Genomic DNA, 143,499 nt, shown 5'->3' with positions numbered 1-143,499 from the left:
CCCATGAAACCCCTGCTGACTCCTATCCCTTTGAGGGGGTATTAATGCTACTCCTTTGGCGGGGAATAAACCCCAGTTTTGGACCCAGGTGATAATGCGGGTCGCCCCGGACCACCAAGAAAATTGTAAATTTTTGGTGTTGCACAATTTGCATGATACTATTGTTCTGGGTTTTCCTTGGTTGCAAACTCATAATCCTGTTTTGGATTGGAAATCTGTGTCTGTGGTGAGTTGGGGTTGTCAATGTGTTCTTAGTGACACTTCTGTTTTCTCCATCTCTCCCCAGTCTCATCATATTCCTGACTATTTGGCTGATTTTTCTGATGTATTTAGTGAGTGTAAGTCTGCGTCTTTGCCTCCTCATAGGAGTTATGACAATGCAATTGAGTTAATGTCCGGGTGTAAATTTCCCAAGGGTCGGCTTTTCAATTTATCGGTACCCGAACATGATGCTATGCGATCTAATATCAAGGAGTCATTGGAGAAGGGTCATATTAGACCATCCTCTTCACCTTTAGGTGCTGGGTTTTTTTTTGTGGCCAAGAAAGATGGTTCATTAAGGCCATGCATTGACTATCGTTCCCTTAACAAAATCACTGTTAAATATCAGTGTAACGAATGGAAGCGGAGGCAGAGATGGTGAAGTTCACATTCGTTTTTATTTTTTAAGTGGAACCTCGGGACCACGATTCGGGGGGCTCCGAATGGGGCGTGACTAGTGAGCCCCGGGCACCCGTAGTAAAGCCCCTCGGGCAGGGCCAGAATGGAATACCCGGAGGACAAAGGTGCTACCTCCAGTTAGACCCCGAACACGTGGCAGCTGTCCCAGCGGGACCAAAAGGGATAACAAAAGTTACAGCAGAGTCCATAATGCGTTGGGTCCTGGATCCGGTTAGTTGGTAAGGAGTCGGTTCCAGTGACCTTCACACAGTCCTTGGACTCGGATGGCTGTAGGTGGAATTGGATGGCTTAGGCCCAGATGGTTGCTGATATAACCAGGTAACACAGGATACTGATATGCTGTGGAAACAGAGAGCATTAGACAATGCACAGAGACTGCTGATGCAGCGCAGACAGGTTAGCATGAGAACCGGATGTAGCAATGATAGATACTCATTGCTCCGGCGCTCTCCCTATGGAGGAGAGGCCAGAAATAGCAGCCAGTGCGCTGCCATTGGTTGATTGCATTTTTTGAATAATGCACGCCGCCCCTTTAAGAAGGCAAGAGAGCGGGCGGGCGTGCCCTAATAGCCTTAGCTACAGATCTCCTCACAGGATGCCAGGAGGAGGAGGTAGGAGGGAGGACAGAACGCTGAGCAGCAGCATGAGAGGCTCGAGGTGAGTGCCCAGAACGGAGAGCAGCGGCAGGGCTGGACGCAGCGCCAGGACGGGGGCCAGGTGTAACAGCGGCCGACCTGGGCGCAGCACCAGGACGGGGACCGGGTGTAACAGTATCCCCCTCTTTACACCCCCTCTTTACACCCCCTCTTCCTTAAGTCTGCATAGAACCATTTAAGGAGAAGAGGAGCCTGGATGTTCTCCCTAGGCTCCCAAGATCTCTCCTCAGGACCAAAACCCTTCCAGTCCACCAGGTAGTAGGTCTTACCCCTTACTTTTTTTTACGGCCAGGATATGTTTTACCTCAAAAACATCATCCTCCGAGACAGGGTCAGGAGTGGTACCCGGATCCTTAAAGAAGGGACTCAAAACTACTGGTTTGAGGAGAGAAACATGAAAGGAGTTAGGCACACGTAGGGAAGTGGGCAACTTCAGCTTGTACGAGACTGGATTAATCTGTCTCAAGATCTCAAATGGTCCAATGAACCGGGGACCCAATTTGTAGGATGGCATCTTTAACCGGATGTACTTAGAAGAGAGCCATACCTTGTCTCTGGGACGAAAGATAGGCGCATCCAAACGTCTCTTGTCCACATGGCTTTTCATACGCTGGGAGACTGGTCTCCAGAGCAGTTTTGGTATCCCTCCAGACCTTAGAAAAATCTTCGGAGAAAGTATCGGCAGCTGGAACGCCAGATGATTCGGAGATGGGAAGAGGTATTCCGGGTTGCAATCCGAAGACAATCTGAAAGGGAGACTTTCCAGAAGATTCACTTACTTGATTGTTGTAAGAAAATTCGGCTCAGGACAGTAAGTCTACCCAGTCGTCATGATGGGCGATGACAAAGTGACGCAGGAATCCAGCCAGGATTTGATTTGTCCTCTCCATTTGTCCATTGGACTGGGGATGGTACGCTGAGGAAAAATCCAGTTCAATTCTTACCAGTTTACAAACTGCTCTCCAGAATCTTGAGGTGAACTGGACTCTTCTGTCGGACACGATGTGGAGAGGGAAACCATGGAGACGGAAGATGTGCCGGATGAACAGGTCCGCCAACTCAGGAGCCGTTGGAAGACCGGGTAGTGGAACGAAGTGAGCCATTTTAGAGAAGCAATCCACCACTACCCAAACCACAGTACAGCCAGATGAGATCGGGAGATCTGTGATGAAGTCCATTGCGATATGTTGCCAGGGAGCAGACTGAATTGGAAGAGACTAAAGCCTACCTGTGGGTAGATGCTTGGCCGGCTTGTTACGAGCACAGGAAGGACAGGCTGTGACGTACTCCAGAATGTCCTTAGCCATGGCAGGCCACCAGTAATACCGGGAGATGAGTTGCAGAGTCTCTCTCTGGCAGGCGTGACCAGCCAACTTGGACGAGTGACCCCACCGAAGGACACGAGTATGCTCAGAAGCTGACACGAAAGTCTTCCCGGGAGGCAGCCGGGCAAGATCAGTAGAAGCAACCTTGAGGGTTCAATGATGTGCTGCAGTTTTTTTTTCTTGATCAGAAGGTAGAAAGGCTCTGGAAAGTGCGTCTCCTTTGACATTTTTGTCAGCTGGGCGAAAATGAAAAGCAAAGATAAAACGAGCAAAAAACAAAGCCCAGCGGGCTTGACAAGGATTCAGCCTTTGTGCAGTTTGGAGGTAAGCAAGGTTTTTGTGATCAGTGTATACGGCTACCTGATGAAGAGCTCCTTCTAGAAGATGCCTCCACTCCTGCAGAGCCAATTTGATAGCCAACAATTCCCGATCTCCAACAGAATAATTCCTCTCTGCGGAAGAAAAAACCTTGGAAAAAAAACCACAGGAATTCATTCGCACAGAGGACGATTTCTGGGTTAGTACAGCTCCCGCACCTACTGAAGAGGCATCGACCTCAAGAAAAAATTGTTCATTGGAGTTAGGACGATGAAGAACAGGTGCAACAGCAAAGGCCTTTTTGAGAGAAACAAAGGCCTCCTCAGCCTCAGGAAGCCAATCCTTCGGATTTGTACCTTCCCGGGTTAGAGCTTAGATGGGCGCCACTCGGGTGGAGAAGTTAGGAATGAATTGCCTGTAGTAGTTGGTGAAGCCCAGAAATCGCTGTATGGCCTTCAACCCAGACGGACGAGGCCACTTGAGTACAGCCGATAACTTCTCTGGATCCATTTTTTTTTTTTTAAACCATAATTTTTATTGAAGTTTAACAATAAAAATAGAAATTAAACATACAGATTATGGCAGTTACAATCATTTATACTGTCTTCCAGTCGGTTATCTTTAATAATAAGCAATTATCTCTTTTCTGGTTTCCAGTTTCAAAATTTAACAATCATTATACAACATTGAAACCCCAATGATTGAGCCTCCACCTATACACCAGACAGCCTGAACTCCTACATGCCCCTTGACCTAATCTCGCCTGGAATCCGAGTACTCCAGCCATTTTCCCCAAGTAACTTCAAACTTATACCCTCTATTATTGCTGATTGCTGTCATCTTTTCCATACTACAATTATGTCGCATCTTAGCCCTTATTTCTTGAACAGTAGGAACCTGCAAAGTTTTCCATTTGCTCGCAATACACCCTCTAACCACAGTCAAAAATTGTACAGTTATTATTGCATCGTTATGGTCCATATCTTCCAGGCCTATGGACAACAAGGCAGTTTCGGGCCCCATCTCCACACCATAGCCCAGTATCGAGCTTAAACATTGTTGTGTCTCCGCCCATACAGGCTGAATCAGCTCACACTCCCACCAGACGTGTAGCAACGAGCCTGGCTGTTTTTTACACCTCCAGCACTTGTCTGATAATTGAGGATAAATTTTCTGTAAACGCGTTGGCGTATAATACCATCTATATAAAATTTTTCTTGATATCTCCAAATGATTAATACAGTGGGACTTTTTTTGTGTATTTGAAAAGAGTAATCCCATTGTTCTTCCCGAAAATGTGTTTTTAAATCAATTTCCCATTTCCCCACAAATGGTAGGGAGTGCGAACCGCCCACGTCATTCAAGACCTCATACGCCCTTGATATTCCCCCTTTTGTATCTTTATTGACTTCAAAGAAGTTTTCGTATGGTTTTCATATGGAGGTATTTATAAAAATCCCTCTGATGTACCCCAAACATTCTAACTAGATCACTAAACGGTCTAAGGACCGAGTTAATCATAATATCTCCAACTTTTAGTAGTCCCTTCGCGATCCAGTCTCCCAAATCCAAATTCTGGATCAAGTTGCCCACTACATTCATAGGAAGCTTATGTATTCTTGTAGGGAGTAATTTTTGTCCTATCGTCTGAATTAACCAGGTGTTTGCGCCTGCTCGTATCGTGGGGTGTCTTGGCAATTGCTCCTTTTTGGCCAATCGGAGATGCCACATATACGAGGCCATAGAGGGATGCCCCACTATTTGTGCTTCCAGTTTTACCCAAGCCTTTGTAGAGTTTCCATCCCACCAGCATCTCAACTGATCTAACAACGTAGCACGATAATATGCTCGTACACATGGGCATCCCAGCCCCCCACGTCTTATTGGCAAATACAAGAATTTCGCTGATACTCTCGCTCTCCGTTTGTTCCATATGTAATTCATTAAAGCAGACTGGAGCCTTTGGAGGGTGTGAAGTGGGACTTGGACAGGCAAGTTGCGAAAATAATATAAAATTTGGGGTAATACCATCATTTTTACCACTGAAATCCGGCCCAACCAGGAAATCATTGCTTTGGAAAATGACTGCAACTCCTTATGGATATTCTGCAGTAAACGTGTGTAATTTGTTTTCCCCAGATTTTTGATTGGGTAGGTTAATTGAATCCCTAAGTATGGAATTGAGTCAGCCCTCCATGTCAAAGGATATTGTTCCATTAGTTTCTGCTTTGTAGTCTGTGGGATACCCATGTCAAGAATTAAACATTTACTTAAATTAATTTTGTAATAGCTAGCTTTTCCGAATTGGGTAATAAGTCTAAATATATGGGGCAGGGATACTTCAGGATTCGTGACACATAATATAACGTCGTCAGCAAATAGACCTATCTTATTTTCCATAGTACCCACTCTGATCCCAGAAATTTCTTTCTCCATTCTTATAGCCTGGGCGAATGGTTCCATCAATAAGACGAATATCAATGGGGAGAGAGGGTACTCCTGCCTCGTTCCGTTTGTGATATTAAACCCAAGAGACAAATACCCATTTGCATATACCTGGGCCGAGGGCCCAGAGTATAATGCCATAATGGAAGACAGAATGGGTCCCCCGAATCCAAAACATCCAAGCGTCCTTTCCATAAATCCCCAGTGGATTCTGTCAAACGCCTTCTCCGTATCCAATGACAGGAGCAGAGAAGGCGCCCGACTCCCCTCCACCTCAGCAATTAAATCAATAAGGCGTCTGGTTCCGTCACTGGTTTGTCTGTTTTTGACAAATCCAACCTGATCCCAATGGATCAACTCGGGAAGAATGTCTAGAAGTCTCAAGGATAATACTTTAGCAAATAGTTTGACGTCCGTGTTCAAAAGCGAAATTGGTCGAAAGTTTGCCGGGGTATTTGGATCCTTTCCTGGTTTGGGTAGGGTAATAATATGAGCCTTCAGCATTTCTGCTGGAAAGGCACCATTCTTGGTGGCTTCTCTGAATATTCTCGCCAAGTAAGGAGAGATCAGATTTTTATATTTTACATAATAGTTGTTTGGAATGCCATCTGGTCCTGGGGCCTTATTTAGCTTCAAGGTATCAATAGCTCTATGAATTTCCAATATTGTGAGTTCCTGAGATAATTTTTCTTTCTGTGTGGGTGATAGCATGGGTAAGCTTATTGAATCTAAGAATCTCCCTATTTCTGCATCACTTGGTTGGTAGGTTTGATTATCTCCTTTTAAATTGTATAAGGATTCATAATAGTTGGCAAATTCGTTTGTGATTCTCTGAGGGTCTATTATTTTTCCCTTATTGGGGCCGTTTAAATATGGGATACGGGATTTTGCTGCACGTATTTTCACCTGTTTAGCCAATAATTCCCCAGATTTATTTCCATGCCAATAATATTTCATTTTGAGTTTTTGGAGGGCTTTCTCGTATGTATGTAAATTAAGCTCATGTAGCCTTTTATGAAGGTCTGAAATCTCAGCCGCTCTTGTGGGAGAGTATGATCTTTTGTGCAATCTATGTAAACTTCCCAATTTGGTTTGAATATCATGTACTGCATTTTGCGTAGATTTTTTATAATGGGAAGCCTGCTTTATAAAATGCCCCCTCATTACTGCCTTATGTGCACACCATAGGGCTGCGTCCGATACTTCTCCATTATCATTTTGTATGAAATAGTCTTGAATGGGTTGTTGCGTTTGTGAAGCATAAGTGGGGTGGTTCAGGATATAAGTATTGAGCCTCCAAATTGGGGATCTATCTATGACATGCTTCTCTTCTATTTCCAGTGTGATAGGAGCATGGTCGCTCCAAGTTATAGTACCTATGTTGGCGGTTAATACTCGAGGGATTATTGTTTTATCAACTAGAAAAAAATCAATTCTCGTGTACGTATTATGCGGGTGAGAAAGAAACGTATAATCTCGTGTAGATGGGTTTTTAAGTCTCCAAATATCGTGCAGTTCTTGCATGTGACACAGTTTGGCAAGTGGGCTGGGATTGAGTTTATTTGATCTGGTTGTAGTATCCATGTTGGGCCACAACGCTACATTAAAATCTCCTACTACTATAAGAGAACCTTTCTTGACTTTAATAGCTTTTGCTATTATTTTCTTAATGTGAGTATATTGTCCTGTGTTGGGGGCATATATGGTTACCAGTGTGTATGGGATGTTGTAGATTAAACACTGTAGTATAATGTATCTTCCATGAGAATCTATTATTTGGTTAGTTAGGGAAAAGGCCACCGTGTCCCTTATTGCAATCGACACCCCACCTTTTTTCCTATTTGCCGGTGCTTGAATCACATGAGGGAATCTTTTATGTTTTAATCTACTCGTATCTTCACTGTTTAAATGAGTCTCCTGTATACACAATATGTCCGCATTGGTCCTCAATGACTCCTTCCATAGTATTGACCTCTTGTAAGGGGAATTTAAGCCTTTGGCATTTAAGATAAAAACTTAATCACCATCTATGAGTGTGACCAAGAATGCTAAGTGCCGCTGCTGTGTATAAGGTATACTGGTGGGATATACTCCCCTGTGCAGGCTTACCAAACATGCCATGAAACATACAAACTCATACTTATCCTGGGCATTGGCGCCCACGTGATCAAATTGCTTCTCACCCCATTTCCCCACCCCTGAAGATCCGACTGTGAAGTACTGCCACTGTGAATGCAAAAAACAGTAAACACAAACACAAATAACATTCAAACTAATAACTATGCCCTCTAAGGCACACATACAGAGAGCCTTTGCAGGCTGCCTGTCAAAGGTATCGGGAGCCCAGCAAAAGCTTAATAGGCCACATACAGCCTGGGCCCTGACATAAGTCCCAAACTTGGACCAGTACCAGAAAAAGTACCAAATTCGGAGAAAAACAGCACAAAAAAACATAAAATTTGGGAAGCAGTAAAAAAATCAAAAAGGCTGCATGAAAAATCTCCATATGAGGAAAAAAATAAAACAAAAACAAAACCAAAAACCAGAGTTCCGAAGATCCTGGTGAATGATCCCTGTCCAAGTCCCGATAGCCGTAAGTAATGGGGTCCTGCCATAAATGATCCCCGACTTCTCAGACCCGGACAGTCCTACCCCATCGGGTTTTACTGCTCTCAATTTGCATAACCAAAAAGAACGAAGCCATAAAAGCTCCCCTGATAGATATCAACCACCGGAGGACCTCCTCCAGATTTCCGTTTCCTGTTCCAGAAGACTAAGCCAGTTCCTTGTTGCATGCTGCTCACGCTTGAGACCATTCCTCCAAGATTGGTCGTAGTAGTGTGTTTTTCCCCCTAAGCTCCCCAGCTTTGAGAGGGAGATTCCATTCTTTACAAAGACGTAAGGCTTGCTCCAAGTTGTTCGCCACATGCTTGCGTCCATCTTTCGTTATTACCAACTTCACTGGGAACCCCCACTTGTACGGGATATTATGTTCTCTTAGGATCCCCGTGCATGATGAAAATGTTCTCCTGAGTGCTAGAGTGAAAGCTGACAAATCCGCAAATATAATTATGTCTTTAAAGCGGTCGGGCAGAGATGGCGGACTTCGAGCAGCTTCCATCACCTTTTCTTTTATATGAAAGAAATGGATTCTTACTATAACATCTCTCGGTATTGCGGTTGGGAGTCGGTTTGGCTTGGGCAATCTATGTGCCCTATCCATAATCAGGTCGAGTTGTGAGGTCTCCGGCAACAAACATGAGAAATAGTCAGTAAGAAATTCTTTAAGGTCTTCAGTCTTCACCGTTTCCGCAATGCCCCTCAAACGGATGTTGTTGCGGCGAGATCTGTCTTCCATATCTGCTATTTTCAGTTTTAATGCATCTACCTCTTCATCCGTGGACACCACTGTGTCCACCACCTCATTGTGCGCAGCAGTTAACTCCGCCATCTTATCTTCTATGTGGGACGTGCGTTCTTCCAGAACATTAATGTCCTTTTGCATAGATCTAAGCATATTTTGCATATCTTTTTTAAAGGTAGACATTATTTCAGACATAAGTTGTCTCATAGTGTGCTCGTTTAGTGGTTCTCCAGCAGAGGTGAATACATTGCTTTGTCTGTATTCTTTAGAGCCGCTTGAGGCCCTTGGGCCACTTCCATGAGGGGATGCCTGGGGCTGGATTTCTGATTCCTCCCCGCCGCTTCCATCCCTCTGCGCCGTGGAGGTTCCAGAGTCAACCCCTTCCCGGTCCTCCCTGCTATACTCGGGCAGGCTGCTCGCCCTATTTTCCCCCTCCGCATGCCTCCATGGAGATTCTCCTACCTCTCCCCTTGAGCGTGGAGCGGATGAGCAATGTGTCTCCATGCCGCGTCTGTGCTTCCCAGAGCCATTTTGTTCACTCTCCGCCGCCGGGTAAAACTGGGTAAGCTTAAGGGGGCTTTTCCTGCCCTTTCCTCTGCTGCTGCGAAGGTCTTTCATGGCCCCACACTCCCACTACTATCCGCTGTTTTTCGGGTCTGGAGCCGTTGCTGTACGTAGCTGTGTGCCGCTTTATGGGGTCAGTATGCACCGGAGAAGTTCTACTGTGCTTCTGTCTCCATGTGCAGCAGGCCACGCCCCCCCTCTGGATCCATTTTTAATCCTGTGGAGGAAACAATGTAACCGAGGAAAGGCAAAGAGGATTGTTCAAAGAGGCACTTTTCAAACTTGGCGTACAGTCTGTTCTCTCTGAGCCTCTGTAAGACCAGGCGCACTTGTCTGCGATGCGAGACCAAGTCAGTAGAAAAAAATCAGAATGTCGTCTAGGTAGACAACAACACAGGTGTAAAAGCAAATCCCTGAAAATGTCATTGACGAACTTTTGAAAAACAGCGGGAGCATTGCTTAGACCAAACGGCATTACCAGGTACTCGTAGTGACCATCACGGGTGTTGAAGGCTATTTTCCATTCTTCTCCATCTCTGATCCGGATCAAATTGTAAGCCCCTCTGAGATCCAGTTTGGTGAAGATCCTGGCCCCTCGGAGACGGTCAAACAGTTCTGAAATTAGAGGCAAAGGGTACCTGTTTTTTTACCGTGATCTGGTTCAGTCCTCAGTAGTCGATACAGGGACGCAGGGATCCGTCCTTTTTCTTCACGAAGAAGAAGCCTGCTCCTGCCGGTGACGATGATTTTCGGATAAACCCTCTGGCCAAGTTCTCCTGGATGTAGTCCGACATAGCCTGAGTCTCTGCCTGGGAAAGAGGGTAAACTCTCCCATGGGGAGGAGATGTTCCAGGAAGAAAGCCTATTGGACAGTCATACGACCTGTGGGGAGGAAGTTTTTCAGCCTACTTTTTCCCGAAGACATCCGAGAAGGACCAGTAAGCAGATGGTAATCCAGGCAGGGAAGCAGGTTGGACCGGGGGTGAAGCTGGTTCAATCCGGGTTAAACAACGGTCCGAGCAGGAATCTCCCCAACGTAGAATTTCGCCTGTTCTCCAATTAAGGACTGGTTCATGTTTCTGAAACCAAGGCAAACCTAGAAGCAAGGGGTGAGACAAACTAGGGTACACATAAAAACTGATTCTTTCAGAATGCATAAGACCTACCCAGAGTTCCACTGGCTCAATCTGGAACTGGACGGGTTCGGTCAGAGGCTGGCCATCAACAGCAGTTACCCGCAACGGGTTGAGAAGAGCCTGAACTGGTAAGTGGTAGCGATCCACAAGCGTCTGCTGGATAAAGCTTCCGGCGGCTCCGGAGTCCAACAGACAGAGTCCAGAAAATGTTATTGCTCCGCAGGTCACAGAGACTGAGCTCTGCAACGAAGGAGAGGAACGTTCTCTACCTAGGGTGGCCCCTCCTACCGAGCCTAGGCACAGGAGTTTTCCAACTTCTTTGGACAGGAGCGGATCAGGTGTCCGGAACTACCACAGTACAGACAGCTTCCGTTTTTGCGATGCGCCTCCTGGCGGTGGCTGGCCAGACTTACTCGATCTACCTCCATAGCTTCGGGAGAAGAGGATGAGGTAGATGTCTTGGAAGAATTAGAGTCCAGGTGGTAGGACCTCCTGTCACGCTTAATCTCCATGGAACGCTCCTGAAAACGCAGGTCAATACGGGTCGCCAAGGAAATCAGGTCATCCAAGATGGTAGGTCTGTCCCGTCCCGCCAGCTCATCCTTAATTTTTCCAGGTAGGCCCTCCCAGAAGGTAGCCAGCAAAGCTTCATTGTTCCAAGATAACTCAGATGAGAGGGTGCAGAACTGAACAGCATACTGAGCCACCGTGAGGGTTCCTTGGTGTAAGCGAAGCAGGGCAGAAGCAGTCGATGTGACCTGGCCAGGTTCATCAAAGGTGCTGCGAAAAGTTTCTAGGAAAGATTGAAGATCAATAACCAGCGGGTCTCCTCTCTCCCATAACGGATTCAGCCAGGCGAGAGCCTCTCTTGCTAGATGGACCGAATGAAGCCCATTTTGGCATGGTCAGAAGCAAACATATGCCCCAAGATTTCGAAGTGTAGGGTACACTGATTGAGAAAACCCCGACACTGAGTGGGATCACCATGGAAGCGGGTAGGAGCCGCCAGGTGGGGGGCCTTGCTTGTCATGACAGCAGGTACCTGGGTGTTAGGTGAATCAGGAGCAGCCGGGTTCTGCAGAGAATCCATGCGGGTGGACAGGTTACGTAGATACGTCGTGATCTTATCCTGTTGATCTCTTAAACGTGTCACCTCTTGGCACAACTCCAACGTCAGAGGCCTCTGGGGTCCAGCGGATTCCATGGCCGGAGAAATCTGTAACGAATGGAAGTGGAGGCAGAGATGGTGAAGTTCACATTCATTTTTATTTCTTAAGTGGAACCTCGGGACCACGATTCGGGGGGCTCTGAAGGGGGCGTGACTAGTGAGCCCCGGGCACCCGTAGTAAAGCCCCTCGGGCAGGGCCAGAATGGAATACCCGGAGGACACAGGTGCTACCTCCAGTTTGACCCCAAACATGTGGCAGCTGTCCCAGCAGGACCAAAAGGGATAACAAAAGTTACAGCAGAGTCCATAATGCGCTGGGTCCTGGATCCGGTTAGTTGGTAAGGAGTCGGTTCCAGTGACCTTCACACAGTCCTTGGACTCGGATGGCTGTAGGCGGAAAGGGATGGCTTAGGCCCAGATGGTTGCTGATATAACCAGGTAACACAGGATACTGATATGCTGTGGAAACAGAGAGCATTAGACAATGCACAGAGACTGCTGATGCAGCGCAGACAGGTTAGCATGAGAACCGGATGTAGCAATGATAGATACTCGCTGCTCCGGCGCTCTCCCTATGGAGGAGAGGCCAGAAATAGCAGCCAGTGTGCTGCCATTGGTTGACTGCATTTTTTGAATAATGCACGCCGCCCCTTTAAGAAGGCAAGAGAGCGGGCGGGCGTGCCCTAATAGCCTCAGCTACAGATCTCCTCACAGGACGCCAGGAGGAGGAGGCAGGTGGGAGGACAGAACGCTGAGCAGCAGCATGAGAGGCTTGAGGTGAGTGCCCAGAATGGAGAGCAGCGACAGGGCTGGACACAGCGCCAGGACGGGGGCCAGGTGTAACAGCGGCCAACCTGGGCGGAGCGCCAGGATGGGGATCGGGTGTAACAATCAGTACCCGTTACCCCTGATTTCTGATTTATTTTCCAGAGTTAAAAGTGCCTGTTGGTTTACCAAGCTTGACCTCAGGGGGGTGTATAATCTTATTCGCATCAAGCACGGGGATGAATGGAAGACGGCGTTTAATACTCCGGAGGGACATTTTGAGTACCTGGTGATGCCTTTTGGGCTCACTAATGCCCCTTCTGTCTTCCAACCTTTTATGAACGATATTTTCCGGGACTTTGTGGATAAGTTTTTGATCATTTAGCTTGATGATATTTTGATCTTTTACAGTGATTGGGATTCTCATGTGGAACATGTCCAGACTGTGTTCTGGATTTTGAGGGAAAATTCTCTGTATGTTAAGGGATCGAAGTGCCTTTTTGGTGTACAGAGGATTTAATTTTTGGGATTCATTTTGTCCCCGCCTGCTATTGAAATGGACCCGGCCAAGATACAGGCCATTTATGATTGGGTTCAGTCCACTTCTTTGAAGGCTCTCCAGAAGTTTTTGGGTTTTGCTAATTTCTACCGTAAATTTATAAGTAATTTTTCTGGTATTGTTAAACCACTGACTGATTTGACCAAAAAGGGCGCTGATATGGTGAATTGGTCTCCAGAGGCACTCTCGGCATTTCAGGAGCTTAAGCGGTGATTCACTTTTGCTCCGGTTCTACGGTAACCTGATGTCTCACTCCCATTTCAGGTGGAGGTAGATGCTTCTGAGATTGGTGCAGGAGCCGTTTTGTCCCAAAAAGATCCAGTGACTTCTAACATGAATCCCTGTGCCTTATTTACTCGAAAATTCTCCCCATCTGAACGCAACTATGACGTGGGGAATCGGGAATTGTTGGCCATGAAATGGGCATTTGAAGAGTGGAGACATTGGTTGGAGGGAGCTAGACTTCAAGTTGTGGTCCTCACCGACCACAAGAATTTGACTTATCTTGAATCAGCCAAACGCTTGAATCCTAGACAGGCTAGGTGGGCCTTGTTTTTCACGCGTTTTAATTTTGTGGTCTCTTTTCTTCTGGGCACTAAGAATGTTAAGGCGGACACCCTTTCTGGGAGTTTCTTTGCGGATTCTCTTGATGTGACTGAGCCTACTACCATTCTAAATGAGGGTGTAGTTCTTTCCGCTATTTCACCTGATTTGAGACATGCCCTGAGGAATTTCAGGAGGACAAACCTGAATGTTGCCCTATGGGAAAATTGTATGTCCCTGACCAGTGGAGGAAAAGAGTAATGTCCGAAATTCATTGCTCCGCGTTGGCTGGTCATCCAGGTATTTTTGGTACCAGAGATTTGGTGAGTCGGTCTTTTTGGTGGCCTGCCTTATCTCGTGATGTCAGGAATTTTGTGTAGTCCTGTGGGACTTGTTCTCGGTCCAAGCCCTGTTCTCGTTCTAGTGGGTTGTTGATGCCCCTGACGATGCCCAGGAGGCCATGGACCCATATTTCAATGGATTTTATTTCCGATCTTCCTGTCCTGTCTAAATGACTGTTATCTGGGTGATTTGTGATAGATTATCTAAGATGGTCCATCTTGTACCACTCCCAAAGTTGCCATCTTCTTCTGAGTTGGTGCCCTTGTTTTTACAACAGGTGATTCGGTTGCATGGGATTCCTGAAAACATTGTGTCGGACAGAGGAGTCCAGTTTGTTTCCAGATTTTGGAGAGCTTTTTGTTCCAAACTGGGAATTCAGTTATCTTTCTCCTCTGCATTTCATCCTCAGACCAATGGGAAGACTGAGAGAACAAACCAGACTTTGGAGTCCTATTTGAGATATTTCATGTCTGCTGATCAGGATGACTGGGTCTCATTTTTGCCCTTGGCCGAATTCGAGCTAAACAATAGAGCTAGTTCTGCCACTTTGATGTCGCCATTTTTCTGTAACTTTGGGTTTCATCCTCGATTTTCTTCAGGGCAAGTGGAATCTTCGGCATGCCCAAGTGTGGACTCTGTGGTAGAGAGAATGCAGCAGATTTGGGACCAAGTGGTGGATAAGTTGTCCCACTCTCAGGAAAAAGCCCAACGGTTTTCCAACCGGCATAGGACCATTGGTCCCCGATTTAAAGTGGGTGATATGGTTTGGTTGTCTTCAAAGAATATTCCTATGAAGGTTGCGTCTCCAAAATTCAAGCCAAGATTCATTGGACCTTATAAGATTTTGGAGATCCTTAATCCCGTTTCTTTCCAATTGGCTCTTCCAGTTACGTTTAAGATCCATAACGTGTTTCATAAATCTTTGTTGAAGAGGTTTGTGGAGCCAGTAGTTCCTATGGCGGCGTCTCCTGACCCTGTATTGGTTAAAGGCAATTTGGAGTATGAGGTAGAGAAAATATTGGATTCTCATTTGGCTAGACAGAGACTCCAGTACTTGGACAAATGGAAGGGTTATGGCCAGGAGGATAATTCTTGGGTCTCCGCTTCTGACATTCATGCCTTAAGATTGGTTCGTGCTTTTCACCGGGCCCATCCTGATCGGCCTGGTGGCGTGGATGAGGGTTCGGTGACTTGCCATTAGGAGGCTTGCCACCTGATAATGATGATGACGATTGGAGATCTGGGGTTTCAGATTGGGATGTAAGACAGCCGACTCCCTCTATCCCTGCTGGTGATTTGCTTCCTGTTCCTCCTGAGGTCTGATTTCTCCAGCTCTGTTCCTGCATGTTCAGCTAAGTGGTTTATTTGCTATTCTGTTTGCATTTGATCTGGTTTTGTCTATCTCTTGTGGGTGCGGGTCAGCCAGCTCCGGCTGGGGCTGTGCTCAATCACCACCCATATGTTACTGTGGCGCTCCTGAGGCTTAGTCGCCACAGAGGTACTGCACCTTCTCCTAAGGTGTAGTGCCCCACCAACTAGGTAAGTTGGGAACTCCTTTCCACACTCCACACCTGCATCCCACACACAGGATAGTTCAGCACTGATCACATTGCAGCTCATGCTTAGAGGGTAGCAGAGCACCTCTGGTGATTCCTTGCTTCGTAACACGAGATGTGCTGGGAGGTGGGTGGAGTTGAGATCCATATAAAAGAGTGGGAAGGTTTAGAATTGCAGGTCAGTCTGGGGTGAGTCCCAGAGAAGGAGAGCAGGCTGACAGGTCAGTCAGACGGGGAGTCTGAGCCAGAGAGCAGGCTGACAAGAGGTCAGCCTGAGGAGAGCTCAAGGCAGAGGAAGGCAGTCAGTCAAGAGAGGTTGAGGACTGGTCTTAGTGGAACGAGCTCCCTAGGAAAGGAACAGAAGGAGAAAGACATAGAACTGCAACCTAAGCTTCCATAAGAGAGAGAAGGAACACCGCGGAACGAAGGAGTAGGAGAACAGAGAGGAGTTGTGGGTTGGAAGAGGAACCCTGCCTATAGGTTCTCAGCGCAAGGCCGGGGCCCGGTCCCCGAGGTTGTTTGGACACTTATGGTTCTGCAGCAGACACCGGTGGAGTAGTTGGCTGTAAATGCACTACTCCCATCTAAGACTTGGGACACAAAGCAACATGGATAGAGAGCCAGGATCCAGGAGGTCCCTGATCGGGCTACAGCTGTCTGTCATACAAGTGAGGTTCTAGGAACATCTGACAGGAGGAACTTCAGAGTAACCACAGTACTGGAGTTCTTCACACTAAAAGGCGCAATAGAGGAGTCGTTCAGGAAAGGCACATGTTGGCGGAGTGTTGGAGAGAACCCTGACTTGCCCGGGAGGTTGATTGAGTCTCTACCCCGGAGGACACGGCACGGAGGCAGGCACCAGTGGGTACCACGAACTGTGAGTAAAGCTTTGAAACTGCAAGCCCTGGTGTCCTCCATTCATTCGCCGCTAACACCTTCAGCACCGCTACATCTAGGTACCAGCATCTATACCATTCTGCACCTCTCCTCATCCATTGCACCTACACTGCCCTGGGAATACAGCTCCACCTGTGGGGAGCTACACCATCTTTGCTGCACCACACCATCAGTCCCAGTGGATCTGCATGCAGTGTTGGCTCAACATCTTACTTGCCAAACACCACGGGTGGCGTCACGAACTATCTAAATAAACTATTACACTATTAACCTCACCGCCATTGATATTGGGTGCCCAGGGCCACGGACCGGGTCACTGCTGCTGTGACACATCCCCCTGACACCGGCCTGGTACCGGGTACCCCGCTGCCCTGGGTGTGAGGGCGACCCATTACTGCTTGTGCCAGTTTGTTTTATCCCCTGTTATAGTGGTCTCTTTTTGCTCTGCTTTCAGAAAATACCAGAGTGCTGATATAGTGGGGGGCGAAGTCGTGTGACTTCAGTGTTTTTTGCATCAGACGTGTTGGACTTTTTGCAGGTTTTTTGTGTGATTGCAGACAGTGTCTTTCCTTTCCTGTCCTGTCTAGTCAGTGTGGGCCCCATCATTTGCTCAGTCTATTTTCCTGCCTGTGTTTGTGTTTTCATCTTGTCTCACCGACAATATATATTTGGAGGCTATCTGGTCCTTTGGGGTGTGCTCTGGGGCAGTTTAGATTTCCCCTTTCTTGCTTTAGGCTTAGTTAGCTCTCCGGCTGTGTCGAGGCATCTAGGATCATCGTAGGTACTCTCCACGGCTACTGCTAGTTGTGTGGATAGGATCAGGGGTCTGCAATCCGCTTAGGTACCAACCTCTCTGGTTTTCTGTGGCTTAGCCTGGACCTGCTCTCCTCCTCGGTGACCCATTCATAACACGGATCCCCTCTCTCGTGGTGCTGTCATGGGCTCCTGAAAAACACCGCTACCGGTAAGTAGCTAAGCATTTTCCTGACACCCCCTTCCTACAGTAATGTGTCCCCTTCGACTAGTACTTCAGGGCGCTCAAGAGTTCTGCTGTGCACAGATCTGTGGCAGACCCAGTAATTATAAAGTGATGGAATATTGAAGTGGTATACAATCCCCTTCTTAGGCTGGTTTCACATTAGCGCTTTTTAAGCGCACGCACGGCCGGGGGTAGCTCCGCCCCCGAGCCGGCTCTCTGCCCGGCGTGCCCGCCCCTTGCTTGTAGCGCCGCCTCCTAGCGCACAGCGGCGCCTGCGATCGGCGCACCCTATCTTTAGCATAGGGTGCGCAGATCGTGCGCAAGCCGTGCGCTAGTTGCGCTTTGACCTGCGCTGCGCACTTTTGACGGTGCGCCGTGCGCGCCAAAATCCGAAAAGCACGGCCTGCGCACGATCTGCGCACCCTATGCTAAAGATAGGGTGCGCCGATCGCAGGCGCCGCTGTGCGCTAGGAGGCGGCGCTACAAGCAAGGGGCGGGCACGCCGGGCAGAGAGCCGGCTCGGGGGCGGAGCTACCCCCGGCCGTGCGTGCGCTTAAAAAGCGCTAATGTGAAACCAGCCTTAGATGGGAATAGCCTTTTAATTTAATTGTAATTTAATTTTGCTTAACAACACAACATGAAAAGGCCAAATGGGTGAGTGCTATATAAAATGGAAATGGCTTCAAAGTAGAATTTTAAGAGATTTGATGAGAATACTAAGTGTACTTGCAGTCACTGTATAATTTTTTCCTATTTAGCATAAAATTGACCTGTCACCAGGTCAGAAGTGGCCAATTTTTTATCTTATTTTATTCCCGCTGCTTATCTTTTTATAGCCTTTACTAAGGGGGCATTGCTCACAACTAGGGATGAGCGAATCGCTTCGGATAAGTCCTGTTTCAACTTTTCAGGATATTTTGCAACTGCTGTGAGGCAGTGAGGGGGATCATATGCGAGGGTCGATATGTGTCCCCCAGGATACATACAAAGTCCTATTAAACTCGCTTGAGCGCCTTGTGTTTACAGCAGGATGCCTGTGAATCACAAGGCAAAATAAAAGAAAGAATGGATTGGGTCCAAGTAGTGACTCAGTCAGATTTTTAGGAAAACCCGTTAAGGGATTTTATTTTTAGAGGGATTTGCAGATTTGGTAGTGGGACAAATCCGTCTCTCCACTCTGGGTTTTGGAAGTAGCTCTATGGCCACAATTCCATTTAAATCTGTCAGTTTTGCCTTGGGTGTGTCAGTTTTGGAGTTTGCAAGCTGCAGAGCACTTGGCTCTGTGCAACCCAGGTCTGTGTGGAGCTAACACAAAGCAGGGAACTCAAGGTGGCTGATGCATCTAAGAGACATGGCGATGTTATTGTCCACAGGAACTAGTTCTGAGCACGGACTGTATATATGGAAACCCGGCTGCGAGCCGGAGGATATCACTCCTGTATGTGAGTCTGCAAATAAAGACACTGTTTACATTAAACTTTCTGTTATCCATGCTTATCTGTCACACTGCTCCAACCCCACTGCACTACATATGGTGGAGAATGGGGCAGTGTGAACTGAGGCGTACCCAAAGCCAGCTGCATGTTGGTTATTAGGCCTGCAAAGCTGCAGCCCAAGCAGGCCCACAAAATGGAGCTGTTGAAGCAATTGGTCCTTAGTCAGAGACAGCAGCAAGAGTTGTACCAGCAGCAGCAAACAACAATTTGATCCTGCAACAGATTGTGGCCCTGCGAGAGGCGCCCTCACCAGCGACTCCGAGCCATTCTGAGGCCCGGTACAAAGAACGGTCAGCGCTGAGGCTTTTCTCAATGTGTTCAAGAGCACAACAGAGTGGAAGAGCTTGCTGCTTTACCAGTGGGCTGAAGTGCTGGCCCCCTTCCTGACGGGAAATGCCCATAAGGCCTACTTTGACCTTAGTCGGGATGATGCTCTGGACTAAGAGCAACTGAAAGGTAAGATTCTTGCCTGACTGGGGGGTTAATATGTGTATGAATGGGCCCAATGGGTGTTCCAGTTGACCTTTGTGGAGACTCGCCCTGCCAGGTCTCAGGCATATGACTTATACAGCGAGTAAAGAAATGGCTTCAGCCTGAAACCATAACCCCTTTCCAGATGGTAGAGAGGGTGGTGTTCAATCGGCTAGTAAGAACTCTGCCAGGCTCTATTCAGTATTGGGTGAGCCAGGGGGTTCCCGGCACCCTCAACCAGGAAGTCAGCCTGATTCAGCAGTATAAGGCCACTCAGTACTTTATACGGTACTCTGCTCCATTACCATTATGGATCGCCCGCCAGAGCAGTGGAGATACTCGGTACTGGGCCGCTTCTTAAAGGGGAAGTGTCACAGCAGCAGTGACCCGGTCCGTGGCCCTGGGCGTCCAATAAAAAAAAGAAAGAGACGTACGTTACATAAAAGTGTAATAGAGCATGTGGCCAATATTCAGGACTGGATTGCAGTGGTCATGCCTATCGTAAAGCTGCAATTGGTGGATGCTTAGGCGGTGCAGAGCTGCGCATATAACAGGCCACGGTACGCTCCTTTAAAGCAAGAGCTCGGGTTTTAGTCTTGGTACCACACTGCCGAAAGTAAGCTTATGGCCTAGTGGCAAGGGCCATATGAAGTTCGGGAAAAGGTTGGGGAGGTGAACTACAGAGTATACCAGCCCAGGAAGAGAAATCCCGAACAATTGCATCACATCAATCTGTAAAGGCGTGGAAGGATCGGGAGTGTATGATTACAGATGCGACTCCAGAGGTATCACCTGGGGACCCTCTGATAGTGGTCCGGCTGGAGGCTGAGAGAGAGGTAAAGATAGGTGATACTCTCTCAAAACTGCAGCATTGATAAGTTCAGAAACTAGCATAAGGGAACTACCAGGCCGCACCTCTGTAATCCAGCATGACATTGTCACCAAGCCTCACATAAGGGTGCGAATGAAGCCGTACCGTGTGCCCGAGGCCTAGATACAGGCTATCACGAGTGAGTTGAGGCAAATGGTCCAGCTAGGAATAATTGAGGAATCCCGGAGTGAGTGGGCTAACCCCATTGTGCTATTCCCGAAGCCAGATGGACCATTACGGTTCTGTAATGACTTCTGTAAATTGAATGTGGTGTCGAAGTTCAACCTTTATCCAATGCCCTGGGTGGACGAGCTGATCGAGCGACTGGGGCACGCCAAGTACTTTACCAAGCTCGATCTGACCAAGGGTTACTGGCAGATACCTCTCACGGAGTCAGCAAAGGAGAAGACTGCCTTCATAACACCGGAGGGTCTGTACCACTATGTTGTCTTGCCCTTTGGATTACATGGGGTACCAGTCACGTTCCAGAGGCTGATGGATATGGTGCTAGAATCCCATCGAAAGTATGCGTCAGCGTACTTGGATGATATCATCTTTAGTACTGACTGGCATACCCACTTGTCTCGGGTACAAGCAGTAGTGAATTCGCTCAGAGCCGCAGGCTTGATGGCGAATCCCAAGAAATGTGCGATAGGGCACGAAGAAGCCCAGTACTTAGTATACATGATCGGCCATGTGGTTATCAAACCCAAATAAAAAAAATCGAGGCCGTACAGAACTGGCCCCGACCTGTTACCACCAAACAGGTAAGCGCATTTCTCAGCATCATTGGGTATTAAGACCCCGTCTCACATAGCGAGATCGATAGCAAGATAGCAAATGCGTCACCAATTTTGTGATGCAACAACGATCTAGTCTGCGATCTCGCTACATGTGACACGCATCAGCGACCGGCCCCCCTGCTGGATATCACTGATCATGCAGGAATGTCCTGGGCTATTTTTTTGTCGTCGGCATCCTGCTGGCCAGCATGCATCGCTGTGTTTAATCGCTGGATCATTGCTGCGTCGCTGAAGAGATCTGCCTGTTTGGCAGCTTACTAGTGATCGTTTAGCGATGCACCAACAATCCTGACCAGGTCGTATAGTTGTCGGGATCGCTGGTGCGTCGCTAAGTGAAACGGGACCCTTACCGGAGGTTTATACCCAATTTCTCGGGGAGAACAACCTCGCCCTCTGATCTCCTAAAAGGAAAGAAGTTGGTCATGGTCCGGTGGAACCTTCAAGCGGAGGAAGCATACCAGTCTATGAAGTTGGCACTGTGCAGACAGCCTGTACTCATCAGTCCCAACTTCAAGAGATACTTTGCTGTGCAGAGGGACGCCTGTAACAATGGTTCCTGTCTCTGTAAAATTTCAATTTCACCGTTGAACATCATGCAGGGAAGGCGCAAGAGAATGCGGATGCCCTGTTGCTGGCACCCTGTATGGTGACAATTGTTCAACCCCATAAGTTTGAACAGAGGGGGTGGATATGTGAGGCAGTGAGGGGGATCATATACGAGGGTCGATATGTGTCCCCCAGGATGCGGACAGAGTCGTATTAAACCTGCTGGAGCGCCTTGTTTCCACAGCAGGACACCTGTGAGTCACAAGGCAAAATAAAAGAAAGAATGGATTGGGTCCAAGTAATGATTCAGTCAGCTTTTTAGAAAAAAACATTAAAGGTTTTTATTTCTAGTGGAATTTTCAGGTTTGGTAGTGGGGCGAAACCCTCTCTCCAGTCCGGCTTTTGGAAGTGGCTCTATGACCACAATTCCATTTAAATCTGTCAGTTTTGCCTTGGGTGTGTCAATGTTGGAGTTTGCAAGCTGCAGAACAGGTGGCTCTGTGCAACAGAGGTCTGTGTGGAGCTAACACAGAGCCAGGGACTTCCAGGCGGCTGATTCACCCAAGAAGTGCAGCGGTGCTATTGTCCACGGCAATGGGTTCTGAGCACAGACTATATATGGAAACTCGGCTGCGATCTGGAGGATATCATTCCTGTATGTGACTCTGCAAATAAAGAAACTGTTTACGTTGAACTTTATATGGTCTCTGCCTATCTGTCGCACTGCACCAACTCCGCTGCACTACACTGCATAAAAAGTTTAAATTAATTGTTCATGTCATGTTAGCTGCAAATTATATTAGTACCATAATTGCTTTTTTGTAAAAGTGAGTTTTATGTCTATGCAGGTATATAATTAGTGCACTATAAAAGGAAGTCTTCACTTATAAATACAGTATGTTCTGATCACCTTTTACAGCAATTGCATTGTAATGTACATACTAAAGTGGCATTTTCTTGCTGCATATAAACATTTAATATGAGCATGGAAGCAAAAACTGAATTCAAGTACTGACGATCATGAAAGGACCAGGACATGTGCAACACATGAGAAAACTAGATAAGAGAAGACTATAGAGTTTCTGTTCCATTAGCTATAGATTACACGATACAGTAATGTGCTGCCTACAATGAATGAGCTGCTGTGGTGACTTATTTGCAGATTTCCTAAAACATTTAAAATGGACTCCAAAATACAGAGAGTAATATTTAAATGGAGCCTTCCTGACCCAGCACCAAAACTAGTGGCATGGAGTTGGGGAGTGGCACAGGGATAGTGGCCAGGAGCTGTTATAACAACTTGATTTCAACACTGCAGGTACAGGTGCTTCTCACAAAATTAAAATATAATCAAAAAGTTAATTTATTTCAGTTCTTCAATACAAAAAGTGAAACTCGTATCATATAGAGTCATTACACACAGAGTAATCTATTTCAAGTGTTTATTTCCGTTAATGTTGATGATTATGGCTTACAGCCAATGAAAACCCAAAAATCATTCTCAGTAAATTAGAATACTTTTTAACCCCAGCTTGAAAAAGATGTTAAAATCCGAAATGTTGGCCTACTGAAATGTATGTTGAGTAATTGCACTCAATACATGGTTGGGGCTCCTTTTGCATCAATTACTGCATCATTGCAGCGTGGTATGGCGGCGATCAGCCTGTGGCACTGCTGAGGTGTTATGGAAGCTTTGATAGCAGCCTTCAGCTCGTTTGCATTGTCTCTCATCTTCCTCCTGACAATACCCCATAGATTCTCTATGGGTTAAGGTCAGACAAGTTTGCTGGCCAATCAAGTACAGTGATACTGTTGTTTTTAAACCAGGTATTGATACTTTTGGCAGTGTGGACAGGTGCCAAGTCCTGCTTGAGAATGACATTTCCAGCTCCAAAAAGCTTGATGGCAGATGGAAGTGTGAAGGGTTAAAACTAAAATCAGAGCTTAAGTTTCGCTTCTCCATTTCTGTGAAGGTTTCGTTTCTTCATTTTTGTTGCTGCAAGATAAATTTTCGTAATTGGCATGGGTTGTCACGAAGCCAGACTGTTTCTATCAGGTGCAAGATAAGGAGCTGGGGGTGTGTGTGTGTGTGTATGTGTGTGTGTGTATTGCTCTGAATAAGCCATTATACTACTTTCTACGCTATTTAGGTACGGACATATATGCAGTTCCGGTTTCCCTGCAATATTATTGGCTTATAAAGTAAAATGATTTTATTGGTAATTGAGAACTTTGCATAATTAAGCGAAATGTTATAAAAGAAGTGACTACAATAAACGGGGTACCGATCTCTTTGGATCGTCCCATACAGAGACACGTCTCCGTTTGGTCATTTGAGTTGCTAGCAACACTCTGTGGAATAATTTGGAAATCACTGGCTCAACCGTGAAGGGTTAATTTAACTCTCTCCCTATCAGCTGGCGCCCAACGTGGGGCCCCCGAATAGGGACGCCTCTGCCCCCGGAGGACAACAAGCCAAAGGACTCTCGGAGCGGACACAGGTGTTGGAAAATTGGGACTGATCACCCCCCACGACCACGGTAAGTTGGCAGTTATACTGTTCAGACTGACCGTTTGGTGTGGTTTTCCTGTGCTTGTTGCTGCAAAGAGGATCTGAGGTTTGTCCCCGTGGTGGGGTGATTCATGGGTGGAATCATATAGAGGTGTAGTCCCGTTGGGGGCCCAGTGCTCGAACCGTACCTCATAAGGGACGGACACCCCGGAGTGACCAGTGATTGTGGCTCTCTTTATAGTCAAAATATCTTGAAATCCTGAATTCACTGTTAGACTCAGGCGTGGTGAGTGATCGAAGACTGGGTAGGATACGTAACTCAGGTATATATAGATAGATATATATAACCAGAGGTGTCCGGAGGGAGAGTCTGAGACGCCCTCCTCCTTTCACTGAGTACCGCGATTTTTGGGCAATCCCAGAGGGGGATTATAGACCCTGTGGAACAGACTGAGAAGGCCGCTCCAGATCTGTGCACGATTTGTCAGGATATTTATAGCTGTAAAGGAGAGAATTATGTTTCTGTGGAAGAAAAAGAAAAGTTTGGAATTGTGTGAAGGATCAGATACTGTTAGTCTTATGATTCAAAGACGAGGAAAGAAATTTGTCAGGAATGCAGGAAAAATATTTTCGATTCTGGGATTTCCTAAGGGCGGGAGGTTGCAGCCTACACTGTGGGACGAAGGAGTTAAAAAGAATAGAGGGAGATTGACTGATGATGGATTACTTAAAGGCGCTGAGGAATTCCGTGGCTTGGCACATGAATTGTATAATGAAGGTTATGTGGAAATTGAACAGCAAGTGAATTCTGATTGTTTTTATTGCTATGTGGAAAAAGGAAAATTGTCTAACACTGTGAAAAAGACAGAAAGTGTTGTGGTACAGGAGAGAATTGCGAATGTGATTAACGGAGACACTGAGATCGAGGTTAATTTGTCAGGCAGTCAAATAGTTAAGAATGATTTGAAACAAGAAGTTTCCCTGCTAGATGATAAGGTCCCTCCCCAGGAAATCAAGCCTCTCCTCCCGACTGTAAGCTCTGTGCCCCTTAACCCTAAGGCACCGATGTATCCTGGACTACCGAAACTTAGTATGCCCCCACCCTATGATCCTGCCGGGTGGCTCTGTGCTGTATGTGGAGTTACTAATCCTCAGTGGAGAGAGGTTTGTTATAATTGTGGTACGAGGAGACCGGGTGCAGCAGCCCCCATGTTTCCTCTGTTGAATTCTGACGGTACTTATTATCATCCACCGGCAGCCCCAGTCCCCGTTATGCCTAGTATTGCTAGAGGTTATGAATATCCACCCCCTCCTACTTTAGTTACCAGGTCTGAGACAGGATGCACAGAGCAGATAGAAGATTTCCAGGGGATGTATTCCAATGTTATTTCTGGACCCCACTGTTATGATGTGCTCTTTAGGATAGGGACAGGGGATCTCACTAAGCAGCATGTTGGGGCCATAGTAAATGCCGCAAATAATCAACTCCGCCATGCTGGAGGACTGGCCGCAAAAATTTCACAGAAAGGTGGACCCATGATACAGGAAGAATCTGATTCATATATACAAATGTATGGCCAGGTAGAAACAGGACAGGTTGCAGCAACCAGAGCAGGACAGCTGCCGTGTCAATATGTAATACATGCAGTGGGACCACGATATGACCCTATCAATATTCCTAGGTCCCAACAATTGCTTACTGAGGCTGTCCAGAACGCAATCCTGTATGCCTCCTCTGTCCCCCCCGGTACGATGCCTCAACGTACAGTGGCTATACCATTAATCTCTGCTGGTATTTTTCAATATCCCAGGAAGGATGCTGCCATGGTCATAGTATCAGCAATAGAGCAGTGTATACAGGAAAACCCCATAAAATTGGAGGAGGTCCGATTTGTCCTTGACAGCCGCCTAACGGCCCATCAGGCAATACAATCTCTAACTGTAACAGAGCCTCCTGCCCCGCTCCCACAGCAGATGCCTCTTGTGCCCGTACTACCTCCACCTCCTCCCCCCGAGTTGTCAGTAATATCCGAATTTGAAGAAGATAACGTGGAAAGCACTCCTGACAGGCCAAAGTATACTCCATTCACCCCATCACAAATAGACACTGTTTGCAATCAATTACCCGATCCAGAGACTTCCCCCATGGCTTTTTACAGGCAAATGGCATCAAATCGAGACATTTATTCCACTCCCCGAAGAGATCTATTACATATACTTAGAGTAAAAGCTGGGGAGGGGTATTTTCCAATTATGGAGGGTGGCATAATGTATAATGTGGATCTGGATGGGGGAACCTATGAGAGTGGTGTTGATTTCTGCAATGCTTTAAAGGTTTGGGCACAAGATAGATTGGCGGACCAAGCTACCTCTCTCACAGATGTCACACAGGACAAGGGGGAGACTGCTGAGAAGTTCTATGGGCGTCTTATGGTAGTATTTAGAGATCTGGGATTCTCACTGTATAATAAAGCCCATACACATCTTTTTGTGGCAGCTTTGATGTCTGGCCTTAAACCCGAGTTGCAAGAGGCGATAATCTCTGTTAGACCTGATGTTGAGAATTCCACCCCGGATGATGCTTTGAAAGTAATAAAGAGTTTTCAGAAAAATTTAACCCGTTTTGCAGCGGCAGGGAAACAGAAAAATAAGCCAGCAGCTGCAGCTGTAGCAGCTCCAGTTCCTCCAATAACAGCAGCCCCCACCATTGTGCCCAGCGCGGCTGCGAGTACGCAGCTGGTTCCTTATCACTGGAGCACACAGCAAACTATGGCCCCCCCCTCAAACTTCAGCTCCTTATTCCAGTATCTCTCCTAATACTATGAATAGAAGCCTTCCTCCCCAGATCCGCCGTGCCAATTCTCGTCTACAATGCTGGCACTGCGGGCGATTTGGTCATTTTCAGAGAGACTGTCACACTCCTGCTGATAGATGCTACCCTCAAGTTCCCTCTTCCAATCGTAATCTAAATACTGGGAACCCCAGAGGATACCCCGGTTACGGACAGCCCCAAAATCCTGATAATCGTCCATACTGAAGGGGTGGCCAACCAGAGTCTGCTATCACAATGTCTTCCACCAAACCTGGGGCATGCTCATCCGTCACGCTCCCTGTAGGGGACACTCTTGTTAGGTTCATGGTAGACACTGGGGCGGCCAATTCTATAATCAAATCATCAGATGTACCTACGGATATCCCTATTCAATTCTCAGATCAAGAGCTTGTTCTAATTGGAGTAGATGGCAGACCCAATAAACATACTCTTACAAAACCCATCCCTGTAGGACCCTTCCCCCGAAGTTACTGCCCAGTTTGTAATCTCTCCCACATGTCCAGTAAATTTACTGGGGGTAGATTTGCTATCACAGTTCCGCTCCAGAATACAATTCCAAGATGATGGTCGGATGGTTCTTACGTTACATAACCCCTATGCAGATGAAGATAGTGAGGAAATTTGTATTTTGCATGCCCTTCCTACAGTCATGATGGCCCTGATAGGCCCAGATCCACCCCCAATATTGCCTGAGGATCAACGCCTCACCCCATATCTCTCAGAGATACCATCTCAACTTTGGTCCAAAGGGCCAAACGATATAGGGAAAATGCCTGTAGAAACAGTAAAAGTGTTTCTCAAACCTGGTGCCCCTTTTCCCAAAGTCCATCAATATCCTTTGAAACATGATCAGGAGCGGGGCCTTCAGGAACAAATACAAACGTTAATTGATAACGGTGCTCTGGTACCCTGTGTTTCTCCATGTAATACACCCTTGTTTCCCGTTAAGAAAAAGACCCCACCTGGCCAGCCCCCTGTGTACCGGCTGGTACAAGATCTACGGGCAGTTAATGCAGCTACTGTTCTGGAAACTCCAGTGGTGCCTAATCCACATACTCTTTTGTCCCAAATACCCCAGGATGCTGCTTGGTTTACAGTCATCGACCTTACCAATGCCTTCTTTAGCATTCCGTTACACCCAGATTGCTGGTTTTTGTTTGCATTCACTTTTCAGGGACGACAGTTAACATGGACAGTTATGCCACAAGGGGCCCAAAACAGTCCCAACCAGTTCGCAAAGAACATGAGCGAGTGTCTCTTGCCCTGGCAGTTAGATCACCCCCAGATCACGCTGCTTCAGTATGTGGATGATCTTTTGTTGTGTGCACAAACGGAGCAGGAAGCCATTTCTGCCACTGTTAGCCTCCTTAAGCATCTGGCAGCACTGAACTGTCGGGTTTCGGCCTCGAAACTCCAGTTCTGCCTTGGTCAAGTGATATTCTTGGGTCACTGTCTCCTTCAGGGTGTCAGACACCTCACAGAAGAAAGAAAAATAGCTGTCAGCTCCCTTCCTTTCCCGAAAGATGAAACTGAACTCCAGCGTTTTCTTGGACTGTGCACTTATTGTCGTCAGTGGATACCGGATGCATCCCGCATAATGCAACCCCTTTACAACGCCTTGAAAGACGGCATGATGAGCTACAAGGAAAGATCACCGGTTTGCATGGAAAGCCTTCATCATGCCTTCTCTGAATTGAAGCGGCTTATTGCTTCCGCCCCTGCCTTGGGCATCCCGGACTATACTCGACCGTTTCATTTGTATGTGTCTGAGAATGAAGGAAACGCAGCAGGGGTGCTCACGCAATCACATGGCAACAGGCAACGACCAGTGGGCTATTATTCGGCCCGCCTCGACCCAGTGGCCCGAGCATCACCAAGTTGCATGAGGGCAGTTCACGCCACTCACTCGTTGCTTGACAAGACTGCAGACATAATTCTTGGACATGAAACGCACATTTTTGCTCCACATGATATTGCAGCAATACTGAGCCTTCAGCAACCAAGACATTTGACTGTGCAACGACACTTACGGCTGCAGTGTTCACTCCTTTTGCCTGATTATGTCAAGTTGCATCGCTGTACTACAATTAACCCCGCTACTTTACTGCCGGTCCCCAAGAAAGATGGCAGTGATGAGGATTTTCTCCAACATGATTGTTCCCAACTTTTGACTGAAGAAACAGCTACTCCACCAAATGTCAGTGAGAATCCACTCCCAAATCCTGATCTGGTGTTATACACGGATGGTTCAAGATATGCTGACGAGTTTGGTAGATTCCACACGGGATATGCTGTTACCACAGAGGACACTGTAGTGCACGCAGCTGCGCTCCCGCCCTCGCAGTCAGCACAAGAAGCAGAACTCCAGGCTCTGTCTACTGCATGTACTTTGGCCAAGAACAAACGGGCTAATATATACACGGACTCACGGTATGCATTTGGTATTGCTCACGATTTTGGGGCTCTATGGGCCAATCGAGGGTTTATTACTACTGCCGGAACCCCAGTGAAAAATGCTGAAGCTGTTAAAACCCTCATGGACTCGATCAAATTACCTACTCAGGTGGCCATTATCAAAGTTAAGGCGCACGATCCTAGGAACAGTCCACAGACTGTTGGCAACGCGTTTGCGGATATGCAAGCAAAAGCCGCCGCTCTCTTACCCGTTGAACCAACTATACCAACAATGGTGACCACACGCTCTCAGCGTAAACAGTTACAAGAAGCATTGACCCTACAAGAACCTGATGATCTACAACAGACTGAAGTTTTCTGTCAGACCCCGCGAGATCGCTTAATGACGATGCAGAGAATGTCTCCAAAGGAAGAGGTGAAGCAGTGGAAGACTGATGGGGCACGAATGGATAATGGTCTCTGGAAAAAGGACCAACTTGTGTGTCTCCCTAAGCGGATGTACCCTGCTATTGCCACATGGGCACATGGACCTACACATCGAGGAAAGAATCAGGCCCTCGCACTGGTGCAAAAATTCTACTGGGCCCCGGGAATTTCCACAGTTTTGACAGCACTCAACCGTGCCTGTAATATCTGTCAGACTTGTAATCCCGGTCAACTTCAACGTGTGCCCCCGAAGCATCTTGCTAAGCCCGACTATCCTTTCCAAAGGCTCCAGGTGGACCATATTACGTTGCCTAAGTCTGGAAGGTATGAATACTGTTTGGTTGTTGTTGACATGTTCTCCAGCTGGCCGGAAGCATTCCCTGTTACCAACATGACTGCAAAGACCACAGCGAAGAAACTAGTGATGGAAGTCATATGCAGATATGGGGTTCCAGAAGTTGTTGAAAGTGACCAAGGCCCGGCCTTTTCTTCTCATGTGTACCAAGAAGTTCTGACAATGCTTGGATCCACTGTAGCCCTCCATACTCCGTACCACCCACAATCCAGTGGGAAAGTTGAGAGGTTGAATGGCACACTGAAGGGACAACTGACCAAAATGATGCAGGAGACTACGGCTCCATGGCCGGAGCTCCTACCCATTGTACTATACCATATTCGTACTACCCCTATTGCAAAACATGGCCTGTCCCCATATGAGATATTGTTTGGTACTAGGCCCCCAGTTGCAAATTTCCAGCCCCAGCAGTTATCAGAAGAGACTGACCGTGCTGTTCAATATGTTATTCAGCTTAGTAAAAATCTTGCTAACACCCATGCTCTAGTTTCTTCTTCTATTCCAGATTCAGCAGAAACCGACACCTGTCATAACCTGAAGCCTGGTGATTTGGTCGTCGTGAATAGGCATGTCAGGAAGCATGGACTAGAACCCTTGTATGACGGTCCCTATCAAGTCCTCCTCATCACCCCTACATCAGTGAAATTAGAAGGAAGACCGACTTGGATCCACGCATCGCATTGCAAGCTGGTCAAACGAGCCAATAGCAAATAAGGGGGCATAATGTTTTGGTCTTTCGCATTTTCCATATTATTATTGGTAACCGCATGGGACAGCCTAAATTCCCCAATGTCCTTGAATAATAAGTTTATACAACATCATGAAAAATTACTGAGAGATTTGTTGGATAATTCCCAGTCTCTGGCAGACTGTTGGATCTGCACGTATTCACCAGTGTCAGCCACAAGTATCCCCTTTTTGGCTATCCCTGTTCCACCTGAAGAGTTATTTGCTTGGACTAACTGTTCTGACACACTCGCTAATAATGCCACAGATAATGCTAAGTTATGGAATTTAACTGTTGGTATACCTATTGTGGGATGGGTAGGATACCCCTGGTGGCAAGGTAACCTTTCAGGAAGCAGTACACAACTTCAATATTTAGCCTACAAAGGAGGGGCTTGGGTCCCTAAGAATAAGACTAGTTTAATCAATCTGGGGCAAGTTCCAACGTATGGTCTACAAGTCAGTTTCAATGTAACTTCACACTCTACTGATGCTTTCAAACCAATGTTGCTAGAAAGAAGGTTGCATAATATGTCATGGGAATATTCTGATTTGTTTCCCCGGGGTTCTAACGAAACCTGTGCCAGTATTCCTGGCAATATATCTTGTAATGAGTCCTCTGAATATGTGCCAGGAACCCCCACTTGTGGAAATCCCGATGTAGGTTATTGTAGTCCTTTAGGACAATCTCCAGCTTGGTGCATGCTTCAGAATGCATCTGCATTCATAGACTTAGTTCATAGATTGGTACTGCAACATTCAGCCCTATGGGATTTACCTGATGACATGTTCTGGGTATGTGGAGACAATGCTTATAAATGGTTGCCAGTAGGTGTAAGAGGTACTTGTACTCTGGGTCGCTTGACCCCGGCCACCTTTGTTATTCCGAACAAACATTTGGATACACAGGCTATACCCAAACATACATTATACAAAAGAGCTGCGGACAATTCACCCCACCCTTCAGGGAGACCACATATAGTGCAGATGAGTGTGGCCAATAAAATTGTCAGTTCTATTTTCATTTACCCTATGATTACACAAATGTGGGATAAATTGGTTAGGGCCACAGACTATCTAGATGATCAAATTTGGGATATATTGGACATACTTAACACTACTGTTGCTGTCCAAAATCAACTTATTATAGTCACTAATCAACATACCATAGTGCTGGACTACTTAACAGCAGCACAAGGTGGTATGTGTCAGGTCATTGGACCCGCTTGCTGTCATTATATAGATCCTAACAGTACTATGAAGTTAAAGTTAAAGTTAGAAGACATTCAAAGACTCAGAGATCAATATGATAAAGACAATGATCGTAATAAGGACAGTTGGTGGTCAGACACCTTCTCCTTTCTCAATCCAGCCAATTGGTTTAAGGGCATTGGGGGCTGGATAGCTGGGATCTTACAAAGCTTGTTACACATTGCTGCCTGTATCCTTGTTGTATATGTGATACTAAAACTTGTTCTTTGGTGTATTTCTGTATGTATTAGGAAAGTCTGCACAAAGACAGCTAATGATGATGCCAAAAGTGTCGTTGCCCCTGCTCTTCTCTGCACCGATCTCAAAAGGCTACTTGATGAGGATGTTGAAGCCAAGCACATGCCTACATACAAAAGATCTCCACCACCGTCATAAAAAATTGTTATTCGTGAACTGCAGTATAACGGGGGGGACGGGTGCGCCGCGACAGCCATGACTGGTAACACGGCATCAGTCATGTGAAGACCAGTACCCCTCAAGCTGTTAGCTTGGGATAGCACCTCTGATGCTGCATATGTGTTAAAAAAATTTATCTAGGGGGGATTGTGAAGGGTTAAAACTAAAATCAGAGCTTAAGTTTCGCTTCTCCATTTCTGTGAAGGTTTCGTTTCTTCATTTTTGTTGCTGCAAGATAAATTTTTGTAATTGGCATGGGTTGTCATGAAGCCAGACTGTTTCTATCAGGTGCAAGATAAGGAGCTGGGTGTGTGTGTGTGTGTGTGTGTGTATGTGTGTGTGTGTATTGCTCTGAATAAGCCATTATACTACTTTCTACGCTATTTAGGTACGGACATATATGCAGTTCCGGTTTCCCTGCAATATTATTGGCTTATAAAGTAAAATGATTTTATTGGTAGTTGAGAACTTTGCATAATTAAGCGAAATGTTAAAAAAGAAGTGACTACAATAAACGGGGTACCGATCTCTTTGGATCGTCCCATACAGAGACACGTCTCCGTTTGGTCATTTGAGTTGCTAGCAACACTCTGTGGAATAATTTGGAAATCACTGGCTCAACCGTGAAGGGTTAATTTAACTCTCTCCCTATCAGAAGCATGAAGTGCTCTAAAATTTACTGGTAGACGGCAGCGCTGACATTGGTCTTGATAAGACACAGTGGACCTACACCAGCAGATTACATGGCTCCCCAAACCATCACTGTTTGTGGAAACTTCACACTAGACCTCAAGCAGCTTGGATTGTGACCTCTCCACTCTTCCTCCAGACTCTTGGACCTTGATTTCCAAATGAAATGCCAAATTTACTTTCATCTGAAAACAACACCTTGGACTATTGAGCAACAGTCCAATTGTTTTTCTCCTTGGCCCAGGTAAGACACTTCTGGTGTTGCCTATTGGACATGAGTGGCTTGACACAAGCAATGCGAGACTTGTAGCCAGGGGCGGGCACTGACAGCTTGGGGCACCTGTGCAAGAAAGGTGTCTGGGCCCCATTCCTTTTATGGCGACAAAGCTACGTATATAATATAGCCACACACACGTGTATATATTATATAGTCTCCTTTATTATGTATATTGCTGTCCCTTATACAGTGCCCTCTCTTGTTATGTACAGTACCGTCCCTTACATTTTGGATTATATAGAGCCCTGTTTTTTATTACATACCGTCCTGTCTTGCTAGATGTATAATGCAATGATGGCTGATGAAACATGGGAAAGCTTCCTTTCTAATGGAGGAGCTGATGGACTGGTAGTCTGGTCACCAGCTGCTCTATCAGCAGTTATTTTATATCTAAAAAGAGAGGGGACTATCTAATAAAAGAGGGCGCTGTGAATAACAAAATTATCAAGAATACACTATGTAAGAGAAAGCACTGTACATAACAGCAGAGGAAGCTATATAATAAGAGACAGCACCATATATAACTAGAAAGGATGGTACGTAATAAGGGACGGTGTTATACATAATAAAAGAGGAAACTATGTAACTAAGGATGGTGTTATACAGAATTAGTGAGTACACTATATACTAAGGGACTGTGTTATACCTAATAAATATGTACACTATATGCTAAGGGACTGTGTTAGACATAATAAGCGATAATGTCTTCCTCCACCTCCCCCTGTTCCTGTCTATTATAAGTCCCCCTTCCTCCCATCCCAAGCCACACCCCTCATTTCCCATCTCCCCCTGCATCCCATTATTTTCCTCTCCCCCACACCATCATTGCCCTCTTCACCACCTCCATCTTTGCCTTCTCCCCTGCCACCTTATCATTGCCCATTCCACCCCCCATTATTGCCCTTTCCACCACCATCATCACTGCATTCTCCCCCACCAACCCCATCATCACTTTTTCCCCACCACCCAATCATTGCCTTCTCCCCTACCACCCCATCATTGCCCTCTCCATCACCCCCATCAGTGCCCTTTTCACCACCTCCATCATTGCCTTCTCCTCCACCACCTCCATCATTGTCTTCTCCTCTACCATCCCCATCATTGCATCCTTTCCCATCACTCCCATCATTGTCTTTTCCACTACCACCATCATTCCCTTCTCCCCCACCGCCATCATTGCCCATTCCACCACTTCCATCATTTCCTCCTCCATCACCATGCCCATCATTGCCTTCTCCCCATCACCCATCATTGCCTTCTCCCCATCACCCCATTGTGACAACCGGGAAGGTAACGTCCGAGATTGGACCCACTGGATTGCGGCACTGGAGCTCCCGGGGGCGAGCGCACCAGGTGGTGCCGACCCCTATACAGGGACCGTTAGGGGCAGACCCTCGGAAGGCAGATACCGCAACTGCTAGAACCAAGAGGGGCGGCTCAAGGGACAAGAGAGGAGCTGGCGGAGTTTTGGACTGAATGCAGGGTACCGGACAGAGAATGGAGTCCCGGACCGAGGCACAGAGTACAGGACGGAGGTACAGAATACAGGATGGAGGTACGGAGTACAGGACTGAGGTACGGAGTACTGAGGCACGGAGTACAGGACAGATGAAGGAATTGAGGGTAAACTCATTAAATTTGCTGATGACACAAAGCTAGGAGGGATAGCTAATACTAGAGAAGAGAGAGAGGATTCAAAAAGATATAAATAAACTGGAGAAGTGGGCAGCAACTAACAGAATGGTTTTTAACAGGGAAAAATGCAAAGTACTACATCTGGGCAATAAAAATGAAAAAAGCATATACAGAATGGGAAGAATAGGCCTAAGCAACAGCACATGTGAAAAAGACTTGGGTATACTAATAGATCACAGACTGAATATGAGTCAACAGTGTGATGCAGCAGCAAAAAAAGCAAATGCAATTCTAGGATGTATTAACAGAAGCATACAGTCTAGATCACGTGAAGTCATTATTTCCCTCTACTCCTCTTTGGTCAGACCTCATCTGGAATATTGTGTCCAGTTTTGGGCACCACATTTTAAAAAAGACATCAACAAACTGGAGCAAGTTCAGAAAAGAGCAACCAGAATGGTGACGGGTTTGCAAACCCTGTCTTATGAGGAAAGGTTGCAGGATTTGGGAATGTTTAGTTTGCAAAAGAGAAGACTGAGAGGAGACTTAATAGCTGTCTACAAATATCTAAAGGGCTGTCACATTGTAGAAGGATCATCTTTATTCTCATTTGCACAAGGAAAGACTGGAAGCAATGGGATGAAACAGAATGGGAGGAGACACAGATTAGATATTGTTTGGGAGCATGGGAGATAAAAGAAGTGCTTTGTAGTGCCACCTCATCACTCTCCAGACATACTGCAAGAAGAAAAGACACCCACCCAGCCAGAGATCATATTTTGGATCACAGCAGCTTAATGTGAGTATAATTTTTCTGTGAGCCTGGGCTTTCTCCTTCGTCTCATTGGGGGACACAGGTACTGTGGGTGTATGCTACTGCCATCTGGAGGCTGACACTAGGCAACACAACACAAGGTTAGCTCCTCCCCCGCCGCATACACCCTCGCCCTGATTGCGGACGGAAACCAGTTTTTTGCTTAGTGTCTTTGGAGGCACACGTCTGGTCTTTAATCTCCAGACTTTTTTGTTCCATGAAGATTAGACAGGGGCAACGGATCCTATTGAACGGGTCTGATTTCCCCAAACCATCAACGGGCGAGCACGTGTCGAGTATCGTCTCCATGTATCCTTTCCCGCACCGTGGGACAATTCTGGGCAGGTTCCCAGAATTTTTTATTTTAGTTTGTTTTTTTCTTTTCTTTATTTTTTCTATGAAGATGAGACAGGGGCAACGGATCCTATTGAAAGGGTCCGATTTCCCCAAACCATCAATGGGCGAGCACGTGAGAGTGTCGCCTCCACGTATCCTCTCCCGCGACGTGGGACATGATGCCAGACTTAGCCCTGTCCACCCCTAGGTATTGAAACCATGGGCTTGCACAGAGGCACAAGACTAGTCTGTGCGGCCCCCACTGCTCCACCAACGCTAGACGGAGGTGCTGCAAGGCGGCGGACGGTCCCTCTCCTCGGCTGAAGCTGGACGGAGTTAGGGTGCCTGCACCGTCCTGGATCCCCCACCACCCCTCTCCTCCCCGGTATACCTGGTGGAGTCGTCAGAGATTGCAAATCACCGGCCGTGTGTGTGGGGCTCCTGGGCAGAGAGATGCGGACACAGCAGCGGTGTGCTGGGAGCGTGCAGCAAATCCTTCCCGGTGCTTCCTCCTGCAGGTAAGCTGGCGCCCGTTACCACCACCTCCGCCGCCGCCTCCGCCCACTCCTGCTGCGGAGCCTGGCGCCTCCATCAGTCGCGCTGCTGCGGCGCCCCTGCGGCGTCCTCGGCCGCATCCCGCGGGCGGATGCTGTAAAATTGAGCCCGCGGCTCTGGCCGGAGCTAGGCCGCAGCGGAAGTCCCGCCTCTGTCGGGATGTCACTTCCGGCGGCCCGCCCCTTGAAGCCGGGCAGGCGCGAATTAATTGAGGCCCCGGCTTCGGGGTGGGACAGGCCTTGGGAGGTAAGGTGGTCGGCCTGCCCCAGAGAGGTGTGCAGGAGCGGTGGCGTGGAGGACGCAGGAGCGGGTAAGGCGCAGCTGAGCTGCAGGTGCACGCTATACACGCAGGGTGCGCCCTCCTGCCCCCCCCCCCGTTCCCTCTCTGGGAAAAAAGGAAAAAAGGAAAAAAAAGAGAAGGAGAAAAACGCCTTGCTCATGCAATATGGCCAGGGAGGGTAAAGCGCACACAATTTTTTTTTTTTTTTTTTTTACGCTGCATGCATCTCCTGTAGAGAAGCTTGGGCCGGGACCCAAATGGGAGACCTAAGCCCAAACATGCCCAGGAGCCCCCCTCCAGTAGCTGAGTCCAGAGAGCCAAATCCTCCGGAAGGCTATCACTATGGCGTCGCTTACAAAGGCGATCGACTCTCTTCACGCCCGGAGAAGGGTCCTCCATCTCACGAGAACCCTCGGCCTGCAGGAGCCGCTCTCATGCCAGACAGATGCCAAAGGAACGCACCTACACAAGGTCTTTCCGGGTTGCCCGGTGCCTCGGCATCTGGGAGTTCAGCATCACTCTCTCTGTCACCTATGTTCGGGAGCAGGCAGAGTGTGGATTGGAACTCAGACGCTCCACCGGACCTGGATATCCTGGGCTGTCAGTAGCAATAGACAGCCTCATTGGAGCTGCAAGCAAACCTTGGGGGTGGAGAATGAAGTTACCCTGGCCTTGAGCCATAAAGTAGCCTTTAGACAGGCCAGGCGTCCGCACAGAGTCTTTGGCACTCACCCAGAGTTTGAAGGCATTGGTCAGCACCACAGAGAACGCCCAGATAGGTGCTTCTCAGGTCAGGAGACTATGGAGGAAAGATATCCATTTGCCCCTGAACTCTGTAAGGCTGGTTTCACATTTGCGTTTTTTAGCGCTGGAAAAAAACGCTAACCTGCGCATGCGTTTTTTCCCCTATCTTTAACATGGGTGCGCATACCTGCGCGCTTGTAAGCGCATGTATGCGATTTTCATGCGCTGCGTTTTTTTGGGGTGTGCGATTGGATTTTCCAGACGCATCATGTTGCATTTTTTGGCCCTGCAAAAAAGCGCATGCGCACATATGCGCACGTTTTGCGCTAAAAATGGCCATTATAGCCTATGGATGCGCATATGTGCGCACTGGCATGCTCATGTAAGCGTTTTTTTGCATATGCGTTTTTTTTTTTTAACCATGGAATTTAGGGGTTTGAGTTAGAGTTAGGGTTAGTTAAGGGGGTTTAGGGTTAGGGTCAGGGTCAGGGTTAGGGTTGGGTTTTGGGTCAGGGTTAGGGTTTAGTATGGTTTGGTTAAGGGTTAGGGTCAGGGTTAGGGTCAGGATTAGGGTTAAGTATGGTTTTGTTAAGGGTTAGGGTCAGGGTTAGGGTTAGGGTTAGGGTTAGGGTCAGGGTTAGGGTTAGGGTCAGGGTTAGGGTTAGGGTCAGGGTTAGGGTTAAGTATGGTTTTGTTAAGGATTAGGGTCAGGGTTAGGGTCAGGATTAGGGTTAAGTATGGTTTTGTTAAGGGTTAGGGTTAGGGTTAGGGTTAGGGTCAGGGTTAGGGTTAGGGTTAAGTATGGTTTTGTTAAGGATTAGGGTCAGGGTTAGGGTCAGGATTAGGGTTAAGTATGGTTTTGTTAAGGGTTAGGGTCAGGGTTAGGGTTAGGGTTAGGGTCAGGGTTAGGGTCAGGATTAGGGTTAGGGTTAGGGTTAGGGTTAGGGTCAGGGTCAGGGTTAGGGTTAAGTATGGTTTTGTTAAGGGTTAGGGTCAGGGTTAGGGTTAGGGTCAGGGTTAGGGTTAGGGTCAGGGTTAGGGTCAGGGTTAGGGTCAGGGTTAGGGTTAGGGTTAGGGTTAGTTAGGGTTTAGGGTTTGGGTTAGGGTTAAGTATGATTTGGTTAAGGGTTAGGGTCAGGGTTAGGGTTAGGGTTAGGGTCAGGGTTAGGGTTAGGGTTAGGGTCAGGGTTAGGGTTAGTAAAGTCATGGTTTGGGTAGTGTGAGGGGCCACCTAAAAATGTTGGAAAAAAACGCAAACGCGGTAAAAACGCGCTAAAAACGCATACAAACGCATAAAAACGCTGCGTTTTTTTCATGCATGCTCATAAAAATGCTTGAAAAAAACGCAGCAGTTGTATGCTTATGTATGCGTTTTTTCAATGCGTTTTTTTGCGGGAAAAACGCGCTGCAAAAAAAAGCAAGTGTGAAACTAGCCTAAGAAAAAAAAGGAGATCGACGGAGTCACCAGTGGTGGATCCACCAGTATCTCGTCTGGCCTCGAAGTCCATTAAGAATCCTTCTGATAGGCTCATTGAGAGCTTGGCTCGATTAGTGTTTTTGAAGCGTCAGCTTCAGCGCTCGCCCCCTCCTTTGCGCAACAGGGAGAGCCAAGGCCATGATGTCATGGTCTGAGTCAAGTGAATAAGGCTTTGCGAGATAGAGACCTGTCTGCGGAGGTGTTAGAGGTCACAAATCAGATTCCTATGGCCAGAGACTACTTGATGAATGCCTCCTTGGATGCGGCCAATTGTGCAGCATCGGCAGCCGCTAACGCTAGGCGAGAGGATTCTATTTCCAAGAGGTCTCTGACTTCCGTACCCTATCAAGGGCCTGTTTGGGGAAAAATTTGGATGAGCGCATTTCTGATGCGGCAGGAGGAAAGAGCAGCTTCCTTCCACAGCAGAAGATCAGGCAACCTTTTTTCCTAGTTTCCGACATAGTTTCGGGTCTTTAGCAACTCCGGGGGGACGGCGGCAGCCAGCTCGGCCGGTCCAAGTCGCCCCAGCCAGAACAGGGAGGGACAGGTCTCATGTAGACCCAATCCAGTGGAGGGTTCCGCGCCCGCCAGGTCGAGAGGTGCCAAGAACACCCAGCCAAATGACTCGGGGAGCATTATGGGTGACATCAACAGGGCAGGCGGCCGCCTGCTCTTATTTCGTCATTCTGGGTCGAGTTAGCACACGACTCATGGGGGACGAAACTGGTGTCTACGGGTACGACTTACAGTTTGTCAGTAACCCCCAAGACGGTTTTTTGTCTGCCCGACTTCCCAAGGTACAGTCCAGGGCAGGGACGTTGCGGGGGGCCATCAGGTCACTCCAGGACAACAGGTCATTATTCCGTACCAGAGCTCGAGAGGGCTCAGAAGTTTTATTCCAATCTCTTCGCAGTCCCCGAAAAGGACGGGACAGTCAGGACGATTTTGGACCTGGGGCTCCTGAACAAGTTCATCAGGATCACACATTTCAGGATGGAATAGCTTCGTTCGGTTATATCGGGCATGGTGCAGAGAGAATACATAGCCTAAGTCGGTTTTTAGGATGCCTACCTGCATTTTTTCTTTTTCTCCTCTGCATCAAAAGGTTCTTTGGGGCGCCATCAATGGCCAACATTTTTAGTTTGCGGCGCTGCCCTTCGGGCTAGCCACCACCCCTGAGGGTTCACAAAACTAAGGGTAGGCATGAGGGCCATCTTACACTCTCGGGGCATTGTCATCATGCATGCTTAGACGACCTCTTGGTGAAGGGTCCCTCTTTTTGAGCATGCAAGGAGAATGTCAGCATTACGCTAAATACGCTATTCCGCTTAGGATGGTTGGTCAACAGGGAAAGGTCATCCCTTGTCCCAACCCACAGGATTTTCTTCCTAGGAATGATCTTCGATACCTCCCGAGGGTTGGTGAGTCTCCCTCAAGACAGAGCCGTACCGCTCCAGCAGGGAGTCCGGAAGCTCCAGCAGCCAGTTCCTTGCTCCATTCGTTTCGGGATGAGGATGCTGGGGAAGATGGTGGCAGCAAGGGAAGCAATTCCGTTTGCCCAGTTTCCTTCTTCACCCGCTACAGCAGGCTCTCTTGTTAGATTGGGATAAGAATCCATTCGCCCTTGATCAGCGGTGCCAGCTATCCTCTCAGATCAGACAGTCACTGGAGTGGTGGACAGTCAGATCTTCGCTTCTTCAGGGTAAACTTTTTCCCCCAGAGCACTGGCTAGTGGTCACAACAGATGCCAGCCTCCTGGGCCTGGGGAGCTGTGTTTCATCACCACATGACTCAGGGCCAATTGGTCGCGACAGGAGGCACGCCTCCAGGTCAACTTGTTGGAGATACGTATAGTCCGGCGGACACTGCAGTATTTTCGGCACTTCCTAGCCGAACCACCCGTTCGGATTCAGTCAGTCAATGCCACGGCACTGGCTTACGTAAATCATCAAGGGGGCACGTGCAGCAGGACAACCATGCGTGAGACGGGACACGTCCGGCAGTGAGCCGAGAACATCCAGCGGTATTTTCGGCGGGCCACATCCCAGGGGTAGAGAATTGGGCAGTCTACTTCCTCAGCCGACAGGAGGTCATGGCTGGAGAGGGGTCCCTGCACCCCGAAGTTCAGCATATTTGCAACGATGGGGGACACCAGATGTAGATCTGATGGCGTCCAAAATGAACGCCAAGGTGCCCGTGTTCGTTGCTCGGGCACGGGTCCCACGAGTGTTCGGGGTGAAGGCGTTGGTTCTACCAGGGGACCAGTTTCGCCTTTCCATACCTGTTTCCTCCGTTGCCATCGCTTCCAGGAGTTATCAGAAAGATCAAGGTGGAAAGGGTACCAGTAGAGCTGCTGGCACCAGATGGGCCTTGACGGGCATGCTATGCAGATCTGATACAGCGGCTCACCGACATCCAGTGGCGATTGCCGCAGCGTGCGGATCGGCTGTCCCAAGGACCGATCTGCCACCCGAACTCGGGGGCCCTGTGTTACACGGCATGGCCGTTGAATCTTGGATTCTAGCTCAAGCAGGGTTTTCACCACGAGGTGGGCGCTGCAATGGTTAGCGCCAGGAAGCATACCTCGGCACGAGTCTATCGTTACTTCTGAAAGTTGTTCTTTACTTGGGGTCGAGAGCATGGTCTTTTGCCCCGGACATTCTCTATTCCCGACATCTTGGCCTCTCTCCAGTCGGGCCTAGACTCTGGATTAGCCCGAGCTCTCTTAGGAGTCGAATATCGGCATTGTCCTTCCTATCCCAGTGTAGAATGGCTACTAATATGCAGGTAAAGGCTTTCATCCAGGGAGTCTCTCATCTAGTACCTCACTATAAGGTGCCAATGGGCACCAGGGATCTTATCCTGGTCTTGAGTGTTCTGCAGGAAGTTCCCTTTGAGCCGCTACAGGTCTTTCCTTTAGCATTTCGTTCGTGGAAGGGGGTGTTTTTGGTAGCCGTCACCTCAGTTAGGCGATTGTCGGATTTGGCGGCGCTGTCGTGCAGAGCACCGTTCCTCGCTTTCCGCAAGATAAGGTGGTGCTTAGGTCAGCTCCCCCCTTTTCTTGCAAAGGGGTGTCCTCATTCCACATCAAGGAGGATATTGTCTTGCCCTTGTCCTGTATCAGTGCATCGCGTGGAAGAAGCTCTGCACACGTTAGACCTGGTAAGAGCTCTCCGGAGGTACGTGTCAAGGACAGCACCCTTGCGCCAGACGGATGCGCCGTTCGTGCTCCCTGAAGGGCACAGGAAGGGACTCGCTGCCTCAAAAATCGACCATAGCCAGAGGGATCCGTTTAACTATTCAAGAGGGGCGCTGGTTCCATCAGGGATCAAAGCGCATTTTACTCAGGCAGTGGGAGCCTCTTGGGCGCTTCGGCATCAGGCTTCGGCGGAGCAGGTATGTAAAGCAGCAACCTGGTCCAGCCTGTACACGTTTACTAAATATTACATTGTCCATACTCAGGCTTCGGCAGATGCGAGCCTGGGTAGAAGGATTCTCCAAGCAGCGGTAGCGCACCTTTAAACAAGGGATGCATGGAGCTTGGATAGGTGAGTCAATCTCCCACCCAGGGACTGCTTTAGGACGTCCCACAGTACCTGTGTCCCCCAATGAGACGAAGGAGAAACATGGATTTTTGTGAGTACTCACCGTAAAATCCTTTTCTCCGAGACGCTCATTGGGGGACACAGCACCCACCCTGTTAGCTCTTGTTTATTTGATTAATGTGCATGTAGTTGTGAAGGTCAGGGTGGTCCTTTGCCAGACATATTGTTTACTGCATTAAGGCTAATGGTTATTGCTCTCCTACTGCTTTTGCATTAAACTGGTTTCCGCCCGCAATCAGGGCGAGGGTGTATGCGGCGGGGGAGGAGCTAACCTTGTGTTGTATTGCCTAGTGTCAGCCTCCAGATGGCAGTAGCATACACCCACAGTACCCGTGTCCCCCAATGAGCGTCTCGGAGAAAAGGATTTTACAGTGAGTACTCACAAAAATCCATGTTTCAAATATATAATGTGTACTAATGTTTTATTTTTTTCTTTTGCTAGAATGTCTTCTGAATCCGAATACTCACCAGCAGCGGAAGAATTGGCAGACGCAGAGCGTGAGGTGAGTAGTTTGCTGTCTTGTGAAGTATACCTGCCTGTCCAAATGTTTAATTATTTATTTTCTTTTACAGACCTCAGCATCGGACCAGCGTACACAAAGCACGGCGGGAAGGAGACGCACAGTAGGAAAGTTTCTTCATTATTTTTTTTTTTTAATTTTTGGATTCTGGTTTTTCTGTCCAGCTTTTCTCCCCTTTTTTTTTTTCTTCTCCATCACCACTCTCCATAAATGCAAAGATTCTAAATGTATTTCTTTTCTAGGTTCCACAACGGGATGAGGACGTCTATCTAGACAATGAGCAACTCATCAGCCTTGTCCAGGAGCATATCCCGTTGTGGGACAACCGTGACCAGCAGTACAAGGACATTGTGGTGACCCGGCGGCTATGGAATGAAGTGGCTGCAGCATTGATGGAGGGCTGAGACAGCGCCTCTGCAACTGTCAAAAAGGCGTTCAGTAAGTATTTCTCTGTTGTGTGATGCTGCATTGACTCTTGATCCTGATGATACATGTGTGTTTACTGCAAGAGATCTGCTTGCAGTAAACACACGTGTCCTCAGGTTCAATAGTGTACGCATTGTGTATTGAATGCTGTCTCTTTTTTATGGTTCACTCTTGATCCTGATGATACATGTGGGTTTACTGCAAGAGATCTGCTTGAGGAAACATGTGTTTACTGCAGGTTCAATAGTGTACTCATTGTGTATTGAATGCCGTGTCTTTATGGTTCACTCTTGATCCTGATGATACATGTGGGTTTACTGCAAGAGATCTGCTTGCAGTAAACACACGTTTCCTCAGGTTCAATAGTGTATGCATTGTGTATTGAATGCTGTCTTTTTTATGGTTCACTCTTGATCCTGATGATACATGTGTGTTTACTGCAAGAGATCTGCTTGCAGTTAACACACGTGTTCTCAGGTTCAATAGTGAATGCATTTTTATTTGAATTATTGGTGATTCAGCATTGATGACAACTCAGGTGTGTGTGTAATACAGATACCATCATTGTGTTGTCCAACCTAATTTTGTTTTTCTTTTCCATTTGTTTCAAGAGTGAACAAAGTCAGTTGGCGCTCGATGAAGGACTATTTCAACACTGATGTTCATGCTGAGGGACAGGTTCGCAGTGGCTCTTCTGCAAGGACAAGAACCAAGTATCGGTATCATCGTGCCTTGGAATTCTTACGACCAGTACTTGCCACCAAAGCGTAAGTATTTTTTTTTTTGGCTTATTAACCCTAATATATATTCCACAGCTGATCCGTCTTGTTAATGCTGGATACTAATGTTTACCTTTTTTTTCCACAGCACCTGGAGCAGCACCCTGCAACCTGTCCCGGGAGCGGTTCTTCATCGATCGACCTCGGACCCGTCCCAGCCATCCGACAGCCAGGAAGCAAGTTGCAGGTCAGCAACACAGACAGCTGGTGGCCAGGAAGCTGGTCAATCAGGTGTTCCCCTGTCCCAGGTCTCTGGCACTGGTGATGCGGGCACTACCCGCCAGCGGCATAGGGCCTCGGACAGGCCTGTCTTGCCCGAGTTCATGTACTTGAGCGAGGCCTTTCATGCCAGTCTCAAGTCGCTGTCCGAAAGAGTGGAAAGTGGATTTTCTCTAATGGAACGTAGTTTTAACTACATGGAACACCTCTTCCACTCTTCCGCACAGCGCCTTGACCGGCTGGAGGCCGACCTCAATAAACCAGCGCACCATTTCTTTAGTAAAATTGAACGGGGCATGGCGGATCACCTTAGTCCTGAGCAACAGCTGACTGTCTTACACGCCTGCAACACTGCTTACTTGCAGGCTATGCAGCAGAATCAGTACGTGAAGCAGTCAGTGTTGTCATTCCCACCTGTGCCACCACTAACTCGCTTCACCACAGTACCGACTTCTGCTGCATATCACTGCACAGCCACCTGCATTCCTAGCCAAGCTGGGCACCTCTACACCACACCAATGTCGAGTGCTGCTGGACACTCCACCCCTGCCGCCACCACCATGTCATGCGCTGCTCCTGTCTGGAGCACCAGTACTGCCACCGTTACCACATCTTGGCGCACCTCCAGCGCTAAATCTCGTTGGGCCACCACCTCTTCACCTGTTTGCACAGAAAGAACATGTCCGGATCGGAGCACCGCCACTTCTCCAATGCATGAGAGCACCACCACAACTCCGCACCATACAAGGAGCACCCCAACCACCACTCTTCAGCATATAATCGCTGCGTTTTTTTGGCTTACCGCGCACGATTATGTCCCAAAAAAACGCTGCGTTTACAAGCGTTTGTAAGCGTTTTTTGCATTCGTTTGATGTGCGCTCCAAACGCAGCGCAAAAAAACGCTGGTGTGAAACTAGCCTTAGGGACCTTTTAAATGCTTAGGAAGCTTTTGCAGGTGTTTTTTTTTGTTAATTGTTCTAATTTACTGAGATAATGACTTTTGGGTTTTCATTGTCTGTAAGCCATAATCATCTACATAAACAGACATAAACACTTGAAATAGATCACTCTGCTTGTAATGACTCTATATGAGTTTCACTTTTTGTATTGAAGAACTGAAATAAATTAACTTTTTGGTGTTATTCTAATTTTGTGAGACGCACCTGTATCTCTGCAGATTGCACCAATCAACATGAATTTGTTATTAGTTGCTGCACTCTTCATAGGCAGTGACCGAGATGACAAAATTCACATTATGATGAAGTGAGCTTTGTTAGCTGTCCAAAATGTTAGACTAATCCTATAAAAAGAACAACAAAAATTAACATTATATCATTGTATTCATCAGTCTTTGCACTTTTTTTGCTTGGTAAACATTTTTTTATGTGACTTTTTATGTTTCTGCCTTATTACTGAAGTTGCACCTTTTTTAAGTTAACTTTACTTAATTTAGCTTTGTTTTTCAATGTTAGCATGGGTTAACTTATCCAAATGTTCTAGCCTAATTCAACATTTGTGCAGACACTTCCTTGCTTTGTAGTCTTGCAAGCCGTTATGTGACTAGTACAGTGCGTGTACAGCGCGGAGAACAGAGGAGTTGACTGAAGCAGTGCAGGAAAGGTAGACCTGTACATGGTACCATCTAAAATAAGTCAAATGATATAAATTTGGAACAGCAACCTTTTCCTAAGGCCTGTTTCACACATCAGTTTTTGTTGTCAGTTAAAATCCGCTAAAGTGGCGGACAACGGATCCGTTTCTGTACTGACCACAATGTTTGGCACCGGACAGTTGTTTTAACGGATACGTCGAAGGAAGAATTTTAAAGGAACCGCTGCCTGGGGGGGGGGAGAGAGAGAGAGAATGAATTTTTTTACACCGCCAGAACAGGATTAAATTTGCGGTCGAAGCAAATCCTCCGGGCATGCGCAATGTAAAATGCGGATCCGGCCACCCGAAAAAACGTTGCATGGTCCGTCCAGACATGTCGGCGGACGCCAAAATGACGGATCCATTTTTTTTGCAAAACAGTGGATCTTGACTGATTTGAAAAAACTGATGTGTGAAACAGGCCTAGGAAAACCTCTTTAAAGGGAAACTGTCACCAAGTTTTTGCTACCCCATCTGAGAGCAGCATAATATAGAAACAGGGCCCCTGATACCAGCCTTGCTGCAGCTTCAGTAAAATCCTAGTTTTCTCTGTTGCAGATCTACCAGTTCTGTACATGCTGAGCGCTGTATAACACCGCCCACAGCACCGGGCGCAGACTGGTTAATGGGGGCAGGTGAGTCTCCCCTCCTCTGTGGGCCCCTGTACAGAAATGCACCCACCCACCGCTACACCTATACGAGTAGTAATTGGCACTGTTCACTTGTTTCACTATGTACAGACAAGGGAAGCAATCCATGACTCAATTAACAAATCAGGGTAACATGATATTTGTAGGTAGCTGGCCAGTGGGCCCCCAGAGCCATTGTTATTGGTGGGCTCTTGGCACCCCGATCCGACACTGCAAACCATTGATTGCTACTTTCCTGCCTATGCACAGTGTACACAGAAAGCTGCCAATCAGTGGTGGGGCAGGATAATATAGAGCTCATGAATATGGAGGACTACATGGCAGCAGGGTTAAGCCCCCGTTACACACTTCGATATCGCTAGCAATATCGCTGTAAAGTCACCGATTTTGTGACGTAGCAGCGATATCGCTACATGTGATACTTACCTCTGACCGGCTCCCCCACTGGTCGCGTGAGAAGGTCCTGGATCATTTCTCGTCATCAGCTTCCTGCTGTGACGACGAGCGACGTGTGGACGCGGGCGGGAGGACGTCAGGATCGCCGCGTCTGACAGGTAAGTAGCGACCCCCGACCCCTGCTATGTCGCTGGTGAGATCTGCCTATGTGGCAGCTCCCTAGCGACCACTTAGCAAAGCACCAGCGATCCATATCGTTGTTGGGATCGCTGGTGCATCGCTATGTGTAACGGTACCCTTACTAGTCCTCTACTGCTCAGTGATTTTATCAGCAGGAGCTTATCAAAAGTACAGCAAGCAGCCCAGTTAGTGACACGGGTGGAGTCAGGGTCTCTACCCCTACCTTATGCTGCTCTCAGATTAGGTGATCAATTCCCTTTAATGAGAACCTATGATGCAGTGGTCCTAATGTCCATACACTTAGTTCAGCACTGCAGAACCCCAGTAAGAACGGCGGTCCTTCCGGGCTAGCGGCTCTCACCATAGCTGTGATTGGCGGACCTGGCGCCTCCAGCCGTCCGGCACACACCAGAATGTGGCTACAGAGAACAAGCACAAGATTTGTTACTAGATGTGCAAAATGGACAGGACGACGTACCATCACTCCGGGCCGGATAATCGGCCGCTGAGGGGAGATTTCCACCCGCCACTGGATGAGAATACGGCAATACGTGTCTCGGCGCTCACGGTGGCCCCTCTAGTGACTTCCCGGGGCCGCTGCGACCTCCTCCACTGCCGCAGTCACAATGTTACAGAATGTGCCGGATAAGCGGTGGCCAGTAACAAGTCTCCGACGCCGGACACACCGGCTGCGGCTTCTCTGGGACGCGGCTGCTTTCTGTGTTATTTGCAGTAATTCTCTGTATACACCGTCACATTGCACCGGGCACAGAGGCCTCAGGCTGTGGGGTTACCATGAGGAGAATGTCTGCAGTCATTCTGTTGGAGACGACGTTTCCGTTATTTTCACCAAATGTTTCAAAGTGTCTTGATACTCTGCAGCTTTAGCGTTCAGACTGACCAACCTGCGCCAATAGCCCACCAGTGTAGAAAGCGGCGCAACATCAACCGAAAAGAAAAAAAAAGTCGCGCAAGCCGCGATACGGTCACAGCGTCCGTGGGTACACCAGGCTGCAGTTTTAATTTGTACCAGAAGATGGCGCCAATAGGTAAAAAGTGAACCCGGCCTGACAGCGCAGAGTTGCTCCACGCTCATTGGCTGGGAGCGGTCAGACCGGGCCCGGTGACGTAGGCGCAACTAGAAAGGGCCTTCCCGGCCGCCAGCAGTCACATTCCGGAAGAGGGACGAGCAGACAATATGGTGAGGACGGGCAGCGAGCTTGTAGTGAGGGGCTGGTGTGTGCCGGTGCTGGCTCAGTGGACAGCCGTGGAGGTCACTCTCTCGCCCCCGGGTGTAGTAATGGCGGCGTCCTGTGGTGCCGCGAGCTCTGCGCTCACCTTTGCTCCGGGCGCAGCGCAGCTATGACGTCATCGGGCGGCACAGCTCCGGGGTTTGCTGCTGTCCTGTCTGATGCATTTACCTTGTCTTTGTTCACACAGTGCGACTTCTCAGAAGATCAGATCGCCGGTAAGTGAACGATCACGTCTGTGTTGTCATTGCTTCTGTGTTCTTTCTTCTTCCAGTCCCTCCATCATTTCCAGCATCTCCCTCCACCTCTCCTTCCTGTCTGCCTCTCTTTCTTCTGGTGACCAGATTGCATTGCCCCCCATCTGATAGGTGGTAAGTGGACTGTGTGAAGGACTGCTACCCCAGTCATGCCCTACTAATGTCTGTGGGACTCTGCCCCCATTTTATCATGTCAGCTGTGCCGTTACTAGTACAGTCCCAGTAATCTTCGCAGGGGGGCTGTGACCCCGTCTGTACACGTGCTGGCGCCTGCTAGTCACTTAGAGGGTCCGCTGTGCCGCTGTCACCCCCCCCCGGCTTCACACTTGGCCAGGCTTCCCGGATCAGAACCGGTGTCTGCCTCAGGCTTTTTGAGGATGTATCTGAGGTTAAATATATTTGCTGTTGAGTTTCATTCTAAAATACAAACTGCAAAAATTGTAAACTTTTTTTTTTGTTTCTCTGCACTTGCATCCTTGGTCTGGCCTGTGGGAGACTGTAGAGTTCTGAGAGGAGCTCAGAAAAAGACAGATAAGAGAGTTTCCTCAGCCCATGGCAGCGCCCGGAGCTTCACATACCACCAGTACGGCACAGAGGCAGACGGTGACTGGGGGCCCCATTCCCGCATCACCTTTCTTGTATATAGTTTGTGGTTGAGTAAAATGTTACTATCGCATCAGTCAGTAGATTCCTGGCCGATCACCCCTGTGCTGCGGGGGCTTCTGTGGTCTCATGGGGTCCATTTTTGGTGCTTTTCATGGGTGGGGTGATAGTGATTCCTGCACTAATGTGGGCACTTTTTGCAGAGTTAATGATGCTGCCATATTCCTACAGGGTATTGTGCGCACAGTCAGTTGTTGTCTGAGGCTGTCATAACTGCCTACAATATTGGGTACGTGTGATTTTTTTTTTTTTTTTTTTTTTTTTTTTTTTATACACACACAATTAGTGTGATTGTTTAAAAGACAAAAAATATTTAACTTTTTTTTTCTTTTTGTACCCAGAAATGGTGCCACCTCTGCCTGTAGGGTGTGACTGGTATTGCAGGTTGTCTCCCTTCCCTTGAAATGAATCTGTAATATGAGACACATCCTACGGACTAATCTGAGGTGACGCTGTTCGTTTTTTTTTTTTTTTCACTCTCACTTTAAGTATGATGGAAAAGTCAGTTGATCTTGTATAGATTGTGTGAGATGACATCACAATGGGGCTACACAAAAACTTATCCCCATCAGAGACTAGTGAAGAGGGCTGCGTGCCCCTTTGTGGTCCCCATACACATCAGGAGTGCCTGCGCCCCTGTGTGTGGCCCCGATCCATGCCAGCGGTCCTGATGCTGAGGAATGTCGGGGGGCTGTGGGCCACCAGATACATGTTACCTATAATGGTCTCCTGTAGTACACAGTGATGATCAGTAAAGTACATTACAGACTGGATGGCGGGCTGTGTATATAGGCAATAGTCAGATCCAGGGGGTGTACACGATGTGCCCAGGCCGGTACCGACCTTATAAGGTGGTCCGTAGCGCCTCTGAGAACATGTTGTGTTCTGCATGCAATCCCGTGCCTTGCTGTGACACAGCCCCACTCCCCTCCCCTCCACGGACATGGCTGCTGGGCTGTATGTGGCTGCCTTATATGGTAACAAAGCCTCATTCTGGGCTGTTAGTGAGGAGGAGTCAATACTGTACATTCTTCTCTGGGAAGTGCCCTGGGCATCTTTACCACCGTTCACACTGTGTACACAGCCCATAATGATAAATAAGGGTCTGTAGTGGGGTGAGCGTGCACGGGCGAGCTGCACAGCAGCCTTCCCAGCATGGCCTTACTGCAGCCCTTGTGTGCGATGGGTTCAGCTTCTCCCTGGAATGCAGCAGGAGGGGTGGCGGATGCAGGGAGTGCCACAGGAAGGAAGTGGCTGCTGTCTGCCAGCCTGTAAGGGCTTGTGCTGAGTGACAGCAGAGCACAGGGTGCCCCGCTGGTGCCGTATAGTGTACACGTATACTGGCCCTACACATGGCCGCTGTCACCACTTGTGTACATGGCTGTGTCTGGTGTGATGGTTCATATGTACAGCACAACTTCGTCTCTTGTTTTTCTCTGATTGCAGCCATTTAGTTATCTGTGATCAGGAAATGACCTAATAGTACAAGGACTGCTCGTAACGTGAGAGGTTTAAGGGTTCCCAGGTCTGATACCGGGGATCACAGCGGCAGAGGGGACGGAGTACAGTGTCCAATAATTATGTGCATCTGTATAGTACTCCGGAGAAAATTGGCCTTACTGGAATCAGTGCTCTATCATTGATCTGGCTGGTTGTGTGGAAATTTAATTTTTTTTTTTGACCATTGTGCTATTTTTAACTCTGATTTTCCAAAAACCCTTATTTGGTTATTTGTCTGACTTTGGGTTAAAGTAATGTGCCACATGAATCGCTTCTGAATTTTTTTATTTTCTAATCACGTCCTGATGGCCCACTTGCAGCTGTCATTGTGTTTCTGTGGTATACGAGTAATTCCTAGAAGGCTGTTTTTTGTTTTTTTTTTGTTTTTTTTTTTTTATGATTTGTGATAGTCATCTAATTCTTTGTACCAGATTTCAGGGAGGCTTTTGCTCTCTTTGATCGCACTGGAGATGGCAAAATCCTTTACAACCAGTGTGGAGATGTCATGCGGGCTCTGGGTCAGAATCCCACCAATGCTGAGGTCCTTAAAGTCTTGGGAAATCCTAAGTCTGAAGGTGAGTGATCTAGTGGCCTCAAATAACATTTCCAAAAAGTATTAACTCTGGGACATAAGATGCTCCCTAGTCAGGTAAAATCTTGCATATAGTTTCTTCACCTAAAATGCCCCATTTGCATACATAGCCTTGTCGGCTCCTGGTGGTCTTCTAATTACTTGTAGTGTTTCTTTGGTCTTTCAGAGCTGAACTGCAAGACACTTGGCTTTGATCAGTTCCTACCTATGATGCAAACTATTGCCAAGAACAAGGACCAGGGCACAACAGACGACTTTATTGAGGGGCTGAAAGTATTTGATAAGGAAGGCAATGGCACTGTTATGGGCTCAGAGATCCGTCATGTTCTTGTCACACTAGGTAATCTGATCCTGCTATCCTTTTGATAACTTTGTGTATTTTACATAAAGCTTTGACCTGCATTTAACATATAGAAAAAGCAATGCTCCCAAGAATGCAAGACTCTAGGCCCCGTCACACATAAAGATGCACCAGCGATTCCCAACAATGATACGACCTTGTCAGGATTACTGGTGAGTTGTCAAACAGGCAGCTGCACCAGCGAGGACGCTGGTCTCTAAGGTAAATATCGGGTTACTAAGCGTCACTTAGTTACCCGATGTGTACCTTAGAAACCTGCGTGCTCGCGCCGGGAGCTGCCAGCATGCAGGTTTCTAAGGTACACATCGAATAACTAAGTGACGCGCGCTGCTTAATAACCTGATATTTACCTTAGAGACCAGCGCCTTAGAGCGCTGGGAGCCTCGCTGATCGTTGGCTCCTGCTGCCACACGCAGCGATGCGCGCTTGTCAGCGGGAGAGCAACGATGAAAAAATGGCCCAGGCCGATCGAGCACGGTCAGTGATACCCAGCAGGGGGGTCGGTCGCTGATCCCCCGTCACACACAGCGATCTCGCTGGCGGGGCCTTTAGGCTACGGTCACACATTCAGTATTTTACCTCAGTATTTGTGAGCCAAAATTAGGAGTGGGTGATAAATCCAGAAGTGGTGCCGGGTTCCTATTATACTTTTCCTTTGCTTATTCCTCATCTGGTTTTGGCCTACACATACTGATGGTGTGACCATAGCCCAATGCTTACATTGGGTATACATCTGCTTTGTTGTCTGCCTTTGCCCATACGCCTCATATGCAGCCTGATGTGTAATATGTTCTGACATGGACTGTGTAACAATCTATCATCAATTTTCAGGAGAAAAGATGACCGAGGAAGAGGTGGAGATGCTAGTCTGTGGCCATGAAGATGCCAATGGAAGCATTAATTATGAAGGTGAGGGCATCCTTCATATTGGGTTAAAGATGGTACTTTGGAATTTACACTCTTGTGTTATTTTTTGCTCTTGTGATATATACACTTCATCTGGTTGAATTTTATTACTGCAGATAATTTACATAATATTTCATAAGTGTCTGATATCTCACCTATACCAAGAACTTTAGTGGTCCCTCTCTATTAAACTCAGTGTAAGAACCATCATGTGAAGGTGCATTTGTTCTTGGAGGGGTGGTGACTAGGGATGAGCGAATAGCTTCGAATAAGAGCTTATCCGAATAGTTCTAGCGGTTACCGAATAGCTGCATCGGGAACCCAGATACCTGGAGCGCCCCTGATGATCAGCTGTTTGGCGCTACAGCTGCATGTGTAGTGGCTGTTTCACTGTCACATGTATGGGGAGCCCAACAACCAGGCTCTCCATGCATGGGTTGTGCCTGTCACACCGCCACGACACATGCAGCTGCGGAGCCAAACAGCTGATTATCGGGAACGCTCCAGGTATCTGGGTTTCCGTTGCAGCTATTCGATAAGCACTTATCCGAAGCTATTCGATCACCCCTAGTGGTGATGCTTGGACCCACAGAGTCTCATATATATAATCTTATACTGGATATTCCAGTTATTGTAATGGCTATATGGAGGAAAACCATTTTGGTAGTCTGTCTAATGTTCAAGTGGATAACATAAAGTAAAGCAATAATGGTCTCAATACCATCTTATTTTCCTGGGTTCCCATATTCTCAATAGGAGATTCTTATTTTTCTGTCTTCTCTGAAAGCAGGAATTACATTTACACTCCAATTTTTTTTTTTTTTTCCTTCCTTGGTAAGGGTATGTTTGCATGCGGCAGTAACTGACAGTTCTATTCGTTTTAAATGTTTTTTTTTTTTTTTTTTTTTTTTCCTTGTGGTAGAATGTACATGGATCTCTGCAAATTCTAGGCTGAAGATTTTGTTTGAGACATTTCTGTGCAAGAAAATCTGTTCCATTCATCTTAACGGGTTTATTTCAGATGGATGGGATAGTTGCAGAGAGTTCTACAACTATCCCATCTGTAGCAAATGCAGTAATGAGTGTCTTGGGGCAGAGCAAGTGGGTTACAATGACTTGTAAATCTGTCCTCTGTGTGCCAGGGTACTATGTACCTAGGGTTATATTGTCTCTGATGAATCTTCCTTCCTGCAGACTTTGTCAGGCACATCATGGCGTTGTGATCTCTCCCCTCCTCGGTACGCTGGTTCCATCATCTGGTTCAGTTTGTGATACTTTTGATTCTTATTCCCCCTTCTCTAAGCCTCTAGAATTTTTCTTCTGGATGCCTTGGCATATCTCTGCATGCTATCTGCTGTGCCAGAACCGATATTACTAGATAGCAGCTGTAGAGAAACTAAAAAATGAAATCTGCATCTTCTATTCTGCCAAAGAAGTCTCCTTTGCAGAAAGCCGGCTACTTCTGCTGCAGCGACTGAGTGTGGAGCGGTGTGTGCAGTTCTAGAAGAATGGGGCCGTATTACAAACTTCTCGAACAAGTTCTTGCTCTACAAAAAGATGTTAGATGATGGCAGTATATACAAACGGAAATCTGACAAATGAGCCCTGTCTGTTTTACACAACAAAATATTCTGTATTAAAACAAGTCTCCGCTGCAAAATCACCATGGCTGCAGTTCAAACATGTCCTGTGCTTTTATACATAAAGGCACATGTAAAAAGCAAAATCTTCTCCTTGTAAAAGGGTTTCATGATTTTAGAAGAATTTATTTGCTTTTAAGTAAATGGCTATGACGGAAGGAACGGTCAGCCCCATTGTGCAGATGACTTTGTGTCCTGACAGGCATTGGTCCAGCTTCACACATCTGTGACATGCTGACCGTTCTTGCATTGGAAGATCCCCTCCTGACCCAAACTTCTTAATGGGAATATATAAAGTAGTTCACTCAGGTCGGGAGACCCCCCCCCCCCCCCCCCGATGTCGGGTCTTCTGATGTGATAACAGGCCGGTTTCACTCACCTGTGAAACATGGACATGTGTGAGATTTGTGTGAAATGTGTTTTTTCTCTTGCAGTTCTGAAACTTCCTGCTTCATTGCTGATGGCAATCTGCTGATTGCTTCCAACTTTTTCTGTAGATAATAGAAATGCCTTTTTGCCTATGCCATTTAATATATGCTTAGTTTGCTGTAGATTCCATGTCTTAATCATTAGTAGAACGTAGAAAATCGTTGATCTGGGAGAAGGGCTCCTATGGTTCTCTGGATGGGTGAAATGTTAAATTATCCTTCAACTTCAATTCATTTAATTTTGTATCTAGAATTTAGGAAATCCCAAGTTTCTGCACCCAATCTACTAATATAGGAGCTCTTGCCCCCTTTACATGGGACCATGTGCTCGCTGACCCGCTGCTTTATGAGCCTCTTAGTATTTCATACTTTTTTTTTTTTTATATGAAACAACTCTTTGAAGCAATTTCCCGCTGAGCTTTGGACATGACGAGGCATCAAAAGTTGTTCATATGTTCTGCGCTAAGTAGCATGGTACAAGCCATATTCAGCTCTGTAGATTGTCAGTAATCAGTGATTTTTCTTTTGCAGAACTTGTCCGGATGGTAATGAACGGCTGAATCTTCTACACTGCTTTGTACCAGCCAGACCAGAGGGGCAGCGTCACCTATTACTGTTTCTATTTGCTATACTTTACATGGAGGGACATCTGGGTAATATAGTGAAGGTCCCTGCAAGCTTTCCCCCTTTGTCCTACTCGTCCATCTCTCCGAGTGTTTGACATCTGATCTCGTGGAGTTGGTGCCCATAATGCAAGGTGTGACTGCAAGTTTGGTTCCCCCTTCCCCCATAGAATGAATAGCAAAAATAATGTGGAATTTCTGTACAACCACTCAGTAAATTATTCTGTTTTCCCAATTACCAAATAAAGAACTTCATGTTTTTTCAAAAATTCCCTGTGAATTTTCTTTGTACTAACCGGTATAGCCTTGAAAACCGTGGACAGGTTGATAAGTTAATACTACATTGTTTGCAATGTCTGCTCAAAATAAATACCGTCAATACAGAACAATGATGTTTGACTCCTAAATTAGATACTTGGGACAAGAGCAAAATGACGCGTTGCATGTGGGCTTTCTATTTTTGTATATTCTGACTAGTTCAAGTATAGCTAAACTTTCAGCTCCGCCATAAACGTGTATAGTTTGCAAATCCTGCATATTTTTCCTTGTGTATAAGCAAATGGGTTTTCTAGTGTCCAAGTTGGTAACTTACTCCATTGGGATAGGATTGCTGCCAATGTATTTGGCTTAGAAAGGCTGCCTAGACAAGGTGTTCCCCCTTGCGGAACGGGGGGGCCCACAATTAAAAATCCTTTGAATAAAAACATGCTCACAGAATATATACCATATTAAACATAACCAAACAGTCAATATTGGGAAAAAATCATTGCCTTGATATGTAATTCTTGTAGTGAGGTAGTAGATAATTAGTAAAATCCATTCTGACTCTGTGTGAAATTAAATTGTGTACGGCTACAGTCAGACGGCCGTAGATTCTCTCATCCTAAGGAATTGAGCCAAGATGCTTGGCTCAAACTGTCAGTGACAGCTTAGTGTGATCGATTCTCTTGGATGAGCGAATTGGAGCACACTGAGAAGATGGCGAACAACATTTGTACATTCTACTGTGAGTCCATGGAAAATCGGTCTGTCTGATGTTTTCCACAGACTTGAATGGGCAAATGGCACCTGATTTTAAAGTGAAATTGCAGCATGCCGTGACTTTTTTTTTTTTTTTTTTTCTTCACCCGCCCTTTGGTAGTTCCTTATATAAAGTCTATTCTGCTCTGCACTTACTATTGCATTTTGTCCAGTTCCAAATGAAAATTTTCGTGAAAGATCCTCTTTAGGCCTGGAAAATGTCTATGGAGAGCCAGAAGCCTTAGTCTCTAGGGTTTTCTGCTGAGAGATCTGATGGCAACATTGCCCATCTCATAGTTGGTTTGTCCACAAGATGGCAAATATTGGCCTGAGGGCTGAACCAGCTGCCTCCAAAAAGATTTTGTGAAGCACTGCATACTGCAGTCTTGCAGGTCCTGTGCTGATGCTGCACCTACCATTGATGGTAACTTGTGCTTTACAAAATGGGTTTTCATTGTTAAGCTGGAAGTTCTGCTGTTGACAATGAGGGAACACAAAACGTCTAAAATGTGCTCCAGTTCGGTGAGGGTACTAAAGCTGATGCCTGCGAGGGAGAAGGACCATTGTCTATGATAAGTTTCCTTGTCTGCCGCTCCAAGGACCGTTTGGAAGACAGGTTCTCATTTGTCACATCTTGACTGGAAGATTTGTCCCTTTAGGCTGGAATCACACTACCGTATGCGATGAGGGGAAACTCGCACGATTCTCTCGCACCAACACCCTGCGCTGCCGCCGGCACTCGGGACCGAAGCTGCAGAGTAATACATGCAGCCGCAGCTTCCGGTCCTGAGTGCCGGTGGCAGTGCTGGGTGTTGATACTAGAGACTGAGTTTCTCTTCTTGCATCACACACGGTAATGTGATCCCGGCCTTAGAAAGGTCCTCTTTCTACACAATGTCTAAGTACTGGGGATCAGGGCAGAAAAGATGAGGAGGCAGGGGAATGTTAACAGCTGCCTGAAGTAGACCCTTAGCCATTTACAGATCTGTCTCAAGACCCTCCTGCAGTGGTGGCTTCCGCATTGTTTTAGGAACCTGTAAGGTTTTTCAATGCACGCATGTTGAAATTAATCTAGGCACCTTATGGAGTCTATTGCCTAAAATAGGAAGAAAACTTATTCAGGTTAGAAACTGAGTGAGGCTGAAGATAGGGACTGCCTAGGACCCAGTTAATGCTGAGGGTTTGAGTAAACTGCACTACAGTGGGAACATTCAAAATGCTGTACTACCACTGTTGCTTCACTTATGAGCGCTACACTGTCAGAACAAATATTTGCAGGGAGTAGAGCTGATACCAAACTGGCTAGTGGTTATGGGCTTCAAAAAAAGGCACAGCTAGTGAGAAGAAAAAAATTGTGTGCGAACATACCGTCGGGCGAAAACAACAAGGTTTCCAGAGTTGCACACAGGCGGAGAAGGGAAGATGCTCCTGCTATAAATCAGGAAGAGACAATTTATTTAATGGCCTTCAGTTCATTCTCAAGCCATGTGACTTGATGGGTGAATAATCTGTAAGAAGATCAATCTTGTGCAAGCCTAACTATCTCCACCAGGGTCTTGTTTGATTGTATCAAGCCATTGGGTTGCTGGTCTTCCTCTTCACCTTGTTCCTTCTATTCCTCCCACCATGAGGTCCTCCAGTGATTTCTCTCTTCATATGTGTCCAAAGGAGGCAAGTCATAATTTGGTGATCCTTGCTTTGGGTGACATGAGGCTTGATTTTGTTACAAGATTGATTTTTGTTCTTGCCATCCATGGTAGTGATAACATCCTTCTCCAGTACCACACTTCAAAGGCGACAATTTCTTATTTTGTCTTGTCTGTTACTTGTCCAGGCTTCACATCTACATGTAAAAAAAAACAAAAACTCTCTCTAGGCCCGTTGCTATTGCATTGGGAGGGCGGTAATGTCACGATGGGGGCAGGCTTTGCAGTGTTGAGAATCCACTCTCTTTCCCATGTGCTGAGTTCTCCTGTCTGTGCTCTCTTCTTTGACCTGACCTGACTTCCCCCCCCCCCTCTCCATCTGCTGTCTTCTCTCATGTGATCTCTTCTTTGACCTGTGTGCCCATGTGCTCTCCCCCCTTGTCTGCTGTCTCTACCACTGTGCTGTCTTCTTTCCTCATGTGTTCTCTCATTTGAGCTATCTCCCCCATGTGTCCTCTTTCCTATGTGCACTCACCCCCTCCTCCCTGTGTTAAAATGAAAGCAAAGTTTGTCTGTGTCTGACAGTGTACAGAACATACCACAGCGCCTCCTTTGTGAGGTGAAATATTGTTTAAAAAGTCGGTGAAATATTTTACCTCATAAAATGATTCCTCTGTGATTTCCTGCTGTAATGTCAGTATTGTCTTTTGCTTCCTCCCCTGCCCAGGAGATGTGGTATGCTCCGTACACGGTCAGACACAGACAATTTTTAAAATGAACTTTCGTTCGTGGGAAAACCCCCCCCATTAATGTGACCGGCTTCCTCTGCCTGTAGACACTTTGCACATCTGCTGCCGGGATAAAACAGATTCACTGCGCAGTAAATCAGACCGCTGCCATCGTTGTGCAGACAGATGGCAGTGGTCACATAAAACTGTGCATGCGCTCGTTCTGTACAAAGATGGCGGCGGTCAGTGAATCATTCAGCTGATCCTGGCGGTGGTGTGTTTGCGACTGTGTTCCGCTGGTGGTACCGTGCAAGAGGCTGCATACGGCATATACAGTGTGTGTCTGGCTGGTGCCACCAATAGTTTCCATATTGAGATACCCATCACTTGGGTGTCCCAATATGGCAGTCAGTGAACTTCTGCCGCTTGGAAATCTGGGATCTGGACCCATCTGGATAGAATAGGATGTGAAGACATTACAAGGTAAGTATATATTAGATATCCTGACTATGTACAGCACTGAAAAGAGGAAGTGAATGGACCACCACCAGAGAGTATAATCCCTTCTTTTAAAAAAATATAAATATTTATCGAATTACTTTAAAATATACAATGGGAATCAAAGAACTACTGGACACAAGCAGGGACAGAATGTTACCAATAAAATGCAGAATGCACAAATATTCAATAAATAAGTCAAAATATTGCAGTATAACCCAAGGTACATAGGGAGCAAATAAAGTGCAAAGATGCAGGGAAATAAGAAAATATATAGAATGGTGAGAAAGAAGGAATGTCTACCACTTAATGTTAGAACAAGCTACCAAAATACAAATAACACCACTAAATATACTTTAGCAAATCAAATAAGTTTAAATTAAGTGTATGTGTCATTGACAGTGCAAACAAAACACACACTATTAGCAGCAAGGAAGAGAAGTGCAATATGCTGACCAACTAACCATGGCTTTCAGCCCGTATAGATATTATGCAAATTACTCTTCAGACAGGAAGAGGACTAGAACTCTAGTGCCACCTATTGGAAGTAGCAATCCTAAAAGTCAATGTTGAGCCTTGTTACATGACTTAAGGTACTGTCACACTAAGAGATCGCACCAGCTGTCATTGGGACCGGTCACACAGCATGTATTGTAAAAGACCCCGACCTCGATAGGTGTGATTGAGCGCATCTTTTTCCACGCCCCTCTGCACAGATTGTCAGTGTATGGCATGACTGTTTATGTCACAGCTCTCGCTTGGTGATTGGACAACCGTGTAATAAAAGGACGACGTATTAGCGCTCCCATTCCATTTTTTCAGAGGTTCATACGAGTTTCCAGCAGCAGTTTTACGTTCTCATTTATTGCTGAGGAGATGTTGTGGCCGCCAATCGGAGCTGAGGGGCGTTACTAAAGAAAACCTAGTCACGCCTGTCCCGCTGACATACGAGTCACCAACGAGGTCGCTCGTCGTTCATAAAGGGTGTCACACTCTGATTCCGGCTCACCAGCGGGACGCCAACGATCAAAATACGGTCCAGGACGTTCATGCACGATCAGCGACATCACAGCAGGGGCCACATCGCAGCTACATGTCACACACAGCAACATCATATCGGTATCGCTAGCGATCTCGCTTAGTGTGACTTGGCCTTTAGGATAAAAGCCAAGCCAGAATCTCAATTTGCAGACACTGTGTTTCGGGGTACTGCCCCTCGTCAGTGCAAAGTGTGAGATCTGGTTTGGCTGTGAGAGAGGCGTCTGACCGAGATCCAAGAAGTATAATTTCTCCTTGCGGAGAATGACGTTATTCTCCGCAAGGAGAAATGATGCTTCTTGGATATTAGCCCGTATAGAGGAAATATCTGTGACAAGCCTGATCAAATAAAGCAGAAACTGAGGGAGTAAACTTACTGAATTGAAGAGGATTCATTTCAGAAAATGACACATACACTTGGTAATTTAAACTTATTTATTTGTTATATTTAGTTGTGTTATTTGTATTTTGGTAGCTTGGTCTAACATTAAAGGGAATCTGTCCCCCCTTTTTTGAGATATCATATAATGATATTCAATTGTGGGTCACATAAGGATTCTCTTAGTACTTTTGCTTCCCCCTGACCCCGCACCTTTCATGCATAAATACCTTTTTTATATCGGTTCAGATGTATGTAAACTGCCACGGTCTGGTCAGATGGGCGGGGCTTATTCACCTGCTTCTTGTGTAGAGCAAGACAGGGAGGGGGGAGAGCAGGTGAATAAGCCCCGCCCATCAGACCGGACCGTGGCAGTTTACATACATCTGAACCGATATAAAAAAAAAAGGTATTTATGCATGAAAGGTGCGGGGTCAGGGGGAAGCAAAAGTACTAAGAGAATCCTTATGTGACACACAATTGAATGATATCATTATATGATATCTCAAAAAAGGGGGGACAGATTCCCTTTAAGTGGTGGACATTCCTTCTTTGTCGCCATTCTATATTTATTTATATTTTTTTAAAAAAGGACTATACTCTCTGGTGGTGGTCCATTCATTTTCTCCTTTCAGTGTTATAATGTACTCTCGAGTTTTCTGTCCTTGATTTGTGAATTGGGACTTGTGTGCTAAATATGTACAAGCCATGTCTTTGTTGCCAGGGAAATGCTCCTCGATATTAAGACCTTGTCCTGTGACTTCATTGTTGACTATAGCTATTCTATTGACTTCTGGTGTCCTCACTGCATCTTGTGTGATCAGTCATTCGAGTAGGATGAAGTCCTTTACAGCTTCCAGTGTTGAGATTGACCACCCTTTTCTTCTAGAGGCAGCACACAATTCTCACTCCTCGAGTGGCCTGATGATTCAGATCTTTATTAACAAAAAGGAAAAATGAAAAAAGATGAACCTGCACAGCAGGTATATCTGCCTCCTACAGACACTAGCCTAAAACTGGTTTACTCATTGTCTGCACTTAGGGGTTTAGCTGAAAGGAGGCAAAAACAATTAGCTGATGCCAATAGGAGTTGGACACTTACGTAGTTATGAGACTCTAGGGTCTTGTGTCCCCCCCCAAAGGCAAGAATGAGAAACTATTACTAATCTTAAGACTGAACTTTTTGTATTAAAAAGGATTGTCTGGATGTATATTAAAAAAAGGCATTTTCAGGTCTAAGAAGAAGTCTGCAGGCATTTGGTCACAATTCCCTATGCAAATGTGTGGTCACATGCCAACTAGTTGCAAGTGGCATCTGTCACTAGAAGGAAGAACATTGAGAGAAGCACAGGAATCTAGTTGGCACTTAAATGGATTTTCCCATGAATTGAAGTACATTTTAATCAATAGATCTTGGAATAGTAATAACTTCCACAATTGGATCTATTTAAATAAAATGTTCCTGTGCTGAGATAATCTTATAAATGTGCCCCTGCTGTGTAATGGCTGTGTCTGACCGTACAGGGACATTGAGAGGGGAGTGTAGACACACATTACATCATAGCATCGCAAATTATTCTCTTTGATGTAAAACATTGTTTAAAAACAGGCAGGGAAATGTTTGACGTCACAAACAAAATCAGTTGCCATCCCCGGCTGTAATATCTTTATACTCTCTTTCTCTCCCCCCCCCGCCCAGGAGATATGGTATGATCAGTTCATCAGTCCATGTTCCTGAACGGTCAGACACAGTCAGGGCCGGACTGGGACTGAAAAGCAGCCCACGTTCTAAAACATCCCCCCCACCCCACTGAAGCAGTGTATATACACAGAATAATACGGTACTGAGAATTAGGCTGGAGTCACACTGCCGGATTTCTCATGTGATAATCTCATCGCACTGCACGGACTGGCCGACACCTCTCCTGACCTGAGCATGACAGCGTGATGGATTACTATGCAGCTGTCAAGCTCAGGTCAGGAGAGAAGACAGCCAGTGCAAGTTTCACGATGCGATTCTCGTACAAGAATTACGGCAGTGTGTCTCTGCCCTTACTGAGTATACAGGACAGGAGAAGTGGTAGCATGCAGTATACAGAATATAGTATGGAGCTGTGTGTATATACTATATAGTGTAGAGATATGCCTGTGTATAGTGTGGATTCAACACTATATACTATGCACACATGTCACCTTGCTATAAACTGTATACACATATATACATTATATACTTAATTATGCTATATACATAACATAGGAGACACCAGGGCTAGTGAATATAGCTCACATAGAATATGCTGCGGCCTTTGTATAACAATAACATGGGATGCTGGGGCTGGTTTATATACACATAGGAGACCTCTCCTGGCGCCTGCACACTGCAGTATTCCGCTCTGCCCTCAACAGGGCAGAGTAGTGCGCCTGCGCAGGAGCCACGACAGGCAGCAAAGAAGAAGACGTCACCATTAGAAGGGAGGCGCCGGACCGCAACACCCATCGGACCAAGACCGGACCACCCCTGGGTGAGTATAATTAACTCCTTTTTCTTATCTTTCAGGTTACATCGGGTGCTTATCTCTACAGCGTTACAGAAAGCAGTAGATAATAAGCCCCCGATGTTGGTGCCGGCAGTTGATAGGCAAAAAATAAGGTGACAGATTCCCTTTAATACATCAGATAGCAGACAGTTGGGCATATGCATCACATAGGAGACCCTGAGGCTGGTGTATCTAGGTTGGGGCTGGTGTATTCCAATCAAACTCCCCCTGCTGCCCTACTCAGTCAGATGCCACCCACCCGGCATCAAGTATGCCCCTGTAGCATGCACATAGCAGCGTCTTGATAGTATGTGCGTGCACATGCTATGGTGCCGCGATTGTATAGTACCCACCAGCTGAGCTCCCATCTAACCACAGGCTGTAGGCAAGCAGCCACAGGAGCAAGTTACCAGCACAAGTTATTGGCCACGTCCCCCACCCTCAAGCTGCTCCATACACTGCACAAAGTTCATGCCAAAGTCCAGGAAGAAGCAGGAGACGCTCTGTCCACACACTCAGCGTCCAACACTTCCAACATGTGATGTCAGTCAGGGGCGGACACAAGCAGCCATGGGACCCTGTGGAGGAAACAAGTAGGATTCTGATGTCAGCTGTCCCTGATGTGAGCGGCAGAAGTGCAATATACAGCCATCGGCACTATGCAGTTCCTTGAGCTATGCTGTCAGCTCCGCTACTGAGCCAATGGCATTGGGAACAGCCAATTAGAGTGGGTGACGGGTTTTGCACCCCCACTGATCAGGTATTGAAGATCTTTTATAAGGATGATGCTATCAATATAGAAATCTTGAATAGTCAATTTAAGACTAGCATGCACAGTGCCAGCGTAAATTAATGCGGACCCCATTTCACATGTATGCACACATTAAGTATATAAATGCACTTGCACACACATACTGTATTACACATACACAAACATGTGCAAAAACTCAATTATTTAGATACATACATATACACACACCCCTTTCATCAATTACATACATAGCCATTAGCACAAAAACATCATACATACGCAGTGACACACACACACACACACACACACTAGACTAACATACATCACATGGAATGTGCACCTGCAGGGAGTGCAGTGCAGGGAGCTGGTCTGTCCCAGAGGAACACAGGAAACCAGCAGGGGAGACATGCACACATGGAGCCTCTCTATCTAGACTTTCTGCTTTCAGCCCTGCACACTGCACTGCGCCTACTAACAATTCCTCCCTCCCTCCAGATTCCGACTACGGACCTTCCTGCATGATGGATGCAACAGCAGGAAACTCTCCAGCAGGGGTGACTGAGCTGTGTATTATGGTGCAGCATACAATGCATCATGACGGGAAACAAGTGCCAATCAGATCGGCACAGATTTAACTTTCTTGATGGGGCCCCGTACCGCTGCAGACGCAGGATGCTCACCCCTGAACCGGAGCTGTGCCAGACACTACTCACCAGTGTCTGTCCGATGCAGGAGCAGTCAGCTGGTGGCGCCCATGTCTTTGAGGAGACTCCAAGCTCAGGCACAGTGCAGCCAGTCAACTGCTTCCCGCCCAGCAGTGTGTATGCCGCTGCAGCGTTCCTCTCATAGCTTGCGTGTGCGCACATTGCAGCAGCGCACACTAACCAAGCTGTGTAATTAAAGGGCCGAGCCATTAAACCAGGACTACGTGTCTTAGAGCTGCAGCCCACCAGGAATCTGCCCGGCAGGGCAGAATGCCAGTCCGGGCCTGGACAAAGTCACTACACAGTACACAGCAGGGGCACATTTATAAGATTATCCCAGCACAGGAACATTTTACTGAAACACATCCAATTGTGGAAATTATTATCCCAAGATCTAGTGATTAAAAGGAACTTTTGTTTGTGGGTAAACCCCTGTAACCTCAGGTATGAAAACCACATGCTTGTGGTCACGTGTCCACCCACTTGCACAGGAAGTACAGGAGTTGTGACAGTGGAGTTTGTGGGGCTGCAGAACTCTCTTCTTAGACCGGAAAACTCCTTTAAATATTCACCTACCAGCAACTACCTGGACATAGTGCAGGTAACTCCATGGTCTGCACCACCAAAGGTTAAACCAGCAGTCAGACTGCGGCCTGTGAATGGCTGCAGCAGTCAGGTGACATGAGCAGCACACCATGGGATGGGTATCTGATGACGCGCTACTCGGTCACATGCCTGCTCAGCGGTCCAGGGACTGGGTGACAGGTTGCCACTTCCTGTGTCAGCACACACCATACAGCCTCTGCATCCACGTGGGTTATTTCAGTTTACACATCCGGTTCCCTGGACAAGCTTTTCATTTTCCTGGGTGACCGCCTATAATCTTGACCGTCACTTTTGATTAGAAAAAGTATTTTCTCTGTAACATAATAAAGATCAAATAAGGTGCCAAATTTAGAGGCTTCCACACTGCATTCTGTTACACGTTCGGTGGCCTGTCAAGGCACCATGTCCGAACCCCCTGCAAAACGGGATTCGGGCTTATGCGCCGACGAGGCCACAGATTGTAAAACGCCTTCTGTCATAGATCCAGGAGAAGAGGGCGTTAGGTGAGTATTTAAACATACTGTACATGTCATTACATACTTATTTATAAAAAAAAAACTGCTTCTGTAGATGGTAAAAAACACTTCAAGAGTATGTAGGATTTTACATTTTTAGACTATAAAAGACAATTTCTCGAATCCTGTGCATACAGTTGGTTTGTGCTGACCTATGATGTCACTAGTGATGGGTGAGCACGCTCGAGTGCCAATGAGAGTATCTTGTGCAGCCCGGCGAGCCACAGGGACTCGAACATAGTATTCGAGCACGCCGAATATACTGTATTAGCACTTGTGCTCTGATAATACATCCGAGCATGTTCGCTCATCACTAGTCACCACCCAACCATTTTATTTGGTGTTTTGGTTTTTTTTTTACTAAAATAACTTCATCCAATTGATACACATCTGTCAAATCTTCTTGCAATTAGGGCTGCAAAAAACGCCAAGTAATGGATACTTTAGGGGAGGATGGAAAGCACATTGCTGAACATATTAGTTGCAATCCTTCTGAAAATACCAGTTCATCCCTTTTGATTCCAGAATGGATATCTGAACAGGGTTTCTGTGCCATTACTTATTCATAAGATTCAACAATATGATTTACTTTTGCTACAACATAAAAGGGAAACAGGCGAGTATCCGACTCCATCTGGTAAGTGCAGCTCCCAGATAAACATACAGCAGACATTCCTCGGCTGCTCGGAGACCTAATATGGTCAGCAGGAGGCCCCTGTGTCCTCCACAACCTTCCTCTGGTTATACGGGTTCCCACCGCAACGCTACACTCCGTCATAACAGCTATACACAATGTAGCAGGTCCATCTTGTCCCAACCACATATTATAGCTGGAATTATAGGAAGTATTTAGCAGCATAAGAATATTTTATATAGACTGTATACACACACTGTCTATAGGAGAAGAAATGCTCAATCCAACATTTTGGTGGACAGACTCACTATTTTGTGTGTATGGGGTGTGTTAGAAAATGGATTATCGGGCGTGTTGCGTTTTTATAATTACAGTATATCAATGGTATCCGGATTATCATAAAATAGGTTGCAAAAAATATTTTGTATACTTATTGAATTAATCAGATTACAAGCGTTTACAAAATGATTGTGAACTCGTGCAAAAGTAGATTATAACGTGTGCGTACAAGTATGAGTAGTAAGAAGCATACATGATGATAATGGAATCTGGGTACATCTAATGTTGCGATACTTATCTAAAACAGATACATACAGGGGTTGGACAAAATAATGGAAACACTTAACGTTTTGGCATCATAATCTTCGAACATGTTATAAACATGCAAACCGTGACATATGGTAATGTTTTGTAGTTGATTATTTGTGTTATGTGATATGTGTATGTAAATTAGGGTGGTTTCACATTAGCGCTTTTTAAGCGCACGCACGGCCGGGGGTAGCTCCGCCCCCGAGCCGGCTCTCTGCCCGGCGTGCCCGCCCCTTGCTTGTAGCGCCGCCTCCTAGCGCACAGCGGCGCCTGCGATCGGCGCACCCTATCTTTAGCATAGGGTGCGCAGATCGTGCGCAGGCCGTGCGCTAGTTGCGCTTTGACCTGCGCTGCGCACTTTTGACGGTGCGCTGTGCGCGCCAAAATCCGAAAAGTTTGATTTTTGGCGCGCACGGCGCACCGTCAAAAGTGCGCAGCGCAGGTCAAAGCGCAACTAGCGCACGGCCTGCGCACGATCTGCGCACCCTATGCTAAAGATAGGGTGCGCCGATCGCAGGTGCCGCTGTGCGCTAGGAGGCGGCGCTACAAGCAAGGGGCGGGCACGCCGGGCAGAGAGCCGGCTCGGGGGCGGAGCTACCCCCGGCCGTGCGTGCTCTTAAAAAGCGCTAATGTGAAACCACCCTTAACTGTTTGTTTTGCAGAATTGTAAGAACATTGATGAGAACCTGATACCAATGGCAGACCTCTCGGATTTTCAAAGAGGCCAAATTGTTGGTGCTCGTATGGCAGGCGCTAGTGTAACAGAAAGTGTCCGAATGTCAAGAGGTACTGTCTCCAAAGTAATGACTGCGTTTGAAAGAGAAGGAAAAACATCCGCAGCAAAGCACAGGTCCGGCCGAAAGTCGAAGTTGACTAAGCGAGACTGTCAGACTCTAAAGCGAATTGTGAGAGATCGCAAGACCACGGCTCCGAAAATCACTGCTGAGCTCTAGGAACACCTACAGAACCCAGTTTCCACGAAAACGGTTAGTCGGGAGCTGCACAAATCTGGATTCCACAGAAGAGCTGCAATTGGAAAACCGCTGCTCTCAATGACAAATGTTTCCAAGCGTTTAGAGTGGTGTAGAAACCTCCAGAATTGGTCCCTAGAGCAGTGGAAACGTGATCTTCTCAGACGAATCGTCGTTTACCCAATTTCCGACCTCCGGCCGAGTGTACGTTTGGAGACAGCCGAAAGAAGCATTCCATCCAGACTGCCTTCTCCCAACCGTAAAACATGGCTGAGGTTCTGTGATGATCTGGGGTGCTATTTCGTGGAGATCAGCCGGGCCAATAATATCCCATCATGGAAGAATTAACAGCCGAGATTATTTAGGCATTTTGGGCGACCAAGCGCTTTCTATGGTTCAAGCACTGTTCCCGGAGGGGAACGCCATCTTTCAGGATGATAATGCACAAATCCATACAGCTAGAATCGTTAAAGCATGGCACGAGGAACATTGTAATGAAGTTGAGCATCTCATCTGGCCCCCACAATCCCCAGACCTCAACATTATTGAGCATTTATGGTCGATTTTAAAGATTCAAGTTAGACATCGATTTCCGCCGCCATCGTCGCTCAAAGACCTGGAGGGTGTTTTAACTGAAGAATGGGCTACAATTCCTTTGGAAACAATTCACACCTTGTATGAAGCCATACCGCGGAGAATTGAGGCTGTAATCGCCGCAAAAGGTGGACCTACACCATATTAAACTAACTTTTGTTGATGTTTCCATTATTTAGTCCAACCCCTGTATGGTCCATTTAAAGGGGCCAAAGGGGGGGGGACGAGTGTTCATAGGAAAGATTAATCCTGACTATAGGCCTGTCTGAAAAGGCCAGCAAACACCAGATGAACATGCAAAATGCTCGTTTGTTGGGTGTGATAATTTTTTTTGTTGGCTTAAAACTCATTGTTATCTACAGCACAATTGCTAAAATGGGACAGAACCATCATATTAACAATTGTTCTGTGGGCATAGAATGTGCGCCCCCTGATCAGCTCGTATCTAGCCAATTATCATTTATCGGCCTATGTAAAGGTTCATTTAGTTCCTTATCTTTGGGCAGCACGGTGGCTCAGTGGTTAGCACTGTTGCTTTAAATCGCACCAAGGACAACATCTGCCAGGAGTTTGTATGTTCTCCCCGTGTTTGTGTGGGTTTCCCCCGGGTTCTCTGGTTTCCTCCCACATTTCAAAGACATACTGATAGGGAATCTAGATTGTGAGCCGCAATGGGGACAGTGATAAGGAATGTAAAGCACTGCGGAATAGGATGGAGCTATATAATTATAATATATTAGCTTCAGAGCCCAACACTCATTGCAGGCTTCTGCCTGGTCTCAAATGTCAGGGTTGTGGTAATCACCTCATAACACAACAAGGAGAGGTGTGCTCCTTTGGGATCAGTAATGGATGACATTTTTTGGGAGGGCGCAACGTCATGTTAGATAGGGAGCGAGGCAAAAGTCCATACATTATTGACATTGCACCGGCATATGCTAACAAGTGTATTTGTACACAGATTGCTACTTTTGAATTTACAACCATCATGTAATGGATCTTAGATATCCTTGGAAGGCCAAATATAATGGTGTATGTAGGGCTCATGCAGACAATCTGTGCCAGTAGGTCCGGACTGCTAATGCACGCACTGGACACGGGTCTCCCAACCGGAGCATTACAGCTTCTATCTTTCCGAGATCGGACAGAGATACACAGTCCTTTAGATGAGCCCGTCAATACACCTCTGAAGAGCGCCAAGTACATCACTCATTTGCTAGCCTTTTTACACAAGCCGACAAACAATAATAGGGGCAGAACAGTCTGTGATACAATTAGTCTCCATACAGCACCCTGTCGACAGTACACCACGTTTACACATAAAATGTGCCGCCGATAATTTGTGGTGACATCTACACCTCCGAGCTCTGCCAAATCTGTCTCCATTATGGAAGTTTAGCAATATGCATGATATAACAGGCTAACACGAGTTTTCCAGAAACTCTTTGGTGACGCAGTAGTTGATAACACATGGTGAAGTTTAGCTGGGTGCTCAGTCTCCTCTGCACAGGGCCGCTCCATGGAGTTGTCTTCCCTCCTAACTTAAAAACAAAGAACAAGAAAACACTCTTTAAATGGCCTGAGGCACAGACACTGCAGAACCTCCTTTTATGGGCTGATTAATGTGAAGCACACGTAACAGTCAGAAATATGACAGCCTATGGCAGTGGACTTGTATATAATTTTCAGCCATGAGAACATATATACCTATGTGATACAATACCCATCATAACAGCTGCTCGTTTCATTCATAGTCAGAAGTTTACATTGAGTATATATAGTATGTCTGTGTGTGGCTTTCAGCTCAGCAGCTCAGTACAATTACATCATTTGTTCTTAGCTCATGATGCTAAATCCAGTTTTTTTCCTCAATAACGCAAGAAAATGTTCACATGGATTTTTATAAATTTTACGTGTTTAATGCCCCATGGATGGGGAACTGTAAGATGCACAGACACAGGATAATGTACAGGTAACATGACCAGACAGACCGGGTGGGGGGTCAGCATAACCAGGAGGTTATCAGAGCTCCAAGGAGGTTGACAAAGTACTCACCCTAAAAAAAAAAAAAGAAAAGAGGAGTCCTCTCCTTTTAATGCTCTAGCAAATCACCCAATGCTTTCTTCTCTAGACCTCTCAGTAAAAAACATTAACTCTCGCAGCCTCCATTCAATAAAGTGCACTCTGAGCCCCCCAATCTTCCAATATCTGCCCAAAAATAGTTAAAATACAATGATCCAAAATGATAAAAAAAAGCTTATATAGTTAAAAGCTAAAATATTTTACTGATAGGTCAAATAGTGCACTGTAGTGAGACAGATTCCCTGGTCTATCCTTCCACAGGGATACAAAATTGCTCACCCTCTCCTTCTGCCAAAACAAATGGGCCAACTTCACTGAAGAACTCACCCTCCATAGAAATCTGTGCATCTCCCCTTTTTGTACCAAGGAGCTACAGGAATATACAACCCCAGTAGCATTCGTCAGACATCAAAGAATGAAATGACCTTCAACCAGTGCAATTAGCATCATACTGGACATTAATGTTGGGAAGAGATGACACCCTTTACACCATTACAACAGAAGCAAAGGAGCATCAAAGCCCTAGCTCCTCTGGTGACACCAACATTAGATACAAGAGTTCGTTCCTCCGCTGACCTGTACAGAGACGGGTCGTCCACTGCACCATGACCTGGACCCACATGACAGCAACCACTTGTGGTTTTCGAAAACCAAACACTATAAAGTCTCCTTCATTAGTCTTCGTAGGCAGACGGGAGCATGGAGAAAAATGTGGTTCTATTGAAGAAAAATGACAGAAAGGTTCCTCCACTCCCTGGCCGCTTTCGTGGTTGCATCTTCTGTAAGATGTCTTGATCAGCTTCTAACCAGTCCATAGCTTCATAACAGTAAAAAGTCCATCCCGTTATTGCAGATAACCACAGTCTCGGCTCCTTTTCTGAATCTATGGGCTGTAACTGTGAATTCTGTAAAGCCTATTCGTCAGTGATACGTCCCTCAGTCCAGGTATAAACTGCAGCAAACCTTATGGTCCAGGACAGTCATTACAAAACATGACACAAGAAGGGCACCATGTCCCTCGCGAGCTCACTGTGTGGTACTGAACCTGTTGGGGAAACTGGAACCGGAATGAAGTGGCAGGAAAAAATTTTTTTTTTTATTTCCACAAGCGTTCCCACTTCACCCTCTGTCCTTTTACCCAAATAAAAGAACCGTCCTAAAATTACTGCTGGGCAGGAGCAACTGTGTTCCCCAAGGATTCGGGAGGCAGCGGTGTCACAGGATCTGGAACAAGAAATACACATATTAGAGACACTCTGGACATTATAAAAACTCTGCTGTGGGACCAGCCCTGCCGTTTCATAATTCCAGCCATCACTTACCTCCCGTACTTTTCTATCTACAAAAAGTATTTACAAATTTCACACTGACCATAAGAGTAAGGGTATGTTCACACGTCCCCTCTTGCCGTGTCGTCCCCCTCCTCCCCTTCCTGCACATTTTACAATCCCAGGAAACAATGAGATTTCGGAAATCTCATACACATGTTGCATATTTTTTCCTTGCAGATTTTAAGCAGTTTCAAATCTTTAATTTCTCACACTTTTCACATGTTTTGTAGCGTTTTTCACCCATTCTAATAAATGGGAATGAAAAGATTAAAAAAGCATTAAAAAAAACCCACGCATTTATCCTGCCGAGAGACACGCATCCGAAGCAGAAACGCTAAGAAATGCCTGCAGCAAATACTTAGCTGCACATACCCTTCATAACCTGTCCCAAAAAGTGTTAAAAAGAATGAACATATCCAGTACAATGTAAAAACGACTTGTGTTCTTTGGGGCTTCTTGGTAAATATGAAACACTTAAAAGACACAAAGTGGATAAAAGTAGTGAGTGGACGTATCCCACAAAGTGAAAACACATCTCTATCTTATCACATCTCGACTTGTATCTGTATATTACATCCAAAGAACAGAGAAAAATATGAAAAAAAAAAAAAAAGTAAAAAAAAAATATAAAAAAAAAATACAACTTTGGAAGACGACACAAAAGTGTTTCCAGGTCATTGACTATCCCCTGAAAAATGACAAAGTCAATAGTGATTAACCAAACAAAATCTGACCATACACATGATAGCCGACGGACAAGCATTTGGGGGGCAGCTACCGCTTCCAAACACCCCATAAAAAACTAAGTTCATCTTAGCCGACTTGTCACGGGTTTTTAAATGAGAGAGTTGAGAAAGTCACCGTCATTGGACAGCCGCTTATCGACTGAAAAAGGTCGGGCATTAAAAATCAGACTGCCCAAACTTTATCTCCACCGACATCATCATCATACACATTAGACAGATGGGAGAACTGGACGATATCGCCATGTCTGGATTTGTCTCATGGCCTTCAGAGTAAGGCCGGGGTCACACTTGCGAGTGCAATGCGAGAAACTCGGACAAGTCTCTCGCCTCAATACCCAGCACTGCCGCCGGCACTTGGGACCGGAGTGTGCGGCTGCATGTCTTTCTATGAAGCTGCACACTCCGGTCTGGATGGAAGAAGCAGATGGTCGAGTTGCTTAGACAGTGGACTGGCCAGTACTGTTCTCCACTATCTTTAAGCCGCGGATTGCTATACTTATTCTGTATAAGCTAATCTGCATGGTGTTTGCTGCCTCTTCCACTTTGTGGCCGCTTTTTTTTAAACCCACAATTATACTTATTTCTAATAAGTTTTTATATTTTTATATATACTTTTTAGTGTAGGATTGTTTGTCAAGAAATACATATAGCTTTGTACAATATAAGTAAGAAATTTTCCTAAAAGCATAAGAATAGTTAGTGAAAGTAGAAGAAAAAAAAACACAACAGAGAATCAGTCAATCCAACTTTAATAGAAAAAAGCAACCAAAAAACTATTAGTGCAGCAAGTCTGTGCAGGGAGGTATAAAGAGGTCAGTAACAGAGAGGAGTAACAAAGTATACATGCCCACTGCTTCCCCAAGTGTCTAAGAAAGAACATGTGTGTGTGTGACACTGATGTAGAAAACTGAACTTAGAGACGTCTCGTCAAAATAAAATAAAATCTCTGTCCATAGAGATATTCTAGATGTGAAATCAGTGGGGCCAGATAGAATGCAAAACAAAACGAACACAACTGTGGCATTCACGCCATGGAAAATTACAAGCAGCATTGTAACCTGCCTGTGTAACCCAAGTGTCAATTTAAAGAGAATCTGTCAGAAGAATCAACCCTCCCCGAAGCCATCTATCTGGACATGCAAGTTATTGAAAGATGAATAAAATTGTACCTTGATATCTGCTATCCGATGTCTTATTACGAAAAATGTGGATTTATCTGGAATATGTAAATCAGTTGTTAAAATTATGTACAGCACAGATTTTCCTGAGAGTCTGTCTGTAGGGGTGTATACTTCTTGCCCCGTATGACAATAACCAATCATCGGGCAGAAACTTGAAAGGGAAAGGAGAACATGCCCCCACAATAGCTCAGTCAAAGTTTCTCGGTGTGAGACATGTAAAGACAGACAGTCTGCTCTCCCTGGTGACCCTGATGAGCTGTGTATGATTATAAAAGTTCTCTCTGCCCTACTTACAGCACTATCACTTCTTCAGCTTTCACAGCAGCCACAAGTGTGGGGGGGAGGGCAGTACAAAAGAGCTGAGCTTTGTCTCATTACAAACATCAGCTCTCCTCTCAGTGTTGTCATTACTGCACCTTCCCCACACTGAGGCTGCAGGGATGAAAGTCAAAGAAGTGTTAGTAATCACGCTTAATTTTGCGCTATGTCCGACACTTTAAATGTCATTACTAACTAACATTCATATTTCATCATGGCTGAGCTAACAGCACTGAGAGAGGAAAGCCGATATCACAAACCTTAGACAAAGCTCAGCTCTTTTGTAATGCCCCTCCCCACAGACTTGTGGCTGTTGTGATGAAAGCTGAAGAATTGAGGCAACCGAGAGTTCTCATAGGGATAAAATGTAACTTATTTCATTGTACAAAAAAAAAAAAAAAACACATGGCAAAAGTACAACAGTAAGGTAGATGATGGGACGTTTTGGCCATAATAGGACTTTTTTAAGCCAAAAACATAGAAAATAAAAATTCAGTCATAACATTTTTATTTCTGGCTTGAAAAAGGCCTATTATGGCTGAAACATAGCATCACCTACCTCACTTTTGCCATGCATGTATTTAAAATGGAATAAAAGCTATGTTTTATCCCTATGAAAAATCTTTGGTGGGACCTTGAGGGAGGTCACCCCGAGTCTGCACAGAGTGGCCATTGGTGCATGAGTAATATCCACTGGATGCAGAAAGCTGAAGAAGTGTTAGTAATCACATGGATCTCTGCTGGCACTTTGTAATCATACAATACACACCTCAGACACACTGAGAAACCTGTTCTAAGCCAACGAGGGGCACGTTCTCCTTTCCCCTGCATGTTGCTGCTTGCTTATGATTGGTTAATGTTATACAGGAGGAAGAAGTACACGTCCCTATAGGCAGACACTCGGGAAGACCTCTGTCCTGCTCATGGATCTTAACCGCTCAATTACATATTCCAGAGAAATCCATGTTTTTCTTAATAAGATTTCAGATTGCAAATATCAAGATATCATTTTATTCAACCTTGTTTGCACACCCAAACAGGCAGCATATGATGTTTGGGGGAAACCTTGAGTCATATATAGGAAGAGAGTCACAAGCAGAGGGGAGCATAAAGAAAGCACAGGAGACAAAGCCACCTATATAGTCACAGCGCTGCCCCAACAAAGAAACCGGTTTCCTACTTTCAACCAATTTTTCTTGTCTTTCTTTGACATACAGAATTATTAGCATGCAAGTTTTACCACTCATAACATATTAAGTGAAATGTGGATCAAAATCTGAAATTAAATTACAAAAATAATCTGTAATCTTCCCTGAAATCTTTACAGCTTCTTTCTTTATTGAAAAATGGGGCCTTGAAAAAACATTAATAAAATGTATTGTTCTGTACTTTTCTGCAAATATTCAGAAAGGGTTTCTAAAGCCTGATTAGTGCTATAGCTCAATCCCTATTAGACTGAAAGTTTATCTCAGGATATGGGAAGCCTCAACTTCCAAACGTTTAGAAGGTTTATAATGTGCTGTTCATTTCCGCATAAGAGGTGAGTGGTGCCAATGACGTTACGATCTCACACCTCCATTGAAACACGTGCATGATTGTCCGGTACGGTGAACACTTCCTATTCTAATGAACAAGGCACGTGCATAATACCTGCACATCGTGCCCGACCCCTGCGCACCGTGACCGCATCTTGGCAGGTGTGTGGGGTTGTAACATTCGATAGAGATGACTGCAGCACTCCATAGTGAAATCCCGCTGCATGCGTATATTAACTTCATAACACACATGTGGCAGTTTTTCTTTATGGAGCCTGGTGGTTCTCTCACTTGTACAAGGTTAGAAATCCCAATGGGCCAAGGATTCTGATCTCCAGGAAGCCAATTACCTGTTTTTGTACTATAAGTTTGAACGTCATTAAGCACTTCTCATCTTGATGAAGATGCGAGTGGCGCCAGATAACACCTATACGCTGATTAAGGGCAAGGATGTATGTACTGTGTCACAACTAGGATGTACCCTAAAGTCACTTGAGCCCCACAATCGCATTAATACATTTTCATGCATGATAGACATAATACTCATAACTGTAAGTATAAGAGTAGGTGCCTTGTAAATTCTGGTAAGATATAGTAAGACCTCCATTTCATTTCAAGGCACATTCACACAAATAATACCAATATCCTCCTACTATATTACATAAATGTTGCCAAGCTATGTAACAGAAGAGTCCCTGAACTATCACATTTAACACTGATATGAAGTATTCGCTTTTCCTTCAGCACTCGGCCCAGAATAAGAATGGATCACTTGTTTTTGCTCACTTTTTTAATGGAGCTCACCTGGCACAGGACTGGAAGTGATGGCAGAGCCTCCCTGCATTGCAGCTACGATGGCGGGGCTGTGAGATGCAGCTGAATTCAGGAAGGATGGCAAGTTAAGAGGGGCTGGAGACATGGTTACAGTAGGGTTAAATGGAGGTGCCCCTCCAACAAGACATGCTGCTGGGGGAAAGGTGCCATGCATGGAATGGTGAACTGAGTAGGGGTTAGTTGAAGGGTTGTGATGAAAAGAGTCAACTAAGTCACTACCCATATTAAATGGGACAGGAAAAGGCATGCTGGGATGCTGATTACCGGGCACCGGTGGCTGGGAAGGAACTGGTACTGCTGTTGGGATCAATGGGTTAGGTGTTTGTTGACCTGTGTATGAACCAGAACCTGCAGGAAAGAAATGGAGACAAAGAATTGTATTAATACTGATATACAATACTACACATACGTCTAAAGGGGGCTTTACACATAGCGATATCGCTAGCAATATCGCTAAAGCGTCACCAGTTTTGTGACGCAGCAGCGATATCGCTACATGTGATACTTGCCTCCGACCGGTTCCCCCGCTGGCTATCGCTGATCGCGTGAGATCCGCCTGGTCCATTTCTCTTCATCGGTTTCCTGCTGGCGCCGACAAGCGAGCCATGGACGCAGGCGGAAGACGGACACCCTCGCCGCGTCTGAAAGGTAAGAGCGACCGCTGAGCGCTGCTGCATCGCTGTTGAGATCTGCCTGTGTGGCAGCTCACTAGCGACCATTTAGCGATGCACCAGCGATCCTGACCGGGTCATAACGTGGTCGGGATCGCTGGTACATCGCTAAATGTAAAGGGGCCTTAAGTCTTTATCTCCTTCATATATTTACATCATCGGCCATTAAGTGACTAAAAGCCATAAGTGGATTAGACATCCACCACCAGCTGTTAACCATTTAAATGCTGCTGTCAATCACTGACAGCGGCATTTAACGTGCAGACAGGAGGTTCATCATTGATCCCTCCCATCAGCGGCCCTGTCACATGATCATAGGGCGCAGAAGGGTTGTCATGAATGGCGGGGGCCTGCTGAAGACCCCTGTGTCATCTCAAACCTCCTGTGAACACCAGCCTGTGATTTTTCCTATACATAGCAGGGCTGAAGCCCAGCTATCTATAGCACAGGCAATCGGACGGTCGCAGCTTCAAGTCTCTTACTGGAATATAGTAAAAAGGACAAAAAAAAAAAAGTTTAAAAATATATACATATTTAAACAAAAAAAAATAAAAGTCAAAAGTTCAAATCACCCGCCTTTTGCCACATTAAAAATGAAGCAATTAAAAAAAAAATATTAAAAATACAACACATATTTGGTATCGCTACATTCAGAAATTTTCGATCGAAATATAAAAAAAATGAATCAAACTGATCAGTAAACAGTGAGAACGAGAGAACAAATCAAAACTACAAAATTATGGGGTTTTTTTGTCGCCGCATTATTGAAATGAAATGTAATAAAAGGCAGTGAAAAAAATCATATCTACCCCAAAATAGTATCTGTAAAAACAACAGCTTGAAAAATTAACACATTGCAGGTATTAGAAAATGGCGACAAAAACTAAATTTTTTTTGACAAATTTTTGTTTAGCAAATAAAAAAAAACTATACATGTTAAGTATCCGCATACTCATACTGACCTTGGAAATCATATCAGTTTTACCATATATTGAACATGGTAAATAAAAAGCCCAAAAAGTTGTGGAATTGCACTTTTTTTTTTTTGCAATTTCACCACACTTAGAATTTTGTCCCATTTTCCAGTACACTATGTGGCCGAATGAATTTTGTCAATCAAAAGTACAACTCGTCCTGCAAAAATCAAGCGTTCATAAGGCTCTTTGGCTGGAAAAATAAAAAAAAGTTATGGCTTTTGCAAGAAGGGGAGAAAAAGAAAATGAAAAAGCAGAAAATTGCCAGGTGGTGCAAGGGTTAAGACACTATAGTGTTTAACAACTAGAAACTTAAGGCCACCATACACTTCAGACTAACGTTGGCTGAGCCTGCAGATATCAACAGGTTTGGACAACAGTCTAATGTGCATATGGGTTCCCAACAGATGATTGTCTCTGGAAAGGTAAGGGACTGACATGTATGATTTCGGACTGTCAAACCTTTTATCTTCCAAGAGACAAGGCACTGCCACAGATATCTGGCAGCGGCTCTCTCATAGAGAACACAAGAGTGCTCGCTCGGTCAAGCGCTCCTGTGTATGAGAGAGCTGTATGAAATGGCTGCTGGACAAACCACCTAAAGACAGCTTTGAAAAATAGAGATTTTTGTATACTCACCGTAAAATCCTTTTCTCTGAGCCATTCATTGGGGGACACAGATATCGTGGGTGTTATGCTGCCTGCCACTAGGAGGACACTAAGTAAACCAGAAAAAAGTTAACTCCTCCCCTGCAGTATACACCCTCTCGCTGGATGAGATTTCTCCAGTTCGGTGAAAAAAGCAGTAGGAGCTTAAACAGTTCAACAATAACCATAACTATGTCACAACATAAAGATGCTACAATGAGCCGGTAGGCTAAACAGGGTGGATGCTGTGTCCCCCAATGAATGGCTCGGAGAAAAGGATTTTACGGTGAATACACAAAAATCCCTATTTTTCCTACACCTCATTGGGGGACACAGATACCGTGGGACGTCCTAAAGCAGTCCCTGGGTGGGGAGCATATATCTGCTAATACCCCATGTACCACTGAGTCAACTCTGAGGTACTGCAGATTGCAGGATGCGTCTGCCGAGAGCTGCATCCGCAGAGGCCTGAGAATAAATTTGTTAATGCTTTGTAAAAGTATGCAGGCTGGACCAAGTTGCAGCCTTGCAGACCTGTACTGCCGAGGCTTGGTGCCGAATGGCCCAAGAGGTGCCCACTGAGCGGGTAGAGTGCGCTTTAATCCCTGCTGGGACAGGCGCGTTCCTGACACGGTAGGATTCTTGAATCGCCAAGCGGATCCATCTGGCTATCGTTGCCTTTAAAGCGGCTAGACCCTTCTTATGTCCTTCTGGAAGTATGAACAGGGCATCTGACTTGCAAAAGGGAGCCGTCCGTGAGATGTACCGTCTCAGGGCCCTAACCACATCCAGAGTGTGGAGGGCTTTCTCAATACGATGGACTGGTGCCAGACAAAAGGAAGGCAAAACAATGTCCTCATTGAGATGGAAATAGGATACGACCTTGGGTAGGAAGGACGGAGACGTCCTAAGAACTGCCTTGTCCTGATGAAAATCCGGGAACGGGGGCGGCAGGACAGAGCCATCAATTCTGCAACTCGTCTGATTGATGTAATTGCCACTAGAAAGACCACCTTCCAAGAGAGAACAGTCAGTGGTACGTCGTGGAGGGGTTCGAAGGGAGCCTCCTGTAGGGCCCCAAGAACCAGATTAAGGTCCCATGGTTCCAATGGCCTTCTATAAGGAGGCGCCACATGGGCAACTCCCTGAAAGAAAGTCTTGACTTGAGGTTTGGTGGCAAGTCTGCGTGGGAATAGCACTGACAAGGTTGAAATTTGGCCTTTGAGCGAGCTAAGCGCGAGGCCCGACTTTAGTCCGGATTGAAGGAATTCCAATATAGTAGGAATGGAAAACGCCATAGGGGATCGGCCATGATCCTTGCACCACGAGAAAAAGGTTTTCCAGGTGCGGTGATAGATGCACATGGACACGGGCTTCCTAGCACTCATCAGTGTGGAAATCACGTCGTGAGAGAACCCAGCCTTTGTTAAAATCCAGGATTCAACGGCTACGCCGTCAAAGACAGGGCCCCGGAATTCTGGTGGTAAATTGGATCCTGAGAGAGAAGATCCGGGCGATCTTAAAGTCGCCAGGGAACGTCGGCGACTAGGTGAATCAGTTCTGCGTACCAAGCACGGCGCGGCCAATCTGGCGCGACAAGAATCACCGGTACGCTTTCTGTTCTGATTTTCTTGATGATCCTCGGGATCAAGGGAAGAGGGGGAAAGATGTACGGGAGCCGAAACCGGTGCCACGGCAGAACTAGGGCATCCGCACCGATGGCGCATGGATCGCGTGATCGGGCGATGAATTGAGGAACTTTGTTGTTAAGTCTCGAAGCCATGAGATCCACATCCGGAGTCCCCCAACGATGGCAAATCTGCTGAAAAACCTCCGGATGAAGAGACCACTCTCCCGAGGCAAGGCCTTGGCGACTTAGAAAATCTGCCGCCCAATTCTCTACGCCCGGGATGTGGACTGCCGAGATGGGGGTATGATTGGTCTAAGCCCAACGAAGGATGTGACTCACTTCGTGCATGGCCATCCTGCTCCGAGTACCCCCCTGGCGGTTGATATACGCCACAGCCGTCGCGTTGTCGGATTAGATCCTGATGGAGTGGCCTGCAAGGAGATGGTGAAAACTCCGTAGGGCTAATCTGATCGCTCGAATCTCTAGGATGTTGATGGGGAGACAAGACTCTCGAGGAGACCACCGACCCTGTGCCGTGTGGTGACGAAAAACCGCACCCCAGCCCAGAAGACTTGCGTCGGTGGTTACTACCAACCATTGTACTGATAGAAAGGACTTCCCTTGATTCAGGGAGGATTTCAGAGTCCACCACTTGAGGGCTTGTCTGACCCACAGAGACAGAAGGAACCGACGGTCCAGGGAGAACGGGTTCTTGTCCCAGGCTAACAGAAGCGCATGTTGCAAGGGACGAAGATGGAACTGAGCGAATGGGACAGCTTTGTTCGCTGCTACCATCTGTCAAAGAACTCTCATGCTGAAACGAATGGAGTGAGAAACTGGTCGAGAAAGAGACTGCGCTGCTTGTTGTAAGACTCGGGTCTTCTCTGGAGGGAGAATGACCAACCCGCGGGAAGTGTCCAAGATCATTCCTAAAAAGGAAATCTGTTGAGCTGGCTTTGGGAAGGACTTTTCGAAGTTTATTTTCCAGCCCAGGCGAGAAAGTGTATTTACTGTTATTTCCACAGTTTCCTCGCAGGCTGGAAGGGTCGGACCCTTGATGAGCAGGTCGTCCAGATACGGTAACACTACCACTCCCACAGAGTGAAGAATGGCCATGACAGCCGCCATGACCTTGGTAAATACCCTGGGAGCAGTGGCGTGTCCGAAGGGCAAGGCAACGAACTGGAAGTGTTCCTCTTGAATTGCAAAACGTAGGAACTGCTGGTGGGACAGGGAGATTGGAATGTGAAGGTAAGCGTCCTTGATGTCGATGGACGCTAGGAACTCTCCTTTTTCCATGGAAGCGACAACTGATCGGAGATATTCCATTCGGAGCCGCCGTACCTTGACAAACTGATTTAACAGTTTGAGATCCAGTATGGGCCGCATAGTCCAGTCTTTCTTTGGAACCACAAAAAGATTTGAATAAAAACCTCTGAACCGTTCGTCCTGAGGGACCGGAATGATGAATCCGTCCTTTTGCAGCGTCTGAACAGCCCGAAGGAATGCTGTTGTCGTCTTCTTGGGGGTTAAGGATGGGAAGAAACGTGTTGGCGGAGGAGAGGAAATTCTATCTTGTATCCGGAGGACACCAGTTCCCTGACCCACTTGTCGTGGACGACCGCGAGCCAGGTGTGACTGAAGGAAAGTAGACGACCGCCTACTTTGCCATCGTCCGCCGGATACCACAAGAAGTCATTGCGTAGAAGATTTGTGGGATCGGGATCCCTGAGATCCGGATGCCCTGGGTCTGGGCTTCCAAGAGCGATTAGGTCTGTATGAGACCTGGGGGCTTCTGTCTCCGCGCGGAGGACGACCGGAGACGGAAGAGAAGGTAGAGGAGGACCAACCGGAGTTATTGCGAAAAGATCGAAAACGCGTCGGCTGTTGGTTCCGAAACGGCCGAACAGCCCTTTGTTGAGGAAGGAATTTACTTTTTCCCCCGGTAGTATCAGATGAGCTGGTCCAGTTTCTCCCCAAAAAGGCGACCAGTTTGATAGGGTAGAGAAGTCAGCGATCTTTTAGACGTGGCGTCCGCTCGCCAGTCGCTGAACCATAGGGCTCTTCTAATGGAGATTGCATTAGCGACAATTTGAGCAGCACCGTTGGCGGCATCAAAACAGGCGTCAACTACAAAATCCCCTGCGTGAACTGGCGACGTTGGTAGCCTCCGGAGGGAGATTACTACCCTGAAAGGCAGTAATTAAGACTTCTGTTGAAGCGGCCATAGCCTTAGTGACCCAGATTGCCGCAAACGATGGAAAAAGCACCGCTCCTGAAGCTTCAAAAACTGAGCGGGCGAGGTAATCAATTTGACAATCGGAGGGATTTCTGACTGAGGAGCCTTCCGAAACGGATAGGAGCGTTTTAGAAGCCAGCCGCGATACAGGAGGGTCCACAGAAGGGGACTGCAACCAATCATTTCATTCTGGGTCAAAAGGGTATTTAGCCTCAATAGACTATTGCCCTGTGAACCTCTTATGTGGTTGATCCCTATGTTTCTGGACAATGTCCTTAAAATCCGGGTCCTTTTAAACGAAAAAGCGTGTACTGGAGGGGGGAGTATTTTCCTCCTTCAACTCCAGAATCCTGTTGACGGATTCTATAAGTGAATCAAGCGACTCTTGGTCAGTTGGAGGATTCTGGGGGGCTGACGCGTCAGATTCGATGACTCGTACCATTAGGAGAAGGAGAGCGAGAAACAGAACTCGCCGGTGAAGCGCGAGCGTGACTGGGGGACGCGTCATGGGTCCGCTTTCTAGCTTGACTGTCCCTTGAATAAGTACGGCCCCTGCTGGTGGACGGTTCCCCGCCGTCGCCAGAGCCCTGCTCGGGTGGTGAAGCCGCCTTTTGACTTAAAGAGGCTTCCTGGAGAGAGTCTATAGTCTGGGTCAGTGACTCCACCGACCGTGACAGGGACGCAGGCCACTCAGGGGGACTAAACGCAGGAAGATACGCAGCAGCGGCGGCGAGAGGCGTTTGAGCGCAGGCCGCGTCGCAGTCCGTGCATAAGTAGATTTGCAAGTGGTACACACAGTATAAAACGCAGTGTGCTTCTTAGCAGCCTGTCTAGCTTCTTTAGATTGAGACATAGCGCTCCGGAAAGGGTTAACGGCAGAATCTGACTGCAGCAGCAGAGAATGTGCTGGGAAGGGGTTAAGCTTTAATCTGAGGGCAGATGTAGCTTACCCACGGTCCTGTACTGTGTCCCCCGGGAGAAATAGCGGTGGCTCTGTGGTGTCACCCGGTATCCGACAGAGGTCGCCTCACAGCTCTGAGGTGAAAAGGAGATGGCCCCCCGAGTTTAAAATTGCGCGTCTCATCAGTAATGAGAGGCGCCAAGAGGAGGGGGCGGCGACAATAGCGCGGGCGGCGCTAATCAAATTGCGGCCTATTAGGCCTGAAAAGCCGGGGGGCTCAATTTTTAGCCTACCCGCGGTAGGCTCCGGGGGCGGGGCGGCGCTATGGAAATTGCGGCCTAGCAGGCCGGAAAAAGCCGGGGACTAAATTTCTCGGGGCACCCGCGGATGCTAAGCGCGGGGGGGGGGGGGGGGTGTTGGGGCTGCGAGAGTGCGCCGCCGCTAAGTCAGCGCTTCTCCCGGGGACGGGACCCGACCCCGTACCTCTACTCCAGTGCTCAACTCAGCGCCGAGTCCATTCTTCTCATCCTGTGCTGATGTAGCAGAGCTGGAGGAGTTCTTGAAGGGGGATGCTCGATAGGTCCTCCCTCTGGGCAGGGGGACGGAGAGCTTAAGAAGAGGTATGCTCAATCGGTCCTCCCTATGGGGAGGGGGACGGAGAGCTATGGGGCTGATTCAGGGCTGAAGAAAGCGCTGCTCGATCTTCTCCATAACGGGTCTCCTGCGCTTGCCCTCGAATCCGTGAAATCGGTAAGAAAATCAGCCCCGTTCGTCGCAGGAAAGTGTACGTGAAGGGTTACTCCACGTGCTTGCCTGTTGTTGGTTCGGGGGAGAGCGGGCCATAGAAAGGAACCGTTGCCCCCTTCACTCCATTAATTAAAAAATAAAAATGTACAGAAAAATTCAAAAAAAGGAGATTTTTGTGTACTCACCGTAAAATCTTTCTCTTAGCCTTTAATTGGGGGACACAGAACCGTGTTATGCTGCTGTCCACTAGGAGGCGACACTATGCATAATCTGAAAAAGATTAACTTTGGCTCCTCCTCTGCAGTATACACCCCTGGACGGCGTCAGCCTTCTCCAGTTTTGTGCAAAAGCATTAGGAGGAATATACCAGAAACATAACCATGCCTGTAAAAAAGGCTACTATAAACAGGCTCAAACAACAATATGAGAACCCAACCGTAACAACGGCCCGCAAGGGCAACAGGGTGGGAGCTGTGTCCCCCAATTAAAGGCTAAGAGAAAGAGATTTTACGGTGAGTACACAAAAATCTCCTTTACTCTGTCGCCTCATTGGGGGACACAGAACCATGGGATGTCCCAAAGCAGTCCCTGGGTGGGAAGCAGTGGACGAATATTGTGCTGACAGTCCCCTAGACTTGGGGTCCTGCCGCCTGCAGGACCCGTCTACCCAGGCTCGCATCCGCTGAGGACTGGGTATGCACTCTGTAGTGTTTTGTAAATGTGTGCAGGCTAGTCCAAGTGGCTGCCTTACACACTTGATTTGCTGAGGCTTGATGCCGAATGGCCCAAGAGGCCCCTACCGCCCGCGTAGAGTGTGCCGTGATACCGGCCGGAAGGGGAGAATTGTTGAGGCGGTAAGCCTCTTGAATGGTGGACTTGATCCACCTAGCAAGGGTGGCTTTGGAAGCCGGTAGGCCCTTGCGAACGCCTTCTGGAAGAAGGAAAAGTGAATCAGACTTCCGGAAGGGAGCAGTCCTAGACACGTAAATACGCAATGCCCTGACAAGGTTAAGCGTATGCAGAGCCTTCTCTACCCTATGAACGGGAGCCGGGCAAAGAGACGGCAGTGATATTTCCTCATTGAGGTGGAAGCTGGACACGACCTTCAGAAGGAAGGATGGTACTGTACGGAGAACCACCTTGTCCTGATGAAAAACCAGGAAGGGTTGTCTGCAGGAAAGAGCTGAAAGTTCAGACACCCTGCGTAGCGAGGTGATTGCCACCAGGAAAACCACTTTCTGTGATAGAAAGTGGAGTGAGACCACCCTAAGGGGTTCAAAAGGAGGTGACTGTAGTGCTGTCAAGACCAGGTTGAGGTCCCACGTCTCCAACGGACGTTTGTAGGGGGGAACCAATCGGCAAACCCCTTGGAGAAAAGTCTTCACTTGCGGCTTGTTAGCAATACGCCTCTGAAAGAGCACTGAAAGCGCTGACACCTGGCTCTTCAGCGAGCCCAGGGATAGCCCGGCGTCCAGGCCTGACTGAGGGAAACCGAGGACCGTTGGAAGAGAATAGGGAAATGGAATCTGCCCACGAGAGTCGCACCATGTGAAGAAAACCTTCCAGGTACGATAGTAAATCCTGGCTGAAGTTGGCTTTCGAGCCCTTATCATGGTTTTAACAACGTCCGGTGAAAAACCTGCTTGGGTCAAAACCCAGGTCTCAATGGCCACGCCGTCAAATTGAGAGCCCCTGAGTTCTGATGGAAGAACGGGCCTTGTGACAGGAGGTCGGGACGTGTGGGGAGACGCCAGGGAGCGTCTGCTGTGAGTTGCACGACGTCGGCGTAACATGTACGCCTGGGCCAGTCTGGAGCGTTCAGAATGGTGGGAACACCCTTGTCTGATCTTCCTCAGGACTCTGGAGATCAGGGGGAGGGGTGGAAAAATGTACAGAAGCTGGAACTGGGTCCAGTCCTGAACCAGGGCATCTGCTCCGAGCGACCGCGGATCGCGCGTCCTGGCCATGAAATTGGGAACCTTGGCATTGAGATGGGATGCCATCAGATCCACGTCCGGGGTCCCCCAACGATGACAGATCTGACAGAAGACTTCCGGATGGAGAGACCATTCCCCCGAGTCCATTCCTTGTCGGCTGAGATAGTCGGCTTCCCAGTTGTCCACACCCGGAATGTGGACCGCGGAGAGTACCGACCTTGCAGCCTCCGCCCATTGTAGGATACGCGTTACTTCGGTCATCGCCTGGATGCTGCGGGTGCCGCCTTGATGGTTCACGTATGCCACTGCCGTGGCATTGTCCAACTGTACTCTGATATGAGAGTCTGCCAGCAAGTGATGGAAGGCTTTCAACGCCAGGAAGATGGCCCGAATTTCCAGGATGTTGATGGGCATGGTCGATTCCCTTGGTGACCACCTGCCTTGTGCTCTGTGATGTAGGTGCACCGGGCCCCAATCCATAAGGCTTGCGTCGGTGGTCAAAACCTTCCATTGACCGGAGAGAAAGGATTTTCCCCTTGCAAGCGAGGTTGGCTTTAGCCACCAGTGCAGGGACCTCCTGGTGTTTGCTGATAACCGGAACTCCCTGTCGAGGGAGAACGGATTCCTGTCCCAGGACTTGAGGATGGCCAGTTGAAGGGGTCTGAGGTGAAACTGGGCAAATGGTACCGCCTCCATTGCTGCTGCCATCCTGCCAAGTACTCTCATGGCATACCGGAAAGATCTGGGGGACTTGCGGAGGAGTGTGTGAACTCCCAGACGGAGAGCCAGTGCCTTGTCCCTGGGGAGGATCACCAGACCCTTGGAGGTGTCGAATAGCATCCCCAGGAAGGTCAGAGACTGACTCGGGGTAGTCGAGGACTTATGTAAATTGACTAACCATCCCAGGCGCGTCAGAGTGTCAATCGTGATCGAGACGTTGACCTCGCAGTCCTTGAGGGTGGGGGCCTTGATGAGAAGGTCGTCCAGGTATGGAACGACTACTATGCCTCTGGAGTGCAGAACGTCCATGGTAGCTGCCATGACCTTTGTAAATGTTCTGGGAGCCGTGGCGAGACCGAACGGGAGGGCCACAAACTGGTAATGGTCTTGGTTGATTGCGAATCTGAGAAACCTCTGATGGGCGGGAGCAATCGGTATATGCAGGTATGCGTCCTGTATGTGTATGGAGGCAAGATATTCTTTTTCCATAGACGCAAGATTGACCGGAGGGATTCCATGCGGAAGTGACGAACTCGAACATACTTGTTGAGTTGCTTGAGGTCTAGTATGGGTCGGACGCTGCCTCCCTTCTTGGGCACCATGAACAGGTTGGAGTAGAACCCTCGGAAGCGCTCTTCTTCTGGGACTGGCACTATGACTCCTGCTCGCAGGAGGGAAGAAACCGCTTGACGGAAGGCCTGAGCTTTGAGTGGGGATTTTGGAGGGACAGAGGGAAAAAACCTGTGCAGTGGGCTGGTAGTAAACTCGATTTTGTATCCTGAAGACACTATTTCCTTGACCCACTTGTCTTCTGTAATAGGCAGCCAGACCTGCTGAAAGAGTAGCAGTTGTCCGCCTACAAGTGGGGTGTCTTCCAGAGGGCATGAGTCAGGATGAGGGAAAAGTCTGAGGTTTTCCTCCTTTAGGTTTTGCCTGGCTTGCCTTTGATTGCCAGTTCCTGTCCGGCCTCTGTGCCGCATGTGTGTTGTCCCTGCGGGGGGAACGATTACGGTTTTGTGCTGGGTGTGAGACGGACCAGCCTGAAGAATTCCGAAAGGATCGGAAACGAGATTGATTACGCCTTTTAAACGTGCGTTTTGGTCTTAGTTGAGGGAGGGAAGTACTTTTGCCCCCGGTAGCATTGGATATCCAGCTTTTCATCGATAAGATGGCCACTGAAGTACGGGAGATTTGTTAGGGACTTTTTTGAGGCCGCATCCGCTTTCCATTCTCATAGCCAGAGAATACGCTGGATTGTGATGGCGTTTGATGCTATTCCTGCTAATCCTCTTGCAAAGTCCAACGCTGCATGGACCATGTAATCTGCCACCACTGCAATTTGCACCGCCTGGTCCGCCAGCTGAGGATTTGAAGCTTGAAGGCCCTTTTGCAATAGATCAGCCCAAGCCATGATGGCCTTGGCTGCCCAAACTGAAGCAAATGCGGGAGCCAAAGAGGCACCTGCCGCTTCAAAGATTGAACGAGCCATGCGTTCGACTTCTGTCTGCTGTGTCCTTGAGGGTTGAACTGTCCGGCAGCGAGAGAAGCGTTTGTGCTGCCAGCCTAGAGACTGGAGGGTCCACTTCAGGCGGATCTGTCCAATCCTTGGTGTCTTTGTGGAAAGGGGTATTTTGCTTCCAAATACTTGCGATTGGCAAATTTTTTCTCAGGCTGCGAAAAATGCTTAGAAAGGATTTTTTAAAATTCCGGGTGATTAGGGAAGACCTTCGATGGTTTCTGAACACTTTCAAAGGAAATCTTGTGTTCTGGTGCTTCCGGGGTTGGATCTGAAATGTCCAGCACCCGAAGGATGGAAGAGACGATATCCTCAACTATCGCAGTATTGCTAGGGGGACAAGGGAGCAAAGCGTTCTCTGTTTCGTTATCTGAATTGGAGTCACATATGCCCTCTGAGTCCTGCGCATCGCTAAGGAGCTCCCTAGCGGACGAACTAGAGCGGAGGTTTCCCGTGGTCTGGGATCGTTGTGGAGATCCGCATTGTCCTTCTCTATCAGGGGACGGCCTCGGTGACCTGAGGCCACTGTGTCTTTCCCTGGAGGGGGAAGACCTATCGCTATGTGAGGACGCAGATGAACGCGACCTGTGGGTCCGCTTACGCCTCGAACTGTCGGAAGCGCCCTGATCATGAGACCGGACGTCCCTTTGCTGGGTAACGTTCATAGCCGAGACATGACCCTGCAGAGCCTGCAGTAATGTGGAGGTCAGGTTATCTATAGATTGTGTCATAGACTGCGACATCTGAGTCACCCATTCCGGCGCAGTAGCGGTCGCAGAAGCGTTGGTAGGGACTTCTTGGGGTTCTGATCCTGTTTTTTGGGTACAATCCCGGCAGTGCGGGTACGTGCTGCCGCTGGGGAGAGTGGCTTTGCAGGCTGTGCAGACTGCATAAAAGCAGTCTTGCCTGGTTCTTTTCCTTGAGCCCGACATAGTACCTAGGCTGATTAGTGGAGGCCCTACAGGGGTATCTACGCAGAGGAAAGGAGTAGGAGAGCGCTATATGGTATAGGAATTCACAGCTGAGTACCAAGGACCCAGCTGTGATCTTACCCCACCGGTGCTCCCCCTTAGGTCCAGCGCTGATAAGTCCCACGTCCTGTGTCCCCCCGGAGACTGCTGTGCTGCGTTCTTCCAGGTGCAGCAAGATGGCCACCGGATTCTGAGGTGGAGAGGGAAGGGGGCGGAGAGCTGGAAAAGGGCGCGCTGGGCCATGTAAAAGCGCGCCCCTCCTGCCTCGATCCGCCCCTTCTATGACACTGCAGTGTCATTTTCGTCATCCGGGGGGCGGGAATGGGGCGGCGACTTTGGCTAGGCCGAAGCCGCGGCCTAAATTTGAGGTCTCCTGCCCAGCAGGGCTCCAGGACGGCGCGGCCGTCCGCGGGTGGGGGTCGGATTTAAACCAGACCCCCCCAGAATGAAAGGAGGGCTGGCGGTAGGGCCATATATGTGACTGGGGCCCTGTGGAGGGTCCCTTGGGGCGCCATTGCTGCAGAGAGCCCGGTCTCTGATAAGTGCCGCGCCTCGCTGCACCTCCCCCGGTCCCAAAAGGAGCCCACAGGTGGACTGGGGTCCCTGGTGCCTGGTACAGGCCCTACCTGCGATGTCTCAACCTAATACCCCCAGAGGGGGATTAGGGAGGGTGCTGCTGTCACCGTCAGGGGACTTCATCGTCGCCTCGACCTCAACCCAGAGCCGGACGGAACTGAGAAAGGAGGGGGGTCTCGACCTCGAACCAGTACCCGAGGGACTGGTGAGGGAGCGACATGGGGAATAGACACCTCGACCTCAACCGGGTACCCCTAATAGGGGACCGAGGAGGGAGCCATGCCAGGAGTCTCGCTGGAGACCCTCTTTTCTTCATCTGTAGTCCTTTGGAAAAAAAATCCAGGAAAAAGACGGAGTAAAAAAAAATCTTAGGTGTGCCTCCTGCGACACTAAGCAAAAACTGGAGAAGGCTGACGCCGTCCAGGGGTGTATACTGCTGAGGAGGAGCCAAAGTTAATCTTTTTCAGATTATGCATAGTGTCGCCTCCTAGTGGACAGCAGCATAACACGGTTCTGTGTCCCCCAATAAGGCGACAGAGTAATAAAATAAAAACAGTGGGGTCTGAAACCAGACCCAAGTGCCTCCTACAGACACTAAGCAAAGAACTGGAGAAATCTCATCCAGTGAGAGGGTGTATACTGCAGGGGAGGAGTTAACTTTTTTCTGGTTTACTTAGTGTCCTCCTAGTGGCAGGCAGCATAACACCCACGGTATCTGTGTTCCCCAATGAGGCGTAGGAGAAATGAGGGGCTTTAGCTGAACTAAGTTGTCAGATCCTACAGTAATGGAAGTCATGTCTGATACATTGACATTGGTAAAAATGTATAGACATCAAAAATGGTTATTGGAGCTCCCGAGCGGTGTGTGACAAAGATAGCACTCAATGACGGGGCGCGAAGGGTTGGTGCATAGAAGTATGCAAAAGATCTACTGTTTTTAGGAGACAAGTCATTTTAATTGCACTGAATCGTAAAATTGGAAAAGTTTTACAGAAATGTTACAAGATGATAGACGAACATTTTAAGGAAGCTGAAATAAAAAGGTTGATGCTAAACAAGTATAAGATGAATAGCGCAGGGCAGACGTGTGGTCACTCACTGTGTGCTGGACTGGGCTGTGCGGCTCCTTGCGGCTGACTATTTACTGGCGGCTGTGCTGAGGACGCATTTGGCTGAACAATCCCCTCTGAACTGCTCGCTGTGTTTGTAGCCCCGGGTGTGACAGATGCTTGTGGCACTGGGATGGAGTGAGCCGAGGGCGGCACCGGCTGACCACTTGGTGGAGTCTGGTGTTGCTGCTGGTGTTGGTTCTGAATCTGCTGGAAATGCTGCTGACGAGCCCTCAGTTCTGCATACTTCAACTGCTCCATATGAAATGATTGTCGGTCTGCTAGAAGCTGCTGTCTCTGGTATTCCAGCTACCAAATGAAAACAAAATCGTCTAACCAGATAGTCGGCCACAAATGTTTTAAAGTCTAATGTCACATTCAAATACTAAAAGACAGTGATGAGCCACATCAGCAGAAAACCTTGATGCCTTTTCTCTAACGAATTGCCCCCACACCCAGCAATACAATAGGTAAGAGCTGCTAAGACCACTCTCACTTGTCATATATTCATTGAAACTTAACACAAGCGTCACAGTCCAATGATGGAAATGTATCAATCGATAAACAAGGGAGCAAATAATTGCCACTGGAATTCTGCAGCAAGACGCCCAGATCATTTCTGTGACAGCTCTGACATGCTAGTCTTTGAATAACCACATTATCACTACTACTTGGATTTTATCAAACTGCTTTGGTTGGATGTTTTCTTACATAATACTTGTACATAATATCTGTTGCATTAATTTTATAAAGCAAAAATCCAATCAAAAGAAGGTCAATTTTATTTTCAAAGAGATCCTGTCATAGGATTCATGCTGCCGAAACCACGGGCAGCGTGAATCAGCGCCTGGCTGTGCGACTGCAGACAGGTATGAGTCACCCTGAAACGCTGCAGTATTTCAGTGAGAAATGGCTTGAAAAGCCAAACAGGCACTTCAGCATCTCCACACTCCAGATTAATGTCTCTCTCCCAATGGGTGTACTTGTAATCACCTGGAGAGGTGCGCGGAGAAGCCAGCTGGGGGCCACACTATTAGGTCCCTCCCTATAGTCCCCGCCGGGTTTCCTCTGCAGCATTTCACAGTAAATCATACTTGGCTGCAATTGCACAGCTAGTGTCCAGATCCATTCTCCCAGTGATTCTGGAAGTATGGATCTAGTGACAGGCTCCTTTAAAATACATATCATATAGCAGTCAATGGGGCCATTCTGAGGGCCCAGCTGCCACATTTAACAGCTGCCCCTGCATGTGTCCTGCAGAGGTCAGACATGGGCCGAAAATGGATCCCTCCTTCCATTAGTTTGATCACGTAAATACTGCAGATGACAATGACAGCCAATCTCCGGCAGATGATGGCATAAGCATGTCTCGCGCCGACGTCATCATATGGCTTAGTGGCTAACGTTAAACAGTGGGCAACATAAATGAGAACGTACAGCTTCCCTCTCTCTGTCCATGATGGTTTCAAGCTCCTCAAAGTGCCTCAGTTTAATTTCCAGCTTTTTCATCTGAGTCTCCACTAACAGAGCCACCAGGGACTTGATCTTCCGCTCCTCCACTGCTGCCAGGTGCTAAGAAAGGAGAAACAATTGGCCATGGAATATTTACGATGTCATATCACATAACCGCTGATAAAACAGAGCGTGCATCTGAGGTTCCCACAATACCAGAACGCTGCCGACAAGAGGACCAGATATCTTCCTCACCTTCGCCTTCACAGCAGCAGCAGCCAAAGCCGCAGCAGCAGCGGTGGACAGGTTGCCTTCTCCAATTTCTCTTTCTACCTTATTCTTTACTTCAGTGTCTTCCTTATCTGTCTCTTCTGATCCTTCTTTGCTGTCTGAAACCTTCTCTCCATCTGCTGAAAAAGAAACAAAAGTAAACCATCCTGTTACTGTATATCTCGGAGGATTCTTGATGCTGTGATCCTCATTTAGATTTTCTTAGCAATTAGTGTGAAATTCTTTCGTCCAAAGGCTAAAAAGATAAAAGTGACTCCTCTAATTGACTCCTCAGCACTATAGGTTTCCAAGTCAAGATCAAAAGTAACAACCATGGGACGTTTAAGTCGTATTCCCATATGCTAAAATGCAGTGACAAGGATAAAAGCTTTGAAAAGTTGCACTTTTTTTGTGCAATGTAGAGTTGTGCCAAACAACTTTGGATCAGTTTTGACAAAATGTGCGGATCTGGATGGGGCAGGGCGTAGTCCACCCATTTGATTCCTGAAAAGTGGCGGCGGTTTTTACTCAAGAAACGCTACTCCGATTCCTAAGAGGCGCGTCAGAAATGCTACTCCAGTTCCTAACAAGAGTAGCCTTTCTGGTGCGGCACACATAGGCACAAACCACTCAGAAGAGGCGCGCAGCTCTTTTAATCCATCAAGACCGGCATAGAGCGAGGGTGTGCTATGCCAGTCTTGATGAATTCACCTGTTTTGGATTTTTTTCTGCAGATGTCAGAACCAAAATGCACAAAATCTGCTGTGATTATTGCTGTGTGTTTTTGCTACAGATTTGACACCGCTATGTTTAGTGCAGAAACAAGCATGCAATTGTGCTTTTACCAGCAGGAAAAAAACACCCAAAATTGCACAGTTCAAATGCATCTTTAAAGGGAACCAGTCAGCAGGACGGTGCACAGTAACCTACAGGCAGTGTCAGGTCGGCGCAGCTATACTGATTACAATGATACCTGGAAATGAAATCCGTCTTGTGGTTGTTGTTTAATCTTTATTTTCAGTTTATGATCTGCTCATGCTTCGGGGGGGAATGTGTGGGGTCTTCATGCGGTGCTGTGATTACATATGTATCCGTATGGGCTTAGGACACGTGACTGATCCCTCAGTTACCTTCCCCTATTTTACATACTGAATATAATATGGTTTGAAAAAAAAAACCTCACATTCATCAGGCAGGTGTCGGCACTGTAACATGATACGGGGCTAATAGCTAATATACATATTTCCATTTTATTTAGACAGTTTTATTTAAGTTTTTTTTTTTCCAAACAAAATGGCGCTGGTACCGAGCCTGTGCAGTAGCATTTATGGCTTTCCGATAGATGCTCCTGTGCAGGAGCCACCGCTGGGGCCATTTTAGCAGGGAAGAAAAAAATTAAGCTTCATCAAGATGGCGCCGGCAGTGCCTACGCAGCAGCATCTATCGGAATGCGATAGATGCTACTGTGCAGGTGCAGCTGCCAGTGCCATTTTGTTTAAAAAAAAAAAAAAACTTAAACAGAACTATATGCTTAAATAAAATTAAACTATGTATATTATCCCCCCGTATCATGCTACAACGCAGGTGCCGCTGCCTTTCAGTATGTAAAATATGGGGCGGGTTAGTGAGGGATCAGTCACCTGTCAGAAGCCATACAGATGAATGTGTAAGCAGAGCACCACATGACGCCCCGCACAGGCTGCCCAGGAGCACAAGAATCTCATTAACTGAAAACTACAAATAAAGATTACACAAGAACCACAAGACTGATTTCATCAACCAAGGTATCATTTTAATCAGTATAATGGCACTGACCTGACACTGTCTGTAGGTTACTGTACACAATCCTGCTGACAGGTTCCCTTTAAGCAAACAGTGGGCATGAGTTTTCATGAAATCACGTCCACTTCGCTTGATTTGTTAAACAGATTTTCTGTGCAAAAAATGCAGCATTTACACCACATGGGGACATGTGCCCCGGCTATGTACTGTCTAACTTGCTGTGACTGTAATTATTAGAAATTAAATTATTTACTAAACCAGACATGTCAGGAGAGCAGACACGTTCTCTTTACATAAGGCACCAACCCTGTTATAAAATAATAGAAATCAAACAGTCTACCTATGATCGTTACAAAAAAACAACGAAGAACATAATAAAGAAAGGAAATTTTAAGACTATAAATACATTTTCTCCCAGGTTATGATGTATTTAAAAATATCATTGAAATGACAGTGACAAAATCATATTAAAAGGCTTTTCTGGGCATTAAAAAACAAAAAATCTGATTACCCCTGTAAATATTCCCTAAATTCCCTTATTACCTTTATTTTGTGTTTTAGTTCCCACTCACCCCCCTGGAGCAATCCTTGCTCAAAGCACAGGCAGGGAAGCTCTGCAGTCTGTGCTCTGAATGATCTGCAGCAGGAAGGTGCTGGAGGTGGCATCGCCACGTGTGACAGCTCAGGAAGAGAGTGGAATTTTAACAGCAAGAAGACTCATTTCCGGTAGTTTTTGCAATGCTTTAAAACCCCTTCAAGACCGCCCATACGTATATATACTGACCTGAGATATAAGAGAATATCATCCCCATAAAGGTGACAATCCAGCAGCTTTCGGCTGTCCACTATATCTGACAACTTGCTGTATCACAAATGATCGGTGTTGGCACCTTCCATATCTGTTTAACCCCTTAGTTGCTGCTGTCAAAAGTGACTACATCAAATAAATGGTTAATAGATTGTGGGGGCTTGCACTTTAATCTAATTGACACACCGAGATCATGATTGTGTGGTCCTGATGTTTGCCATAGCTGTTCATGGCCAAATAGCGGCCTTACAGTCTCCCGGCTATAGCGGTCAGTTCAGAAGTTAGCGACATTTAGGTGGTAAGCAAACACTTTTTCATTCCGGCTATAGCACTTTGCATTAATTCCTAAAAATCACCTGAAGGGTTAATAAACTACCTTACAGCAGTTTTCAATATGTCAGGGGGTGCTGTTTTTAAAATGGTATCACGTTTGAGGTTTTCCAATATATAGCACGCCTAAAGTCACTTCAAACCTGGATAGGTCCCTCAAAAAAAATAATTTTGTAAATTTCCTTGAAAAAATGAAAAATTGCTGCTACATTTTTAAACCTCCTAAAAGGCTAGCAAAATAAATTACAGTTTTAAAAATGGTGCTGATGTATAGCAGACATGTGGGAAATGTTATTTATTAATGTTTTTCTGTGGTATGACTATCTGGATTAAAGGGATAATCATTCAAAGTTTGAAAACTGCAATTTTTTTTCACATTTTTGTCAAGTTTCTGATATTTTTATAAATAAACACAAAACATATCAATCTAAATTTACTATTATCATAAATTATAATGTGCCACGAAAAAACAGTATCAAAATCACTGGGATTTGTTTAAGCATTCCAGAGTTATGACCACATAAAGTGACATTGGTCAGAATTTAAAAAATTGGCCCGGTCACGAAGGGGTTTATAATCTGTGTGCCTGAAAATACCTTTCATACTTGATAAACATGCTGGAGATCTAGGAAAACATGAGTGTGTTTCACTTCAAGGCAGCAAACACCTACCCATATCAACATCGCTCTTCTCAGAGTCCTTGTCTGTGTCAACATCTTTGTTCTTATCATCCTCTTTCTTGGTGGCATCAATTACACGTTCCTTTGTGTCCTCTTCGGGTGCCGATTCACAGGGAGAATCCTAAAGATTATAGCAGAAATGGGAATTGCATGATCACCGATTTAACAACATAAAATAACACTTTGAGCCTCTGATCATGAGTGATCATTTGTCACGCAATTTTTTTTTTTTTTTTTTACAAAGTTTTTAAGTTCTCTTCCGTTGATAGGATAGGGAACAATTTACTGGATGCTGAGGTTTCAGCTGCTTGGACCCACAGCGATTCCAAGAAAGGGGTTTTGCAGCATCCTTTAGAATGGAGAGAAGGTGAAGCATGGGCTCCATTCATTCTCAGTCAGATCTCTGGAGAGCACAACCCTCCGTAACAGAACTTATAAGACCTAGTACAATCTCTTTCTGGGATACTGCTGCAAGCAAGTCACTGATACAGTGAATAGACATAAAACAAAGCACCAGAACACCAGCCCTGACTAGAAATGAAGATTTTTGGTACTCACTAGTGATGAGTATACTCGTTACTCGTTGCTCAGGTTTTCCCGAGCATGCTCAGGTGTCCTCCAAGTATTTTGGCATGCTTGCATGATTTAGTTTTTGCATCTTATCTACATGATTTGCGACCTGTAGACAGGCTGAATACATGTGGGAATTCCCTAACAGGCATTCCACACATATATTCAGCCAGTCTAGCAGTCACAAATCATGCAGCTGAGGCGACAGGAACGAAATCTCCGAGCACGCCAAAATACTCGGAGGACACCCGAGCAACGAGTATACTCGCTCATCACTAGTAGTGACCATGAAATCTTTTTCTCGCAGCCTTCAATGGGAGACACAGGAACTATAGGATGTCTGCTGCCACCTGGTGGCTGACTATCATACTACACCACAATTAAAAAAAAAAAAGAAGTTGGATCCTCCCAAGCAAACTACATCTATCCTACTGGGACACAGCTACCCAGTTAATGAGAACGTAGTAGGAGAAGCAAAAGAACATTAAAGCACAGCTACACCAAAAGGAAAAAAATAAACCTTAGAAAGAAGGCTCCCACAGCCTAAATAGGGGAGATCTAGCCTTTGCCTTACATGGTTGCAGAATGGCCAAATCAAGCCAGTAACGGTGGCTTTAGAGACGGCCAGGCCACTGCACAGGCCTTCCAGAATTACAAACAAGGCATCTGAATGTCTGAACAGAGCAGAGGCTGACAAGTAGCACCGCACAGCTCTGAGGACATCCAGCTTAAGCAAAGCTCTCTCAGCAGGAAGGGTGAGAAGGAAGGTAGATGAATGCCTTGGTTAAAGTGGAAAGCTGAAATCACAGTAAAGAGAAAAAGCAAAAATGAGGGAAGGGGGCAGGGGGTCAGTATGGTGGCCTGGAGTGAGCCAATCTCTGGAGAAAATCGTGACTTGAAGCTTGGAAGCCAGATGTCTCTAAAACAGAATAGCCAAGGCGAAAACCTGGTCCCTGAGAGAGCTAATAGCCAGTCGCGACTCCAGGCCGAAAAGGAGAGAAGCACTGGCAAGAAGGAGGACACTGTGGCAACGTCGCTGGCATCACACGAACGAAAATATGCCTTCCAAGTGCTATCATAGTGACGCAACGAGGAGGGATTTTGTGCCCTAATCATAGTCTGGATAACTGTATGCAACAGGCCAGATACGCTAAGTATCACGGCTTCAGCAGCCATGCCATTAAGTTGAGTGACCATGAACTCTGATGGCAGAGCGGATCCTGGGAAAGAAGATGTGGAAGGTCTGGGAGCATCCATTGAATGTTTGCAAGGAGGTTGACAATGTCCGCATACAAGGATTTTGAGAGCCAGTCCGCTGCGATCAGGATGACTGAAACCCATCTCTCAAGTAATCTGGCCGCAATAGCCTTGCCGTTAAGTCTGGATGCCATTAGAGCGACGTCTGCAGTGCACCAACGAAGACAAATCTGGCTGAATACATCAGGATGAAGCGACCACTCTGCTGCCGATAACCTTTTGCAGCATAAAAAATCTTCGGCTTAGGCCTCTTTCACACTTCCGTTTTTTACAATCAGTCACAATCCGGCAGGTTTTGAAAAAAAACGGATCCTCAAATTTTTTTTGAGGATCCGTTTTTTTCCCATTGACCTGCATTAATGGCGGATTGCTGTCCGTTGCATCCGTTTTTTGTGAGGATCCGCCAAAAGTTTCTGTCCGTCACCATCCTCAAAAATTTAAAAACGGCGCTTGTAACGTTTTTTTCCTCTGGCGGATCCTGCAAACACTGATTTAACCTGAATTTCTTTCTGAGTGCCGGACACAAAAAACAAATATTCTCATTCTCTCTCTCATTCTCTCTCTCTCATTCTCTCTCTCTCATTCTCTCTCTCTCTATCCGTTCACATCAGTTGACAACGGATCCGCTTGTCCGCCTTTTTGGCGGATTATAACTGATGCCAAAAACTGAAGTGTGAAAGAGGCCTTAATTGTATACTCTAGGGATGTGGATCACTGGGGTCAATGGCACACTGTTCTATGCCCAATCCAAAATTATTATATTATGACCTCTGCCATGACTGACTCTGAGCTCCACCCTAAGAAGTGTGCGGCTGCATGTATTCCTATGCAATAGGAAGGTATGTAGTAAATACCTGCCTGTTAGTGCTTAGGCACATTTTTTTTTTTTTTTACAAAGTCCCGAATATTTCCTTTAACCGCCATCTGAGAGACTAATGGATGTAGACGGTAGGTGAACGAGTCAATTCATGGAGAGATCAGACCTGTCACAACAAGACAGAAGGGTGTTGTGCAAGGATCTGGAATGAAACTGAAAGAAGGGAACCGCCTCAAAAGCCACCACCATTTGCCTAGGCTGCTCATGCAGAGACAGAGGGAGTTTCTCACTGGTTGTCCTAAGTACCGGATGCGTCTTAAGTACCGGATGCCAGAGTGAAGAGCTAATCTCTTCTCATCAGGGAGAAAGACTCTTCCCTGAACGGTGGAAAACAAAGTCCCCAGAAAATGCAAGCGTTACACAAGGACCAGAGAGGCCTTCACCCTGTTGAGAATCCTCCCAATGCAAAAGAAGACAATCTGCACATGACAATCTGTAGACTATCCAAGTACAAGCCTTGATGAGAATGTTGTCCAGATAAGGGGCAACTCCAATCCCTTTTGTTTGAAGCAGGACCATGACTGGGGCCAAGATTTTTGTGAAAACCATTGGTGCTGTGGCCAGGCCGAAGGGAAGAGCTACAAACTGAAAATGATCCTGGTTCAACGCAAAGAGGAGAAATCTATGGTGAGATGGGTTGGCTAAAAGGAAATGTGGAGGTATGTATCCACAGAAGACAAAAACTCCCAGGGTTCCAAAGACGCAATGAAGGAGAACAGAGACTCCATCCTGATGTGGCACATTCAGTCCTTCTTGTGCCATAGTATTAGGCCCAGGATGGGCCGCACTGAGCCGTCCTTCTTTGGTATGATGAACCAAATGTGGTAGAAACCCTTGAAAGCTTTTGGAAGCGGGACCTGGAGAAGAGACGTGATGGCCTGGCTAAAAATGGATCTTATGGCGGTGTCATGGGGGGGACAAGATCCAAAAAAAGGGTCGAGTGGGAAAGTGGTAAACTATCTTGTAAACAGAGGAGATGACTTCTTTGACCGAGACACTGTTAACCACCCCTAGCTATGCGTCTTGGAAAAGAAGATGACAAACACCCATCCAAGAGAAGTTCCCAAGCGGGGCTAATACGCAGCATTGGACTCTCTGTTGCCTTTGATCCTAGAGGCACTTGTCTGCTTGACAGCACGCAACCCAACATGGAAATACATGGATTTTTGTGATAACTCATCGTAAAATCCTTTTCTCCGAGACGCTCAATGGGGGACACAGGTACTGTGGGTGTATGCTACTGCCGTCTGGAGGCTGACACCAAGTGAAAAAAAGAGGTCAGCTCCTTCTCCGCCGTATACACCCTCGCCCCGATTGCGGGCGGAAACCAGTTTGGTGCAAAAGCAGTAGGAGATCAAACAAAAATCAGACATCAGCCTTAATGCAGGTAACAACATGTCTAGAAAACAACCACCCTAATATCATACAGAGAGCATATTAATTAAACAAACAGAAGCCAACCTGGCTAGCAGGGTGGGTGCTGTGTCCCCCAATGAGAGTCTCGGAGAAAAGGATTTTACGGTGAGTTATCACAAAAATCCATGTTTCTCCTTCGCCTCATTGGGGGACACAGGTACTGTGGGACATCCTAAAAGCAGTCCCTGGGTGGGAAGTTGACTCACCGATCCAAGCTACATGCACCTCCTGTCTAAAGGTGCGCCACCGCCGCTTGGAGAATCCTTCTACCCAGGCTCGCATCCGCTGAAGCCTCAGTATGGATATTAGTAAACGTGTGCAGGCTGGTTCAGGTTGCTGCCTTGCAAACCTGTTCCGTCAAAGCCTGGTGCCGAAGCGCCCAAGAGGCGCCCACTGCCCGAGTAGAGTGTGCTCTGATCCCTGCTGGAATCGGCGCGCCTCTGATGCGGTAGGATTCCTGAATAGCCAAACGAATCCATCTGGCTATGGTTGATTTTGAGGCAACGAGTCCCTTCCTGTGACCTTCAGGGAGCACAAACAGCGCGTCTGACTGACGAAAGAGTGCTCTCACCAGGTCTAACGTATGCAGGGCCTTTTCCACACGGTGTACCAGTGCTGGACAAAAAGAGGGCAAGACAATATCCTCATTAATGCAGTACATCTTTGTACCGTGTTAGCCAGTAGATAGAAAAATATTCAGAATTGAGAGTCCTCAGTGGTTGACACCTTTTAATGGCTAACTGAAAAGATGGTAACACATTGCAAGCTTTCGAGACTACTCAGGTCTCTTCATCAGGCATTGACATCGACGAGCAGCTGCACTAGATCTGCATACCACGCCCGACGAGGCCAGTCTGGGGCCAGCAGAATCATCAGTCAATGTCTGATGAAGAGACCTGAGTAGTCTCGAAAGCTTGCAATGTGTTACCATCTTTTCAGCCATTAAAAGGTATCAACCACTGAGGACTCTCAATTCTGAATATTTTTCTATCCTCATTAATGTGAAACGAGGAAACGACTTTTGGCAAAAAAGGAGGAGCTGGTCTGAGAACCACCTTGTCTTTGTAAAAGGTCAGAAACGGGGCTCGACAAGATAGAGCTGCCAGCTCAGAGACCCGCCTGATTGATGTTATAGCGACCAGGAACACCACCTTCCAGGAAAGGTATGACAAAGACATCCTGTAGAGGCTCAAATGGAGCTTCCTGCACAACACTTAAGAGCAGGTTAAGGTCCCAGGCGTCCATAGGTGCCTTATAGGGAGGTACCAAGTGGGAGACCCCCTGGATGAAAGTCTTTACCTGCAAGTTGGTAGCAATCCTGTGCTGAAAAAGGACGGATAAAGCCGATATCTGTCTCCTGAGAGAACTGGGGGCCAAGCCTGAGTCTAGGCCAGACTGGAGAAAAGCCAAGATATTAGGGATCCAGAATCTCAGTGGAGAACGACCATGGCCTCGACACCATGCAAAGAAAACCTTCCAGGTGAGGTGGTAAATTCGTGCTGAGGCAGGCTTCCGGGCGCTAACTATCGTAGCAACCACTTTGCGCCCAAACCCCGCCTGAGTCAGAATCCAAGATTCAACAACCAAGCCGTCAAACACAGGGCCCCTGAGTTCGGGTGGCAGATCGGCCCCTGAGAAAGTAGATCTGGGCATATTGGCAGTCGCCATGGCATGTTGACAAGCAGCTGCACTAGATCTGCATACCACGCCCGGACGAGGCCAGTCTGGGGCCAGCAGAATCACTGGCACCCCTTCTGCCTTGATCTTCTTGATGACCTTCGTAAGTAGTGGCAGCGAGGGAAATAGGTATGGAAGTCGAAACTGATTCCATGGCAGAACCAGCGCATCCACGGCGATTGCCTGCGGGTCCCGGGAGCTAGCGACAAATACGGACACCTTGGCATTCACCCTGGAGGCCATCAGATCCACATCCGGTGTTCCCCACCGTTGGAAAATCTGCTGAAAGACCTCTGGGTGTAGTGACCATTCCCCGGACGCAAGCCCCTGCCGGCTGAGGAAGTCTGCCGCCCAGTTGTCTACCCCCGGGATGTGGACCGCCGATATCACCGTGCGGTTTCTCTCAGCCCAGCGAAGCACATGCCCTACCTCGCGCATGGTTGCCCTGCTGCGGGTGCCCCCTTGGTGATTTATGTAAGCTACCGCCGTGGCGTTGTCCGACTGAATCCGGATGGGGCGACCTGCTAGAAGGTGATGAAATCGCGTCAGAGTCAGTCGGATCACCCATATCTCCAACAAGTTGATCGGGAGGCGTGCCTCCTGCGGTGACCACCGTCCCTGGGTCGTGTGGTGGCGAAAAACCGCTCCCCAGCCGAGGAGGCTGGCGTCGGTTGTGACCACCAGCCACTGATCTGGGGGAAAGGGTACCCCTGAAGAAGGGTGGAACTGACTGTCCACCACTCTAGTGACTGTTTGACCTGAGAGGACAACCGGCACCGATAATCGAGCGTGAACGGGTTCTTTTCCCAGGATGACAAGAGGGCATACTGCAGGGGGCAAAGATGGAACTGGGCGAACGGGATCGCTTCCATCACCGCCACCATTTTTCCTAGAATTCTCATGCAGAGACGGATGGTGTGAGGGACTGGTTGGCGCAGTACCCGTACTCCCTGCCGAAGGGCTAGGGCCTTGTCTCGAGGGAGAATTACCAACCCTCGGCAAGTGTCGAAGATCATCCCTAAAAAGGAAATTCTCTGAGCTGGAACAAGGGATGACTTCTTTACGTTGACCAACCACCCTAAGCGGGCAAGAGTATCTAGCGTGATGCTGACACTTTCCTTGCATGCCCGCCTTGAAGGGCCCTTGACCAAGAGGTCGTCTAAGTAGGGAAATACGACTATGCCCCGGGAGTGCAAGATGGCCATAGGGATTGCCATGACCTTTGTGAACACTCTGGGGGGCAGTGGCTAGCCCGAAGGGCAGCGCTGCAAACTGAAAATGTAGACTGTTGATGGCGAAGCGTAGAAACCTTTGATGCGGAGGGAAAATGGGAATATGTAGATAGGCGTCCTGATATCGATAGAGGCCAAGTACTCTTCCTGCCCCAATGCCGATATGACTGAACGGAGAGACTCCACCCGGAAATGTCTGATCCTGATAAATTTGTTCAGGAGCTTTAGGTCCAAAACGGGACAGACAGTCCTGTCCTTTTTGGGGACTGCAAACAGGTTGGAATAGAAGTCCAGAGTCTTCTCGTTTTCCGGTACTGGAACGATGACTCCGTTGTGGCTGAGCGAATCGATGGCTCCTAGTAGAGCCTTTGCCCGGGTATCCACTTTGGGAAGACGGGAAAGAAAAAAGTCGCCTTGGGGGTACCTGACAAATTCTGTCTTGTACCCTGTGGACACCAGTTTTCTCACCCATGTGTCGTGTGCGACATTGAGCCAGGCGTGGTGAAACCAGAGTTGGCGGCCGCCTACCTTGTTGGTGTCGCCTGGCAGATGCCCAGAGTCATTTGGCTGCAGATCTTTGGGATCTGGATCATCTTGACCTGGACTAGTTAAGCCCGCATCCTGCCCAATGGGTTGGCTCTATATGAGACCTGTCGGTCCCTATTCTGGTTGGGGCTCCCTGACGCGGCGGAATTAGCCGCTGTCGTCCACCCGGGGTTGCGAAAGGCCCAAAAACACGCCTGAAACTGGTTGAGGAAGAAAACTGCTCTTGCCTCCTGTGGAGTCGGAGATGAGCTGATCTAACTTCTCTCCGAACAGGCAGCCACACTGGTATGGTAGCGCTGTCAAGGACTTTTTTGAGGCTGAATCGGCCCGCCATGTCCTTAACTATAGAGCTCTCCTAATGTGCCGCGCAGTTGGCCGCATCTAAAGATGCATTGATCAAGTAGTCCCCCGCCATGGCTATCTGATTTGCGATTTCTGATACTTAAGCTGGTAGGTCTATGTCCTGCAAGGCTCAATTCAATGAGTCAATGAAATTATGGCCTTGGCTACCCACGTTGCTGCGAACGAGGGAGAGAGTGCTGATCCTGATGCCTCAAACACTGAGAGAGCCAAGTTCTCTATGAGACGATCAGTGGGATCCTTAACAGAAGAACCACTAGGTACGGATAGTAGAGTTTTTGTAGCCAAGCACGACACAGGTGGATCCACCGTTGGGGATTCCGTCCACTTTTTACGGAGATCCGGGGCAAAAGGATACCTCGCCTCGAGTGCCTTCTGGCCCGAGAAACGCCTGTCCTGCCATTCTCTGTGTCGTTGCACTATGTCCTCAAATTCAGGGTGAGTCCAAAATACTCTATGGGGACGCTTGACTCGCTTAAATGACACCTTATGGCCCAAAGCCAGAGTGGATCCATCCTCAATTCCCAGAGTCTGGTTGACGGCTTCTTTGAGACTGTCAACTGTTTCCTGACCACCCGCCGTATCTAGGTCAAGGGGTTCGTTCGAGTTGTAGTTCGAGCCTTGCTCGCTATCGACTGCTGGTGACGGGGAGCGAGAAGCAGAGCTCACGGATGCCGATGCACGGGATGGACCGGGAGACGCCGTGTGGGTTCGTTTCCCCCAGGTCTGCCTGGAGCGAGAGCAGCCCCTGCAGGCCGGAGGCTCCTGTGAGGTAGAGGACCCCTCTAAGACAGGCGATCCACTGTCCCTGCCCTTATCTGGGGCCCGAAGGGACTCAATTGCTCTCGTAAGTTACGCCATAGATTGCGACAGTGATAACGCCCATTCCGGGGGACTTGGTACAATGGGCTCCGTCGCAGGGGAGGGCTCCTGAGCGCGTTCAGACTCGAAGGCTTCGCATACTCGCTTGGTCTGCACCTGCGGAAAAGCGGACCGACAGGAGATGCATGCAGAGTATAAAAACGTATGCCTTAGGTTTTCCTGACATGCTGTACCTGTCAGGCATCCGTGCTGAAAAAACCGCCGGGGGAGGGCGCTCTTCGTTTCTCCTAGCGTGGCCTCTCTGTGGGGCTAGGGGGCAGCACTTACCCCAGTCCTGTGTCCCCTGTGTCCTAGCGTGCGAGGCGTCGCTTCATTCTGCATGCCACAACTGCAGGCAGGCCCCCGGAAGAAAAAGGGATCCTGGGGCGGTACTTACGTGTGCGGCCTAGCTTCGGCCTGAAGCCGGGACCTAAATTTCTTCAGCGTCCGCCCAGGCCACGGGGGGCGGGGCTGCCATGACGAGACGCCGGGAGCGGGGACTTCCGGCAGCGGCCTAGCGACGGCTGAAGCCGCGGCCTCGATTTTTACCATCCGCCCGGGGGGTGGTGGGCGGAACCGCCGGACCCCAGGCTGGGAACCGGATCCGCCGCTGCCAGACACGCCCATCTCGGCCCCGGGAGAAGTTAAGGGCTCCAGCCCTGCGCCGCTGCAGGAGCCCTCCCCGGCCATCCTCCTCCGTCCAGCTCAGGTAGAGGGGAGGTGGGCCATATGAAAAAAACATGGATTTTTGTGAGTACTCACCGTAAAATCCTTTTCTCCGAGACGCTCATTGGGGGACACAAAGACTGTGGGTGTGTGCTACTGCCGACTGGAGTATACAAAAACACTAAGTATACAAAAAACAAATTAGCTCCTCCTCCGCCGCATACACCCTCGCCCCGATAGCGGCCGGAAACCAGTTTAGTGCAAAAGCAGTAGGAGAAGCTGAGAGCGAATTAGCCTTACCGCAGAAAATCATATGTCTGAAAAAAGGACCACCCTACAATAAAGAATTACACTAACCAAAATAAACCAAAGCCAACTGGCTATCAGGGTGGGTGCTGTGTCCCCCAATGAGCGTCTCGGAGTAAAGGATTTTACGGTGAGTACTCACAAAAATCCATGTTTCTCCTTCGTCTCATTGGGGACACAGAGACTGTGGGACGTCCTAAAGCAGTCCCTGGGTGGGAGCCACTCACCAATCCAAACCGCATGCCCACCTGTTTAAAGGTGTGCTACTGCTGCCTGGAGAATTTTCCTACCCAGGCTCGCATCTGACGAAGCCTGAGTATGCACATTGTAATGCTTAGAGAACGTGTGCAGGCTTTACCAGGTTGCCGCCTTGCATACTTGCTCTGCCGAAGCCTGGTGCCGAAGCGCCCAGGAGGCGCCCACTGCCCGAGTAGAGTGCGCCCCTATTCCAGTTGGAATCGGCGTGCCTCTGATACGGTAAGCCTCTTGAATAGTTAGGCGAATCCATCTGGCTATGGTCGACCGTGAGGCTGCGAGCCCCTTCCTGCGCCCTTCAGGGATCACAAACAACTAGTCTGTCTGGCGAAAAGGTGCTGTCCTTGACACGTACCTCCTGAGAGCCCTTACTAGGTCCAACGTGTGGAGCGCCTTCTCCACTCTGTGTACCGGAGCTGGACAAAACGAAGGCAAAACAGTGTCATCATTAATATGGAAAGAGGACACAACCTTCGGCAGAAACGGCGGCGGTGGTCTAAGGACTACCTTATCCTTAAAAAAAAGTCAGAAACGGAGCTCTACAGGATAGGGCTGCCAATTCCGAGACCCGCCTAATGGAAGTTATGGCTACCAAAAACACGACCTTCCTGGAAAGGTATGACAATGCGACTTCCTGCAACGGCTCAAACGGAGCTTCTTGCAGGACACCCAGAACCAGATTAAGGTCCCAGGCGTCTATGGGCGCTCTAAAGGGGGGCACCAAATGAGAGACCCCCTGAATGAATGTCTTGACCTGCATATTGGTAGCGATCTTTCGCTGGAAAAGAACCGACAAGGCCGATATCTGTCTCCTCAGGGAACTCGGGGCCAAACCTGCGTCTAAGCCTGACTGCAGAAACACCAGGATGCTGGGAACCGAGAAGGACAAAGGCGCAACCCCGTGCTCTCGACATCAGAGAAAGAAAACCTTCCAAGTGTTATGATAAACCCTCGCCGAGGCCGGCTTCCGGGCGCTAACCATTGTAGCAACCACTTCACGCCCAAACCCCGCCTGGGTCAGAATCCAAGATTCAACGGCCATGCCGTGAAACACAGGGCCCCTAAGTTCGGGTGGTAGATCGGCCCCTGGGACAATAAGTCTGACCGTACCGGTAGACGCCATGGCACGTCTGCGAGGAGCTGTACTAGATCCGCGTACCAAGCTTGACGGGGCCAGTCTGGAGCCAGCAGAGTCGACGGGACCCTCTCTGTCTTGATCTTTCTGATGACCCTCGGGAGAAGTGGCAGAGGGGGAAACAGGTATGGGAGCCGAAACTGGCTCCATGGAAGGACCAACGCATCCACTGCGATTGCTCGCGGGTCCTGGGACCGAGCGACAAACATGCCCACTTTGGCGTTCTCCCTGGAGGCCATCAGGTCCACGTCCGGAGTCCCCCACCGTTGGCAAATCTGCTGGAAGACCTCGGGGTGCAGGGTCCATTCCCCGGCCACGACACCCTGCCGACTCAGGAAATCTGCTGCCCAATTTTCCACGCCTGGTATGTGAACTGCTGAGATTACTGAGTGGTGCCTCTCGGCCCAACGGAGTACATGCTCTATCTCGCGCATGGCTGCCCTGCTGCGCGTGCCTCCTTGGTGATTCACGTACGCCACTACCGTGGCGTTGTCTGACTGGACCCGGACTGGGCGTCCTGCTAGCCAGTGCTGAAAATGCAGCAACGCCAACCGCACCGCTCGAATCTCCAACAAGTTGATCGGAAGACAAGCCTCCTGGGGCGACCACTGCCCCTGTGCCGTGTGATGGCGAAATACTGCTCCCCAACCGAGAAGACTCGCGTCGGTAGTGATCACCAACCATTAATCTGGAGGAAAGGGTTTCCCCTGAAGGAGAGAGGAGTCGCGCGTCCACCATTGAAGTGCTCGTCGCACCTGAAAGGACAACCTGCACTGATGATCTAGGGAGAACGGACTCCTGTCCCACGCTGCCAAGAGAGCGTGCTGCAGGGGACGAAGATGAAATTGAGCAAACGGAATTGCTTCTATTGCCGCTACCATGCTCCCTAGAACCCTCATCCCAAATCGAATCGTGTGAGGGCCTGGTTGCTGAAGACTCCGAACTCCCTGCCGGAGAGCCCGAGCCTTGTCTTGAGGGAGAATTACCAATCCTCGGGAAGTGTCGAAAATCATCCCTAGGAATGGAATCCTCTGAGCCAGGATAAGAGATGACTTTTTCCCATTGACCAACCATCCTAGGCGAGATAGGGTATCCAGCGTGATGCTGACATTCTCCTTGCATGCTTGAAAGGACGGCCCCTTTACTAAGAGGTCGTCTAAGTATGGCAAAACCACTATGCCCCGAGAATGAAGAATGGCCATGACAACCGCCATTACCTTCGTGAATACCCTGGGAGCCGTGGCTAACCAGAACGGCAGAGCCACAAATTGAAAATGCTGGCCATTGATTGCAAACCGAAGGAACTTCTGATGCGGGGAAAATATAGGGATGTGCAGGTAGGCATCCTGGACATCGATTGAGGCCAAATATTCTCGCTGCTCCATGGCCGATATCACGACCGGAGGGATTCCATCCGAAAGTGCCTGACTCTGATGAACCTGTTTAGGAGCTTTAGGTCCAGAACCGGTCTTACTGTTCCGTTCTTCTTGGGGACCGCGAACAGGTTGGAATAAAATCCTTGAGCCTTTTCGCCCTCTGGTACCGGGACAATGACCCCGTTGCACTGAAGAATCCTGATGGCTCCTAGCAACGCCTCTGCCCGGGATTCCGATTTGGGAAGCCGGGAAAGAAAAAATCGTCTTGGAGGATGTCCGATAAACTCTATTTTGTACCCGGATGACACTAATTCCGCCACCCATGCGTCGTGTGCCACCTTGACCCAGACGTGGCGGAACCTGAGCAGATGACCGCCTACTCTGCTGTCTTTGGGTACCTGATGCCTCGAGTCATTTTGCTGAGGGCCTCTGGGACCTGGCCCCCCTTGACCTGGGTGGTCGGCCCCGCATCCTCCCCAGCGGGTTGACTTTATACGCGACCTGGCGCTCTCTGTCTTGGTTGTAGCGAACTGGGGCGGTAGAACTGGCCGCTTTTGCCCATCCGGGTGTGCGAAATGCTCGAAAGCACGCCTGCAGTTGACGAAAAGGCAGTCAACTCTACTGCTGTGAGAGAAAGCTGCTCTTTCCCCCTGTGGCATCCGAAATGAGTTTGTCTAATTTCTCTCCAAATAGTCGGTTACCCTGATATGGCAGGGACGTTAACGATTTCTTAGAAATTGAATCAGCCCGCCATAGCCTTAGCCACAAGGCTCTCCTAATGGCGATAGCGTTTGCCGCCGCTAGTGCCGCGCAATTAGCCGCATCCAAGGATGCATTAATTAGATAGTCATCCGCCATCGCGATCTGATTTGCTATCTCAGATACCTCTATCGGCAAGTCTCTATCTTGCAGGACTCTATTCAAAGACTCTGACCATGACATCATGACCTTGGCCACCCATGTTGCCGCGAATGAAGGCAAAAGCGCTGATCCCGATGCCTCATACACTGAGCGGGCTAAACCTTCTATGAGCCGATCCGTGGGGTCCTTAATAGAAGAACCACTAGGCACTGACAACAACGATCTTGAGGCCAGGCGTGACACTGGGGGATCCACAATCGGAGATTCCGCCCATCTCTTACAGAGCTCTGGTGCAAACGGGTATCTCGTCTCTAGCGATTTTTTTGTCCTGAAAAACGCTTGTCTGGACGTTCCCTGTGCCGTTGCACCATGTCCTCGAATTCTGGATGAGTGCTAAACACCCTATGTGGTCACCTGGCCTTTTTAAAAGATATTTTATGCCCTGCGGTTAGGGAGACATCCTCCTCACTACCTAGAGTCTGATTGACAGCCTCAACGAGACTGTCTACCGTCTCCCGACACCCCGGGGTATCCAGGTCCAAGGATTCCTGCATGTCCTCATCCGAACTCTGCTCGCTCCCAGACAATGGTGACGGTGAGAGAGACGCCGCACTCGCGGATGCCGAAGCACCGGAGGGGCCCGAAGACGCCATATGGGATCTCTCCCTGTACGTCTGCTTAGATAGAGTGCGGCACCTGCAGGCCGGCGGCTCTTGTGAGGTGGATGAACCCTCCCAAACAGGCGAGCCGTCGTCTCTACCCCTATCCGGGGCCTGAAGAGTCTCAATCGCCTTCGTAAGTGAAACCATAGACCGAGAAAGTGATAACGCCCATTCCGGGGGGTCCGAACCCCTGGGCTCCGTTGGAGGGGAGGGCTCCTGGGCGCGTTCGGAACTACAGGCTTCACATAACTTAATAGTCTGCGCTCGCGTGAACACAAACCCACAGGAAACGCATGTGGTATAAAGGAACGTGTGCTTTTTCCCTTTCCCAGACATACTGCAGAAAAAGGCCAATTTTCTCTCTCTCTCTTTTTCCCTCTTTTTTTTTTTTTTTCTTTTAGGCATAAGGGGGAATGAGGAGAAGGAGGATAACTTGCCCTAGTGTGGCTCCGGGACGGGGGTCGCACTTACCCGGCTCCTGCTGTTTCCCCGCGCTCCTTATCCTGCTGTTCCTTCCTCTCTGGGTAGGCTGTGATGCTCTCCTGATCGCGGCCTACCCTGTTCTGAAGCCGGGGCCTCGATTTAATCCAGCGCCCGCCCCGGACTTAGGGGCGGCGCCGGATCTGACGTCACGCCGGGGGCGGGCCTTCCCCCCGCGGCCTAGGCCGCGGGCTAAATTTGACACTGCCCACCCACCCGCCCGAGCATGGGCGCGCTATCCTGGCGCTCCCCCGGTACACCGCCCTGAGGCGCCCTCCTTCCCCAGCTGGGGAATCTCCTTGGCAAAACCATTATGCCCCGCGCGGGGCCTCTACGCACCCTGGCTACAGGTATGGGAGGGAGGAAGGAGAGAGGAAGCGGGGAGGAGAGAGAAAGGAGGGAGATGGCTGCTGATCACAGCCCTATGGTAACTCTGCAGCTCCAGCACCTGAGTTGCTGGGGCATACGGATTGTGCTGACCTGCTTCTCTTCCCTAAGCCGGCGCTAGCCTGGAGCCACTCGCTGCCCAGGGGCCCTCCCAGCCCAACCATACCTCCTTGAGGCCATGAGGTAATCCATCTTCAGACGGTGCAGGCACCCTAGCTCCGCCCGCCTTGTCTGGGTGAGGAGAGGGACCGTCCGCCGCCATGCAGCACCGCCGTCATGCGTTGGTGGAGCAGTGGGGGCCGCACAGACTAGTCTTGTGCCTCTGTGCAAGCCCATGGTTTCACTACCTAGGGGTGGACAGGGCTAAGTCTGGCATAATGTCCCACGTCGCGACACAGGAAACGTGGAGGGACACTCGCACGTGGTCGCCCGTTGCTGGTTTGGGGAAATCGGATCCTTTCAATAGGATGCGTTGCCCCTGTCATATCTTCTCAAAAAATAAAAAAGAAAAATAGATGTCTGGGGAAAAGTCCCAGAGATGTCCCTCGGTGCGGGAAAGGATACGCGGAGGCGATACTCGCGCGTGCTCGCCCGTTGATGTTTTGGGGAGATCGGACCCTTTCAATAGGGTCCGTCGCCCCTGTCTCCTCTTCATAGCGAGAAAATATTAAAAAAAATAGTCTGGAGAGACCCAGACAGCGTGTGCCTCCATCAGACACTAAGCAAAAACTGGTTTCCGCCCGCTATCGGGGCGAGGGTGTATGCGGCGGCGGCGGAGCTAACTTGTTTTTGGTATACTTAGTGTCAGCCTCCAGACAGCAGTAGCACACACCCACAGTCTCTGTGTCCCCCAATGAGACGGAGAAAGGACGGTGCAGGCAACCTAACTCCATCTAACCCCTTGCAGAGGTGAGGAGAGGTACCGTCCGCCGCCTTGCCACACCGCAGTCTTAGCATTGGTGGGGCAGTGGGGGCCGCACGGACTACACTTGTGCCTCTGTGCAGCCTAGGGTTTCAATGCCCTAGGGTGGACAGGGCTAAGTCCGACATCATGTGCCACGGTGCGGGAGAGAATAGGTGGAGGGACACTCGCATGTGCTTGCCCGTTGTAGGTTTGGGGAGATCGGACCCTTTCAATAGGGTCCGTCACCCGTTTCTCACCTCCGTGGTCTGGCAATATCCCACGTTGCGGGAGAGGATACGTGTAGGGACACTCGCACGTGCTTGCCCGTTGTTGGTTTGGGGAGATCGGACCCTTTCAATAGGATCCGTCGCCCCTATCTCATCTTCATGTAAAAAAGGAACGTCCAGAAAAAAATCCCCATTGCGGGAGAGGATACGTGGAGGGACACTCGCACGTGCTCGCCCGTTGTTGGTTTGGGGAGATCGGACCCTTTCAATAGGGTCCGTCGCCCCTGTCTTATCTTCATGGGGAGGATAAAAAAAAAAAAAAAAAAAATCAGTCTAGAAACAGACAGACGTGTGCCTCCAACAGACACTAAGCAAAAAAACTGGTCTCCGCCCGCAATCGGGGCGAGGGTGTATATGGCGGAGGAGGAGCTGACCTCTTTTTTTCACTTAGTGTCAGCCTCCAGGTGGCAGTAGCATACACCCACAGTACCTGTATCCCCCCAATGAGGCGAAGGAGAAATCTCCTTTCCTGGTGAGCCCGAGATCTGTCCGATGGAACTGATCAGTCCCACGTCTGTAACATGCTGGTGATGTCTGTAAAAATCTTCTTCTATGTGGTCCCAAACAGGCGAGAATCTTGAAAAGTAAGGCCTTTACAGGATCTCTTGGAAGAGAGATCCGCTTTTCACGCTCTGAGCCATAGAGTGCGGCAGATATCCACAATATTGCTCACTGCTTGAGCCGAACAGCTGGCCACGACCAAGGAGGCTGAACAAAGATACAGTATTTCACAGCCTCAGCGATCTGGTCGGCCACATCCAAAACCCCATCCTAGGAGAACCGGAAAGAATACCCTTCCAAATGTGTTTTGGCTGTGTGATAACCACCTTAAAAACCCAAGTGGTATCAAAGGCTAGGCAGAGGACAGAGCCTGCAGCTTCAAACGCTGACCTGGCCATGGACTCAATACGTCTATCTGTAGGGTTTCTTAGTGCTCTAACTCTGCAAATACCAGGGGCGGCAGAGGCCTTGGGCAATCGTTCCACAACCATAACCAAAGTCTGGGATTCCTTGGTTAACTCAGCTACTGAATGAGCTAAAGCCAAGCCCCATGTAGGGCTGCATGGATCCGCTGAGTGCACATCAGCAGAGGAGATGGGAGTAAACAAGAAAAGTTGGAAATTTGTATATAAAAAAAAATAAATAAAAATAAAATGTTGCTTGTGTCGCCATATTCCCAGACAAGCAACGATGTAAATTTTCAGAATATGGGGCTGTGTGAGGGATAATTATTTTGCGCATTGAGCTGACGATTTTACTGATACTATTTTGACGTAGACAGGTTACGTTGATCGCCTCTTATTGCAATGTTTCGGCAGCCAAAAACCCATAATTCTGAAGTTTCGTTTTTTTCTCGCTAATTTTATAGTTTGATAGATCGGACTTTTTTGAACGCAGTGATATCAAATATATATAAATATATGTATTTTTTTAATGTATTAATTGTTTAATTTTTAATGGGGGGAAAAAGGGGGTCAATTGAATTTATTTTGGTTTTTTTTACATATTTTTAAAAAGGTGCTTTTTTTTTTTTTTACTGTAATTGGGACTTAAAGCTGCAATCATCTAACCACTTGTGCTATACTTTGCAGTATCTCAGCACTGCACTATTATGCATAGCTAAAATCACAATCTCCTATGAATGAAAGCTAAATGTCGTGACAGGCATGGGGGGTCATTAGCAGACCCCCGGCTGTCATGGCAACCCATCGGTGCCCCAAGATCATGTCAAGGGCGCGCCGATAGGCAGGTGGAATCACACGGCATATAAAATGTCACTATCAGAGATTGACAAACGCATTTAACAGATGAAATCCGCTATAATCTGCAGGGAAAATCGAGGGCACTGTGTGCAAGCCCGTATCACAGTCAGAGACATGGCCCTTAACGTACATGTACGTCAAAGGTCGTGAAGGGCTTAAGGGGAGTTCCAGCCAGAAGTATTTATCACCCACCCAGTACAAAGCCGATACGCGATAGATAGTGGGGGTCTTAACGCTGGGCTTTTTTTGTCAGACTTTAAATAGAAAAGAAGGGCATGACCATCAGCCAGTCAAACTCCTTTTTGGGGGGTTCTTAGTGGCTAGGAAACCCAGTATTGGCACATTTTGGGCATCCAGTTGGCAGGTGCCAACCAATCATGCATGTAAACCCTTGTGTCTGGAATACCCTTTTAAGCATGCTAGAAAGCTCAAATGACAATAAAATGAAAGCCATGCTCCAACTCACTTATAGTGGCTCTACAATACTCAGGATTTGTCTATCCTCAGATAAGCAGTGATCATTAGTGTACAGAGCTATAGAGCAGAACAAGCTGACAATTTACCAACAGTAGATACCTATTATATAGGGGTTCATACACCCGGTCATCACCGCTAAAGCGCAATGATATTTTTTGTACCTTACACCCATTAAACTGTTTAAATGGATAATTAATAAAAATCTTTGAAACTAACAATGATATCTCGCCTGTGATTTGTGGGATTTTACCTTTGGCTCTTTTTTTTCTTCTGCAGGCTGTGGGTCAGGAGGGGGCTCTTCTGTACTGTTCTCCTCTGGGGAAGAAACATTGTTGTCAGTGCTGGAAGTTAAAGAACATTTATAAAAGGCACCATGGAATAAAATACTTTGTCCTGTTAACCTATTCTTAGTTTACCCATCAGTCAGAGTGGAGCAACACAATGCAGACAATTGTACATCCCACCCTTTATGCAGGTGCCATGGGCAGGATACAATGGTTACTTATTACAGCCTGGAATCTGACAATGCCCTGCAGGCAAAGGCTGCCATAATGCAGTGACAGCGAAAGAGGAGCAGGTCTGCTTCTAAATGCCTTGTAGTAGTCTCCCCTTGAAATACAGAACACATTTTTCTGTAATGCCATCTATATTAATGGGGTTCCACATCATTATAAGGCTGTCTGTGTGTTCACTTCTGGACCAGTACTAGTGCAGCTGTTGGGTTAACAATTGTAGATATACCACATGTGTAACTAGTACAGCTGCTGTAGGCGGAGGGATGTTCGGGGGCACTGTCAGCTTCAAAGTAACTTATAATCACTCCTAAGGGTATCAGGAATAGCACCTGTGCTGCGGCTAAAACGCTGCATTCTACATTGGAAGCACAGTGGATGGGATTTATAGAAATCTCATGCCCACTGTGCAACTATTTAATGCCATGTAAACTCACCCGCGGTGCAGGTTTACAAGCTGAAGCATGTCTATCTAAAGTGGAGAGGCTGCGTAATCTCACCCACAGCCATTCACTAGATGAGGGAAATCCGCACTGTTCACTGAACATATGCAAATTTAACTGCGTGATTAGAGCGCAGCATTTTGGACGCAGCCAGAATATGCTGCGTCCAAAACGCTGCTATTTCCTGATCGTGGGCACATAGCCTTACAGATTATGAGGATACATGCAAGATTTTAAGTCAATAGTTACACGGCCATCAATTGTGACTGCTAAATATCACACAGCTAAGGGATCTTCTAGACAGTGTTTCTCGACTCCTGTCCTTCAAGACGCACCAACAGATGATGTTTTCAGGATATCATTAGTGTTGCACAGGTGATAATTTCATCACATGATCAAGCATTAATTCCATCACCTATGTTAATACTGAGGAAATCCTGAAAACATGACCTGTTGGTGGTGAGTCTTGAGGACTGGAGTTGAGAAACACTGTTCTAGAAAGTCACGAAGGAGTACTAAGACTTGCACCCCATTGCAATAAAATCAACAGTTGGAAAACAAGGGGCCCACATACTGTTTTTGCAGAGAGGCCCTCTGCTTTCTGTGTCCGCTCCTGAGTGAAAGAGTACATGGGTCAGTGTTGTTTGCTCTTGTCACATCACAGTATCTTTTTCAGCAAATACAACAAAACTCACCTATCCGGTCACCTATCCGGTCATTTTCTTCACAGTTCGTGCCAGCAATACCGCTGCTCTCAAGTCCATAGCTAGGATCAGGTTTACCCGTTATTTTGGCTGCATCTTCAACTTTGCGAACATGAGCTTCCACCAATGCTGTAGGAACTTCTTCCTTCATCTTGGAAAACTCATCTGTTAGGAGATAGCATAAGCCTTAGTAATAATTCTACTGAATCTAACTTATCTCATTACAAAGAACTTACCAAGAGCTGATTTGGCAGCGGCAGATGCCACACGAGGGTCCACCACAGATGCTAGGAAAGCCACTGTGCTCATCACTGGGTTACCAGACTGGCTGAATGGTATAGGCTGGTAGGCCAGAGGCCCAAGAGACGCTTCAGAGTCCTCCAAATAGGGGTCCTCAATTGGCAGCCGCAGAAAGTGTAAGATACATTCATCTTGAGTCCGGCTGCCAACATGTTCAGACACTTTGTTCCAGTCGTCTTTGTACATTTCTAGAGCCTAGAATGTAATTTAAAAGCTAAGGCTTATAAACAACACAAAGACGTATGGCCTTGAATATTAAGTGACTCCATCACATATCACCTCCAGAAGTAGAAGAGTCTCTTGTTCTGTCCACTCTCTCGTTGCACTTGCAGCAGATTTACTCTATATAAAAAAAAAAAAAAAACAATGAAAGCTGTTACCTGAGAATGTCAGGTAAGTAATGAGAACGTCATATATTTGAGCAAGTATTACTGTGCGCTAATGTATACAGTGCTTCCATTGGCGCAGTGAGCTGTACGCAGCAGGTCCTTGCCCAGAAAATGCTTTGTTTTGTATAGCACCAAGCTAAATTAAAGAGTTATATAAAATAAAACTTCTATTTTAGAAATTAAAATGGGTCAATAATGTGACAATACCAACAGGATACACCAATAAAACACATGTTGATAGAAAAGCAACAACCAGACCTGAGGCTTGTTAGGACACAAGAATATTTTAGACTACACATTCTATGTATTTATTAGGCCAGGGTCATGCCACCGTACACTCACATCGAAGAGAATCAGGCCGATTATGCTAATCACTATGATCAAACTCTGATCCGAGTTTAGACTCTTATTGACCGAGCAATTCTGACCACTGTCACTTTATCTCGTAATAACTCTGGAACTCTTCATCGGATCCCACTGATTCTGAGACTGATATATTGTACTTCATAAAAGTGTTAAAAAAAATTTCGATATGACTTGCATTTATTTACGGAAATTTGGCAAAAATTTTGAAAATGTTGCAATATTCAAACTTTTTTTTTTGTGCCCCTAAGTCAGAGAGTCATATCGCATAAAATAGTTAATAAATAACATTTCCCAGATGTCTACTTTCCATCAGCACAATTTTGTAAACAATTTTTTTTTGTCAGGAAGTTTTAAGGGTTAAAAGTTGATCAGTGATTTCTCTTTCTTTCAGCAAAATTTACAAAACCACCTCACATTTCAAATGACCTTGAGGGGTCTACATGACAGAAAGTACCCAAAAGCGACACCATTATGAAATCTGACACCCCTGAAGGTGATCAAAACCACCTTTATTAACCCTTCAGGTGCTTCACAAGAACTGAAGCAATGTGGAAGAAAAAAAAAATTATCATTTAACTTTTGTCACAAAAAGTTTACTTTAGACCCAAACTTTGTCATTTTCACAAGGGTATCAGGAGAAAATGGACTACAAGATTTGTTGTGCAATTTCTCTTAAGTATGCCGATACCCCATATGTGGGGGGAAAACCATGGTTTGGGCACACGGCAGAGCTCAGAAGGGAACCAGCGCCATTTGACTTTTTGAGCGCAAAATTGGCTGGAATCGAGAACGGACCCCATGTCACGTTTGGAGAGCCATTGATGTGTCTACCCCGCTGGGATAGGCGTACCTTTCCCAGATTCCTGAATAGCCGAGCGAATCCACCTGGCTATTGTCGACTTTGAAGCGGCTAGTCCCTTCCTGTGGCCCTCGGGAAGCACGAACAGCGCATCCATCTGACGAAAAGACGACATTCATGAAACATACCTTCTGAGAGCTCTTACGAGATTCAGAGTGTGAAGAGCCTTCTCCACACGGTGTACCGGTGCTGGGCAAAACGAAGGTAGGACAATGTCCTCGTTAAGGTGAAAGGAGTAAACCACGTTTCGCAAGAAGGGCAGGGACGGCCTGAGAACCACCTTGTCCCGGTGAAAAATCAGAAAAGAGCCCAACAGGACAGAGCAGCCAACTCCGAACCCCGCCTGATTGACGCTACTGCGATGAGAAAGGCGACCTTCCATGAAAGGTGCATTAGCGAAACGTCCTGTTGCGGTTCGAAGGGAGACTCCTGTAGAACACCTAGGACCAGGTTAAGGTTCCTGGTGGCCAAAGGCGATCTATAGGGAGGTACCACGTGGGAGACTCCCTGAATGAAAGTTCTCACCTGCAGCTTGGAAGCGATACTGCGCTGAAACAAGATGGACAAGGCGGAGATCTGCCCCTTGAGGGAACTCAGAGCTAGGCTCGAGTCCAGACCGGACTGAAGGAATTCCAAAATGGCAGGAATAGAAAAGACCAAAGGAGGACGACAGCGGTTTCTGCACCAAGCATAGAAGGCTTTCCAGGTGCGGTGATAGATGCGTACCGATACAGGCTTCCGAGCATTAATTATTGTGGTAATAACCTCTTGGGAGAACCCAGCTTGGGTTAAGAAACAGGATTCAACGGCCAGGCCGTTAAACACAGGGATTGAGTTCTGGTGGCAAATCGGACCCTGGGAGAGCAAGTCCGGTCGATCTGGTAGTCGCCAGGGGACGTCGGCGACGAGCTGCACTAACTCTGCGTACCATGCCCGGCGTGGCCAGTCCGGAGCGACCAGGATCACTGGGAACCCTTCTGTTTTGATCTTCCTGATAACTCTCGGAAGCAACGGCAACGGAGGAAACACGTACGGAAGACGAAACTGACTCCATGGAAGAACCAGTGCATCCACCCCGGTGGCTTCTGGATCCGGGCACCAACCTACAAACTGGCACCTTGGCGTTTAACCTTGACGCCATCAGGTCCACGTCCGAGGTCCCCCAGCAATGGCAAATCTGCCGGAAGACCTCCGGATGGAGAGACCACTCTCCCAAGCAAGACCTTGACGGCTGAGGACATCTGCAGCCCAGTTCTCCACGCCCGGGATATGAACAGCCGAGATGACTGAGTTGCTCCTCTCGGCCCAGTGGAGGATGTGTTCCACCTCGCGCATTGCCGCCCTGCTGCAGGTGCCCCCCTGATGATTGATATAGGCCACGGCCGTGGCATTGTCCGATTGAATTCGGATGGGACGACCTGCCAGGAGACGATGGAACCGTCGCAGGGACAACAGAATCGCCTGAATCTCCAGGACATTGATCGGAAGGCGTGACTCCTGAGGTGACCAACGCCCCTGAGCAGTGTGGTGACGAAAGACAGCTCCCCAGCCGAGAAGGCTGGCATCGGTAGTGACCACCAGCCAATGGACTGGGAGAAAGGTTTTCCCCTGAAGGAGAGAAGACCGTAACGTCCATCACCTGAGCGACTACTTGACCCGTGGGGACAAACGGCACGGTCGGACGAGGGAGAACAGGTTCCTGTCCCAGGCTTCCAAAAGTGCATGCTGCAGAAGACTGAGGTGTAGCTGGGCAAAGGGAACAGCTTCCATCGCTGCCACCATTTTTCCCAGGACCCCCAAGCCGAAAAGGATGGAATGAGGAAATGGGCAACAAAGTGCCTGGGCTCCCTGTTGAAGGGTTAAGACTTTGTCTCGAGGGAGAATCACCAACCCTTGGGAGGTGTCCAGGGTCATCCCCTAAGAAGGAAATTGTCACGATCCATTTTTGGATCGATGTCAGATCTGGATCCTCATATATTACCTTTTTTCCTTTCAGGCCATCGGGGGTTAATATCAGTTTTTGTCCCCCCGGTGGCCGCTGGTGTAATTGCATGGCTGGTCTATCTGTTGAGGCAGGTGGAAACCACTCCCACCTTCCTATATAAGCTAAACAGGTGCACCAACTAACTGTTGGTGATATTATTCCTCTTTGGAGACCAACCAAGCTAGAGTCAGGAGCAGGCTGTGTTGCAGTGGAGCTCCAGCTATTTCCTTGCTCTGGTGCCTAACTCTGCTGTTCGGTGCTTAGCAACAGATAAAGCGGAGTTTTGTTTTTTCAGTTGATATAAACCTGTGGTGTCTGTTTCATGTTTCCTTTGGTTTGTGGTGCAGTTCACTGTTTTCCCTGTCTCACCTCCTGGGCAGGGGGTTGGGAGTTTAGCTCAGGGCTAAACAGGAGATAGGGACAGGTCGAGGACTTGGGCCTCACTACGATCAAGTGTACCCCCAAGTTAAGGAAAGTCAGGGCACCCCCTTAGCCTGAGGGGCAGCTCAGGGGCCCAGGTTCCTTGCCCAGTTTACCTGCTACTGCCCCGTGACAGAAATCTGCTGAGCTGGGACAGGGGAAGACTTGCTCAAGTTTATTAGCCAGTCCAGGCGAGAAAGTGTATCCAACGTAATGCGGACGCACTCCGCACAGGCCTGGAAGGACAGCCCTTTGATCAGGAGGTCGTCTAGGTAAGGCAAAACTACCATGCCCCGAGAGTGCAGAATGGACATGATGGCCGCCATGACCTTTGTAAACACCCTGGGGGGGCGGTAGCAAGGCTGTGAACTGGAAATGTTCCTCGCGAATGGCGAAGCGCAGGAACCTCTGGTGAGGGGTAAAAATTGGGATATGAAGGTAAGCATTCTGGATGTCGATGGACGTTAAGAACTCCCCCTTCTCCATTGACTAGAAGACGGAATGGAGGGACTCCATCCTAAAGTGCCGGACCTTAATAAATTTGTTTAGGAACTTTAGGTTCAGGATCGGCCTTCACTGTTCCATCCTTCTTCGGAACCACGAACAGGTTCGAGTAGAACCCCTCTTTTTCTGGAACCGGAGTAATAACCCCGTCTTAGGTGGAGTGACCCGAGGCTTGGTAAAAGGACCAATCCTGCGCCTCGGCTTTGGGGGGACGACAAGAGAAGAACCGAGCCGGGGGGGCGAGAAGCAAACTCTATTTTGTATCCGGAGGACACCAGGTCCCTGACCCATTCATCGTGAACGACAGAGAGCCAGACATAGCGAAACTGGAGTAGGTGACCGCATACTCTGCTGGTGCCAACCGGAAAATGCCGCAAGTCATTTGGCCAAGAATCTCTAGGATCTGATCCCTTAGATCTGGACTGTGTGGCACGGCTCTTCCACGACTGGTTGGTTTTGTACGAGACCTGAGGACCCTTGTCCCCCTGAGCAGAGCGTCCCGGACCAGATGAGTTGGCCGTGGAGGACCAACTGGGATTGCTGCGAAAGGACCGGAAACCTGTCTACAGCTGGCTTCGAAAACGTCGCCTAACTTTCTGCTGGGGGAGGAACTTACTCTTCCCACCTGAGGCATCCGAGATAAGCTGATCCAGCCTCTCTCCGAACAAACGACCGCTCTGGTAAAGGCAGAGAGGTTAGGGACTTCTTGGATGCAGAGTCCGCTCGCCATTCCCTGAGCCATAGCGGCGCCCGTCTGATAGATACCGTGTTTGATGCCGCAAGCACATCGCAGTTAGCCGCGTCCAGGGATGCGTTTATCAAGTAGTCCCCAGCCAAAGTGATCTGATTGGCCAGATCCGCTGCCTCAAGGGGAAGATCACTACTCTGTATGGCCCTATTCTGCCCAGGATACCATGGCTTTAGCTACCCATGCAGTGGCAAAGGAAGGAGAGAGTGCCGAGCCCAAAGCCTCAAAGACCAAACGGGCAAGACTGTCTATCAGGTGGTCCATGGGATCTTTAATGGAGGATCCGTCTGTCAAGGATAGGAGGATTTTGAAGGCCAAGCGAGATACGGGTGGACACACTGGAGGGGAGTTCGCCCACTGCTTACGCAGATCAGATGAGAAAGGGTATCTGGCATCAACAGGCTTCTGACCTGTGAAGCGTTTGTCCAGCCGCTAGCTATGCTGCCAAACTATGTCCTGAAACTCAGGGTGATTGGCAAACACCCTATGAGGATGTTTGTTCCTTTTGAAGGACACCGCGTGATCCGGGGTAGAAGTAGATTCCTCATCAACCTGTCTGGTTGACAGCTTCTATGAGACTATCCACCGTTGCCTGGTAATCCGGCGAGTCAATGTCGAGGGGCCCGTCAGACTCGTACTCAGAGTTCTGTTCGCTATCAAACTCTGGCGAGGGAGAGCGAGAAACAGAGCTCACGGATGCCGAGGTGCCAGAAGGCCCGGGAGACGTGATATGGGTCCGTTTTCTAGATGCCTGTGTCTCCTTCGACTGAGAACGGCCCCCGTGATGTAGGCGAATCCTCTAAGACAGGCAGACTAATGCCCCTACCCCTGGAGGGATCCTGAAGGGACTCCATTGCTTTAGCTAAGGAAGCCATGGACTGCGACAGTGACGAAGCCCACTCGGGGGGCTAGGTACACTGGGATTGGTCGCAGCGGAGGGCTCCTGAGCACATTCAGGGTCACAGGTTTCACAGAGTGGAGTATTCTGTCCCCGCGGCAGTGCAGTCTGACAGGAGCTACATGAGGTGAACACCACTGTAAGTGGTTTGTTAGCCCTCTTGGATGCTTTAAGGAAAGACATTCTGTATCTTTGCCCAACATGGGACAGAAAGGGCTAATGTCCAGTGCAGCTCTGCAGAGCAACTGCCCTATGTCAGCTCTGCCTAAAAAGGGCCAGTGGGTATATGGCGGTGCAGCACTTATCCAAGGTCCTGTGGCCCTGAGAGTGGTCCTCCGGGGGTCGCGGCCTTATGTCAGGGATCTGCTGGATTATGGCGGGTTTGAGGTCAGGAACCGGGTGCCAGACAGGTTGCGGTGTACGAGCCTGATTATGATGGCGCAGCCCTATGCCTCTCCTTCCTCACTAAAGATGGCCGCTGGGATTCAAAGAAGGTGCTCTCGCATTGAGTGAGAAGCGCCAAGCAGGTGGGCGGGGCTGCAGGCGCAACGTGCACTTATGAGCCGAGCCACCGGCTTGCGGCCTAGCACAGGCCGAAGCCAGGGACTAAATTACTGGCGCCGGCCGGGAAAGCACCAAGGAGCCGTGACACTACAGGAGCGCCCCTGGACCCCGATACTCACCTCTGGAGTAGAAGAAGCGCCACTGACGCAGAAAAAAGCAGAGCTACCGCTCTGCCTGCAGGAAAGGACTACAGTATGGTGCAGGGACCCTCAATCTACTATCCCTTTGTCAGGGAGGTGGACAGGGACCATCTACATCCTTCCATTACCGTTGTTCAATCAGTAGTGATGTAGTAGTGATGTAACTCCCCTAGGATGGGACAGGGCTGTTGTCTGGCTGCAGCCTGGCTTCAGAAGGGGGTACATGGAAGCGAGACTCCATGTTCCCATCTGTTGCTGGTGCAGGGAGATCGGCGCCCTGAAAGAAACTGTCGCCACTAAAATAGTTCAGGCCTGGCTTGCACGGTGGAGGAGGGGGTACTTGGAGGCGACTCTCCATGTTCCCGCCTGTTCTTGGCTTGGGGAGATCGGGCCCTTGAAAGGATCCGTCGCCCCTGTATTCCTCATAAAAAAATGGAATAAAAAAATAAAATAAAAAATTATGGTCTGAAGACCAGACCCATGTACCTCCTATGGACACCAAGCATGAACTGGTTCGGGCTGAAGCCAGTGGTAGGTGTATACGGCAGAGGAGGAGCTAACTTTTTTGTATTCACTTAGTGTCAGCCTCCTAGTGGAAGCAGCATTACACCCATGGTCCTGTGTCCCCCAATGAGGCGAAGGAAAAATTCCCTATTCTTGCCGGGTACCGGTCAGCAGATCTCGGCGGGTGCACTGCGCATGCGCCTGCCTTTTGTTTCCAGGAAGATGATGCAGGGAACCGGGGGACAGATCAGGAGGGCCCTGGGATGGTGGAGGTTACCGGAGGGTCTCGGTGGTCCTCATTTCTCTCTTCTCTAATATCTCTAGATCAGAGGAGAGAGAAATGCATTTTTTTGTGATCATTATTATTTGGTCAATAACGGCGATCTCGTTACAGGGCACCGTAAAAACCGGCCCTGATCATGTTCTCCTGGGTCTCGGCTACCGGAGGTAGCCGAGACCACATAGATTTTCTGACGCTGAGGGAGCAGTCTACCCTGATTTCTCAGTGCCGTTAAAAAGGGGTGCTGAGGAAGAAGTACCCTTAACCTCCACCGTTAAAAGGCGTATTGGTGGTCATTAAGGGTTAATCAGTTTTATCACGTAGTGATCTAATTTTCCTGGATGTGGAGATGGAAAAAAAAGGCTCCATCTTCTCCATTCTGTCAGTCCATGAAAATCTGACCACAGTCAGACGTCATCAGAGTGCAGTCTGCTTTTTTTCCCCACAGACTCCCTGACTTGCATGGAGTTGCAATGTGATTTGAATATCAGGTGCAAATCAAGCATGCTGTGATTTTCTTTATGCTCAGAAAGACTCTGTCATATGCACAGTCCCAGAGAATAACTTTGGTCCAAGTGCGACAAATGTTATTCTTACGATCGCCTGCATAAGCACTTAAAAGTTAGACTTATATGGCTGTACAGTCAGCTTACCTTGGAAGTGGTGCTCTTCTTACTGTACATATCGGTTCGAAGCCCAAAGTTTTGTAAGTCAGTTGGTTTTTCTTTATTTTTGTCAGGGAAATTCAGCATCTGTTGTGAAGCAGAGGTCTGGAGAAGAAAAGATGAGGAGCAAAGTATTGAGGGGGTTTTAAGTTAAAAAGGCAATGATATTGCAAAACCTTAAAATAGGAAAATACTGTCTTGCAATGCACGGCATAGCCTGCCCTTCTATACAGGGCTGTTCACATCTGCATTGTGGATTTTATCAAATAAAAGGGGATATAGTGGGAGACCAATCAATTTAGGTATAGTTGGTACATACACCACCCCAGACTATATTGTAGCAACAAAAGGACAGTCATAAACCAAATCTAGAATAAAACGACACACATGACCATAGTCCTATCAATAAAAATATTTTATTTAATAATACCATAAAAACAAGGTTTAATTAGTAAAAAGGCAAAGCATCAAGTATACATAATCATATAAATAGAAATTAAAGGGTCAACTAACCATATTATTGAAAAGAGGTTACATATGTATGTAGGGTCCCATACCACAGAAAATTATTGAAAAAATATATTATGTGACCGCTGGAAGCAGTGTACCAAAATCATGATATACTCATGATACAATAGTGTTGCATAAAAATGTATATAATAGTGCCATAGAAATATGTGATTATAAACATGTGTTAACACAACAACATACCAATGAAATAAAGTGTAACATATGTGCAACCAAAAACACAATTTGTATAATAAATGAACAATAAAGTGCAAAGTGCAATAATTTCCAGCAGGGGTTGCTACACAGAGATAAAATTATGATCTTGTGACCATGAACGTATACCTCTTAACAAGTGAGAGCATATAGGGGCGCAATTCGAAGATAAAAAACCACCACAAATAGTACTAGAACAATCAGAAAACGGAATGGTTGCTGCCAACAACCAGACTATACTGTTAAATAGTTATACCTGTGGATTTATAAATGCTCCTACACGCCAGAGGTAGCTGCCCTTCCCCAACGCGCGTTTCGGCCAATTGCCTTCGTCAGGCAATTGGCCGAAACGCGCGTTGGGGAAGGGCAGCTACCTCTGGCGTGTAGGAGCATTTATAAATCCACAGGTATAACTATTTAACAGTATAGTCTGGTTGTTGGCAGCAACCATTCCGTTTTCTGATTGTTCTAGTACTATTTGTGGTGGTTTTTTATCTCCGAATTGCGCCCCTATATGCTCTCACTTGTTAAGAGGTATACGTTCATGGTCACAAGATCATAATTTTATCTCTGTGTAGCAACCCCTGCTGGACATTATTGCACTTTATTGTTCATTTATTATACAAATTGTGTTTTTGGTTGCACATATGTTACACTTTATTTCATTGGTATGTTGTTGTGTTAACACATGTTTATAATCACATATTTCTATGGCACTATTATATACATTTTTATGCAACACTATTGTATCATGAGTATATCATGATTTTGGTACACTGCTTCCAGCGGTCACATAATATATTTTTTCAATAATTTTCTGTGGTATGGGACCCTACATACATATGTAACCTCTTTTCAATAATATGGTTAGTTGACCCTTTAATTTCTATTTATATGATTATGTATACTTGATGCTTTGCCTTTTTACTAATTAAACCTTGTTTTTATGGTATTATTAAATAAAATATTTTTATTGATAGGACTATGGTCATGTGTGTCGTTTTATTCTAGATTGTGGATTTTATATAGAACAGAAGCGACAATGCTCAGCCGGATCGGTCATGTGACAAACCAACCCTGTTGACTTATAATGGGGTCCATCAAGCTCCAATAAGACATTTGTAGTTCTAGCAGGAATTATAGTGCAGCAGGTAAACTAATGTCAAAAGATCCATCAAGTTCAACTTATGGCTTTTTTTCACCCTATATAACCGTATTTCCATACAAAAACTACAACTGGATATGATGCTACCAAGGGGAAATTCACCTGTGGTGTTTTGGGTTGTAGTGGTACCAACCCTGATGGAGTGTCAGCTAAAACGTGGAAATGAGAAGTAGGTGGTGGTCCCATGGGTGTAGGGCGACTCTCAGCATCAACCTGATAGTTGATTAGACCCCACTGTTCCAAGAAAGCATGAACCCTGCAACAATCAACAGTAAATTTAAAAAAAATTATTTATTCACATACTAAACCACCAAGAGCTAGAAAAGGGTTGCATACAAATTGCCATTTTAGCATTAGTACCCCTGTTACTCGCACCTCATAATAGCACAGACATCCCCTGCTAAGTTGCGTCGGCATGCTGTTGAAGTGAGGTATTCCTGAGGGTTGAGCCGATAGGTGTCAATCATGAAGTTTCGATATGCTAAATATCTAGTGAACAGAAAATACCATGTCACAGTGTTCACATACTGAATTGATACATGGGGAAAAAATAAGACATTAGGCATCTATTCTGGAAACTTAAGAGATTAGTACCTTAAAGGGAACCTGTCACATTGTAAACACCCTCCCATTTGTGGGCAATGAGCTGAGTAGATTGATATGTAGAAAAAAAAAAAACATGGTGGGGGGTGGCTTTTACATTTTTTTTCCAATCAAAATCACGCTAAGTACCCTAAGTTATATTCATGCATTATTGCCATTTGCTTATTTTATCTTAGGCTTTGTCTATTTAGAGGCCAGTCTGAACATGCACCTACAAGCTACATGCACACCAACTTATATTCCAGTTCATCTCTTTGGGCTGTTTCAAGTTTTGCATTCTGTGCCGGTAAGGGTGTAGCCTCCCTTTTTTTTTTTGAGCTGGGTATAACGTTTATACAGCTTCCTATGGCTGGGTCTTAGTACTGCTCGACCTTTATTCACATTCACGTCATTAGACATATGGTAAGGCCTCAATACTAGAGGTTAGGACCATAACGAATAGGGTCACCTTGACGCGGTGGGATGGCCTTTACGTTTTTTTATAACCAAAATCACGTTAACTAAGTACCCGATGTTATTTTCTTGCACTATTGCTATTTATTTACTGCAGGGACTTTCCTCATTTAGTTTTTACCTTAGGTTTACATTGATATATGTTTAAGGAAAAAATGCCACTTAATGGGAATCTGTCACCTCATTTTTGGCCTATAAGATGCGGCCACAGCCATCAGGGGCTTATCTACAGCATTCTGTAATGCTGTAGATAAGCCCCTGATGTAACCTGAAAGAGAAGAAAAACAAGTTAGATTATACTCACTTGGGGGTCCGGTTCAGTCCGATAGGCGTCACGGTCCGGTGCCTCCTATCTTCTAGCGTTGACGTCCTCTTTCTTACTTCTGCCGCAGCTCTTGCGCAGGCGTACTATATCTGCCCTGTTGAGGGCAGAGCAGAGTACTGCAGTGTGCAGGCGCCGGGAAAGTTCAGAGAGGTCCGGCGCCTATGCACTTCAGTACTTTACTCTGCCCTCAACAGGGCAGATAAAGTACGCCTGCACAGGAGCCGCGGCAGAACTAAGGAGGAGGATGTCATCGCTAGAAGATGGGAGGTGCCGGACCGGACCGTGACACCCATCAGACCGGACCAGACCCCGGTGAGTAGAATCTAACTCGTTTTACTTATCTTTCAGGTTACATCGGGGGCTTATCTACAGCATTACAGAATTTTTGGCCGCATCTCATAGGCCAAAAATGAGATGACAGATTCCTTTTAACCTGTATTTCCTTCTGTTTCTATGCTGAGGAGTCAGGAGAGCGATCTCTCATCCACTGTCAATTACAAATTAGCTGTCAGTCAACAAAGCTGTAATCACTGTATAGGACCACTACTGGACTCCTAAACCTCTCCCCACAAAACTCTATACTACTCTGTGTGGTTCTTACTGCTCTATAACATGATATCTGCAGTTTAAAATCAAAACTAAATGACAGGTTTTCTTTAATGGTTCATTCCCATCTTCATAAATGGATATTGCCGGATAGTACTTGTAAATTCTAGCAATTTACTACTCATTAAAATTTTCAATCGTTTAAGACATTACTACTTATCTTTTCTTTAGAACTTGTTGCCTTAGAGACCGACCACTGCTGCTAGACAACAAAACATAAACGGTTGTTAAATAGTGTATACAAGCTCTTTTCTATTGAGCTTAGAAACAATGTTTTGAAGCGGGCTGGGATCACCAAAGTGCGCTATTACCACTTAATCTTTTTCTTTCCAAGCTTCAGTGATCGGCTTACAAACTAGATAGCAGTGGTGGGCAATCTCCAAGGCAACTAGCAGTAAACAAATAAAAAAGTGTTACTGGGCTTTGTCCAGTAAAAACAAGTTGTAATTTATCATGTGATTAAGTGGTAACTTGTTGACTGATGTATGTCCCACCGCTAACCCTGCATTAATCAGAAGAATGGGGAATTTCTATCCCAATTATGAAGAAATGCGGCAGGTTTTTGCCACTGTACCATTTATTCTTTATGGGGCTGCGGGAAAAAGATGAGAAGAGCGCTCCGCAGCCCCGCTTGGGATGAGTGAAGCAGCGTTCAATCGTGTGCATTGCCACTACATTCTAATGTGTACAAAAGCTTGTAAATAGGAGTTGTCCCATGAAAACAAGTTAACTCCTTTAATATCTCAAGAACGCCTACAAATTTTAAGAAGCATTAACTTGCGGAAGTGCTTGTTTTTACTGTCTGACAATATCCAAATACCCATATACGGGAATAAATCAGATGAGCAGTAGATAGAGGTAGGAAAACTGGGCCAATAGACGTAGCATACATTTAGGTAGCACTCACATCTCCGGCGTTTTAGACTTGTTCTTGCCATTGAAAAACTCAGGTAATGCTCTTCGTTCAATGGCATGTACACTGCAGAAGAAATTCCAATAAAAGCAAAAATGAAATGGATTGTGATAAAATATACAGTATATATATAAACAATCTTTTGTTACCTATTATAATCAAACCATGCAGCGTAGCTGGGGATGATAATGTGGTGTGTCTGTTCAGTTACATTATCTTCATGAAGATCAGAAGTCTTTACTTGCTCACTTTTGAGCCCCGTAGGGCTCTCCTCTTCTTCCTAGGAGCACAAACGAAAAAGCACACTCAGGCCTTGTTCACACGGTGCTGTTCCTGCCAAAACAGGAAAGCGATCCCTGTACATGGAGAAGTTTGAGTGCTTAGATATATTTGAACTTTGTTTATAGGTAAAAACATTATCCTAAATGCAAGTTTTAAATCCTACCATCCCAGTACTGATTTTGGGCTATGTATTCCTATCATACGCCAATGGCATGTTTACGCCAGTTATCAGTAATTTACACTATATATACCATTGTTTGCACACCGTTTAAGCCTCTCTGCTCATAGTTCACAACATTAAACTAGAAGGGCAGATATAAATTAATTTTGAAGTGTTACTGAATATCAGAAAGACTATTAACTGAAACAAGTAAGTTCGTAAGCAGATTGTAGTGAAATATGTATTTGTATGGATTATGACCAGCAGTATCTGTTCTAGGCAGCAGCTCTTCTCAAAGGTCCTGACCTATGTTACCCTGAGAAAAAGACAGTTTTCCTGGTCTCAACCCCAGGAGGCTTTCCTGAGAACACACAAAGAGGAAACATTTCACACCTTCTGGCGCCTCTGCAGTGAGACACTATTTACTATGAGAAAGAAAGGTTATACAAACAGCGTTCAGAGAAAAATAATGTATTCATTTGTACAGTCACCATGATCCAGTCATAATTAGAATATTAACCTGAGAGGCTTGTCTAGAAATCTGATCTCCAGGTTAAATCTATAAATTAGGCTTTTACACAAAGGAAGATGTGCACAGACTGAGGGACAGCCAAGCTGGTGTGAGCCATTCCATATTCACCCCCCCAACAGGGAGCAGAATGCCAGACTACAAAGTTTAGACATCTCTGTTAAGTTTCTCACTTTTATTTTTCCACTGTTTTTGCATATTTGTATGTCACTGTTTATTTCCATATTTTTATATCCTTTTATTGTAAGCACTGTACCTTTTCTATTAAAGCTTAAAACTTTAATAAGTTTGAACCTTGTATGCTCTAAAGAATCCATAGCCTTAGAGGGTATGATCCTGGTGATTGGCGGATAGTAGTAGCAGTATTTCCGGGACTCATTGCCCGTGTGTTCGGTGAGTGGTGGCAGTGTGTATGAGCGGGGTGCGTGGCCTGTGTCGGGGTGTGATTTATGCTCCTATTGCAGCATAGCGCAGAGGTGGAATGCTGGACTGAGTGAGAGGAGACAGATTAACTCTTGCAGGCGCAACCCCAAGTCACGTGCTGAGAAGTGGGTAACACAGATGTTTGAGACCATTTTTAAACAATGAAATCCACAGCAGAATGCACCACAGATTGATCTTGGCTGAAGTACAGTGCAGTTAATCTTTGGATTTTCAGCATAAAATCTACCATTATTCAATACAGATTATTATTTTTTAATCATAAGAATAAAACATAAAAAAATTTACATGCATTTACAGCAGTATTGCTTAAGTTTCTGGGCAGATTTGACAACAAAGATATATACCGTATATCATGTATTTTGAGTGTTCATACATTTGTAAGCTTTGGTTTCCTTTGTACCAGGGGATCGAGCCAAAGAGGCAACATTAAAAGTAGAAGCAGAGTAATGTCAAAATGTCAACTTGTGTAACACGGACCTTAGTGATAGCATCCATACTCTCATCTTCCTGTTCATCTGGTAAGAAAAAGGTGATCGTGTTAATGACAATGTTGCTCTGAGCCAACAGATTGTGGCTTATATATGTTTTTAGGGAAGGAAGGAGGAAAGGAAGGAAGGAAGGAGGAAAGGAGGGAAGGAAGGAGGAAAGGAGGGAAGGAAGGAGGAAAGGAAGGGAAGGAAGGAGGAAAGGGAGGGAAGGAAGGAGGAAAGGGAGGGAAGGAAGGAGGGAAGGGAGGGAAGGAAGGAGGGAGGGAAGGAGGGAGGGAAGGAGGGAGGGAGGGAAGGAGGGAAGGAAGGAGGGAAGGAAGGAAGGAGGGAGGGAAGGAAGGAGGGAGGGAAGGAAGGAGGGAGGGAAGGAAGGAGGGAGGGAAGGAAGGAAGGAGGGAAGGAAGGAGGGAGGGAAGGAAGGAGGGAAGGAAGGAGGGAGGGAAGGAAGGAAGGAGGGAGGGAAGGAAGGAGGGAGGGAAGGAAGGAGGGAGGGAAGGAGGAAAGGAGGGAAGGAGGAAAGGAGGGAAGGAAGGAGGAAAGGAGGGAAGGAAGGAGGGAGGGAAGGAGGGAGGGAGGGAGGGAAGGAGGAAAGGAAGGAGGGAAGGAAGGAAGGAAGGAGGGAGGGAAGGAAGGAGGGAGGGAAGGAAGGAGGGAGGGAAGGAAGGAGGGAGGGAAAGGAGGGAGGGAAGGAAGGAGGGAGGGAAGGAAGGAGGGAGGGAAGGAAGGAGGGAGGGAAGGAAGGAGGGAAGGAAGGAGGGAAGGAAGGAAGGAAGGAGGGAGGGAAGGAAGGAGGGAGGGAGGGAAGGAAGGAAGGAGGAAAGGAGGGAAGGAGGAAAGGAGGGAAGGAAGGAGGAAAGGAAGGAAGGAGGGAGGGAAGGAAGGAAGGAAGGAGGGAGGGAAGGAAGGAAGGAGGGAAGGAAGGAAGGAGGGAAGGAAGGAGGGAAGGAAGGAGGGAGGGAAGGAAGGAAGGAGGGAAGGAAGGAGGGAAGGAAGGAGGGAAGGAGGGAGGGAAGGAAGGAGGGAAGGAAGGAGGGAAGGAAGGAAGGAGGGAAGGAGGGAAGGAAGGAAGGAAGGAAGGAAGGAGGGAAGGAAGGAAGGAGGGAAGGAAGGAGGGAAGGAAGGAAGGAGGGAAGGAAGGAGGGAAGGAAGGAGGGAAGGAAGGAGGGAAGGAGGAAGGAAGGAAGGAGGGAAGGAAGGAAGGAGGGAAGGAAGGAGGGAGGGAAGGAAGGAGGAGGGAAGGAAGGAGGGAGGGAGGGAAGGAAGGAGGGTGGGAGGGAGGGAAGGAAGGAAGGAAGGAGGAAGGAAGGAAGGAGGGAGGAGGAAGGAGGGAGGGAGGGAAGGAGGAGGGAGGGTGGATGGAGGGAGGGAGGGAGGGAGGGAGGTGGGTGGAGGGAGGGAGGGTGGGTGGGTGGAGGTGGGGTGGGAGGGAGGTGGGAGGGTTGGTGGTGGGAGGGAGGTTGGTGGTGGGTTGGTTGGTGGGGTGGGTGGATGGAGGGGTGGGTTGGTTGGTGGTGGGTTGGTTGGGTGGGTGTGGTGGAGGGTTGGTGGGTGGGTTGGTTGGTGGAGGGTTGGTGGATGGTGGGTTGGTGGTGGGTGGGTTGGTTGGTGGGTGGGTTGGTGGTGGGTGGGTTGGTGGGTGGGTTGGTGGGGTGGTGGGATGGTGGTGGGGTGGGTTGGTGGGTGGGTGGGTTGGGTTGGTGGGTGGGTTGGTGGGTAGGTGGGTTGGTGGTTGGTGGGTGGGTGGTGGTTGGTGGGTTGGTGGTGGGTTGGTGGGTTGGTGGTGGGTTGGGAGGTTGGGTGGGTGGTGGGTGGGAGGTGGGTTGGAGGGTGGTTGGTGGGGTGGAGGATGGTGGGAGGGAAGGAAGGAGGGAGGGATGGATGGTGGGTGGGTTGGTTGGTGGGATGGTGGTGGGTGGGAGGTTGGTGGGTGGAGGTTGGTGGGGGGGTTGGTGGGTGGGTTGGGTGGGTGGTTGGTTGGTTGGGTGGGTTGGTTGGTGGGTGGGTGGTTGGTGGTTGGTTGGTGGTTGGGTGTGGTTGGTGGGTTGGTGGGGTTGGTGGTTGGTGGGTGGTTGGTTGTTGGGGTGGGAGGTGGTTGGTTGGTGGGTTGGTTGGTTGGTGGGTTGGTTGGTGGGGTTGGTTGGTGGGTGGGTTGGTTGGTGGGTTGGTTGGTGGGTTGGTTGGTGGGTTGGTTGGTGGTGGGTTGGTTGGTTGGGTGGTTGGTGGGTTGGTGGTTGGTGGGTTGGGTGGTTGGTTGGTGGGTTGGTTGGTGGTGGGTTGGTTGGTGGGTGGGTTGGTTGGTGGGTGGGTTGGTGGTTGGTTGGTGGTTGGGGTTGGTTGGTTGGGTTGGTTGGGGTGGGGTTGGTTGGTGGTGGGTTGGTTGGTGGGTGGGTTGGTTGGTGGTGGGTGGGTTGGTGGGGTGGGGTGGGTTGGTTGGTGGGTGGGTTGGTTGGTGGTGGGTTGGTTGGTGGGTGGGTGGGTTGGTTGGTGGTGGTGGTTGGTTGTGGTGGGTGGGTTGTTGGTGGGTGGTTGGTTGGTGGGTGGTTGGTGGTGGGTGGGTTGGTTGGTGGGTGGGTTGGTTGGTGGGTGGGTTGGTTGTGAGAGGGAAGGAAGGAGGGAAGGAGGAGGGTTGGAAGGAGGGAAGAGGAGGGAAGGAAGGAAGGAGGAGGAAGGAAGGAGGGAGGGAAGATCTCTCTCACGACAAGAACGGAGGAGGAGGAAGAAGAGAGAGATCTTCCCTCCCTCCTTCCTTCCCTCCCTCCTTCCTTCCTTCCCTCCCTCCTTCCCTCCTTCCTTCCCTCCTTCCTTCCTCCTTCCTTCCCTCCCTCCTTCCTTCCCTCCCTCCTTCCTTCCCTCCCTCCTTCCTTCCCTCCCTCCTTCCTTCCCTCCCTCCTTCCTTCCTCCCTCCTTCTTCCCTCCCTCCTCCTCCTTCCCTCCCTCCCTCCTTCCTTCCCTCCCTCCCTCCTTCCTTCCTTCCCTCCTTCCTTCCTTCCCTCCTTCCTTCCTTCCCTCCCTCCCTCCCTCCTTCCTTCCCTCCCTCCCTCCTTCCTTCCCTCCTCCTTCCTTCCCTCCCTCCTTCCTTCCCTCCTTCCTTCCTTCCCTCCTTCCTTCCTTCCCTCCTTCCCTCCTTCCTTCCCTCCTTCCTTCCCTCCTTCCTTCCCTCCCTCCTTCCTTCCCTCCTTCCTTCCTTCCTTCCTTCTTCCTCCTTCCCTCCTTCCTTCCTTCCTCCTTCCTTCCCTCCTTCCTTCCCTCCTCCTTCCCTCCTTCCTTCCCTCCTTCCTTCCTCCTCCTTCCTTCCCTCCCTCCTTCCTTCCCTCCTTCCTTCCCTCCTTCCTTCTTCCCTCCTTCCTTCCTTCCCTCCCTCCTTCCTTCCTTCCTTCCCTCCCTCCTTCCTTCCTTTCCTCCTTCCTTCCCTCCTTTCCTCCTTCCCTCCTTTCCTCCTTCCTTCCTTCCCTCCTTCCCTCCCTCCCTCCTTCCTTCCCTCCCTCCTTCCTTCCTTCCCTCCCTCCTTCCTTCCCTCCTTCCTTCCCTCCCTCCTTCCTTCCCTCCCTCCTTCCTTCCCTCCCTCCTTCCTTCCCTCCCTCCTTTCCCTCCCTCCTTCCTTCCCTCCCTCCTTCCTTCCCTCCCTCCTTCCTTCCCTCCCTCCTTCCTTCCTTCCTTCCCTCCTTCCTTTCCTCCTTCCCTCCCTCCCTCCCTCCTTCCCTCCCTCCTTCCTTCCCTCCTTTCCTCCTTCCTTCCCTCCTTTCCTCCTTCCCTCCTTTCCTCCTTCCCTCCTCCTTCCTTCCCTCCCTCCTTCCTTCCCTCCCTCCTTCCTTCCCTCCCTCCTTCCTTCCCTCCCTCCTTTTCCCTCCCTCCTTCCTTCCCTCCCTCCTTCCTTCCCTCCCTCCTTCCTTCCCTCCCTCCTTCCTTCCCTCCCTCCTTCCTTCCTTCCCTCCCTCCTTCCCTCCTTCCTTCCCTCCTTCCTTCCCTCCTTCCTTCCCTCCCTCCTTCCTTCCCTCCCTCCTTCCTTCCCTCCCTCCTTCCTTCCCTCCCTCCTTCCTTCCCTCCCTCCTTCCTTCCCTCCCTCCTTCCTTCCCTCCCTCCCTCCTTCCTTCCCTCCCTCCCTCCTTCCTTCCCTCCCTCCTTCCTTCCCTCCCTCCCTCCTTCCTTCCTTCCCTCCTTCCTTCCTTCCCTCCTTCCTTCCTTCCTTCCCTCCCTCCCTCCCTCCTTCCTTCCCTCCCTCCCTCCTTCCTTCCCTCCCTCCTTCCTTCCCTCCCTCCTTCCTTCCCTCCTTCCTTCCTTCCCTCCTTCCTTCCTTCCCTCCTTCCCTCCTTCCTTCCCTCCTTCCTTCCCTCCTTCCTTCCCTCCTTCCTTCCTTCCCTCCTTCCTTCCCTCCTTCCTTCCTTCCCTCCTTCCTTCCTTCCTTCCTTCCTTCCCTCCTTCCCTCCTTCCTTCCTTCCCTCCTTCCTTCCCTCCTTCCTTCCCTCCCTCCTTCCCTCCTTCCTTCCCTCCTTCCTTCCCTCCTTCCTTCCTTCCCTCCCTCCTTCCTTCCCTCCTTCCTTCCCTCCTTCCTTCCTTCCCTCCTTCCTTCCTTCCCTCCCTCCTTCCTTCCTTCCTTCCCTCCCTCCTTCCTTCCTTTCCTCCTTCCTTCCCTCCTTTCCTCCTTCCCTCCTTTCCTCCTTCCTTCCTTCCCTCCCTCCCTCCTTCCTTCCCTCCCTCCTTCCTTCCTTCCTTCCCTCCTTCCTTCCCTCCTTCCTTCCCTCCCTCCTTCCTTCCCTCCCTCCTTCCTTCCCTCCCTCCTTCCTTCCCTCCCTCCTTTCCCTCCCTCCTTCCTTCCCTCCCTCCTTCCTTCCCTCCCTCCTTCCTTCCCTCCCTCCTTCCTTCCTTCCTTCCCTCCTTCCTTTCCTCCTTCCCTCCCTCCCTCCCTCCTTCCCTCCCTCCTTCCTTCCCTCCTTTCCTCCTTCCTTCCCTCCTTTCCTCCTTCCCTCCTTTCCTCCTTCCCTCCCTCCTTCCTTCCCTCCCTCCTTCCTTCCCTCCCTCCTTCCTTCCTTCCCTCCCTCCTTCCTTCCCTCCTTCCTTCCCTCCCTCCTTCCTTCCCTCCTTCCTTCCTTCCCTCCCTCCTTCCTTCCCTCCCTCCTTCCTTCCCTCCCTCCTTCCTTCCCTCCCTCCTTCCTTCCTTCCCTCCTTCCTTCCCTCCTTCCCTCCCTCCCTCCTTCCCTCCCTCCTTCCCTCCCTCCTTCCTTCCCTCCCTTCCCTCCTTCCTTCCCTCCCTTTCCTCCTTCCTTCCCTCCCTTTCCTCCTTCCTTCCCTTCCTTTCCTCCTTCCTTCCCTCCTTTCCTCCTTCCTTCCCTCCTTTCCTCCTTCCTTCCTTCCTTTCCTCCTTCCTTCCCTAAAAACATATATAAGCCACAATCTGTTGGCTCAGAGCAACATTGTCATTAACACGATCACCTTTTTCTTACCAGATGAACAGGAAGATGAGAGTATGGATGCTATCACTAAGGTCCGTGTTACACAAGTTGACATTTTGACATTACTCTGCTTCTACTTTTAATGTTGCCTCTTTGGCTCGATCCCCTGGTACAAAGGAAACCAAAGCTTACAAATGTATGAACACTCAAAATACATGATATACGGTATATATCTTTGTTGTCAAATCTGCCCAGAAACTTAAGCAATACTGCTGTAAATGCATGTAAATTTTTTTATGTTTTATTCTTATGATTAAAAAATAATAATCTGTATTGAATAATGGTAGATTTTATGCTGAAAATCCAAAGATTAACTGCACTGTACTTCAGCCAAGATCAATCTGTGGTGCATTCTGCTGTGGATTTCATTGTTTAAAAATGGTCTCAAACATCTGTGTTACCCACTTCTCAGCACGTGACTTGGGGTTGCGCCTGCAAGAGTTAATCTGTCTCCTCTCACTCAGTCCAGCATTCCACCTCTGCGCTATGCTGCAATAGGAGCATAAATCACACCCCGACACAGGCCACGCACCCCGCTCATACACACTGCCACCACTCACCGAACACACGGGCAATGAGTCCCGGAAATACTGCTACTACTATCCGCCAATCACCAGGATCATACCCTCTAAGGCTATGGATTCTTTAGAGCATACAAGGTTCAAACTTATTAAAGTTTTAAGCTTTAATAGAAAAGGTACAGTGCTTACAATAAAAGGATATAAAAATATGGAAATAAACAGTGACATACAAATATGCAAAAACAGTGGAAAAATAAAAGTGAGAAACTTAACAGAGATGTCTAAACTTTGTAGTCTGGCATTCTGCTCCCTGTTGGGGGGGTGAATATGGAATGGCTCACACCAGCTTGGCTGTCCCTCAGTCTGTGCACATCTTCCTTTGTGTAAAAGCCTAATTTATAGATTTAACCTGGAGATCAGATTTCTAGACAAGCCTCTCAGGTTAATATTCTAATTATGACTGGATCATGGTGACTGTACAAATGAATACATTATTTTTCTCTGAACGCTGTTTGTATAACCTTTCTTTCTCATAGTAAATAGTGTCTCACTGCAGAGGCGCCAGAAGGTGTGAAATGTTTCCTCTTTGTGTGTTCTCAGGAAAGCCTCCTGGGGTTGAGACCAGGAAAACTGTCTTTTTCTCAGGGTAACATAGGTCAGGACCTTTGAGAAGAGCTGCTGCCTAGAACAGATACTGCTGGTCATAATCCATACAAATACATATTTCACTACAATCTGCTTACGAACTTACTTGTTTCAGTTAATAGTCTTTCTGATATTCAGTAACACTTCAAAATTAATTTATATCTGCCCTTCTAGTTTAATGTTGTGAACTATGAGCAGAGAGGCTTAAACGGTGTGCAAACAATGGTATATATAGTGTAAATTACTGATAACTGGCGTAAACATGCCATTGGCGTATGATAGGAATACATAGCCCAAAATCAGTACTGGGATGGTAGGATTTAAAACTTGCATTTAGGATAATGTTTTTACCTATAAACAAAGTTCAAATATATCTAAGCACTCAAACTTCTCCATGTACAGGGATCGCTTTCCTGTTTTGGCAGGAACAGCACCGTGTGAACAAGGCCTGAGTGTGCTTTTTCGTTTGTGCTCCTAGGAAGAAGAGGAGAGCCCTACGGGGCTCAAAAGTGAGCAAGTAAAGACTTCTGATCTTCATGAAGATAATGTAACTGAACAGACACACCACATTATCATCCCCAGCTACGCTGCATGGTTTGATTATAATAGGTAACAAAAGATTGTTTATATATATACTGTATATTTTATCACAATCCATTTCATTTTTGCTTTTATTGGAATTTCTTCTGCAGTGTACATGCCATTGAACGAAGAGCATTACCTGAGTTTTTCAATGGCAAGAACAAGTCTAAAACGCCGGAGATGTGAGTGCTACCTAAATGTATGCTACGTCTATTGGCCCAGTTTTCCTACCTCTATCTACTGCTCATCTGATTTATTCCCGTATATGGGTATTTGGATATTGTCAGACAGTAAAAACAAGCACTTCCGCAAGTTAATGCTTCTTAAAATTTGTAGGCGTTCTTGAGATATTAAAGGAGTTAACTTGTTTTCATGGGACAACTCCTATTTACAAGCTTTTGTACACATTAGAATGTAGTGGCAATGCACACGATTGAACGCTGCTTCACTCATCCCAAGCGGGGCTGCGGAGCGCTCTTCTCATCTTTTTCCCGCAGCCCCATAAAGAATAAATGGTACAGTGGCAAAAACCTGCCGCATTTCTTCATAATTGGGATAGAAATTCCCCATTCTTCTGATTAATGCAGGGTTAGCGGTGGGACATACATCAGTCAACAAGTTACCACTTAATCACATGATAAATTACAACTTGTTTTTACTGGACAAAGCCCAGTAACACTTTTTTATTTGTTTACTGCTAGTTGCCTTGGAGATTGCCCACCACTGCTATCTAGTTTGTAAGCCGATCACTGAAGCTTGGAAAGAAAAAGATTAAGTGGTAATAGCGCACTTTGGTGATCCCAGCCCGCTTCAAAACATTGTTTCTAAGCTCAATAGAAAAGAGCTTGTATACACTATTTAACAACCGTTTATGTTTTGTTGTCTAGCAGCAGTGGTCGGTCTCTAAGGCAACAAGTTCTAAAGAAAAGATAAGTAGTAATGTCTTAAACGATTGAAAATTTTAATGAGTAGTAAATTGCTAGAATTTACAAGTACTATCCGGCAATATCCATTTATGAAGATGGGAATGAACCATTAAAGAAAACCTGTCATTTAGTTTTGATTTTAAACTGCAGATATCATGTTATAGAGCAGTAAGAACCACACAGAGTAGTATAGAGTTTTGTGGGGAGAGGTTTAGGAGTCCAGTAGTGGTCCTATACAGTGATTACAGCTTTGTTGACTGACAGCTAATTTGTAATTGACAGTGGATGAGAGATCGCTCTCCTGACTCCTCAGCATAGAAACAGAAGGAAATACAGGTTAAAAGGAATCTGTCATCTCATTTTTGGCCTATGAGATGCGGCCAAAAATTCTGTAATGCTGTAGATAAGCCCCCGATGTAACCTGAAAGATAAGTAAAACGAGTTAGATTCTACTCACCGGGGTCTGGTCCGGTCTGATGGGTGTCACGGTCCGGTCCGGCACCTCCCATCTTCTAGCGATGACATCCTCCTCCTTAGTTCTGCCGCGGCTCCTGTGCAGGCGTACTTTATCTGCCCTGTTGAGGGCAGAGTAAAGTACTGAAGTGCATAGGCGCCGGACCTCTCTGAACTTTCCCGGCGCCTGCACACTGCAGTACTCTGCTCTGCCCTCAACAGGGCAGATATAGTACGCCTGCGCAAGAGCTGCGGCAGAAGTAAGAAAGAGGACGTCAACGCTAGAAGATAGGAGGCACCGGACCGTGACGCCTATCGGACTGAACCGGACCCCCAAGTGAGTATAATCTAACTTGTTTTTCTTCTCTTTCAGGTTACATCAGGGGCTTATCTACAGCATTACAGAATGCTGTAGATAAGCCCCTGATGGCTGTGGCCGCATCTTATAGGCCAAAAATGAGGTGACAGATTCCCATTAAGTGGCATTTTTTCCTTAAACATATATCAATGTAAACCTAAGGTAAAAACTAAATGAGGAAAGTCCCTGCAGTAAATAAATAGCAATAGTGCAAGAAAATAACATCGGGTACTTAGTTAACGTGATTTTGGTTATAAAAAAACGTAAAGGCCATCCCACCGCGTCAAGGTGACCCTATTCGTTATGGTCCTAACCTCTAGTATTGAGGCCTTACCATATGTCTAATGACGTGAATGTGAATAAAGGTCGAGCAGTACTAAGACCCAGCCATAGGAAGCTGTATAAACGTTATACCCAGCTCAAAAAAAAAAAGGGAGGCTACACCCTTACCGGCACAGAATGCAAAACTTGAAACAGCCCAAAGAGATGAACTGGAATATAAGTTGGTGTGCATGTAGCTTGTAGGTGCATGTTCAGACTGGCCTCTAAATAGACAAAGCCTAAGATAAAATAAGCAAATGGCAATAATGCATGAATATAACTTAGGGTACTTAGCGTGATTTTGATTGGAAAAAAAATGTAAAAGCCACCCCCCACCATGTTTTTTTTTTTTCTACATATCAATCTACTCAGCTCATTGCCCACAAATGGGAGGGTGTTTACAATGTGACAGGTTCCCTTTAAGGTACTAATCTCTTAAGTTTCCAGAATAGATGCCTAATGTCTTATTTTTTCCCCATGTATCAATTCAGTATGTGAACACTGTGACATGGTATTTTCTGTTCACTAGATATTTAGCATATCGAAACTTCATGATTGACACCTATCGGCTCAACCCTCAGGAATACCTCACTTCAACAGCATGCCGACGCAACTTAGCAGGGGATGTCTGTGCTATTATGAGGTGCGAGTAACAGGGGTACTAATGCTAAAATGGCAATTTGTATGCAACCCTTTTCTAGCTCTTGGTGGTTTAGTATGTGAATAAATAATTTTTTTTAAATTTACTGTTGATTGTTGCAGGGTTCATGCTTTCTTGGAACAGTGGGGTCTAATCAACTATCAGGTTGATGCTGAGAGTCGCCCTACACCCATGGGACCACCACCTACTTCTCATTTCCACGTTTTAGCTGACACTCCATCAGGGTTGGTACCACTACAACCCAAAACACCACAGGTGAATTTCCCCTTGGTAGCATCATATCCAGTTGTAGTTTTTGTATGGAAATACGGTTATATAGGGTGAAAAAAAGCCATAAGTTGAACTTGATGGATCTTTTGACATTAGTTTACCTGCTGCACTATAATTCCTGCTAGAACTACAAATGTCTTATTGGAGCTTGATGGACCCCATTATAAGTCAACAGGGTTGGTTTGTCACATGACCGATCCGGCTGAGCATTGTCGCTTCTGTTCTATATAAAATCCACAATCTAGAATAAAACGACACACATGACCATAGTCCTATCAATAAAAATATTTTATTTAATAATACCATAAAAACAAGGTTTAATTAGTAAAAAGGCAAAGCATCAAGTATACATAATCATATAAATAGAAATTAAAGGGTCAACTAACCATATTATTGAAAAGAGGTTACATATGTATGTAGGGTCCCATACCACAGAAAATTATTGAAAAAATATATTATGTGACCGCTGGAAGCAGTGTACCAAAATCATGATATACTCATGATACAATAGTGTTGCATAAAAATGTATATAATAGTGCCATAGAAATATGTGATTATAAACATGTGTTAACACAACAACATACCAATGAAATAAAGTGTAACATATGTGCAACCAAAAACACAATTTGTATAATAAATGAACAATAAAGTGCAATAATGTCCAGCAGGGGTTGCTACACAGAGATAAAATTATGATCTTGTGACCATGAACGTATACCTCTTAACAAGTGAGAGCATATAGGGGCGCAATTCGGAGATAAAAAACCACCACAAATAGTACTAGAACAATCAGAAAACGGAATGGTTGCTGCCAACAACCAGACTATACTGTTAAATAGTTATACCTGTGGATTTATAAATGCTCCTACACGCCAGAGGTAGCTGCCCTTCCCCAACGCGCGTTTCGGCCAATTGCCT

General features: G+C 47.5%; 3 protein-coding genes and 1 long non-coding RNA gene across 6 annotated transcripts; 3 read left to right on the top strand and 1 right to left on the bottom strand.

The window, feature by feature from the left end:
* Positions 1-48,734: 48,734 nt before the first annotated feature.
* LOC141078045 (myosin light polypeptide 6) lies at positions 48,735-56,143 on the top strand. Of its 2 annotated transcripts, XM_073564852.1 has the most exons (7): positions 48,735-48,855; positions 49,095-49,122; positions 51,756-51,899; positions 52,083-52,256; positions 53,109-53,186; positions 54,378-54,421; positions 55,783-56,143. In XM_073564852.1, the coding sequence occupies exons 1-6, from the start codon at positions 48,853-48,855 to the stop codon at positions 54,404-54,406; spliced, it is 456 nt and encodes a 151-aa protein (XP_073420953.1). In that variant the 5' UTR covers positions 48,735-48,852; the 3' UTR covers positions 54,407-54,421; positions 55,783-56,143. The 2 variants fall into 2 exon arrangements, with proteins under 2 accessions (XP_073420953.1, XP_073420952.1); XM_073564851.1 differs by lacking the exon at positions 54,378-54,421 and having other exon boundaries at positions 48,736-48,855.
* On the top strand, positions 49,129-51,721 carry LOC141078047 (uncharacterized). The gene is made up of 2 exons (XR_012227640.1): positions 49,129-49,744; positions 49,996-51,721. It is a non-coding gene; the product is annotated as an uncharacterized lncRNA (long non-coding RNA).
* A 14,837-nt stretch (positions 56,144-70,980) lies between the features above and the next one.
* LOC141078044 (SWI/SNF complex subunit SMARCC2-like) lies at positions 70,981-132,351 on the bottom strand. Its single transcript, XM_073564850.1, has 17 exons — positions 132,283-132,351; positions 130,644-130,774; positions 130,489-130,560; positions 127,970-128,083; positions 127,697-127,850; positions 125,695-125,811; positions 117,665-117,727; positions 117,322-117,580; positions 117,077-117,250; positions 116,956-116,994; positions 115,677-115,741; positions 97,063-97,192; positions 93,457-93,611; positions 93,187-93,321; positions 91,740-92,058; positions 77,081-77,458; positions 70,981-72,389 (listed from the first exon to the last, which is right to left on the bottom strand). Exons 1-17 carry the CDS (start codon positions 132,334-132,336, stop codon positions 72,328-72,330), a joined length of 2,421 nt encoding a protein of 806 aa, XP_073420951.1. The 5' UTR covers positions 132,337-132,351; the 3' UTR covers positions 70,981-72,327.
* Positions 132,352-137,815: 5,464 nt separating this feature from the next.
* Positions 137,816-142,650, top strand: LOC141078042 (SWI/SNF complex subunit SMARCC2-like). Of its 2 annotated transcripts, none has more exons than XM_073564848.1 (5): positions 137,816-137,876; positions 139,489-139,619; positions 139,703-139,774; positions 142,180-142,293; positions 142,413-142,650. In XM_073564848.1, the coding sequence occupies exons 1-5, from the start codon at positions 137,859-137,861 to the stop codon at positions 142,633-142,635; spliced, it is 558 nt and encodes a 185-aa protein (XP_073420949.1). In that variant the 5' UTR covers positions 137,816-137,858; the 3' UTR covers positions 142,636-142,650. The 2 variants fall into 2 exon arrangements, with proteins under 2 accessions (XP_073420949.1, XP_073420950.1); XM_073564849.1 differs by having other exon boundaries at positions 137,850-137,980.
* Positions 142,651-143,499: the final 849 nt, after the last annotated feature.

The sequence above is a fragment of the Dendrobates tinctorius genome, unplaced genomic scaffold (assembly GCF_039654945.1).
Source record: "Dendrobates tinctorius isolate UK_male_01 unplaced genomic scaffold, ASM3965494v1 ptg000492l, whole genome shotgun sequence".
Lineage (NCBI taxonomy): Eukaryota > Metazoa > Chordata > Amphibia > Anura > Dendrobatidae > Dendrobates > Dendrobates tinctorius.
Note: the sequence above shows the minus strand (reverse complement) of the source record. Positions and strands in the feature narration are given on the sequence as shown.

What these genes read in the sequence shown, in the direction of transcription:
- LOC141078045 (XM_073564852.1), top strand. An exon ending in CTCAGAAGATCAGATCGCCG is followed by an intron (nt 49,123 to 51,755) that starts GTAAGTGAACGA and finishes TCTTTGTACCAG; the next exon opens with ATTTCAGGGAGGCTTTTGCT. An exon ending in TCATGTTCTTGTCACACTAG is followed by an intron (nt 52,257 to 53,108) that starts GTAATCTGATCC and finishes ATCAATTTTCAG; the next exon opens with GAGAAAAGATGACCGAGGAA.
- LOC141078044 (XM_073564850.1), bottom strand. Translation starts at nt 132,336, where the DNA reads ATGTTGCCTCTTTGGCTCGATCCCCTGGTACAAAGGAAACCAAAGCTT. An exon ending in GATGTCTGTGCTATTATGAG is followed by an intron (nt 127,851 to 127,969) that starts GTGCGAGTAACA and finishes TGATTGTTGCAG; the next exon opens with GGTTCATGCTTTCTTGGAAC. An exon ending in TACAACCCAAAACACCACAG is followed by an intron (nt 125,812 to 127,696) that starts GTGAATTTCCCC and finishes TTTCTTCTCCAG; the next exon opens with ACCTCTGCTTCACAACAGAT.
- LOC141078042 (XM_073564849.1), top strand. Translation starts at nt 137,927, where the DNA reads ATGTTGCCTCTTTGGCTCGATCCCCTGGTACAAAGGAAACCAAAGCTT. An exon ending in AAGTCTAAAACGCCGGAGAT is followed by an intron (nt 139,775 to 142,179) that starts GTGAGTGCTACC and finishes TCTGTTCACTAG; the next exon opens with ATATTTAGCATATCGAAACT. An exon ending in GATGTCTGTGCTATTATGAG is followed by an intron (nt 142,294 to 142,412) that starts GTGCGAGTAACA and finishes TGATTGTTGCAG; the next exon opens with GGTTCATGCTTTCTTGGAAC.